The 121,896-nt window shown below is 38.1% G+C and overlaps 2 protein-coding genes across 2 annotated transcripts; both read left to right on the top strand.

Annotated features, from left to right (window-relative positions):
* Nucleotides 1-18,344: 18,344 nt before the first annotated feature.
* Nucleotides 18,345-105,225, top strand: PEX7 (peroxisomal biogenesis factor 7). Its single transcript, XM_068551221.1, has 10 exons — nucleotides 18,345-18,556; nucleotides 20,487-20,544; nucleotides 21,417-21,567; nucleotides 30,280-30,357; nucleotides 30,741-30,849; nucleotides 51,548-51,654; nucleotides 53,305-53,418; nucleotides 54,660-54,715; nucleotides 82,693-82,792; nucleotides 104,850-105,225. The coding sequence occupies exons 1-10, from the start codon at nucleotides 18,427-18,429 to the stop codon at nucleotides 104,916-104,918; spliced, it is 972 nt and encodes a 323-aa protein (XP_068407322.1). The 5' UTR covers nucleotides 18,345-18,426; the 3' UTR covers nucleotides 104,919-105,225.
* Nucleotides 105,226-112,773: 7,548 nt separating this feature from the next.
* SLC35D3 (solute carrier family 35 member D3) lies at nucleotides 112,774-115,062 on the top strand. The gene is made up of 2 exons (XM_068551702.1): nucleotides 112,774-113,212; nucleotides 114,233-115,062. Exons 1-2 carry the CDS (start codon nucleotides 112,774-112,776, stop codon nucleotides 115,060-115,062), a joined length of 1,269 nt encoding a protein of 422 aa, XP_068407803.1.
* Nucleotides 115,063-121,896: the final 6,834 nt, after the last annotated feature.

The raw sequence follows: 121,896 nt of genomic DNA, 5'->3' as shown, positions 1-121,896 counted from the left end.
TTTACGAGCTACAAGTTTCCTTCTTTAAAAAGACAAACATCTCCCTATCAACTTTATGTCATGTTATTTATCATTATTATATTTTAAAAGTATAGTTTGTGTAAATCTAAATGATTCTCTCAGTAATATCTTGACCCAGTACCAGTCTCTCATTTCCATTAGGATGATCGAAGATTATCTTGATATCTTGGAATGCTATATGAATAGCAAAGATGGATACATGTAAATATAGGCTGCCCTTGAGATAATCTGAAATACTCTTTCAATGTATGGGCCAAAATATCATATATATTTCTACTATGTTTATCTTAATTACAGATCTCTAGTATAGAGTTCCAATTTATGAGACCTTTGAATAAATACAAATATTTATTGTCTTAATGATTTGTGAACTAAAACTTACAAAAGCCAACCAAGAATTTGTTTAAATAAAATTTTATTTAGATAATAACATTTAATTAAATTGATCATTGTGATGATTAATTTTATGTTTCAACTTGACTAAGCTATAGTGCCCAGTTGTTTGAGCAAACCCTAGTCCAGACGTTGCTATGACAGTATTGTGTAGAATGGTTAAAACTTACAACAGCTGACTTTAAGTGGATTACCATCCATAACGTGGGTGGGCCTCATCCAATCAGTTGAAGACCTTTAGAGCAAAGATTGAGGTTTCCTGGAAAAAGAATTCTGCCCCAAGACTGAAACATAGAAATCCTGCCCTAATTTCTAACCTGCCCTATGTATATAAAAAATATATGTCAAATGCTAAACATTTAAACTTTACCTACAATTTCAAAACAGAAAATTTTCTCTAGATTCAGGAAGTTTTCAATTTTCCTAACTTGTGTTAGAACTAATTCACAAAATGTACAAGTGTTTATATACTTCAAGCACAATACATTTCATTTGAAGCCTCATGTTTTTCCTTACATAAATTTAACTATTTAATTTTAGTACACGATTCTGAATTTGCGCATGCCATCAAACATCCCATATCCCAATTCCCAATTTGGTATTTTTTAGTAACTGTGCTTGTCACTACTGAGAAAACCAATAAAACTATATTTCTTTAAAAATTAAGGTAAAAATTTAAATCTTCCAGACTCAATGTAGAATATTTTATATCTTTAGGTATTTAAAATATGTTTAATATAAAATACCCAAATTTGGAATGTTAAAAAAAATCCTGAAATTCATAAATCATTTTTCTACCAAAAGGGATGGGAGGGTTGGTTTAATCCCTTTCTTTGTGAAACCAGAGATTTTATTTAAAACTAGATAAAATTTAAAACTGTCATTTTTTTTTCTCCTTTATTTCTTTGAAGTTCTTTGTCTATTTCCTATCTTTGAAGTCCCCTTGAAGTTCCTATTCTTCTCCTGTGGCCTATGACATTTCTTTTCTACTTTTTTGAGCTTACCTCTGATTTCAGAAAAAAATATATTATTTTTAAAAGTTTATTTCACACCACTTTTAGCTTCATACAAATACATTCACAGCCTTACCCCGTTTCTGGATAAAAGCAATTTCAAGTACAATAGTCAACCTCCAGTTCATTTTATTTCATGTATTTTACCAATTAAAGCTTCCTAATTTCAATTAAATCATATTTGGAATACACAAGTCTTAGATAATCATTCTTGAGCCCTGAGATCTCTGAATGCCATTTCCAGTTCAATAGACTTCTACTATGTTTTTATGATTCACAGCACTCCAAGCTCTTTTTGGCTAGAATAGAAAATTTTATCTGTATAACAGATCACCCCACACTGTAAAACAGTCTTAACATTTAGAAATATTTAAAATTCATCAACAGGGGACTTCCCTGGTGGCGCAGTGGTTAAGAATCTGCCTTCCAAGGCAGGGTATGCGGGTTCAATCCCTGGTCAGGGAAGAGATCCCACATGCATGCCTCAACTAAGAGTTTGCATGCCACAACTAAGGAGCGCACTGGCCGCAACTAAGACCCGGTGCAACCAAAATTTTTTTAAAAAAATAAAAAAATAAAGTTCATCAACAGCTCACTTACTGCATCTGTTTCACTGGGATTCTTTATTTCAAACATGGACGGTTCTTTACTCTTTGTAGTCTAGGCTTATTCTGATTTTTAGTTTCTGAAATACTAAGCATTAGACTATGAGGAAGTTAATTTCAGTACATCTGACCTCTTCTGGGGAGATGTCTTTAGTCCATTTAAGATAGTTGGGGCAAACTCCAGTGGAGCACAGCACTTTAATAAGGCCCATACCCTGGTAATTCTATTTCCATTATTTCTAGGATATTCACTAGGATATTGCCTTTCTCAAATTGGAAGGCTGTTAGAAAAAAAGCGCCAGGGAATAACTAGTGTGGCTAGGGTCATGTGTAGCTCCAGAATGAGACTATATCTAGATCAGAGGACTAGGAAAGGCTTGGCCTTGGTTTTAAACCCAGGCCTGTGGAGTGAGGGGTAGAGAGAGCAGACATCAGCTATTACAAGAGAGGGAGCAAGGAGTGTGTTGAGCAGACAGGATTAACAGCCATGGCAGAGACTTTAGAGTCTCTACCTGTAGACTGAAAGGAATTACCCAGTCTAACCTGTTTTTGCGTGAATTCCATCACATTATTCCCATCAGCATTTCCTGGGACCTGAGCTCTTTAACACTGATACTTTGTTCAGTACTCAAGTGTCATAGTCACACAAGGGAGACTTTTTACCAATAGTCCTGCCACCCAGCATGAAAGGGATTAGGTAAGAAATAGTTGGTCGCGATAATTGGAAAATGAAAGCATTCCATGTTTATTCCCAAATGAGCCGAGATATCTTTATCACACCACTTATGGTCCTTTATAACCAAATGCAGAAATTATAGTTTTGTCAAACGTGTGTGTGAACGTGATGCTGATTGCCTCACTTCCAAGTATAGGGGTCGCTCTGTTGAACGGAGTCCATATTGAGTCAAAGCATGCAGTTTCAGTAGAGAAGAGCCCTGAAAGTAATGTACTTTGTACCATGTTGCTCACTTCTAGTCCTTCTGGTTATTACAAAGTTGTAGGGGAAAAAAGAGAAACTCTGAAATGTGGTTTTCCTCTATGACAAATGTTCTCTTCTGTGCCCTCTGCAAATCCATCATTGCTGTGCTGCTAGTGTGGAGGGAAGGGTTTCAGATTTTTTTTTTTTTTTTTTTCCTTTTTAGGAAGAAGTTGGTGTTTTCTTTTTACATGAACATTTAGTCAAACTTGCAGAGGAAACATTTTTATTAACTGTCCCCAAAAGTTTGTTGGACACTCTAAATCCCTATTAATTTTACTTGGGCTATCATTCATCAATCATCTCTCTGCTCATTTATTATTCTTCCTATGTACCTTTAAATTTAGATTGGTTTAATGGGAATATGATATGAATTTCCCTAAAAATAAGGCACTTACTATCATCAATGAACATTACTAGCTCTTCATTTACTAGTGGCCCTGACTCATTCTAAGAATAAGTCATACTCAAGAAAGGGGAAATGAACTAATGAAAAAAAAAAAAAAAACCTCACTGTATTAAGCAATGCATTTCCAATGGCATTTTACTTTTTGTATTCAATAGTTATTTATCAAATTCAATTACAAGTTCATATAGCTTTGCTCAACAATACTAGTCAATACTAGTACTGACAATAAATGAATGATAACTAGTCTTAGAAAAAGACAATCCCCCAAACCATATGGTTATAGGATATTTTTTTAATTAAAAATTTAATTTACATGCATATTTTTCTTATGGTGATATATGATAAGGAAATCAATAAAATAATTCCAAGCATAAATATATATTACATTAGAATAAGATTCAGAGGAGAATAATAGAACGGAATTATGAGTTCAAGGAGAAAAAGAAATGATAAAATTTCTAACAATTAAAGATGAATCTTCAAGCATTTTAAAAAATTGATAATAGTGATAGGCAGGCTCTATAAAATGGCCCCCAGTGATCCCTGCCTGCTGGTTTGTTTTTTTTTTTTTTCGGCTGTACCGCTCTCATGGGTTGTTAGTTCCCCGACCAGGGATTGAACCTGAGCCCTCGGCAGTGAGAGCACAGAGTCCTAACCACTGGACCACCAGGGAATTCCCTGCCTGCTGGTATTTATGCCCTTGTGTAATCCCATCCCTTTGAGAATGAATTGACCTAATGACTTACTTCTAACAAAGAGAATATACAGCAAAAGTGATGGGATGCAGCTTCCAACATTAGAAAAAGACTGTGGTGACCAAAAGACTGTGATTTCCATCTTGCTCACCCTCTTTTGTTCCCTCTCTCCATCTCTCACCTGTTCTGAGGGAAGCCAGTTGTCATGTTGTGAACTGCCTTATGGAGAGCCCCATGTGGCAAGGAACTGAGGGAGGATTCCAGCCACTGGCCAACAAGGAACCAGGTCCTTAGTCCAACAGCCCACAGGGAACTGAATCCTGCCGACAATTATGTGAGTGAACTTGTAAGCAGATCCTCCTTAGTCAAGTCTTTAGATGAGACTGGAGCCCTGGCTGACCCCTTGATTGCAGTCCTGTGAGAGATCTTGTGTGATGTGACCCAGAGAATCTGTGAGAAAATAAATGGTTTCTTTAAACTGCTTAGTTTAGGGACAATTTGTTACATAGCACTAGGTAACTAATATAATAATAGTGAATCAAATGGCTATTGTTTTTAGAATCTGTTGGACACATTTAGGAATGAGAAAATATTTTGAATTTTAAAATGACATTTTTCAATAAGCTTGAAATTATATCATTTGCAGCTATTTAAACTTATGAGAAAACATTTTAGAAGGCAACTTAAAACCTGTGTGGGGTTCATAATTTTTCTAAATTCTTTTAGGGAGTACAGAAGTGAAAAATTAGCCAAGACCTAACAGCATTGGGAAACCCCATTCCTTGGTGATAGTGTAAAAGGTTAAGGGAAAGAATTAAATCTTAAATGGAATTAAAGAGTTCAGTTATCTGCCTTGAGAAAGTAACGTTAGTACTTGAGCCAAGCTAGACGGTGCACAACTAAAATAATAGCCTCTACCAAATGAGGACTTAACGGTTACACATTTTACCTCATTTAATCATTACAACAGCACTTGGAGGGAGATTTTATCTTTATGGAGATTTGAGGAGGCCAGTTTATTACACCCAAATTATTATGTTGAGTTGAGCCTACGGAAGGGGCACTCATTTATCCAGCCATTTCTCCATGTGAGCCAATATCAATTTATGGGATAAATCCACCCATTTATCCCATTTATCCTATGACTAATCAAGGGACTGTCGTTACACGTGCAGCTCACCTAAAATGTTATCCTGCCCCAGAGCTGAAAGTGGACAGAAAGATGTCAGACTCTCCTCATTATACAAGTTAAAAAACATAAGGCCTGGGTTCAGTCCTAAGTCCCTGATTCTGAAGGCCTGTGCTCTTAACAGCTCTGTCTTTCCAGAAGATATGAAAAATGATTAAATGCATTTTCTACTGTGTTCAGATTATGTCAATCATACAGATTTTTGCCTCTCTTTCTACATAGAAGTTCAATAAATACTAACACTCTAGTTAAGATTCTAAAACGTTTTTATTGTAGTAAAATATACATACTATAAAACTCACCATTCTAACCATTTTAAGTGTACAGTTCAGTGGCATTAAGTACATTCATATCGTTGTGCAACCATCACTGCCATCCATATCCCAAACTTTTTCATCTTCCCAAATTGAAACTGCATTCCCATTAAACAATAACTCCCTATTGCCCCCTTCTCTTACCCCTGGCAACCACCATTCTACTTTCTGTCCCTATGAATTTGACTGCTCAATGTACCTCATATAAATGAAATCATATAATATTTGTTCTTTTGGGGCTGGCTTATTTCACTTAGCATAATGTTCTCAAGGTTCATCTATGTTGTAACATGTGTCAGAAGTCCCTTCCTTTTTTTTTTTTTTCTTTCTTTTAATTTTTTTTGGCTGCGTTGGGTCTTAGTTGCAGCACGTGAGATCTTCACTGAGGCATGCAGGATCTTTCGTTGGGGCGAGTGGGCTCTTCCTTGTGGTGCGCGGGCTTCTCTCTAGTTGTGGCGGGTGGGTTTTCTCTTCTCTAGTTGTGGTGCACAGCCTTCAGGGCGCGTGGGCTCTGTAGTTGTGGTGCGCGGATTCCAGAGCGCGTGGGCTCTGTAGTTCTGCTGCACGCAGGCTCTAGTTGAGGCACGTGAACTCAGTAGTTGTGGCTCGCAGGCTTAGTTGCCCCATGGCATGTGGGATCTTAGTTCCTGACCAGGGATCGAACCCATGTCCCCTGCATTGGAAGGCGGATTCTTTACCACTGGCCATCAGGGAAGTCCCAAGAAGTCCCTTCCTTTTTAAGGCTGAATTGTATGTATGTATATACCGCCTTTTGTTTATTCATTCTTCTGTGAACACTTGAGTTGCTTCCACCTTTTGGCTATTGTGAATAATGCTGCTATGAACATGGGTGTATGAATACTTGTTTGTCAATTCTTTTGGGTATATATCCAGAATTGGAACTGCTGGATTATATGGTAATTCTATGTTTAATTTTTTGAGGAACTGCTATACTGTTTTGCACATTGACTGTATCATATTGCATTCCTACAAGATTTTAAGTGATATACAAGTGGTTAGTGATGAACAATGAGTAATATAGACAATTAGCCCACAATTATGGACTCTCGGAGCTCGAAGAGACTTTACAGTACATTAGTCCAAATATCCTTCATATTCGAAGATAATGCTTCAAGTGTTTGGATGATGATTATGTTACCCTCTAGCAAACATTGATTAAAGGCTTCCTTATGTGCCCTGCACAATGCTGCACAGAACTAAAAGGGAAAAAGAAATTACCCATGCTTTTCTGGAATTCTTTCCTATAACTACCATATGCAGCCTTAAACATAGCAACCTGTTCATTTACCTTGGATAATTGGATTCACCTGGGTGGAAAGACCATGCATTTCAATTATTTTACTTCCTGTCTATCTCCATGGGAAAGATAAACTAGTTTCAATAAAGATGTGAGTTGGTAAATATTTGCAATTAGAGTCTTTATGAGGTCACTATAGCAGTTATAAAAGCAAAACAATTTAAATATAATTGTAGATCCTTACATAAACCTGACATCTAGCCATGTCTACCTACATTATTTTAGTTTTCCACAGCATTGGTCAAGTTTAGAAGCTACACAATTCTGAGGTTTAATGAATGTTTAGATGAAAACAGTTTCTATCTCAGTTGTGAAAAACCAAATACCCTGAAATGATAATGAGGATAAGTAGTAGACAAGCATATTATAATCATAAAGGGAGCTCTGTATAAGTGCTGCTAATGCTCTAAGTGTTCTAAGTGCTGGAAATGGTCTCTCTGCTGGACCTTGAATGACCTGGTATCTTACCTCCTCTCCAAGACTTCTGTTAAAAGTCACAATAAGTGAATACTATTCAGTTTTGAAGAAGAAAGAAAGCCTGTGATTTGGGACACTATGCTAAGTGAAATAAACCAGACTCAGAAAGACAAATACTACATAATCCTGCTTATATGTGGAATCTAAAATAGTTGAATACATAGAAGCACAGAGTATAATGGTGGTCGCCAGGGGCTGGGGTGGGGGAAATGAGAAAATGTTGGTCAAAGGACACAAAGTTTCAGTTATGCAAGATGAATAGTTCTGGAGATCTAATGTACAGCATGGTGACTACAGTTAACAATACCGTATCATATACTTGAAATTTGCTAAGAGGGTAGATCTTAAGTATTCTCACCACACACACACACACACACACACACACACATACACACACACGACTATGTGAGGTGATGGATATGTTAACTAGTTTGATTGTGGAGATCATTTCACAATGATAGCGAAACATGTATAAATATATACAATTTCTATTTACCAATTACACCTCAATAAAGCTGAAAGAAGAGTACCAATAAGGTGTGCATGGCAGACAGCAAGTCTATGCCTTAGTCTTCTTGGCTGTGCAGAATCTTAGAAATCAACCTGTTTAATACCTATAAACCTTTTCAAAGTATTTTCCTCCATGAGCTCCAGAAATGTCATGGTTTCATAAACTGTTAATCAGAAGTTAATATCAACATCAGAGAATGAATGTAGCCACCCTGCATTCATATAACCTCTGCCTAAAAACAAAGAAAATTAGAATTTTGTCTGGCCTTTGCTGCAGAATTATAAACGTGCAATTCCTGTTTGGCTTTTGAAATATTTAGATTAGTTTAATCTTGTTGTAGTCTTTAAGACCTCCTAGCTAGAAATTATTGATCCAGTTGAAACTTTTCCATTTTACAGAGGAAGAAATAAAAATCTAGGGAAAGTATGGAATTGAGAATTAAAGGGCAAATTGAGATTAAAACGCAGTATTCTTTGTCCCATAGCTTACTTGCATTTAAAAGAGGAATCCTTAATTAATTTAAAAAGTCACAGGGAATAAATTCCTTTTTTAAAAAATAAATAAATACATAAATTTATTTATTTTTGGCTGTGTTGGGTCTTCGTTGCTGCATGCAGGCTTTCTCTAGTTGCGGCGAGCGCGGGCTACGCTTTTTTGCAGTGCGCGGGCTTCTCATCGTGGCCGCTTCTCTTGTTGCAGAGTACGGGCTCTAGGTGCGCGGGCTTCAGTAGTTGTGGCGCACGGGCTTAGTTGCTCTGCGGCATGTGGGATCTTCCCGGACCAGGGGTCGAACCCGTGTCCCCTGCATTGGTAGGCAGATTCTCAACCACTGTGCCACCAGGGAAGCCCGGGAATAAATTTCTAGTACTGGAGTTTCAGGCAGTCTTTGACTCTACTTCCATCCATACGCCTAGCAAAGCTGGACTCCACTTGGAGAGTACAGGTGTGGGGAGAGGTGTGAAGAGAGGGAAAGGGAGAGATAGGAGAAGATAAGAAATATTTCATGTCTCTCTTACTCCTTAATTTTCCAATTCAACTCAAGTTGTCAAACATTTATGGAAGGCTTACTGTACATTGAGCATTCTTTAAGATTCTGGAGATTCAAACAAATTAGACCTGGACTTGACTTCAAGTGCCTGAAATCCAGTATAGGAGTGGGTTTATTTATGTATATGTTTTTTATTCTAGAAAACCTAGCCTGTCGGATGAACTACAGTATTCTACAATGCTGTAGTCATGTATTACTAGGGAAGGAGTGGCTAATATCTCAGAGTCCCTCAGAATTTTTTACATGGTCAGGATTATCATAAACAATTTACCCCAGTTGGAACCAGCCTTTGTCCTTTCCAGAGAGACCACACTATTTTTAGCTTAGACTGGAAATCTTCCTGTACCACTCTTGGCCAAGGTTCCAGCTGTTTTATGTTTGCTCACTTCAATATTTTCTTAACTTCTCTTTAGCATTGCGAAAAACTCCAGAAATTTCCTAATTTACTCTTTGCACTATTACAAAAAATACAGTGAGGGTTTAGGCTTGTATTACGCTGCAGTCACTCAATAATAATATTTCCTGAATGCCTATCTCAGGTCCCTGGGATACACCATTGAACATAACAGGCAAAGATTCCTGCCCTCGTGGAACATATACCCTAGTTACTACATATAATAAAAATCTGAAATAATTGAGGCTCAAAATATAATTTTTTCTCTCATATAAAATAAGTCCAGATTTAGTCAGTCCAAGGCTCCATTGGTGGCTCCACTGTCACTAAGGAGCTTGACTCCTTCACTATTCGTTCTTTCTCAGCCTTGTCTCATAGCTTTCATCCTCAGGATCACCTCATACTCAGAAAATGGCTAATGTAGTCCAGTCATCATGTCTATATTCCAGGCAGCAGGAAGGAGGGGAGTGCAGGCAAAAGACCATGACTTCATGCTAATCAGCTCTTTTAAAATAGCTTTCCTAGAAGCCTCGACCAATTATGTCCACTTAGAGAAGGGATATCTGCTAGGGAACCTGGAAACTGTAGCTTTAAACATGGCAAGTATACGCAGCCAACAATTTAGAGGTTTTGTTACCAGGAAAGAAGGAGAGAATGGATGTTGGATAAGCAATAGTCTTTGTCACATATATCTTAATCTTCAATATAATGCGTATGCATGTGTGTGTATGTATCTATAAATAGAGAGATGATAGGTAGGTAGGTAGATAGATGGATAGACAGATGTACAAGGAGAAATTTTAGAGCATCATAAAGGGGACTCATCATATATATGTAGTACTTTGGGGGCTGTTTTTACCCTTGTAAAAAATCATATATATAAAACCTAACTTTAAATATTAGACTTCTACCCATCTTTAAATTTTTACAGTGATTATCCCACCTAGACAGTTATTAAGGAGTGTGGGGTATGGGCTCTCACTCATTTCACTGAGTGAAATCCACTATCCTTAGTTCCAAAATAATCTGCTGATTCCTTACTGTATTTATAATCTGAGTCAAAAAGATCTCCCTGATTTCCTAAATAAGAGAAAAAAAAAAAAAAAAAGGACTCCTCTGAGAGGTCCTGTATTTGATTCAGGTAAAAGAGTGTGTGTCCTTAAACCTTTGACCTCTTAATGATGTAAGCGGGGAGGTGAGAGTGCAGTCAGCTTCTCCCTTCCTCTCCTCTTTACCATGCCCTGTAGCCCCAGGAATGGAAGAGACCTGTGGCTCTAAAGTAGTGGGTGTAATGGTAAGAGCTCTGTGCACCTGGAATACGCTCAGTTCTGGCTCAGTTGTGGAAGAGCCGACTTCCTTTCTTTTGGCCTGAGTTTCCTAATTTGTAAAATGACAGTGATTAAGTTCAATTACTGTCACAGCATTTTATTTAACTGCTAGAGTAACAGTAAATAACTTCTTGAAAGAATTCTGAATTTGTACTATCTCTGGTTTGTTTTTGCTTTTGTCTTTGTCTTAGAAGCACTTTTGATTGAAAGATTGGCATATATATCAACAAAAGCAACAGCATATTTTCCAGATGTCTTGACAGGGGGGAAATTCCTTCGGTAGTATATTAGTCTACACAGGCTGCCGTAACAAAACACCACAGATTGGGTGGCTTAAACAATAGCCATTCATTTCCTCACAGTTCTGGAGACTAGAAGTCCATGATCAAGGTGCTGGCAAATTTAGTTTCTGGTGAGAGGTCTCTTTCTAGCTTGTAAATGGCCACCCTCTTGCTGTACCCTCACACAGCTATCCCGCTGTGTACGTGCAGAGAGAAAAGAACTCTCATGTCTTTTCCTCTTCTTATAAGGACTCCAATCCTTTTGGATTAGGGCCCCACCCTTATGACTTCATTTAACCTTAATCACCTCCATAAAGGCTCTATCTCCAAATTCAGTCACATTGGGGGTTGGGGCTTGAACATATAAACTGGGGGTGGGGGGAGGGGGAACACAGTTCAGACCACCACAAACAGTAACACAGAGAGCTGTGCTCTACCATCATTTCTTGATAACTGTGGCAACGCAGTAGATGAAATACATAAGCTATATGTTAGTTTAATGTCTCAAATTGCTTCTTCATTTTGGGCCTAAATTATTCAAATTGGATAGCTTCACTGACTATAAGACTGGATAATTGCTCCATGCGCTCTCATTTCCCTCATTTAACTACCTGAAAAATAAAAAAAAAAACAAGCTTCCTTTCAAAGAGTACATGGTCTTAGATCCCATTTAATTTAACACTTAACTCTTCAGAATTTATTTCTTCAGAGCAGAAGTCTACTACGAACACAAAGACAGAAATAGTTAATAACAACAATAACAACATACCTTTGTCTTTCTATTTCAGGCATTTAACTAACTTTTTCAAATGACTAAAAAGCCAAGAGAGAAAGAAATCTAAACTTCACTGAGCGCTTACTACGTGCCTGGCATAATACTAGGCCCTTTGCATAAACTGATCACTAAATCCTTACAGCAGCCCTAGAGGCTATTATTATATCCATTTACAGTGAAGAAAATTGAAGTGGCTTGCCCACAGTTGAACTGAGAGGGTGGAACCCAGATTTCAACCCAGATCTGCTTAGTTCCAAAGCCTGTTCTCAGCAATATTATTTGGGGTAAAACTGAATTACATAATTTCAAGTAAATTAAGAAACTTCTATATTGTTAAAAAGCATGGGATTAAAATTGTGTGTGGTTATGGAATGGTCTCCAAGATATATTGTGGGAATTTTTAACTGATAGTTGCATATGGTTTAAAATTAAAAGATTTAAAAAAAATATCCAGTGACTAGCAAGTCTTGATTCCATCTTGTCTCCTAGTGTCTCCATTATTGCTTCCCAGTGGCAACCACTATTACCAGTTTCCTTGTGTTTCTTTTGAGATATTCTATGAATTGAATAACAGGACATCTACACACATACACACACTTTGAAAACACAAATGGTGGCATATTAAAGCCCTGTTCTGCACTTTATTTTTTTTAGTAAACACTATATTGCTGTCTGACCAGGGGCACTGAAAAGTTAGAGTGAGAAGGACACTGCTTCTCATTATATACTCTTGAATAATTTTTTTAACCATGGGCATGTATTATTTTTCTCAGTCGTAAAACGTACATACAAGAAAATGTCTGCAGATTTTTCATATTTGGATAAAGATCTTAAAAACAAATAATAAGATTTTAAAGAAAACCAACTCAAGGTCATTTTATGTCTCTTTTAATTTTGTGGCACAATTTCTTCTTCTTGAGGAGCATGATTTTCAGCAATATTTACTTTCTGAATTAAGCTTTGGGTTGTGATGCTACCTAAAATCAACTCACCTCTAACAGGAAATGTTATTCTGTTGTCTATGAAATATAGAATCCAAGTTTTGGAATAAAGTATGGCTACAGCCTGGTGCTCTTACTTTGAATTAAAAAAACTTTCATTTACAATCACTTTTCTTTAAGACAAGTCTTGGAGTCATGATATTAAGAGATAAAAAGAGTCAGGGGCTTCCCTGGTGGCGCAGTGGTTAGGAATCCGCCTGCCAATGCAGGGGACACAGGTTCGTGCCCCGGTCCGGGAAGATCCCACATGCCACGGAGCGGCTATGCCCGTGAGCCACAACTACTGAGCCTGCGCATCTGGAGCCTGTGCTCCGCAACGAGAGAGGCCGCGACAGTGAGAGGCCCGCGCACCGCGATGAAGAGTGGCCCCCGCTCGCCGCAACTGGAGAAAGCCCTTGCACAGAAACGAAGACCCAACACAGCCAAAAATAAATAAATAAATAAATAAATAAATAAATAAATAAATAAATAAATAAAGAGTCAGAATCTATCACACTTATTTTACACCTGAGAAAGACAGTACCAAAATGTAAAGCAATGTGTCCCAAAACATAAAACAAAGATTCCTGACATTCAGTCCACTGCTGTTTCCATTTAGAAAAAAAAACCTTAATAATGATTATCCTTATAAATATTTTATTCATTAAACTTGTCATAAAAAGGATATGACCTGCACAACCCCCCCGAAAAAAAGAGAAAATAAGAAAAGCAATTACAATTCTTAAAAATGATATTAGATGCATGTTCTTTTCATATTCAGAAGCTAAGTTCTAGAGATGAGTTAGAATTTCTGGAAGTATTCAGCCTTGAGGGAGAATATGAAAGAGGACAGAGAGCTTGTGGAATAAGAAAGCAAAGACTTTTCCTGCGTAGGGAGTAGCATTAAAGAACACCCAGAAAAGTTAGTGGGTGTAGGGAACAAAAGAATCTTTCAGAAGAAATCTGTAGGCAATCCGTGTTAGTGAGGTGGGGGAGGGGAGATTTTATTTTCTTTTTTAGCTTTTTTGAAAGTTTTCTCTCTGAAGAGTGGTGGAGAATAAAATTAAATTATAAAACTTTTCAATTTACTTAAGAACATTAAAGTTTTTTTTTTTAAAGTTTGTTTTTAATGCACCAGACTTTCTGTAAAATTAAGACTATTTTTTAGAGCAGTTTTAGGTTCACAGCAAAACTGAGGGGAAGGTACAGAGATTTCCTGTACATTCCCTGACCCCGCACATGTATTGCCTCTCCTACTATGAACATCTCCCACCAGAGTGGTACATTTGTTAAAACTGATGAACCTACACTGACACATCATAATCACCCAAAGTCCATAGTTTACATCAGGGTTCAGTTTTGGTGTTGTACATTCTGTGGGTTTGGACAAATGTATAATGACACGTATCCATCATTATGGAATCATACAGAATATTTTCACTGCCCTAAAAATCCTCTGTACTCTGCCTATTCATCTTTTCCAACCCCCTCAATCTCCACCCCCTGGAATCCACTGATCTTTTTACTGTCTCCATAATTTTGCTTTCTCCAGAATGCCATAGTTGGAATCATACAGTAAGATTGGCTTCTTTCACTAAGTATTATGTATGTATAGTCCCTCCATATCTTTTCATGACTTGAGAGCTCATTTATTTTTAGTGCTGAATAATATTCCATTGTCTGGATACACCACAGCTTATTTATCCATTCACCTATTGAAAGACATCTTGGTTGCTTCCCAGTTTTGGCAATTATAAATAAAGCTGCTATAAACATCCATGTGCAGGTTTTTCTGTGGACATAAGTTTTCAGCTCCTGTGGGTAAATACCAAGGAGCACAACTGCTGGGTTGTAGAGTAAGAGTATGTTTAGTTTTGTAAGAAACCACCAAATTGTCTTCCAAAGTATCTGTACCATTTTGCACTCTACCAGCAATGGATGAGAGTTCCTGCCACTCCACATCCTCACCAACACTTGGTGTTGTCAGTGTTCTGGATTTTGGTCATTCTTATAGGTGTGTAGTGGTATCCCAGTACTCTTAACAATTCTCTAAGTCATATAGCTTCCAGATCCCTCACTGCTCTGCTTGCCCTGCTAAGAAGCTCTATTTTATGAATAAACTGGGGCTCGAAGAGATAAATTATTTGCTCAGAATCATACCGTCAACCACATCTGAGCTAAAATTTGTATTCATCATTATTTGCAGTGAATTGACTCACAATGCAGCCACTTTTTTTTTTTTTTTACTGTGAATAATGCTGTACTGTAAAACATCACACAGTCTGGGGACTATGAGAAGAATGCCAGACAACTTCTAAGATTTCTCTTTCACATGAAAGCATGCCTGCCTTTTTGAACAGGTTTGAAGGAAATCAGTGCTGTTTCTACTTCTTAGTTAATGAAAATGATAGCTTTTGAAGAATATGCTATTTTCCAGAGCTAAGAAATCCAAGGCAGGTAATGAACATACTAGGTTTTTAATGTCTGATACTCACTTTTAAGATGACCATGTATATTCCTTTCGTACTTGGTAAGTTGTTTCTCTATCTGAACTTATCTTTCTTAAGAATATATAAACACATACACAGTCCTGAGAAATAGCTTGGTACTATTGTGCATTATTTGTCTGAGAGAATGAAATGTATATAGTGACCTAGGTTTGTGTTCATTGTAAATGGTAAGATTTATGAATTGTCGAGTCAACCTTACAAAGAATCCTGGAAATGAGCGATCCTGATCTGACTGTGATTCCTCCCTGAGGTCAGCTCTAGGTCACCATATTCTGAGTCTTTATGCCACTTAGTCATGATGGGAATTATAGTTGACCTGGATTTCCCCATTGACATTTCCACTTGATTAGCTGTGCTTCATTCTAGACTTAAGTAGGAGGAAACTTCTGTTTTTCTTCTCAGACATACGCTCTCAAATCTATAGAAGTCAGAAGTCCTGGCAGAATCACACAACAGACATTTCTGGTATGTGATTCACCCATAGGAGACTATGTGGGCATCAGTATAGGAATTTTTCACAGGCCCCCCAGGTGTTACTTAACAAATTAGAGCCATTTCTTACTAATTCAAACTAATTGGACAAAGAAAAGTCTGAAATAGTAAAATCTTTAATCATATACTTAAGAAAACCTTTTAATTGTAATAATTTCAAACTTACAGAAAAATTATAAGACTAATACTTGAAGTGCCCATATATGTTTTACCCAGATTACCAAATTTTTAACATTTTAAACCACACTTGTTTTATCTTTCTCTCTACTGTGCCTGTCTATATTATTTATTTTTTCTGCACCATTTGAAGAGTTATCCTTTTATAATTCCCTTTACCTCGTATTACTTCCTAAGCATTTCCTAAGAATAAGGGCATTCTCTTATGTAGCTACAGTACAGTCATCAAATTTGGGACACAAATGGATACAATAGTTTTTATCTAACTACCATTCATAGTTTTCAATTATCCCAATAAGGTGTGCATGACAGCCAGCAACTACATTCCTCAATCCTCTTGGCTGCACAGAACCTTAGAGATCAACCTGTTCAATATCTATAAACCTTTTCAAAGTTTTTTCCTCCATGAGCTCCAGAAACATTACGATTTCATAAGCAATCAATCAGAAGTTAATATCAACATTAGAGAATGAGTGTAACCACACTGCATTCATATAACCTCAGCCTAAAAACAAAGAAAATTAGAATTTCAGGCTGGCCTTTGATGCAGAATTATAAATGTGCAATTCCTGTTTGGCTTTTGAAATATTTAGATTAGTTTATCTAATCCTGTTATAGTTTTCAAGACCTCCTTGCTAGAAATGATTGATTCAGTTGAAACCTTTCCTTTTTACATAGGGAGAAACAAGAATCTAGGGAAAGTATATTACTGAAAAGTAAAGGGCAAATTGAGATTGAACCTCAGTATTCCTTGTCCTATAGCCTACTTGCCTTTAAAAGAGGAATCTTCAAATAATCAGTTAAAAAACTCACGGGGAATACATTTCTAGTACTGGAATTTCAGGCAGTCCTTAACAGGAAAAACCAGGTCACTGGTGGATCAGGGGGTAGGGGTGGGTTTGATTGAAAACGGGCACAAGGGAACTTTCAGGTTAGTTAGGCTCTGAAAATATCCTACTAGGTTAGGCTCTGGTTAACTAGTTTTCTCTGAGACCAGGCCTTGTTAAGAAGAACAGAATGCGCTGGCTTATTTCAAAATGGTTCCTTTTCTCTTCCCCCTGCAGGAAGCACAAAGTGTTTTTTTCCTGATATTTACTGTGAGAAACTGGCTGGCCTCCTAGGGGTAAATCTCACAATACTGTAGAGCGTGACTCTTTTCACTCCCATTACCATAATCTTTGTTTAAATTCTTATCTTTTGCTTGAACTATTGCTAAAGTCTTAACTGGCCTCCCCATTTCCAATCTCTGTTCTCCAGTTTTGTGTTGCCAGAAGATCTTTTAAAATGAAAACTTGGTCATCTAATTTCTCACATTAGAAAACTTTGATGGTTCCCCATTGTTTACATTACAGTAGAAGTCAAATTCCCTTGATATTGCACACAGGACTCTTCATGAACCAATACAATATTCTAGTCTCTCCGTCCAATACTCTTCACCATACCCCTTTCATCTGGGCAGGCTGATACCTGGCAGCCACAATCTCCTATGGGTCATGCTGTTTTAGGTCTCCTGTTATTCCTGCTCCTATAATGACCTCCATCTCCTTGTCTATTTAAAGAAAACCTTATCATTTACACAAACATTACTTGCTTTCTGAAGGGTTTTCTCCCATCCCCCATCTTCCAGCACTGACAATTCCTTTTAAAAATAGCCCCTATATATTTCTCATAGCACCTACAGTTTTTTGATTACACTTAACTGATGACACAAACTATATCTTATTGCATTTGAATCCCCAGTGCCTAGCACTGTACTTGGTGTATAAAGTGGCCATATGACTAGGTTTGTACCTGTTGACCTGGCTCAATTATTAACTGCACTGTCTTTTACTCTCAAAAGGGTCTTGTTTGGCAGATAAGCAATATATGGGCACCCTCTACATGGTATATGCCTGGTAAATATTTGAATGGATGAAGGAGCCTTCGTTTTCAGCTCTGGCATCTGAGCACTTACTACCATACAATAAATATAGGAAGAATTAAAAACATTTTTAAAGTGAGTTTCTTACGATGTCTTTTTCCTTAGCTTGACTACCGCTGATTTAACTTTGCTTCAATTTACCTCGGGCTACACGGCGCTCAATTGCCTTTTGGACTCGCAGCATGGTTTCAGACTTTGCTGTAACTTGTCTCATTTTGTAATCATCAGCCACATTTCCTGATGCCAGTCTTTCAAAAGGTCAATAAATTAATAAAAACAAGATAGCCCGCAGTGGAGGCTGATAGGCAAAAACAAAAGGTGTCAGAATCACCACTTAACTCTAGAAATACTGCCCTCACGTCTACTTCGTCACAGCGGGCGCCAAGCATCTGTTTTGCCCAAGACAAAAATGGCCTCCGTCAGAGTCAATTCCCTTTCCTTTGCGGACCAATCGAAACCTAGCATTCAGGGCACCTGGTGTCCTCACTTCCGTCTCAGCTGCTAGGATCTCTAATTCTCTTAGCGAGTCCGGACCGTCCGCCTCCAACTCGGAAGGGCTTCGGCGGCTGGGGCGGCGAGGCACGCAGGCGGCGGGCGGGATGAGCGCGGCGCGTGGCGGAGCGGTGCGGTCGCTGCGGGTGCCCGGCCGCCACGGCTATGCCGCCGAGTTTTCCCCGTACTTGCCGGGCCGCCTGGCCTGCGCCACCGCGCAGCACTACGGCATCGCGGGTGAGGCCGGGCCGCGCTGAGCCGCCGGGGCGGGGGCGGGTTCCAGCCGAGCTCCAGCTCCCTCTGGTGGTCCAAAAGCACTTCCGACAGTAGACGGCGCCAGAAAAGAACACCGGGGGAAGCAGAGGAACGCCTGGCTCTCTGACCGCCTTTGTCCAGTGTGGGGAGTTGGTTTAGAGTCGAGTCCATCACCTTTTCCAGTTACAGTGCGGAAGTAGCGTGTGGAAGATGCCTAGAGCCCCTAGTCCTTATGCCTTAGAGCGCACCGACACCGTCGCCCCTAGTGACACACACCCCTCCGGGTACACGTGGCCCTGCGGAGAGCGGGCTGAACCTGTGTGGGGCCCCTTCTACCGGTCCGACGGGACCAACAGCCCTTGGAAGACGGTCTGCAGGGTCACCCCAGTACCCGCTAATTGGACCACATTCCCCACAGGCTGCATTCCGGCTGTGCGTCTTAAGGATGCTCCTGAGCAGACGCCAGGAGTTTCCCCGCAAGTGCCGACACGAAATTGATCACGTGCTTTTCTCGCTTTTTCTTGTCTCCGGAGGAATACAAACATTTGCAGGCAGTTAAGAGGTTCAGGTTAATGGTCTCTGGTCCTGGACTAGGTTGAAAGGCGGGGTTCTATTCTTGACTTACGGGCTTTCTTTTAATTCATCTCGTAGCTGCTGTATACGCACTGAAGGTCTATGGAAAAATTCACTGCATAATGTCAGCTCTGGACAGTATTTTTTGTTGGGTGCTACAGTGATTTAGTGATTTCTAAAACTGAGAGGGAGAGAAATATTTGCCTTAATATTTTCACCATTAGCTTTTAGTGGTTGCAAATTCAGGTTTACAATACTTGCCTACCGTTTAGGTTGAAGACTCGTGAGTTTGTAATGATATTTTAAATTAGATCCTTAAAAAAACGCCTTAAGAGGAATTGATACGTTTTTTTAAGTCAGTCATGTTTAACAGTTTTTTTTCCTTCAACTCGATAACAAATATAACTTTTAAAATATGCTGATCCTTTAGTAAAATAATTCCTCTTTGGTAGATAATGATATGTTGTGTTCAGCATTTTACCACCGAGTACGTGGTAAGTTCCACTAGGCATTTTGTTTTAAAATTCCATGCTGAATTTATTTTATTTTATTTTTTAAAGTATGGAACCAGTACTCTTTATTTATTTTATTTTAAAAATAAATTTATTTATTTATTTATTTTTGGCTGCGTTGGGTCTTCGTTGCTGTGCGCGGGTTTTCTTTAGTTGCACCGAGAGGGGGCTACTCTTTGTTGCGGTGCGCAGGCTTCTCATTGCGGTGGCTTCTCTTGTGGAGTATGGGCTCTAGGTGCGTGGGCTCGGTAGTTGTGGCTTGCCGGCTCTAGAGCGCAGGCTCAGTAGTTGTGGTGCATGGGCTTAGTTGTTCCGTGGCATGTGGGATCTTCCTGGACCAGGGATCGAACCAATGTCCCCTGCACTGGCAGGGAGATTCTTAACCAGTGTGCCACCAGGGAAGTCCCAGAATGTACTGTAGATTTATTGTGAAGGCAGTGTGATGTAGAAGGTACACAATCCCTGGGGTCTGTTAGCCTGAGGTTTCTCACCTGTAAATAGGGATGATAACACCTGTTTGGGAGGTTTGTGTGCCTGTCATCCTGCCTGGCCATAGAGTATGCACTTAAATATCTGTCCCCTGTTAGAGCTGTGTCTGGATTCCAAGCATAGGTGAGATGGTAAGCTTAATATTTAATTAAGCACAATGTAGAGAGAGAGAGCACAATATAGAGAGAGAGACAGAGTCCTGATCATTTTGTATACATGGCCTCAAGTAACTTGAAATTTGTGACTGTAAAATTAGGTATTCAGTACTTGATGCCTCTTTGCCTTGACATGGTCCCCCAGCAGGTTCAACAGCATGACCTCAGCATTTTTCTCCTTAGGCTGTGGAACCCTGCTAATACTGGATCAAAATGAATCTGGGCTTAGGCTTTTTAGAAGGTAAGATGACTCGAACTATTGAACTTATATGTGTTCTCTGTTGCTTTTAAGACCTTAATAGAATTAGTTTTGAATCTTTGTGATCAATAAGATGTTTTAATTTGCAGTATAAAAGAACCTTCAGGATTTGCATAGGATAGAGCTTATTTTTGCCATGAACTTGTGATTATGTCACTTTTCTTCTAAAGCTCTTGTCTCTTAGTATTCACTTATGAATTGTAAAACTTAAACATAAAAAAATGTGAGCTAGTTGGTATACTGTTTGACATTCCTGTCTTTGCTTTCTTCTTAATGTACTTTAGCTTTACTCATTCAGGAACTAATTATCCATTTTGTGGATTATCGCTTCTTTCCCTTTCTTCTTTCCATGCCTGTCTTGTCTGTGTGACTGTTAGACTCATTAACGTCTCCATCAGAGTTAGTCAAGGGTAGAGAAAGGAAAGGAAATTCCCTCAGAAAATAACTACCTGCTGATAGCTCAGGTGAAAGATTTTGGGAAACATTGAAATTATTGATCTAAATCAGTGTTTTCAAGTGCTTGTTCTTCCCTCCTATGAAACACAGAAAGCAGTGAGCACCCAGGTGTGGCAGCATGTCCTCATGTAAATGGTGCCATATTTCTAGTTGGGAGCCCTGATTTCAACCTAGCTGTGCAGTTTTCTGGCTGTATGACTGGGCTGTTCTTTTAAGCTCTCTGAAGTTGTTTCTGAATCTGGCAAGTGCCTGCTCTACGAATCTCCCATAATTGTGAAGACCATGTGAGATAATGTGTGTTAAAATAGGTGATAAACTGTAAAAAAAAACAATGATTGTTATTTTATGTTCAGCTGCCTATGTAACTAGATTTTTTTGTTTTAATTTTCCTGGTGTAGCTTTGACTGGAACGATGGTTTGTTTGACGTGACCTGGAGTGAGAACAATGAGCACATCCTGGTCACCTGTAGTGGTGATGGCTCGTTACAGCTCTGGGACACCGCCAGAGCCGCAGGGCCACTGCAGGTCTACAAGGAGCACACTCAGGAGGTAGGAAGGGAATCTTTCTGGGCTGATTGTTTTTCTTTGGTTGAAATCCATTTGGGGGTGGAAACATGGGGAAATGTCTTCAGGGGACAAGAAGTTTAAGCTTTAGTGTTTCTTGTACATGTTAGATGTCACTTGTTATTTGATTATTCAAACATAAAGTACCTTTTAGCCTAAGGAGCTGGGAAAGAAGAAAAGGTCAGGCTTCTCATTAGTCAGTAAAAACGCCTCCGGTAGGAAGTATACTGTGGTACTGTTTCCTCCAGAGGCGCATCGCTTTCTTTATGCTGTAAGGAAGGATATGCCTCCATACGCTGCCTTAAGGTAGAGGTAGGTGGACTTTTCACAGAGACGTCATAAGATTGCCTTTAGGACTTCACTATGATTCCTAAGGATCTTCAGAATATATTGAAGCAAGAGCTTGAAATACTGACTATAAGGCAGAGCTTACCGAAGAAGTTTAAAAACGAAATCTCTTACATGTGCTAGATATTGTGTGTGTGTATGGGTAGCGTAGAGAATAGTTTGGCCTTCAGTCATATTAAAATACATATATATTTTTCATGAACATGATGGTGAAGACATTCTCTTTTGGTGTTTTACCTTAAATGTTTTAAGAATTTTCTCAAGGTAGCAATAGATGCTTCAAATGAAAACTTGCAAATTTACTTTCAAATTTGTGCCTGGCTCGTGGAAAGACCTCAGTAAATGCTTATTAGGTGCAAGAATGTTAGTCTTTTGTAATAATAGACTGGTTATGTGAGGATTCTAGACATCATTCTTATAGTTCTAGCTATTAAAAATGAATATCTCTAAGATCTGACTGAAAATAATAGAAAATTTTAGTTCCTCCATTTTATTGTAAAGGAGGCTCTTTGAATAAATGTAGTTATAAATGATCGTGTTTTCATAGAACCACTGAATACTAAGACAACTTTGGTAAAGGAGGAGCTTTAGTTTCAGCATGTTCAATGCAAAAATCCCCACAAAGCAGCATGTCCAAAATTCAGACATTTTTGTGGTACCTTCATGATTTTTGCCATTTTCTTATACCACTTATATTATGATTAACTTAATGTTTTTCTTTCTTTTTTAAAAATATTTTTCCTCTCAAAAGTTTTCTTTCTTTTTCTTAAATCTTTGGGCCTTGTATTGGTTATCTATATAAATTCTAGGGCTGTAGCTAACAAATCATAAAATAATATATCCAGTTTTGTTAAATGGTAGATACTGATTTAATGTTTTTCTTTAAATGAACTTTACATAGTTATTTCACTTATTCTAAAACAGCACATATTCATGAAACCATGGAATTGATAGCTTAGTATGTACATTTATTTCATGTATGGTAAAATAAATATATGACGAATAAAATAAAATGTATGTACCAGTTAAAATCATCTCTTGTACAACCAATGGTGTTTGTACTGCTACTACTCTGGAAAATACTGTTCGAGAATGTTCCGTGTGATGGTCACGCAGTCTTTACTTCAGCTCAGTGAAAGTGAATTTCACTATCTCATGTGATAACTTATTTGACTTTTTGATTGCTCTATTGGTTAGATAATTACTCTCTTAGGCCTAAATCTACCTTCAATATCAACGAACTGTTGCTTCAGATTCCTTTCTCTGACATGGTGAGACTAAGTCCAGTGCCTCTTTTCCAGGAGAATCCTTGAAAATAGCTGTCATGCCCCCTGTAAGTCTTCCCTCTTCCAGACTGTACATTTGTAATTCCTTTGACCTGTCCTCAGGTTACATGGTCTCTATATCTTTCACCCTCCTGGTAAACTCCTTTGGGTAATCTCTTGTTTTACAGTGTTGCTTTTAATGTTGTAAACCTAATTTTTTCCAGAAATGTGTTTATTAGTGCTGAGCTTTATATGACTTCGCCACCATGATCTTGAGCCTCTAGTTCTAATAATATTACCTAACGTGGCTGTGCATTTTCCTCAGCCACGTTGTAGTGCTGGGTTACTTTCAGTCCACTCGTAAAGATCTTTGTACTACTGTTAAACCAGTGGTGTACATCATTCTATAATTATGTAACTGGTTTTTTGAACTGAAGACTTATTTTATTGTTTGTTTTTTCAGACTGTTGTTCTAGGTTGTCCTTCCTCATTTTCTTTTCAAATGCAATTTTTGATAAGCATTTTATATCAGTTAGATGCCTTGGCTGTTACCCTAAGAGAAAACCAAACTAAAAGTGCTTTCAATGATCTGAGTTTTTTATTTCACATAACCAAGGATATGGAGCTGGAAATGGGTCCAGGTTTGTTTAACTTAGGCTTGGCAGTGTCGTCAGATGCCCAGGTTTCTGCTGCCTTTCCACTCTGCTCTCCGCAGTGGGTTTCTTTCTTCTAACGCTCCGTATAGTTCCAGTTATCGTCTCATCACGTGCCCGGTCGTAACTCTCACTTGTGAGGGAAACAAGTCACCACTCGTACTTTCATCTAAGTAAGATTCACCCCTGGGATGAGGAAAGGACAGAGCTTTCCCTGAAGGGCAAAACTGGGGTTCTGTGAGCAAGGAGAAAGGGAGATTGGTGGTTGGGGAGTCCCCATCACTATGTGCCACAATATTACTTCCTGTCTTTCTCACGATTGTTAGTAGAAGTCGAACCACACCAAGCCGGATGACGAGTAGAGAACTGTAGGACCCTCAGAAAGGTTGTCCTCCATGAGATTGTTAAGAGAAAGAATTTCTGGTGATCAATCTAAAGCTCAGTATTATAATACCAAATATTTGGCATTTTTCATTAAAGAGAAATACAGCATTTATTTAAAGTTTGTCTCTTATACCAAATATGCAGAAACACTTAAAAGGATTGATTTAAGGTCAAATAGAGTTTTGAGGAGCTAATAAATATTTGTTGAATATTCAACAAATAGTGTTGAATAAAGTCCAACAGTCAGTTTTCAGATAGTCAGATAAGTAGTTACTGAAGCAAAAAGGAAAATTCCAAGACCTAGATATATTTTAGGCCTTAAGGAATAAAGGTCCTGGTGAAATGAAAGAAAGAAAAACATGGAAGGTTTCCCTTTGCATGGCTTCTAAACTTAGCATCAAAGCAGGAATCGGATTCTTCTCTGTATTATTTAACTGCAGAGGCCATTATGTCTTTTGAGCCCCATAAAATGCCTTCAGCTTAGCCTGCTGCTAATAATAAGAATGGAAGAATAAGAAAATTTTAAAAAGTTCAGCAAGAAGGAGAAGAAAGAGAGTAATTGAGAATTTTGTTTCTGACTTCATGGCTTATAGCACTGTGCTGTTGAGAGTGAGTTAAAAGTGACTTTAAGATGACAGACTCAGTTTAATATTTATTTCAGCATCTAATTCTCAGTGTTCTTATTACAGTTTTTAAAAATAGTTAAAATTTGTCTTCATTGTCAAATAGTGAGGCTTATCAGTTTGCTGAAAAATTTTAAAAGATATTTGATCCATTTAAAGTTTTTGATCATGAATTTATAAATCAAGGTAAAGAATCAAGGCATTTATCCTGCTTTTCCTGTATGAATTTCACTGTGGGGTAATCAAATCGTTGGTGCGGAAATTTTCTTGTAATAGAATTCTACCTAGTAAATGTAGAAGGAATAATAGAATTAGAAAATCACCATTTAGTAGCCCCTAATGAAATAATGACCCTAGGCAAGGGTTATCTGTGGATGCTAAAACCATTAATTTAAGAGTGATCCATCTTATGAACAATCTTAGGATCACTAAAAGTGGATCAACCAGAAATTACACACCTCCTAATAACAATAGGAAGCTAAAAAAAAGATTGAACTGAATCAAATCAAGCGTCTAGATCTAACTTCCAATTTAAAGAAAATAGGAAGGGTAGAGGAAAAAGTTGAACACCACCATGAGGAAACAATTAGCCAAATCCAGAATGTATTTAGAACATTCCATAGGACCAACAACTTTGTTTCTTCAACAAGTAAATGTCATTGGTGGGGTAGGGGGACCTGAACCAAGGTGGGAAAGGGAACCTTCCTAGATTAGAAATAACTTGAGACATAACAGCTAAGTATAAAATATGGATTTTGTTTGGATCCTATTCAGATAAACCAACTATAAAAGGATGTTTCTGAGACAATCAGGGAAATATGAATATGGACTGAGTATTAGATGATGTTAAGGAACTGTTGTTAATCTAAGATGTGAAAATGGCCTTGTGCTCATGTAAAAGGTGAAAACATTCTTTCTCCTGAAGTATTTGTGAGTGAAATGGTCTGATGTTAAAATACTCCAGTAAGTAATGGAACAGATGAAACAGGATGGGTAAAATATTGATTATTATGGAAGGTATGTGATGGATACCTGGGGATTTATTATGCTATTCTCTCTACTCTTATGTACATTTTAAAATATCTATAATGAAAAAAAATTTAAGTTTCACATTAAAAGAAATATGTAGCCCTTTCTAATCGCTCAGTAATTAAAAGTCAGTGTCCCTTTCCTTTGTATTGATACAGATAAGTATGAACATTCTGGACACAGTTTTTATTTGATGATTTTTAATTAAACAGACCAACTTAAAAAGGGCAACACTGTACAGTAGATTAAAAATGAGCTCTTTGGGAATTGGATTCAGTAATAAAATTTGTCCTCCTCAAACTGTGGTTCTGATGAAGTTCAGATTTCATAAAGCAGCACAAAATATTCTTCAGTGTTTTTCTTTTTTCTTTGTGTAGTTTCCCAATTAATTTTCTTCACCACTACCAAGAGTAATTTCATTAAGAGAGGCCTTTAGAGGACCCTGCTTTTAAAGCATAGCTGCATATCTCTCTTCTTTTTATATTTCCTGTGTCCACTGTTTGAGTGGGAGTGGAGGGGGGAATTGGGAATAGGGAAAAGATGTAAGAGTAGACTAATGTGAGATGTGCTTTCTAGTCTCCCGCCCTTGTTATTATTTTCTAGTCTTCTTACTCTACATTATTTTTCTTAGTAGTTTTTAAAAAATCACAACCTGAAATTGTGTATTTATGCTTACAGCCTATCTTGCCTTGCTAAAGTATAAGACCCATGAAGGCTGGGGCTTTATCTGTCTTGTCTAACCCTATACTCTCCCTCCCACATGCCTTGTTCATAGTAAGTGCTTAATAAATATGTATTGAATAGTTATTTGACTTGAGGTTGGGATAATGGAATCTAGTCATCCCTTTTCAGCTGTCTCCCAAACATCTCTCTGGTTGTAAACTTTTTTCAGGGCTTGAGGTTAATGCCCAAACCCTGTTCTTCCTAGACGTTTCCACTTGACTGTCAGGCTGTCACCTCAAACTCACTGTGTCTAAAATTACACATTATCTCCCTTCCTCCAGTCTTCCGGTTTTGTTAATGCCACCATCACTGACAGTTCTGAGGCACAGAACCTTGGTGTTGTCTTGCAGTTGTTCACTAGTCCTAATCCCTAGGGTGCTTTATGTCCCCGTTTATGTCTTTGGGGGAGTTTCTGGTCACTATTTTCACGTCTGCTTTCTGCTATTGACATTTTAGCCAGCCCTCAGGGCCCTGCTAGGATACCTCTCTTCTGGGCATCCAGCGGAATTTTCCATCCCACCAGCTTTTGTATTTATGGTCTACAGTTTTGGTTTTTGTGTTTTAAACTCAATATCCTGGCTTATACTGTTAGTTTCTTTCCCATGTCCTAGTATATTAAACACAGTAAAACAAACAAGCAAAAAGTATATATTGATTGAGTCACCTTTATTTCCTTCCTTTTTTTTTTTTTTTAAATAGAAATATGGGAGTTGTTGCACAGAAGTGGTATGTATGTATGTATGTATGTATTTATTTATGGCTGTGTTGGGTCTTCGTTTCTGTGCGAGGGCTTTCTCTAGTTGTGGCAAGCGGGGGTCACTCTTCATTGCGGTGCGCGGGCCTCTCACTGTCGCGACCTCTCTTGTTGCGGAGCACAGGCTCCAGACGCGCAGGCTCAGTAGTCATGGCTCACGGGCCCAGTTGCCCCGCGGCATGTGGAATCTTCCCAGACCAGGGCTCGAACCCGTGTCCCCTAACATTAGCAGGCAGATTATCAACCACTGCGCCACCAGGGAAGCCCTATTTCCTTCTTTTTTATCCCATTTTTAACCTCACCGTGTATATCCTATGCTTGATTTTGTCCTAGACCCTGATGGTTGCCACTTTGTTATGAGTCACATAGAAGAGCTGGCAGCAGCCCTGGTATCAGCATAGTTTTCTTACGTCGTGTCTTTTGTTCTCATTGGGGCTGGGTTCTCTCTGAGCCCGCGGAGGCTCTTGCAGTTTTAGAAGGTGAGAAGTTGTCAGGTTTCAAGTCCTCTGTCATGTTGGAAATGGGTAGAGGTAGAGGAGTCTGAGCTAATGATGTTATCTTTAATTGTATTTGTTCAGTTATCCTCTAAAATGAAAACAGTAGCTCTTTATAACTACTTAGCAACAGCACAGGTTGTGGAGATAAATTTGGTTGGTTAAATCATTTTAACTCAGTCTCTTGAGTGCCTATTATATTGCAATGAGCATAAACAAGATGGTTTTGTTTATGATGGTTCTTCCAAAATATAGCAGGTATGGCAGTTATTTAACACTAAATTTAGTAAAACATGGTAAATGCTGAACTAGGAGTAGGTGTAAGATGCTGTCGGAGTGCACAGAAGGAAGCATCTGACTCCTCGATGCCTGAGGGGTTCATCAGGGGAGGCTTACTTCACAGAAGATTTAAAGGGGCTGAGTCTTGACAGATGAGCGGGGGTTCACCAAGTGGATAGATAGGTAGGGGCTTTAATATGGGTACGGATAATTCATGAAAACAAAATGGAATCAGTCTGGGCCCAAATGGAGCTCCAGTGAAGGGTGATACCAACAAGGGCAGGGTTTTATTTCCTTAATATCACAGTGCCAGGTCACTGAAAAGTTCCATTTTAAAGTGCCTTCATGCAACATATTGTAGAGACAGCCTAGCATCATGATTAAAGGTGGACTCTGCGATTAGGCTGCCCAGGTTCAGACTTCAGCTCTGCAGCTTACTAGCTGTGGGAATTTGGACAAGTTACTTAACCTCTTTGGGCCTTGGCACGGTATCTACTTCACAGAAGTGAAGATGAAATGAGATAAAATATGTAAAGTGCTTATGACAACATCTGGCAAACAGTAGGTGCTCAATAAAGATTTCCTATTGTGGTTATTTTTGACTGTTCACATCAGCTTGGAGTAGGGGTTGGCCAGTTACTACTCGTGGGCCAGAGCCAAATCCAGCCCACTGTCTGATTTGTAAAGTTTTATTGGAACACAGCCATGCCCATTTATTAAGTATCATCTATGGCTACTTTGTGCTCTACAAGGCTTAGTTTAGTAGTTGTGACAGAGACCAAATGGCCCATAATATATTTATTATGAATATAATAAATATATTAACATATTTATTATATAAATATTTAAGGCCTAAAATATTTATATGGCCCTTTACAGAAGAAACTTGCTAAGCCCTGGCCTAGAGGGTAAAATCAACCTCTTTTGGTCTCAAGCTCTTCCCTGATTGCTTCCGAGCCTATCTTTTTCCATCCGTAACTGACAGATGGCTGCAGCAGCACTTTGGATTTTGCTGACCCTTCTGTATACTTTATGAGCTACTCTCTGTTGCTGGATCATGATTTCTTTAGTGTTCCAGCTGCTTTTCTCTCTTGTGCAAGAATATGGGCCGCAGCAGGGCCAGAACTGGGTGTTGAAACACTCACCTTAGTACATAATTTAAGTACATAATTTAAGGGGGCCCCCAATGCTCAGTAGTCAAGATAAATAATCTCTTAATGCAGTATTTAAAAAATCAAAACTAATGTAAGAAAAATCTAGGATGAACAAAATATCAAAGTTTTAAGTAAGGACATAATCGGTATTACTAATTATTTTTTTGTTTTAAACTCAGGTTCCAACATGGCTAGGCATAGCACTAGGCAGTAGAGAACAGGGAATCCATACTTAAGCCACAACAAACCCCAAACAGTCGTGCTTCCTGCATAAATATGGTAGAGTTTTTAGATTCAAAATAACCTGCTGGCTGATCACATTTAATGGCATACTCAGGTCCATGGCAGGACTACTTTTGTAAAGTTTAATTATACACATATTTGGTTGAACTTAGCTTCCAATAGTGATCTGTATATAATCTGTTGTATCAAATAACAGAATTAAAAGTATTTCCATAAGTTTTCATATAATTCATTTGAGATGGTTTACTGAGAGCAGCATTGGATAACTAAAGCTGTTTACCAAGAGATCTGAAAGTATCACGTCATTCCGCTAAGCTTTTTCAAAGAAAGGCCAGAAAGGGATATTAATTGAATTTTAATGCTTTCTGATAAACATTGACCTGGCAAGCTTTTTTAGATGACTAACTTTCTAATCTGCTCTGACATTTCTTCAGGGTGCTGCAAACAGTGATTTGTTGGTAGGTTTAAAAATATGTATAATTTGTTTTAGTGAAGAAGGTTTTGGAAATATTCTGTAGGATCCTGCTAAAGTAGAATGGAGTCTTATCTGTTAAGGGTAAGGCTGGAGGAACGGACAAGATGACCTTTCCCTTTCTCAGACACCATATTGAGATTTGTAGGACTTTATTTGATGTTTCAATGAAGTGAATTAGTTGTTCTAACTGGCTATCACCGTTACAAACAGATTAATGTAATATTGAACTCGATGCTCTTTTGCATTCTAAATGACACTTTAAAATGTTTTTAGGTGTACAGTGTTGACTGGAGTCAAACCAGATGTGAACAGCTTGTGGTGTCTGGCTCATGGGATCAAACTATCAAGCTGGTACGTCAGCATTACTGTATTTAAAACCGAATATTCCCTTCCTCAAAGCTTCCACTGAAGTTTTTCTTTTCTGGAACATACTTCTATTGCTTTTCAGTTAGGCAGTTAATTTTCTTTGCAAAAAATATACTAAAGCATTTATTAGAATTTAAAATTTTCTAATCTTCTAGCTATAAACTAATAATTAGCTCAGTGTTGATTATTTTGGCCCCTTAAATACCATCTTGCTTTATATAAAAATAGACTTTAAAGAAATCCTTGAGATATATATGTATATTGTGTGTGTGTATAAATACATATATATGGTATATCATATATATTGTATATATAAAGCATAATGAATTTGCCTCTGTTAAGTATTTGATCTATTCATTTATTTGTAGTGGGATCCAACTGTTGGAAAGTCTCTGTGCACCTTTAGAGGCCATGAAAGTGTCATTTATAGCACGATCTGGTCGCCCCACATCCCTGGTTGCTTTGCTTCAGCCTCAGGTAAAGAATTCATTTACCAAAAGCGTTATTTGTAGGGAATGGTGGCCTCACTTTCTCCAGTAGGTGGCACTGCGTACCTTAGATTTGGAGAAGAAAAGGGACTACATTCCTATTTGAACTCTTGAGACTATTTCATTCTTTCTGTCTCTAGTTAAGAATTATCCCGGCCTGCTTCTAAACCTTTGACTTAACATGTGCCTTTTTGGTGAGGTGAGAGGTAAGGGACAAAGTGAGGGCTTTGGCATCAGACTTGATTGAATTTGGAAACTCTCTTCAGTGGCCGATTGTGGGGCGTCAGGGTGATGTGATGGGTTTTCGCATCAGTAATATGGGGCTAAGAATGTCTAACTTACGGGGTTGTTGTCAGCATGAAATAAGGAAACATGTAAAATGTCTAGCACACAGTCAACCTCCTTTGCTTGATATTTACCTTCTTTTTAGGGATAGTCTGTTTAATTCATTGCCACTAAGCCATAGCAAGAATATGTTTGGTATGATCTTTTTTCCTAACTGTTTACTTTTGATTCATGTCAGCAATTCTAAGATAAAGCAGATACTTACATTTATATGTCTCTATGTTTTTTGTAGAGAAAAGTCATTTTATAGAAATTTAAAATTACACTTTGTACTGTTTGCATAAGGATTTACAAATTTGGTTTGTTGGCCGATTCCTAAATCATGTATAATCTGAACAATCTACTTTATATATAATTTGGAGAGAAACATTGCACAATTTCTCTGCAGTGCCATTTAAAACAGCTTGGTCCACCTGCCAAATGGTCATTTAAATAGCTGTCGTCATCTTCACTCGCCCCTGGCTGCTCTGGAGTGGGTCTCCCCTGGCCATTTACCTTCTTTCTCACACCCTGTAACCCTGCCCTCACAGCTCTTGTACTTTCCTCCTCTTACCTTTTCTTTCTGCCAGTCTATCCTGTCACCCTTCTGTTGTCCTGACTTTACATGGACAAGTTCAGTGGAAGGGTCCTTCCATAAGGGGATGGGGAGAAGAAGCTGAGATAACAAGAATAACACTCCCTTCTTCCCATGGTTAGAAGGTAGAATCATTCCCAGTGGGGAAACAGTATGTTGGAAGACTTTAGAGGTTTTTAGAGGTTATTTAGAGGTTATATTCATGTGGTTAAGGATATGGAATATTAATTCTCAGTGATATTATATCTGCCACAGTATGACTTTTCATACTGTGAATTTTATAAGCACAACTATTAATGAATAAATATGGTTAATTAATGATTAATGGTCTGTCTTAGGCAGATCATAACCAGTTATAAATCTTTCAAAGTTGGGAACCAGTCTAGCTCCTTTTATTAGCTACTGAGCTGCTTTGCTTAGATGGCTTTATTTTTGGTTTGTTTATCAGAACAAAGGTTGAATAACAGTTATAAGAATGTGTTAATTAATCATAAATATTTGTGGTGATTGACAAGATAATATCAGCACTCTTTATATCTTGCTTCTTTTATAACTTTCAAAAAATAAATTTATGAAGAGAAAACAGAAATGGTATCCCGATAATTCCTGTTTGAGCATATACGTAGTAAAGAAATTCAAACAACACAGAAACATGCCAAGTAAAAAGTAAGTGCTCATTCCCCTCCTCCTATAGAACCACTGTTAACATTTGCTTGTATTCCTCCATAAAAATTCTTATGCTCATTCCAGAATATATGTTCAAAAAATTAAAAATATTAATGGGGAATATTCTTCAGGAAAAAGTCAGATATCTTTAAAGGCTGAATTTGCTTAGTGATATTAGGTTTTACATGCTTATAGGTATAAAACTTTTGTCGTTGTTGAAATTGTACAGGAAAATAATTTTGTAATTTTGAGTCAGAAAATCTCCTGTCCCAAATTCATTTTCCCCACTGAAAACATTGTTATTATAAAACAATTTTTGATTGTGGAGATTTCTTAGTAGCTGTAGTCCAGTATTACAGCTGAATTGACTGAATCATACCACCATTCAGAAAGAGTTCTTAGACTATAGGTTTAAATACACTTGTTGGAAGAGAACATCTCCCAATTATATATTATGAATTATACATATGCATTTATATTACATATTTAAGTTTATAAAATTAAAACAAATCTAAAGTAGAAAAAGAGGTACAACAGGTTTCTTTTATTTGATATACCACCAATAAACATTTGGCTAAAGAAAGATTTCTGATACTATTTCCTTCCTAAAAGCTCTGATACCTTAATATATATTGCTTCACTTTTCTTTTAGATAATTTGTATAATGTATTGAGTGCCATTAAAGCTGTAAAAAGCATAGAAATAAAACAAAGGTGAGCAATTTAATTGGCATAAGCAAGGGCAGAGTTGCTTTTCTAAGGCTGCCTTCTTGAGTCACTTTCATCTGCCTCAGGAGACACATACTGGGAAGGAGAAACTGGTGTCTGCTCAGGGTATTCCAATGTGAGGAATGATTCAATTAGACCATTTGGGAAAATGTATACATAAATATAATCTATATGACACTTGTTATTTTACAATGTGTTTATTTCAGGGCAGCAACACCTTATAGATTAGACAAAACAATAACAACTTTCCCGGTCTAGATGATGTCAGTTTATTCTGATAATGAGAATGCTGATAGTGTCAAGGCAACAGTTATTTTAAGGTTTGGACCTTGAAATGGTAAATGGATGTGTCTCCTCCATCTTTTAGAGGTTTGCCAATTTGATGAATGAAAAGTTACAACTAATTGTTGTTTTGATTTGTGTATTTGATTACTAGGGCTAGTGAACACATTCAGTATGTCAACTGGCTGCCGTAGTTGTTCTTTTGTGAGTCACCTGTTCATGTCTTTGGCCTGTTTTTCTACTGAGAGCTGTTTGTTGTTTTTCTGTATTGATGTATGAGCTCTTTTTATACTTAGGAATTAGTTCTCTGTATCTTACGTCTGTTACAAATATTTTCCCAATTTTTTTTCTGTCCTTTAACCTATTTATTATATTTTAATTTTTACTGTATAAGCATTGAAACTTTTTGGTAGTCAAAACTATCAATTTTTTGCTTGATAGGTTTCTGACTTTCATTTAGGATGAATAAGGAATTGGCTCAGTGAAAAGTGGGAGGCCTTAGATGGCATAGCAAGAGAGAACATTCCAAGCAGAGTAGTATATTCAAAATTAAGAACTTGATGCGTTTAAGAAACTGAAAGAGGGCCAGAGAGACTGTTGCCTAAGAGGAAAAGGGTAGTAAAAATGAGGTCAGGATCACAGGCAGGGGCCCAGATCATGCCTTGTGGGCTGGATTCAAGACTCTGGATTTTATCCTATGGACAGTGGGAAGACATGAAGAGGTTTAAGCCTGGGAGTGATATGATTAGGTTTGCATTTTTAAAAACTCATTTTGGCTGTCGTGTAGAGAATAGTTTGGAGGTGAGCAAGAGTGGATGCAGAGAAACAATTAAGAGAGAGATGAAGGCATGGATAAGGATAGTGGCAGAAGGGATGGAATAAAGTAGGCTGATTTGAGTGGTATTTCGAGATGATTTTATAAGATGTGGAAGACGTGGGAGAGGGATGAATAAAGAATAAGTCCTAGATTCTTGGCAAGGACAAATTCATGGATGGTACTGTCATAACTGAGATAAGAAATACATTTGAAAACGAAGATCTTGAGTTAGTTTTAGAGCATGTTGAGCCTGTGGGACACACATGTGGGGTTTTCAAGAGCAGGTGGAGTTTGGAGCTGAGAAATCAGACCTTATGAATAAAAACTGTGTTGTTGGCTCATAAATGGGATCTAAAGCCATTGCAGTAAATCAGAGCACCCAGGAAAGACTAAATAGAAGAAAGCTTAGAATAGAGCACAAGTTGGCAAACTATTGCCCTCAAATCAAATGACCCACTGGCAGTTTATGTAAATAAAGTTTTATTGGAACACAGTCACGCCCATTCATTTATATATTGTCTGTCTACGTCTGTTTTCATGCTGTAGTGGCAGAGTTGAGTAGTTATGACAGAGACTGAATGACCCTCAAAGCCAAAAATACTTACAGTTGGGCTCGTTACAGAAAATGTTTGCTGACCCCAGGTATAAGTCTTGAGGGGAGATAAAGGGATGGAAGGTCTTTTGCACAGTGTGGTTATTTAGGGGAGGAGAGAAGGCACAATAGCAGGGGAGGGGAAGAGTGCTTCCTGTATTGTCTCCTCATTTCATTATCTAGCATCTGAAGATAGGCAATCGGTAGGATAATTGCTCCTTTCTTGCTAATAAGCTAAATCAGTGCCCTGAGATGTTGAATTATGTTGAGTGGGTTCCACAGGAAATATAATATCACAGAAATCCTTTCTATTTGTTTATTATGTTTTTTAATTCTAAAACTTAAAAATGACCAAATGTCCCTGAATTCTGAAGTATGACTAGGTTGGAGAACCTCAGAAGTGGAAACCTCCAGGTAAATTGTGAACAGACACATACGTCCCATTTAGATTAAGCAATTTTTTTAGATCCTAAGATAATAGTGAATTATAATAACTTCTGTGTGTAGAGGTTCAGGTAACTCAGAAAATGTTTTGTTTGCTGATTAAAATTAATAGTATTTTCTAGAATGAAGAAAGGTACATTGATAAAATTATTACTACTATTCTTAAATTTTCTAAGTTGTGTAAGTTGTAGTTTCTCAGTCCATAATTTGAACCAAATCTTTTCTGAAATATCAAGTCTTTGGGGATGGGACTGGTAATATATTTTTCCTTGTCACATTTCCTTTTCCAAGCCTAAATTTCTTCTTTGATTTTTTTCAGTCTTTCTGTGGCACAACTAGCCATAAGGCTGGGTGTGTATTAAGTAAATGATAGCAATATTAATACACTTGTTTGACTTAACTAACCCTTTAGCCTGCATATATAACTTGAGTTAGTCATTTTTATGCTTTTAATGGAAATGCTAATGAGTTTCATGTTGATAGTGAATCAGATCTGCAAGATGACTGCAGTTAAGCATAATGGTTATAATTTGACCATTTTATAATTTTACTGTTGGTGAAAACCCCTAATACAGAGACTGTTAGTACAAGGTCAGTTAAAATTCTTATAAGGATGTGAATTAGTTTGACATTAACATCATTTTCTTAGTGTAGGGATGCCCTTTGGTCTTATATTCTACATTTTCAAAGGATTCGCCTCAAACTCTGGAAGGAATTAGTGGTATAGAATAGATCCATCTTCAGAATGACCTGAAACATACTTCCCTTCTAGTGAAGCAGTGAAGACATGTCATCTAGGAGCTCTAATTGGTAGCATTTGTAATAAACTAGAATTAATAATGAGTATAAATTGGAAAAGTATTAATAAATAAAACCATAAATTACTGATAGATTTTTTAAAATTCCTTTACCTTACTATTGCATGTAATTCTATTAATTTGTATTATTATTTAAGGCCCCCAAATTATCTTTCTTTGTTTTTAATTGTTCTTTTACTGACCATGACCAAAGGTAAAATCTGATAGCGACAAAGTCAGGCACGGGGGACCTACAAGATGGTGGAGGAGTAAGACGTGGAGATCACCTTCCTCCCCACAAATACATCAAAAATACATCTACATGTGGAACAGCTCCTACAGAATACCTACTGAATGCTGGCAGAAGACCTCAGACTTCCCAAAAGATGCCTGAGGGCAACCTACATGTAGAGGTGGGGCCAAAACCAAAGTTGTACCCCAGGAGCTGTGTGAACAAAGAAGAGAAAGGGAAATTTCTCCGGGCAACCACAGGAGCAGTGGGTTAAATCCCCACAATCAACTTGATGTACCCTGCATCTGTGGAATGCCTGAATAGACAACAAATCATCCCAAAATTGAGGCAGTGGACTTTGGGAGCAACTGTAGACTTGGGGTTTGCTGTCTGCGACTGATTTGTTTCTGATTTTTATGTTTATCTTAGTATAGTTTTTAGCACTTGTTATCATTGGTGGATTTGTTTATTGGTTTGGTTGCTCTCTTTTTTCTCATTATTTTTATTTTTTATTTTAATAATTATTTCTTTTTATTTATTATTTTATTTATTTTTATTTGTTTCTATCTTTTTTCTCCCTTTTCTTCTGTTTAAAAAATATTTATTTATTTTTGGCTGCATTGGGTCTTCATTATTGAGTCTTCGTTGCTGCACGCAGGCCTTCTCTAGTTGTGGTGAGCAGGGGCTACTGTTCGTTGCAGTGCATGAGCTTCTCATTGTGGTGGCTTCTCTTTTGCAGAGCTTGGCCTCTAGGTGCATGGGCTTCAGTAGTTGTGGCACACGGGCTCAGTAGTTGCGGCACACGGGCTTAGATGCTCCACGGCATGTGGGATCTTCCCAGACCAGGGCTCAAACCCGTGTCCCATGCACTGGCAGGTGGATTCTCAACCACTTCACCACCAGGGAAGTCTCCTCCCTTTTCTTCTGAGCCATGTGGCTGACAGGGTCTTGGTGCTCCGGTCTGGTGTCAGGCCTGAGCCTCTGAGGTGGGAGAAGCAAGTTCAGGACATTGGACCACCAGAGACCTCCCGGGCCCACGTAATATCAATAGGTGAGAGCTCCCCCAGAGATCTCCGTCTCAACGCTAAGACCCAGCTCCACCCAACGGCCAGCAGACTCCAGCGCTGGGCGCCCCATGCCAAACAACTAGAAAGACAGGAACACAACCCCACCCATTAGCAGAGAGTCTGCCTAAAATCATACTAAGTTCACAGACATCCCAAAACACACCACTGGATGCGGCCCTGCCCACCAGAAAGACAAGATCCAGCCCCACCCACCAGAACACAGGCACCAGTCCCCTCCACCAGGAAGCCTACACAAGCCACTGAACCTACCTCACCCACTGGGGGCAGACACCAAAAACAATAGGAACTGTGAACCTGCAACCTGCGAAAAGGAGACCACAGACACAGTAAGTTAAACAAAATGAGAAGACAGAAATATGCAGCAGATGAAGGAGCAAGGTAAAAACCCACCAGATCAAACAAATGAAGAGGAAATAGGCAGTCTACCTGAAAAAGAATTCAGAGTAATGATAGTAAAGATGATCCAAAATCTTGGAAATAGAATGGAGAAGATACAGGAAACTTTTAACAAGGACCTAGAAGAACAAAAGAGCAAACAAACAATGATGAACAACAAAATAAACAAAATTAAATATTGTCTAGAAGTAATCAATAGCAGAATAACTGAGGCAGAAGAACGGATAAGTGACCTGGAAGATAAAATATTGGAAATAACTACTGTAGAACAGAATAAAGAAAAAAGAATGAAAAGAATTGAGGACAGTCTCAGAGACTTCTGGGACAACATTAAGTGCATCAACATTCGAATTATAGGGGTCCCAGAAGAATAAGAGAAAAAAAAAGGAACTGAGAAAATATTTGAAGAGATTATAGTTGAAAACTTCCCTAATATGAGAAAGGAAATATTCAGTCAAGTCCAGGAAGCACAGAGAGTCCCATACAGGAAAAATCCAAGGAGAAACATGCCAAGACATATATTAACCAAACTATCAAAAAATAAATACAAAGAAAAAATATTAAAAGCAGCAAAGGAAAAGCAACAAATAACATACAAGGGAATCCCCATAAGCTTAACAGCTGATCTTTCAGCAGAAACTCTGCAAGCCAGAAGGGAGTGGCAGGACATATTTAAAGTGATGAAAGGGAAAAACCTACAGTCAAGATTACTCTACCCAGCAAGGATCTCATTCAGATTCAACGGAGAAATTAAAACCTTTAAAGATAAGCAAAAGCTAAGAGAATTCAGCACCACCAAACCAGCTTTACAACAAATGCTAAAGAAACTTCTCTAGGCAGGAAACACATGAGAAGGAAAGATCTACAAAAACAAACCCAAAATAATTAAGAAAATGGTCATAGGGAGATACATATTGATAATTACCTTAAATGTAAATGGATTAAATGCTCCAACTAAAAGACATAGGCTGGCTGAATGGATACAAAAACAAGACCCATATATATGCTGTCTACAAGAGACCCACTTCAGACCAAGGGACACATACAGACTGAAAGTGAGGGGATGGAAAAAGATATTCCATGCAAATGGAAATCAAAAGAAAGCTGGAGTAGCAATACTCATATCAGATACAATAGACTTTAAAATAAAGACTGTTACAAGAGACAAAGAAAGACACTACATAATGATCAAGGGATGAATCCAAGAAGAAGATATAACAATTGTAAATATTTATGCACCCTACATAGGAGCACCTCAACACATAAGGCAAATGCTAACAACCATAAAAGGGGAAACTGACAGTAACACAATAAAAGTAGGGGAGTTTAACACCCCGCTTTCACCAATGGACAGATCATCCAAAATGAAAATAAATAAGGAAACACAAGCATTAAATGACACATTAAACAAGATGGACTTAATTGATATTTATTTATCGAAAAACAACAGAATACACTTTCTTCTCAAGCGCTCATGGAACATTCTCCAGGATAGATCATATCTTGGGTTACAAATCAAGCCTTGGTAAATTTAAGAAAATTGAAATCGTATCAAGTATATTTTCCGACCACAATGCTATAAGTGTAGATACCAATTACAGAAAAGAAACTGTAAAAAATACAAACACATGGAGGCTAAACAATATGCTACTAAATAACCAAGAGATCACTGAAGAAATCAGAGGAAATCAAAAAATACCTAGAAACAAATGACAATGAAAACACAATGACCCAAACCTATGGGATGCAGCAAAAGCAGTTCTAAGAGGGAAGTTTATAGCAATACATTCCTACCTCAAGAAACAAGAAAAATCTCAAATAACCTAACGTTACATCTAAAGCAATTAGAGAAAGGAGAACAAAAAAAAAACCCAAAGTTAGCAGAAGGAAAGAAATCATAAAGATCAGAGCAGAAATAAATGAAAAAGGATGAAGGGAACAGTTTCAAAGATCAATAAAACTAAAAGCTGGTTCTTTGAGAAGATAAACAAATTGATAAACCATTAGCCAGACTCATCAAGAAAAAAAGGGAGAAGACTCAGATCAACAGAATTAGAAATGTAAAAGGAGAAGTAACAACTGACACTGCAGAAATACAAAGGATCTTGAGAGATTACTACAAGCAACTATATGCTAATAAAGTGGACAACCTGGAAGAAATGGACAAATTCTTAGAAAAGCACAACCTTCTGAGGCTGAACCAGGAAGAACTAGAAAATATAAACAGACCAATCACAAACACTGAAATTGAAACTGTGATTAAAAATCTTCCAACAAACAAAAGCCCAGGAACAGATGGCTTCAGAGGCGAATTCTATCAAACATTTAGAGAAGCGCTGACACCTATCCTTCTCAAACTCTTCCAAAATATAGCAGAGGGAGGAACACTCCCAAACTCATTCTACGAGGCCACCATCATGCTGATGCCAAATCCAGACAAAGATGTCACAAAAAAGAAAACCACAGGCCAGTATCACTGATGAACATAGATGCAAAAATCCTCAACAAAATACTAGCAAACAGAATCCAACAGCACATTAAAAGGATCATACACCATGATCAAGTGGGGTTTATCCCAGGAATGCAAGGATTCTTCAATATACACAAATCAATCAATGTGATAAACCATATTAACAAATTGAAGGATAAAAACCATGTGATCATCTCAATAGATGCAGAAGAAACTTTCGACAAAATTCAACACCAATTTATGATAAAATCTCTCTGGAAAGTAGGCATAGAGGGAACCTACCTCAACATAATAGAGCCCATATATGACAAACCACAGCCAACATCGTTCTCAATGGTGAAAAACTGAAACCATTTCCTCTAAGATCAGGAACAAGACAAGGTTGCCCACTGTCACTGCTATTATTCAACACAGTTTTGGAAGTTTTAGCCACAGCAATCTGAGAAGAAAAAGAAATAAAAAGAATCTGAATCGGAAAAGAAGTAAAACTGTCACTGTTTGCAGATGACATGATACTATACATAGAGAATCCTAAAGATGCTACCAGAAAACTATTAGAGCTAATCAATGAATTTGGTAAGGTAGCAGGATACAAAATTAATGCACAGAAATCTCTTGCATTCCTATACACTGATGATGCAAAATCTGAAAGAGAAATTAAGGAAACACTCCCATTTACCATTGCAACAGAAAGAATAAAACACCTAGGAATAAACCTTCCTAAGGAGACAAGAGATCTGTATGCAGAAAACTATAAGACACTGATGAAATAAATTAAAGGTGACACAAGCAGACGGAGAGATATACCATGTTCTTGGATTGGAAGAATCAACATTGTGAAAATGACTCTACTACCCAAAGCAATCTACAGATTCAATGCAATCCCTATCAAACTACCAGTGGCATTTTTCACAGAATTAGAACAAAAAATTTCACAATTTGTATGGAAACACAAAAGACCCCAAATAGCCAAAGTGGTCTTGAGAACGAAAAACAGAGCTGGAGGAATCAGGCTCCCTGACTTCAGACTATACTACAAAGCTAAAGTAATCAACACAGTATGGTACTGGCACAAAAACAGAAATAGAGATCAATGCAACAGGATAGAAATCCCAGAGATAAACCCATGCACATATGGTCACCATATCTTTGATAAAGGAGGCAAAAATATACAATAGAGAAAAGACAGCCTCTTCAATAAGTGGTGCTGGGAAAACTGAACAGCTGCATGTCAAAGAATGAAATTAATACACTCCCTAACACCATTTACAAAAATAAACTCAGATTGGAGTAAAGACCTAAATGTAAAGCCAGACACTATAAAACTCTTAGAGGGAAACATAGTCAGAACACTCTATGACATAAATCACAGCAAGATCCTTTTTGACCTACCTCCTAGAGAAATGGAAATAAAAACAAAAGTCAACAAATGGGACTTAATGAAACTTAAAAGCTTTTGCACAGCAAAGGAAACCATAAATAAGACGAAAAGACAACCCTCAGAATGGGAGAAAATATTTGCAAACAAAGCAACTGACAAAGGATTAATCTGCAAAACATACAAGCAGCTCATGCAGCTCAATATCACAAAAACAAACAACCCAATCCAAAAATGGGCAGAAGACCTAAATAGACATTTCTCCAAAGAAGATACACAGATTGCCAGCAAACACATGAAAGGATGCTCAGCATCACTAATCATTAGAGAAATGCAAATCAAAACTACAATGAGGTATCACCTCACACCAGTCAGAATGGCCATCATCAAAAAATCTACAAACAATAAATGCTGGAAAGGGTGTGGAGAAAAGGGAACCCTCTTGTACTGTTGGTGGGAATGTAAATTGATCCAGCCACTATGGAGAACAGTATGGAGGTTCCTTAAAAAATTGAAGGCAGAACTACCATATGACCCAGCAGTCCCACTACTGGGCATATACCCTGAGAAAACCATAATTCAAAACGAGTCATGTGCCACAGTGTTCATTGCAGCACTATTTACAATAGCCAGGACATGGAAGCAACTGAAGTGTCTATCGACAGATGAATGGATAAAGAAGATGTGGCACATATATACAATGGAATATTACTCAGCCATAAAAAGAAACGAAATTGAGTTATTTGTAGTGAGGTGGATGGACCTAGAGTCTGTGATACAGAGTGAAGTAAGTCAGAAAGAGAAAAATACTGTATGCTAACACATATATATGGAATCTAAAAAAAAAAAAAAAAAAAGGTTCTGATGAACCTAGGGGCAGGACAGGAATAAAGACACAGATGTAGAGAATGGACTTGAGGACACAGGGAGGGGGGATGGGTAAGCTGGGAGGAAGTGAGAGAGTAGCATTGACATATATACACTACCAAATGTAAAATAGCTAGTGGGAAGCAGCTGCATCGCACAGGGAGATCAGCTCGGTGCTCTGTTACCAGCTAGATGGGTGGGATAGGTAGGGTGGGAGGGAGAGGATATGGCGATATATGTATACATATAGCTGATTCACTTTGTTATACAGCAGAAACTAACACAACATTGTAAAGCAATTATATTCGAATAAAGATGTTAAAAATAAAAGTCAGGCAGAATTGTACATATTAGCCCTTTATTCAGGCTGAGTCACACACACTTCTTTGCATTACATTGGCCTTTTGTGTAGCATAGTATACATAATATTGACTCTGGATGTTATATATAGAATATTCAGTGTGTAAGACTGAATAGCAGAAAAAGACTGTGTAGAGAGTTAGCAGTATAATTACAAAACTTAAGTATCTGTACTTTGTAAATAGATAGTATATAAAAAGAGTCTTTTATCAACAAAATGTCCATTTGCTTTAACAGAAAAAAAAGACAGTTTAATGACATTACCTTCATGTGTTGTATTAGAAATGAATGTAAGTAGTGGTTATACCAGCCAGCACGTCTTTGGTTGAAAGTGAAAGAAATTCTGACCCAAACTGCTTTAAGGTAGAAGATAATTTATTTGCTCACATAGTTGAAATGTCCAGAATTACACCTGACTATGTACACACAGCTGAATGTAGGGCTCAAAGACTGTTCTTGCTCTCTCTTTTGTTCTGTGTTCTGTTAAGTTGGTTTCAGTATCAGGTACCACATGATAGCAAGATGGCAGTAGCTCTAGCCCCTGCATCCTTTCTTGTTTCTGTCCAGTGGGAGAAAGTGGGAGATTCCTTTTCAGACATCTAAAAATGTTTCATTTTCTCTCATGGACTCTGATGGCCTGTGTGGATGTTCCTAAACTAATCACTGTGCCTGGGAGAGGAGGCTGTAATGTGTTGATTGGCTTGGGCCTGGCTCAGCTCCTGCAGTTGAGAATGGGAAACGGGAGAGAGGGTGGTACCCAGCTACATACACTGAGAATGGCAAGACTGAATCCTGGTTAGGTGAAGAAGATGGATAGGGGGTCAATATGAACTAAATTGTCTGCACATCCAAGGCTTGGAATAAATCAGAAGGGATTTGACAAAAACCTAGCACTGGACCTGTGAGCTGTAACCTATGTTCCTTAAAAAAAATTGAATACAGTAAAGCCATTTTCTGCCAGATTTTATGATTTTGGAAACTCAGTGGAAGGTTTATTTATCAAGCATTTGACATTTTCCTGAAATATTTCTCCATGATGATTTTTCCAATATTAGCCTACTTAATAAAGTTGAAAAGATTTAAAGTTTTTCTTCCACTCTACAAAAGGAGGGTTTGTGGCATAGTAAAAGTTGGGGTAAGCTCTAAAGCTCTCATTGTGCCTTTGCCATTTCAAGAGAGTTAAGAAAATTTGCTTACCAAGCTGTGTACAATGCACTTCTTTGCATATTTTCTTTGCTTGACTTGTTTTCGTATATTTCCTATAGGGCATGTATATTCTTTGACATAGCTGAGCACCTTACACAGCAAACACTAAAATTTTTTGATTATTATTATATAATATACGGGAATAATCATCTTACCAGAATTTTTAAAACATATTTAAGATTAATTTTGATTGTTGACAGGGACATTGTCAGTGAGTCAGTCATATATTTAGTGAATGTCCGCCTTTGTCTGGGCACTGAAGATACAGTGAGTGTATAGTCCAGTGGGAAAGAGAGATGCTAAGAAAAAACCTAGCAACAATAACGATAAGGAGCATGAAGTTCTTTGAGGAAGAGGGCACAGCACAGTGGTTAGGGACATGGATCCTGCAGCCAGGCTCCCTGTGATCAAATTCTGGTTTCACCACTGTTACGTGACTTTGGTCATGCTACTTAACTTGCGTCTCTTCATTCCTCATTTAAAAAATAAGGGTGATAATAATACCCATGTCATGGAGTTTTGATGAGGATTAAGTGAATTAGTATGAGCAAAAGGCTTAGGACAGTGCCTGGCACAGAGTAAGGGCTCTCTGAGTGGTGCCTCCTATGATTAACCTGTGTGCTCAGAATTCTGTGGAAACATAACAAAGGATTCTTGAGCTTGTCAAAGTTGGCTGGTCGGAGAAGCTTCTCTGAGGAAATAGTGTTTAAACTGCTACCTTATGAACAAGTAAGAGTTAGGAGATGAGAAGTGGGAAGCAGAGGGAGGGGATGTGGAGAGAGCAGGGCATATTTGAGGAAGATCTGAATGGCCTTTGCGTGCGTATGTGCTGTAAGGATTAAGAGTCAGTGCTTATCTAGAAACTAAAACTCTGAGAACAGAGTTTTAGAGTAACTTCCTTCAGGTAGAATCTGGAATGCATGCTTGTGTAATAACGTACTAGTCCAGTGATCCTGAAATCTGGCCCACCATCAGAGTCATTGGGAAGCTTGAAAAAACAACAGAATTCTAGCCTTCATCTTAGTCCTACTGAAACAGATACCTCTGAGAAGTGTATGTGTGTATGTATATATGTATGTATGTATTTATTTATTTATTTTTGGCTGTGTTGGGTCTTCCTTGCTGTGCACGGGCTTTCTTTAGTTGCAGCGAGCAGGGGCTACTCTTCGTTGTGGTGCGCGGGCTTCTCATTGCGGTGGCTTCTCTTGTTGCAGAGCACGGGCTCTAGGTGCGTGGGCTTCAGTAGTTGTGGCTTGCAGACTCACTAGTCGTGGCGCACGGGCTTAGTTGTTCCATAGCATGTGGGATCTTCCCGGACCAGGGCTCGAACCCGTGTCCCCTGCATTGGCAGGCGGATTCTTAACCACTGCACCACCAGGGAAGCCTCAGAAGTTTTTTTTTTAATCACCCCAGCTGAGTCTAGTGATCAGCCTAATTTGGAAAGCACTGTACTAGTCTATGGTGTCACTCTGTTTAAGATGCCTAAATAAATAGCTTATTTCTGTTGATGTAATGGAAATTGCATGTTTGTTTTAATAGAAATATACTCATCTCTTTAAAAAAAAAAAAACTGACAGAATGGTTTCAGTGCTGAATTCAGAGAGGAAGTGGTTTCCTTGGATTGAGAACTCTTTAGTTTTTTTCCTCAGTTTTGTCGGTTATAGTTTGAGTTATATTATGGTCTTTATCAATTAATTCTCTTACTTTGTCTTCTTGCTTACAGACAAGAACTTGCTATAAAACATACTATAATCTTTGCATAAAAATAGTTTCAACTGCAGAATTCATGGTTGAGAAACCCAGTATTGTAAAATATTTGTCTTCACAAATATTACAAATGGTAGAAGCTTGTATGATAGGCAGTCAAGACAGTTTTATGTCGAATCCTGTGGCACACGTATAGCTAATTATGTCTTTCAACTGCTTGTAACAGTTTATATTTTAAGATAGTATATGCGAATATAGCATTTGAGTTTTTCCAAGAATCTGGTCACCTTCAAAGTTGTATGGTATTTGCAAATCTAGACCTAAATATATCATTAGCTAAGTTAAGACAGACCAAAAGGGAGGAGTATATAGAGATTTAGATCTTCCTTAGCAGAGTTCTCTCAGGACATTGGTTTTGTTTAGTTCATGAAAGTTGTATTAGTACAGAATTCATATTTCTAAATTACATGAGATGAAAGGGAAGAATATTTGAGCTCTTTACATAAAGAGGATTAATATGAAGTAAACTTTTTTTTGAACCATGAAAACTAAATTACTGCTATTACAGACTCCATATAATTGCATAAATCATAGCCATGCCTGAATATGTGGAGTCCAGTAGTTTAAAAAAAATCATTCTACTCTAAGAAAAAAGTCATATTACATCTGATAGGCATCTGGCATTTCAAATAAATTATTTGGGCCCAATATGCATCCTTTTTCTACTCATTTCACTTCACAGTTTCAGATTCACTGTTTACACTTATTCTCCTTACCCAATTTCTTAACGCTGCAACTTGAATTAGACATAGTAGTAGCCAGTACATCCTATACCATATTATGCACTTAAATTCACTGGTTCTGCAGCCAGTGGCAAGTCTGCAACGGATAAGAGAAGCTGGTAATTCAGGTGGTTCTATGGCACTATCAACGGCCCTGATAAACGTCTGGCTGACAATGAAAGGCCAGTTGTCTGGAAAATGCAATTTAAAAAATATATAAATATAGATGTCGTGGGGGCTAAAAGAGTTGAATGAGTCCTGGTACCAGTGGGCCAGGAGGTCCCTCTCCTACCTGGAAAACAAAGTGATGAGGAGGAAGTGATGAATGTGTGCAGCAGAAGTGGAATTCTCAGCTCATTCAGAGCAGTTCTCACTTTTTTGTGCCCTTTAAATTAACTGCAAGAGGGGACAACCTAAGCCATGGTGTTTTTAAAAAGCATTGCTTGAATATGATGGTGAAGAACCAAAATATTGTCCCAGAGTAATTTGAAATACACATATATAATGTATATTATATACATAACAATACATTATATAATACATATACAGAACAGTGCATAATCTTAAGCATGTGATGAATTTTCACAATGAACACCTCTGTGTACCAGCACCCAGATCAAGAAACAGAGCATCGCAGAGGCCCCCCTCACATCCTTCAGTCATTACCCGACCCCCACTCGAGGGTGACTACTGAACTGCCTTGTAATAGATTAATGTTACCTGTTTTTATGTTTTCATGTCTAGTTTCTTTTGCTCAACATTATGTTTTGTGAGATTCATCCATATTGTTGCTGGAATTACTAGTTGTTTCTTAAACTCCTAGTCCACGTTTATTGTAATATTTTGGTACTTTAAAGCATTCACATACACCCATAAAATGTAATTATGAGGAACGTAATTATTAGGATGAACACAAGCTCATTGAACTTTAAACAAAGCTTAGTCATGGTTTATAGCAGACTTTATGATTTCAGACCTGGTATTACATATAAATTTTTGAAAGCTAGTATACATCATTTAGGCATTTCCTATGTGTTAGTGGAAGCCTTGTGCCAAATCGAATCTTTTTCTCTGGGGCTAGGCTTTATAGAGTTTGAAGCTTCAGGTGAATCCCATTCACTGCTTCCATGATGATGAGGGCTCGCCTTTGCCTACAGGTGATAGAACTTGAGCAATCTTAGGTCTTTGTAGAATTTATTGAAAAGCAACCCCAGAAGGGGAAGAGTTGCTTAAATGACCCCCGGACACATTCTCTGTCTCTAACCTGGACTTTTCTCTGCTTGTTGACTTGACTCTGCAGGCCAGCTTTCTCCATACAGTGAAACACATGGCCACCAGCAGCTTCTCAATTTTATAAGCTGTAAATTCTACTGTGAGAGAGGGACTGACATTATTTTTTCAGTTATACTTCAGAAAAATCCCAAGTAGATACTTTTGACCTGTCAGCTGTGGCAGGGGCAGAAAATGAGATAGTATGACTGGCCTTGCTTAGACCTGTCCTTGGCCAGTCGATTGTGTTGAGCCATAGGTCTTTCTGGAATCACATGGTGAAAAGAGGGTGCTGTTCCTGGAAGGGTGTTGCTGGGCAGACCAAACTCTGGACATCCACACCACCCTGCTGTAAACTCTGAAGGTTAGGGAAAGTCATGAAAGATCATCTTATCAAAGCTACTTAGACTTCTGAAAGAAATTCTACTGACTGGTGGCTAGACCACAGACAGTGATGATTATTAGGACCCCTGAAATGTTGGGAGCTCTAGTCTATACCGATTCTGAACCATTTCTGTTTGGTACTTTCAAACTCATCATTCGGTCTCATCCCCACTATCCTTAGCTAGATTCAAAAACGTTAGTCACTCTCTTCTATCAGAGTGGTTTTCAACCTTTTGTAAAATAGGAGGATGATGCTTTTTAAATAAAAAAAAATTTTAATCTCACACACAAACAATAGTACATATTTATGAATACATAAAAATGTTGTAGAAGTATCACCAAAACACAAACTACAGGGAGGCACACCGAATTCAGCATTGTGGTAGCCTCGGGCAAGGAGGATGGGGAATGGGGTTGGAAATACAGTAGAGGTTTCAACACTGTCTGTTGTGTTTTGTTACTTTTACTTCTAAAATAATTGTGGGGCAGATATGACAGAATGTTATCTGTGTGTGTCTATTAAAATTTCCCCCAATTTATAAAATAATTAATGTATAAATTAAAAGAATAATTCCTCAAGGTTTCGCCAACATTGATCACGTGGCACTTCTCCTCCGACAACGTTAGGGGGCACCATTGTGTAGTTATAGTTGACACAGGCTAGGAAGCCAGAGAGCCTGGGTTCCGATTCTAGGCCCTGATTCCATTGTTTCCTCTCCGCTGACTTACTTCAGCTCCATGTGCTTCAGTTTCCTCATTTGTAAATTACTACAAAAATTACTTTTTATTTTATCAAAATTTTTACCTCACTTGTTGTGATGTTTTTAAAGTTAATATATTCATCTCTTGGTATCTGTTGGGGATTGGCTCCAGGACCCTCCCAGGATATCAAAATCCCTAGATGCTCAAGTCCCTTATATAAATTGTCGTCATATTTGCATATAATCTATGCATATCCTCCTGTATACTTTAAATCATCCCCAAATTATTTAAAATACCTAATACAATGTAAATACTGTGTAAATAGTTGCCAGCACAGCAAATTCAAGTTTTGCTTTTTGGAACTTTCTGGAATTTTTTTTTCCTGAATATTTTTGGCCCATGGTTGGTTGAATTCACAGATTTGGAACCCACGAATATGGAGGACTGACTGTACATGTAAAATGCTGACCAGCATTTGGAATATAGTAAGCATTCAATAAATATTAGTTATTATTTATTCATGTTATTAATAGGGACAGGAATGACTTCTAATCATGGTTATGTTTTGTTATTTTATTTTTAAAACTTTATTTCATTTCAACTTTATAAGGCGGATTTGTTTTTGTTTTTTTTTTTTGAAGTATAGTTGAGGTACAATGTTATATAAGTTGCAAGTGTACAATATAGTGATTCACGATTTTTAAAGGTTATACACCGTTTATAATTATTATAAAATATTGGCTATATTCCCTGTGTTGTACAATACATCCTTGTAGCTTATTTTATGCCTAATAGCTTGTACCTCTTAATCCCCTACCCCTGTATTGCCCCTCTGCCCTTCTCTCACCCCACTGGTAACCACTAATTTGTCCTTCACGTCTGTGGGTCTGTATAAGACAGATATTTTATCATAGGTGAGGAAAGTAAGAATCCAGGATGTTAAGTAACTTGACTAAACGTCAACAGCTACCAAATGATTGAGCTGGATTTGAACCAAGCTCTGGAGCTCCAAAGCCCCCATTCTTAACCTCTACATTTCACTACCACCAACAATTTAATTCTTATCTTTCTTAAACAACTTGCAAAGAAATCAGAAAAAAATGGTCTAAAACTCTTGAACTTAGGTAAATGACGTATGATTTAGAATTGGGATGATAGGAAATTGTATGTAGGTAACTAAAGGAAATTTTTTAAATTTAGCATTTTTTTAAAAAAATAAATTTATTTATTTATTTATTTATTTTTGGCTACGTTGGGTCTTTGTTGCTGCGTGCAGGCTCTCTCTAGTTGCGGAGAGCAGGAGCCACTCCTCGCCGCGGTGTGCGGGCTTTTCACTGCGGTGGCCTCTCTTGTTGCGGAGCACGGGCTCTAGGCGTGCGGGATTCAGCAGTTGTGGCTCATGGGCTCTCTTAGAGCACAGGCTCAGTAGTTGTGGTGCACGAGCTCAGTTGCTTCGCGGCATGTGGGATCCTCCCAGACCAGGGCTCGAACCCGTGTCCCCTGCATTGGCAGGCGGATTCCCAACCACTGCACCACCAGGGAAGTCCTAAAATTTAGCATTTTTATATACCACATATTAGCATATCTACTATATGCTAGAGACCATGCTAACGATTTACAGAAACTTTATTACACTAAATTCTTATACCATCATGCATGTAGTCATTCTGTTTCTTTTTTAGAAATGAGGAATCAGTCTCAGAGATATTACATAACTTGTGCAGGGTCACACAACTACTAAATGGAATCAAGACTATGCCTGCCATCACATTGTTTTTCTTTTTTTCATTAAGCTGAACTAGCTTTCTCACATGATCAGTTATTGTTTGTAATTTAATTTTGATGTAGATATACATATATTCAGGGTTTTTCATCTGGTCATTTTGTTATTTCCTCATAGTTTACAAAATTGAAGGCAAACAGCATGTAAAACATTTGATCAGGGTTGACTTCGTGCAGCTATGTGATATAAATCATTTTTGTAGTAATTCAGAGTATTACCTGTAGTAATCAGCATAATTCAGAGTATAATAATTCAGAGTATAATCATTTTTGTAGTAATTCAGAGTATAATGACAAATTTTCTCAACTTGTTTTTTCCAAGGTGAAAAATATACCTTCGGATGGCCCTTTAAAATGTAATAAATGTAAAAGCTAAGATTTGAAAATTATCCATTTCAACTTGGTAGATTTTGCACACATTTAACAGTAAAACTATTACCATTTTGTTTCTTATAGAATATGCTGGTATAGGGTGCTGACTTTATTTACAAGAAACAAAGATTTTCAGGGCCTTTTCCTATCCTGAAGAAAAATGCATTGAGTGTGTGTTTAATCACTGCTATGTTTGTCTTAGTGTGAGATTTAGATTTTCCTGCTTTGAGTAGATCTAAAAACATTATCATGGTGCCTTATTTTTTTGTAGTTCATCACTTTTAGTAGGTCTTATGCATTATTATAGTACAAAAACAATGTATATATGATATATAGGTGGCAGTATCCTGATAGTGAAAGTGGTGTGTTTTCCCCTGATTTGTTGTCATGGGTACCGAGTATCCAAGTGGTGTGATGGAAAGTGATCAAGTCTTCCTCTTTCACCAGGCGATCAGACTTTGAGAATTTGGGATGTGAAGACAACAGGAGTCAGAACTGTGGTTCCAGCACATCAGGCAGAAATTCTGAGTTGTGACTGGTGTAAATACAATGAGGTACCCTGTCTGGTTCTATCCTGAGCTGCTGAGCCCTTCCTAATGTTGAAATGTTTTAGATTTTATTTTATCTTTGTTTATGTGGACTTTGATAGTGTTTATGGACCATTAAGTTAAATTCAGTCCCTTTCGTTTCTAATTGATGATTGTGAGTGACCTGCATTAGCATTAATTGGATTTAAGTGCACATAAAACAGGCTGAATAAGAAACAGAAGTTCTCAAAAGTTCAATAGTGCAGCCTTACTTGTTTATTTGGGAAACTGCTTTACAAGTTACCTAAGTTTTTACTTTATTGCTGTTAACCCTGCCAATTTGTATCATCTTTTGCTTTCATTTCTTGTTCATTTTGCTAGTGAGGCTGCTGAACTATTTGTAACTTGATTTTTAATTTGACAGTCCATCAGTTTTTAGAATTTTCTGTTTCATCTTCCCTTATAAGCCTAACCAAGCTTCATGTTTCTGTAAGGATAGCAGTGTCCATTTGTAACTTTTTGCAGAGCTTCAGCTAACTATATGAGCATATGAATTAGAAATAGAAATGGATTAAATATGTGTTGATATGCTGTTTAAATATATTTATGTACCTGAAGCAGTCTGTTGACTATGACAAATAAGTATAACATATGCCTTGTTTTTCCCACTTTTAAAGTAATCAGTGAAGGTTAAGAGAACATTGTATCGGCTGAGTTCTTTAAATAGAAAGAAATAAAATAGATTTTAAAAATATAGAACATATTCAAAATAATACTTGATTTTAATAAAATTTTCAGTGCTGATGACTACAGTTCAAATCTCTCTCATGAATTTTCCAAATAGGAAAATGAAATTGTGGACTGTGTGTTATACTTTTGGGAATTCTAAAAAAGTTGCTGATATATACTTGAGAGTAGTTTAAAAATTAAAAAAGAAATCATTGCAGCTTTTTTTCAGAGGAGCTTATATTGAAGTGGAAAATGTTCAGACAATAGATTACTGCCCTGGTTGATGTGGAATGGGGCTGAGTGCGGGCGCAGCTCTTGGCCTCTTCAGCCATGAACTCTGGGTTCACCTAGGGTGCTAGATAGCAGAATTTATAAAACCTGACTAGATAGGAGACTTACCACTTTCTGCATAAATTCTCAGATAGTGTTACATATTATATTAAGACATGGCCCATGAGAGTTGAGAACAGTGATTGATTTAGAATTAGAAAAACATAAAAATTTAATTTATACATTGCACTTTCAAATATTTGTAAATTAGCAGGCATCTTGCCTTTTAATGCTTGGTAGAAACCTCAGAGGATGCTGAAAAGAAAGGTGGGCTCATTTGTCAGGTATAATTTTTAAAATCTTATGTTCTTATTAATATTCCTAAAAGTAGATTGGAAAATCTACAATGCTGTTTGAGACTCTGCCTTTTTCTGTTGTGTCTAGTGTTCCATCATATGCCTAAAGCATATTGAGTTCCTTTTCTCTCAAGTCCTACTAATTTTTGCTTTTTGATGTATATTCTGACTCCTTTCTATAATGTTATATAACTTTTCAAGAATGACTCCTGGGATCAGATTAAGTAAATACCAGAAAATAGACACTGTTTCTAGTAGGAAAGCTTGGGTACTGCTTAATTGCAAAGATGTCACACTTTACTTTTCTCTGAATTGTTTTCAGAATTTGCTAGTGACAGGGGCAGTTGATTGTAGTTTGAGAGGCTGGGACTTGAGGAATGTACGACAACCAGTATTTGAACTTCTTGGTCACACCTATGCTATTAGGAGAGTGAAAGTAAGTTTTTATCTTTTCTTTTTATACATAGAACAAAAATATAATTAATGAAGTATATATAAAAGGTGTTTAGGGGATGGGGTTATTGATTCTTTTTTATGCATGTTTTTGTTATCCAATGAATGATAATGAATATTGAAAGATAAAATTGGGTAAAATACTGGAATAATTATTGAATGAATTGTAATAATGTAGTCGAGCAGTACTTAGGATTAAATAAAATGTTTTTCTCATTCTGTCATCCCCATTCTACTATTCCTTTTAATATTTTTTAACTATAGTAATTTACTTTTAGTATTATATTCTTTACAATTTTTCATTCAGTGGGAAGATTTCTTTATTTTGTTGAAACTTGCACAGAGAGAGAGTTAATTCTCTATTTTCCCTAACATGATTGTATATATGAATGTTCTCAGAAGTTTAGGGTATAGACAGTTTTCCACTTTGTAAACAGCAGAGGATGAGGTAGCTTTTTTCTGCTAATCCCCTCAAATTTGTCAGGTATAAGGTGACTTAAGTTAGTTTCCCAGCTTTTATTTAGGTAAATTTTGCTAAGTCACTGTGGAAAACATCTTATTAAGGGACATTTCCCAATTTCATTCTTTGTTTTTTACATTAAGGATAAAAAGGTACCTTTTTGATCTTTTCATTAAGATAATTATGTTATTCCTATTTAAAAAATTCTAAATTGTAGTTAATATTTTAAATTTTACTGGTTACAACTCAACACATGAGACACAGTGCCCTGATGTTTTTTCATGGCTCACAGGTTTTAGTAGTTAAAAAATATTTTCTATATATATTTCACAGTGCTTCTGAGAATGAAATAGGGTAATGTAGTGAAAGTATTTTGCAAACTATGAAGAGCATTCAAATGTAATTATATTATGTATATATAACTATTAAAGTACTGGTAAGAAAAACATGGAAGAAATAAAATTGCAATGGGCAGCCTGGTGAAACATGTTTATTACTAAATATTACTTGTCTTTAAATTTGCAGTTTTTGACCTTGATATCATTTTCATTAGATGTGATATACAAATAACATAAAAATTATTTAAAAACTTTTAACATTTAAATGTTTATTTGATACTTGTGCTAATAGCAATCATAATATGTATTCACAAAATTGGTTAAGTTAGATGAACTTTATTATAATGTTCATGGAAATGACCTTATGAAGTAGCATGTTATAATTACAGTTAACCTCAAAAAGGGTTTTTTGTGTTTTTTTTGTAGTTTTCACCATTTCATGCTTCTGTGTTGGCCTCTTGCTCCTATGATTTTACTGTAAGGTACAGTGGCTTTTGATATGTTTCATTGTGAAATACCAAGTACCATTTGCATCTTTGCAGCTTTTCTGAAGGGTAATATGTTATCTTACTATTACAAAAATAATCTGAGCTGGGCACATAAGAATATTTGCCACTGAGATTAATATTATATTTTTCTGTTTTTATGATCTGGCCACATATATGAGTAAATTCTTTAGTATTTAAAGGTTAGCTTGATTGCTCTGTTTAAAAGCCTTTTTTCCTGACAGTTGTTCCTCGTAATATCTTCCTATGCTATAAATTGAATAGCCAGTATCTTTTCAATTTAAATTTTAAAAATTATGAAATTTTATTTCTTCAGTCTGATTATGTGAATCTTAAGGCTAAGATTGTTATATATGAAAAAATCAGCATGAGTGTATGTATGTTTGTGAATATATATGTATGACCGTTTATGTATGTGTATGCACGTGTGTATCTATGTATTAATATGTGTATGTGTATCTCTAATCATACCCCCAGTTCTGATCCCATACCACACAGGGTTCATTCTACTTTTTCTCCTTTTCCAGATTTAAAACTCCTGATTCTTATTATTCACAATATATTTACCTATTTGCTACCCTGGAATTCTCGGAAAGTAGTTTAGAAATCACTGTATATCAGTTCATAGAGATCTTTTTCATTCTGCATAATACTCCATTGTGTAGACGTATTATAGTTTATTCAACTAGTCTCCTACATATGGGCATTTAGCTTGTTACAAATATTTTATAAATAAACAGTGCCACAATGAATAATAACCTTGTAAGTACATACACTCACATCACTAGAGAATTAGCTTCAGAATATATTCCCAGATGTGGGATTGCTGGATTAAAAGGTAAACATATACATATATATATAGTTTTGTTAGATATTACCAAATTCCTGTCCGTAAGGAATATACCAGTTTCCATTCCAAGCAGCAGTGTTTGAGACTCCCTGTTTCTCTACCATCTAAAGATGGTTGATTCTTTTTTTTTTAATTAATTAATTAATTTTATTTTTGGCTGTGTTGGGTCCTCGTTGCTGAGCGCGGGCTTTCTTTTAGCTGTGGCAAGCGGGGGCTACTCTTCGTTGTGGTGCATGGGCTTCTCATTGTGGTGGCTTCTCTTGTTGCAGAGCACGGGCTCTTGCCACACAGACTTCAGTAGTTGTGGCACGTGGGCTCTAGAGCTCAGACTCAGTAGTTGTGGTGCACGGGCTTAGTTGCTCTGCGGCATGTGGGATCTTCCCAGAGCAGGGCTCGAACCCGTGACCCCTGCATTGGCAGGCAGATTCTTAACCATTGTGCCACCAGGGAAGCCCCAAGATCATGGATTCTTTAGGGGTTTCCAAGTTTGTGATCATATCATCTATAAATATAGTTTTACATCTTCAATTCCAATTCTGATGCCCCTAATTGATTTATCTAATTGCATTGGCAGATACCTATATTACAGTGTTAAATAGTGTTATAGAGGATGTCTTAATTCTTGTATTAGTAAAAATGCCTCTAGTGTTTCCTTGTTAAAAGTAAGATACTGACTTTAAGACAAAGTGTATATACTTATTTATCATGCTAAGAAAGTATGCATCAACTCCAGTTTTCTTGAGTGTTTTTTTTTTTTTTAGAGTCAGGAATTGATCTTAAGTTTTGTTGAAGGCTTTTTCAGCATCTATGGAGATGATCATGATTTTTTTTTTTGAGCTATTAATATAATGTATTATATTAATGGATTGAACCAACCTTGCATTCTTAGACTAAATCCCTCTTGTTCTTTGTGTATCATTATCTTACTGTGGTGTTGGATTTTGTCTGCTAATATTTTATTTAGAGCTTTTACATCAATATTTGAAGGTGATATTGACCTATATTTGTATGTGTACCTGTAATCATACCCCTCATTCTGATCCCATGCCACACAGGGTTCACATAGGGGTTTTTTTCTGTTTCTTTTTTTAAATTTTTGGTTTGTGTATCAGTGTTTTAATTGCTTCATAAAAAAGAATTAAGAGGTTTTTCTACATTTTCTAAGCTCTGGAACAATTTGTGCAACACAGAGGGTATTTGGTTTTTGAAGTGTTGGTAGATTTTCCCTGTGAAACCATCCAGGCATGGTTCTTTTTGTGGAGTACTTCTTGATAACTTTCTTTACTTCTTCTATGGAAATTTGTCTGTTTAAACTGTCTATCTCTAATGGGAGTTTAGGAAATTATCCTTTGCTTATAGGTTTCACATTTATTTATACGGATGTCTGTAGAGTCATGATTTTTTAATTTCTTCTGATTCAATGGTTATTTCACTCTTGTCATTTCTGATTTTGTATATATGTGATTCCTACTTTAAGTTATCTAATGGCATGTTTATTTCATTATTTTTTCTTCAGCATACAAGATTTTGATTTATTAATGAGAACTACTGTTTTTCTATTCAGTACCTCATTAATTACTGCTTTTATCTTTATTTCCTTCTTGATACTTTCTTTTGGCTTACTTTCTTCTTTTTCCAAGTTTTGATCTGGGAATTTACTTATTTTTATTGTTTCATTTTGTTAATAAAGTGTTTACGGCTATGAATTTTCTTCTAGTTTTCATTTCAATTGTAACTCATAAATTCTGATATATAATTATTTTCATTATCATTAAAAAAATGTGTAACTTCTATTTGTATTTCATCTTTCTCCCAAAAGTTGTTTAGTAGGAAGTTATTTAATTTCCACATGAAAGTGCCTTTTAATTTTTTAAAATTTGTTAATAATTTCTAGTTTTATTGTGATCAGAGAACACTGTTTTTAGTCATTCTGTTTTATGGAATATGTTGATTTTTTTGTGGAGGAGAACCTAATAAATGATCAATTTTTGTGAATGTTACATATGCAATTGAGAAGAAGGTATATTCTCTATTATCACACTGTAAAGTTAAATATATAACCATAAGCTCTACTAATTGATTATGTTATTTAGATCTTCTGTATCCTTTCCTATTTTTGGTCCACTTAATCCATTTTGTACTGAGAATGGAATGTTAAAATCTCCTATTATCAGTGGGCTTCTATCTATGTCTCCCTGAATCTCTTCTAGTTTTGACTTTGTAAAGCCATATGCTGTATTATTTGGTGCATAGATATTTACAACATACGTTTAGTGAACTGAGACTTTTAGCATCAAAGAGACTCTTTCTTTGACACAGTAAATTGCTTTTTAGTTTTAATTATGCTTTATCTCTTCTTAGTACCATTGCCCCTGCTTTCATATTGTTCCCATCTTCCAGGTATACCTTTTTCCATACTTTTATTTTTAGTTTTTTTGAACCATGTTGTTTCCAGTATGTCTTTCGTATAGAGCATATATTTGGGTTTTGCTTGGCAAGCTAAATCAAAAATCTTTTTATTATAATATGCAAGTTTAACCTAGTCATATTTCTTGATAAAAATATGTTTGATAGCAAGTCTGTCATATTATTTTATGTTATGATTATTATGTGTATTATGTTCTGTTCATTGTTTCTGTGTGTGGTGTATTTTTTGTTGTGCTTTGGGGTTTTTTTTGCTCTTTTATTAAAAAATTTATATTTAGGTAAGTTTTTTTCTTTGTTTCAGTGGCTTCCTTTGGTCTTATAAATTTTGTAATGCTTTTATTCCCTTTATTTTGTTTTATTTAAACTTAAAAAAAAAACACCGCAAACAGTTCACCCACTTCTCCTTCTCCCCATCTGCTGCCTCTGGCAACCACCAATCTTCTGTTCTATCTGTGAACTTGTTTTTGTTTTGTTTTGTTTTTGTTTTTGTTCATCCATGTTGTTGCAAATGGCACAATTTCATTCTTTCGTTATGACTGAATAATATTCCATTGTATACATATGCCACAATTTCTTTATCCATTCGTCTGTTGATGGACACTTTCTTTCCATATTTTGACTATTGTAAATAGTGCTGCAAGGAACATGGGGATACATATATCTTTCTGTGTTAATGTTTTTGTTTTCTTCAGATAAATACCCAGGAGTGGAATTGTTGGATCATATGGTATTCTATTTTAAGATTTTTGAGGAACATCTGTACTGTTTTCCATAGTGGCCTCACCAGTTTGCATTCCCACCAACAGTGCACAAGGGTTCCCTTTTTCTCCACATCCTTTCCAACACTTACTATTTCTTGTCATTTTGATAACAGCTATTGTAGTTTTGATTTGCATTTCCCTAGATTAATGATGTTGAGCAACTTTTCATGTGCCTGTTGGCCGTCTCTATGTCTTCTTTGGAAAAATGTCTGTTCTGATCTTCTGCCCATTATTAAAATTGGATAGTTTGGTTTTTTGCTGTTGAGTTGTGTGAATTCTTTATATATTTTGGATATTAGCCCTTCATCAGATATATGATTTTAAAATATTTCTTCCCATTCCGTAGGTCACCTTTTCATTTTGTTGATGGTTTCCTTTACTGTGCAGAAGCTTTTCAGTTTGGTGTAGTCCTACCTGTTTCTTTTTACAATACCAGTACCATACTGTTTTAATTACCATAGCTTTGTAATATAGTTTGAAATCAGGAAGCATGATGCCTCCAGCTTTGTTCTTCTTTCTCAAGATTACTTTGGCTATTCAGGGTCTTTTGTGGTTCCATACAAATTTTAGGATTGTTTGTTTTATTCTGTGAAAAATGCCATTGGAGTGGCCATCAAACTCAATAGTAAAAAAGCTAAAAGTTTTTCCTGTAAAGTCAGGAACAAGACAAAGGTGCCCACTCTTGCCACTTTTATTCAACATAATATTGGAAGTCCTAGTCAGAGCTATTAAAGAAGAAAAAGAAATAAAAGGCACCCAGATTGGAAAGGAAGAAGTAAAATTGTCATTATTTGCAGATGACATGATATTGTATCTAGAAAACCCTAAAGACTCCATAAAGAATGTTAGAACTAATAAATTCAGTAAAGTTGCAGGATACAAAATCAGTACACAAAAATCTGTTGCACTTCCATATACTAATAATGAACTATCAGAAAGAGAAATTAAGAAAATAACCCCATTTACAATTGCATCAAAAAGAATAAAATACTTAGGAGTAAATTTAATATAGGAGGTGAAATACCTGTTTATTGAAAACCATAAGAAATTAATGAAAGGAATTAAAGAAGACACGAAGAAATGGAGAGATAGCCTGTGCTCATGGATTGGAAGGATTACTATTGTTAAATTGTCCATACAACCCAAAGCAATATACAGATTTAATGCTATCCTTATCATTAGTCCCTTGTTTTTCAAAAAATTTAACCATTTATTATCTGGTTTGTTAGTTAGTTTGTTTTTTTTTTAAACATCTTTATTGGAGTATAATTGCTTTACAATGGTGTGTTAGTTTCTGCTTTATAACAAAGTGAATCAGTTATACATATACATATGTTCCCATATCTCTTCCCTCTTGCATCTCCCTCCCTCCCACCCTCCCTATCCCACCCCTCTAGGTGGTCACAAAGCACCGAGCTGATCTCCCTGTGCTATGCGGTTGCTTCCCACTAGCTATCTATTTTACACTTGGTAGTGTCTATATGTCTATGCCACTCTCTCACCCTGTCACATCTTACCCCTCCCCCTCCCCATATCCTCAAGTCCATTCTCTAGTAGGTCTGTGTCTTTATTCCCGTCTTGCCACTAGGTTCTTCATGACCTTTATTTTCCCTTAGGTTCCATATATATGTGTTAGCATACTGTATTTGTTTTTCTCTTTCTGACTTACTTCACTCTGTATGACAGACTCTAACTCCACCCACCTCACTACAAATACCTCCATTTCATTTCTTTTTATGGCTGAGTGATATTCCATTGTATATATGTGCCACATCTTCTTTATCCATTCATCCGATGATGGACACTTAGGTTGCTTCCATGTCCTGGCTATTGTCAATAGAGCTGCAATGAACATTTTGGTACATGACTCTTTTTGAATTATGGTTTTCTCAGGGTATATGCCCAGTAGTGGGATTGCTGGGTCGTATGGTAGTTCTATTTTTAGTTTTTTAAGGAACCTCCATACTGTTCTCCATAGTGGCTGTATCAATTTACATTCCCACCAACAGTGCAAGAGGGTTCCCTTTTCTCCACACCCTCTCCAGCATTTATTGTTTCTAGATTTTTTGATGATGGCCATTCTGACCGGTGTGAGATGATATCTCATTGTAGTTTTGATTTGCATTTCTCTAATGATTAATGATGTTGAGCATTCTTTCATGTGTCTTTTGGCAATCTGTATATCTTCTTTGGAGAAATGTCTATTTAGGTCTTCTGCCCATTTTTGGATTGGGTTGTTTGTTTTTTTGTTATTGAGCTGCATGAGCTGCTTGTAAATCTTGGAGACTAATGCTTTGTCAGTTGCTTCATTTGCAAATATTTTCTCCCATTCTGAGGGTTGTCTTTTGGTCTTGTTTATGGTTTCCTTTGCTGTGCAAAAGTTTTTAAGTTTCATTAGGTCCCATTTGTTTATTTGTGTTTTTATTTCCATTTCTCTAGGAGCTGGGTCAAAAAGAATCTTGCTGTGATTTATGTCATAGAGTGTTCTGCCTATGTTTTCCTCGAAGAGTTTGATAGTGTCTGGCCTTACACTTAGGTCTTTAATCCATTTTGAGTTTATTTTTGTGTATGGTGTCAGGGAGTGTTCTAATTTCATACTTTTACATGTATCTGTCCAGTTTTCCCAGCACCACTTATTGAAGAGGCTGTCTTTTCTCCACTGTATATGCTTGCCTCCTTTATCAAAGATAAGGTGACCATATGTGCGTGGGTTTATCTCTGGGCTTTCTATCCTGTTCCATTGATCTATATTTCTGTTTTTGTGCCAGTGCCAAACTGTCTTGATTACTGTAGCTTTGTAATATAGTCTGAAGTCAGGGAGCCTGATTCCTCCAGCTCCATTTTTCGTTCTCAAGATTGCTTTGGCTATTCGGGGTCTTTTGTGTTCCCATACAAATTGTGAAATTTTTTGTTCTAGTTCTGTGAAAAATGCCATTGGTAGTTTGATACGGATTGCATTGAATCTGTAGATTGCTTTGGGTAGTAGAGTCATTTTCACAATGTTGATTCTTCCAATCCAAGAACATGGTATATCTCTCCATCTATTTGTATCATCTTTAATTTCTTTCATCAGTGTCTTATAATTTTCTGCATACAGGTCTTTTGTCTCCTTAGGTAGGTTTATTCCTAGATATTTTATTCTTTCTGTTGCAATGGTAAACGGGAGTGTTTTCTTAATTTCACTTTCAGATTTTTCATCATTAGTGTATAGAAATGCAAGAGATTTCTGTGCATTAATTTTGTATCCTGCTACTTTACCCAATTCATTGATTAGCTCTAGTAGTTTTCTGGTAACATCTTTAGGATTCTCTATGTATAGTATCATGTCATCTGCAAACAGTGACAGCTTTACTTCTTCTTTTCCAATTTGGATTCCTTTTATTTCTTTTTCTTCTCTGATTGCTGTGGCTAACACTTCCAAAACTATGTTGAATAATAGTGGTGAGAGTGGGCAACCTTGTCTTGTTCCTGATCTTAGTGGAAATGGTTTCAGTTTTTCACCATTGAGGACAATGTTGGCTGTGGGTTTGTCACATATGGCCTTTATTATGTTGAGGAAAGTTCCCTCTATGCCTACTTTCTGCAGGGCTTTTATCATAAATGGGTGTTGAATTTTGTCGAAAGCTTTCTCTGCATCTATTGAGATGATCATATGGTTTTTCTCCTTCAATTTGTTAATATGGTGTATCACGTTGATTGATTTGCGTATATTGAAGAATCCTTGCATTCCTGGAATAAACCCCACTTGATCATGGTGTATGATCCTTTTAATGTGCTGTTGGATTCTGTTTGCTGGTATTTTGTTGAGGATTTTTGCAGGTTTGTGAGTTTTTAATGGTATTTATTTTAACTCCTACTTACTGCATGTACAATAACCGATGAGCTTATTTTACCTTCCTTTTTTTTACCCTCCCTTTTGCATCAAATTTTGAGTTGTTTTATTTATATTTTGTTAGAACTTACCACATATAACATGTCATACATATCATATTATATATTATTCTTCCACTCTTGTTTCCAATTTTGTTTTCATCTTAGATACATAACTATATATATTAAATGCTCATCATCAGTCTTTTTGCTAAAATTTCCTCATCATGTTTTAGTTTGATGAAGTTTATATTCTAGTAAATTCCTCAAGAAGGGCTCATGGGTACAGACTTCTCAGGAGCTCTCGCATATTTAAAACTATTTCTCTGTAGTCTCGATGCTTGAAGGATAGCTTAGCTGAATATGAACTCCTTGATTTACATTTCTTTCCTATAGGGACTCCAATTAAACATAAATTGAATCTCTCTTACTTGTCTTCTATATCAGATACTTTCTCTCTGATACGTTTTTAGTCTCATTTTCATTCCTTGGTTATTTTTCTCCTGTCTTTGATGTCCTTATATTTTTGTGTAAATTTATTCTTTGAGCACCATGTAATTTTGTCTTCATTTCTGATATGAATTTGCCGTTTTTCTTCTATTTCTTTCTTGTGTCCAGTTAGCTCTATTTCACTTTTTCCTGTTTTTGTCCACTTCTTTTCTTTGTTTTTGAATTCTTGATTGTAAGGGGAAAGCTCTATACTTCCGACACCAGATGTATGTGGAGTTTTCCCACACCAAGAAATTCTCTAATTCTCAGCAGACACCAATGGTGTGTCCTACAAAGTTAACTCAATTCTAATTCTATCTACCTGGAGATAACATCAGATCCCACAGATTAAGAGCTCAGTTCCACTAGACTGCCCTTACTTCAGATGCAAATTGCAAGCCTAGATTGTTACCTGTACTTCTGACTGACTAGCTGTAAATTGGGGTTCCCAAGAGCCCCTCCTCAGGTTTGATAATTTGCTAGAATAGCTCACAAAGCTCAGGGAAACATTCACTATGTGTACTAGTTTATTATAAAAGATATTGTAAAGGATAAAAATGAACAGCCAGATGAAGAGGTACAGAGGGTGAGGTCTGGAAGAGTCCTGAGTGCAGGAGCTTCTGTCTCCATGGAATTGGAGTGCCCCACCCTGCCAGCACATGGGTAAGTTCACCAACCTTGAAGCTCATCAAATCTTGTTCAAGAGTTTTTATAGAGCTTAATTTCCAGCCCTCTCTCTTCTCTGGGAGTTCAGTGGATGGAGCTGAAAATTCCAGCCCTCTAATCACATGAGACTATGTAAGGACTCCATCCTAAGTCACCTCATTAGCATAAACTCAGGTGTGTTCCAAAGGGACTCCTTATGAATAACAGAAGACATTCCTATCATTCAGGAACTTCCAGGGGTTTTAGGAGCTCTGTGCCAGGAACTGCGGACCAAGATCAAATATATTTCTTATTATACTACACTGATCTAGGTCAATTATTTTTCCTTCCTGTCCCCAGATGCTTGTTTAGCGATATTCAGTTTAGAATGTTATATTACAGTTTTTCTTACACTTTGCTATTTATTTTTTTGAGGTGGTCTTTTGTCAGGTGAAATGTTTGAGTTTATGGTATCCATTTTATTTTTATGTTTTTTAAAAAATAGATTAAGACTTTATGTGTTTCTGCATATCCATGTACATGATTGATGGTTTGGGATTAGTACCTTTCCTTCCTTTTAATCCTCTTTTCCCTTTAAACTATTAACTTCCTAAAATAGCTCCTTGTGTCCTATGTACTTTAAAATCTGTACTCTATTCTATGCTAGGCTTTTTTCAGTATTTTCACCCATAGGATGGGCTTTTTCTTTCTGGTGGTGGCTCTAAATCAGTTTTAGACCTTATCCTAGCTCTTCCCTGTTCTATTCAGTTTTTCCTAAATTGCCCTTGCTGTCCAATAAAGCTTAGATCTGGAACATGGGAGAATGCACATTGGGATTCTGGGGGATTTTTTGTTTTGTTTTGTTTTTTTACATGTAATTACAAGTTTGGATGTGTTGAAGCCTGAGTTTTATTTGTTCTTTTTGTTGTTCTGTATTGGTTTTTGTGAGGATACACTAAGAGGTTTGGATGTACATGGCCTCATTGCTTCAAACTACCCAGAATTCCTCTCCCCTTTACTTCTGAGTCAGTATTTGATATGGCAGAAGCTATGTAACTTTGTTAGTGTACAATGTAATTCTAACAATAAATTAAAACAATGCCTTGGGAGAAATTACATGCTCTAACTTGGTTTTTTTGTCTGATCCAATACAAGCAGGCAGACAAACTGGGAAATATAATCACACTGTCTTCCAGCTCTCAATTAAAAGGGTACCATAACCAGTTTTTTTCTTTAATAGTCTGTATAAAATAGTATGGAGTGATTATAGAATTTTTAGCCTGGGAGCCAAAAAACGGCAACCTGGCAGACAGGAGGAAAACTTATCAGTTGTTCACCACCCACCCCAATCTTTTCCAAAGTGCATCTCTGGAGCTAGATCATTGGCTGGAGGTTAGGGCTGTAAATATGGCTTTGAAGACCATTAACTTACTGATGGTTTGGTCCATAGGAATGCATCAGTCAAAGGGTGATAAGTTTAGAGAAAGAAAAGCAAAAAAACAAAAACAAAACAAAACAAAAAACTATCTTCAGGAGGGAATTAATGTTGGAAGGAAGAAGGGAACAGCCCACCCAAAACAGGAGGAGACCCCAGAACATGCAGTATGTCAGAGAAACTGCTGGCGAGGATGTCAACCAGATGTGGATCTGGTGTGGATCAGCAATGTGAGATCCTCCAGGTAGGCTGAGCAAGATGAAGAGTGAACTTGGAATCTTCTCTCTTACATAGTGTCACCTGTGGGCTCAAAAGGGATTTCCGAATATAGAATCTAGTTCTCGGATTTCAAAGTCTTTTCTGGTGTTTAAAGCTGATTGCCAAAGTCTTGACAACTGAGGTGGGAGCATTAATCTTTTGACGTCTTAAATCCATTTCACTGTTCTGTTTCTAACTAAAGGGGAAAACCTAGTGACTACTTATTCTTTCTTTTCAGAATTGTCATTATGATCTTAATTCTACTGACCACTCCCTGTTTTATCTATATACTTAAGTATCCTAAAACACCCAGTTGGGAGACGCCTTACCTTTGTTGATGTAGGTTTAACTCGGGAATATGTTAAAACTGGGCTTTTGAATGCAAACTGCAGTACTCTAAAATCTTGTAGGTACCTAACTATGCTCAGAAATCATTACAATTTTTGGCTCAGCGTCTTAATATTCCCTTCACTTTTTATTGAAGTATAGTTGATTTATAATATTATATTAGTTTCAGTTGTACAACATAGTGATTCAGTATTTTTATAGATTTTTTTCTCTCCACTTTTAAGAATTAGGCTTTGATTCTTTCCTGAATTCTGAGCAAGACTGGAGATTGGGGGATAGATGTTTAGTGCTTCTGGGGAGAGAGAGATGGCTTAGGTCATGGTTCTATGACATACTACAAGATCAAAAGCATCAGAGCTAGATTTGTAAGCATTTGGAAAAATTGAGATTATAATTAGGTAATATGAGATCTTAAACATAGTTGAAAAAGACTTCAAATAGGCAATTTTTCTATATAACTTAGAGTTCAGGTTTCTTTACTATGTAAAATGGAATTAGTAATATCTGTCCTCATAAGCTTGCAAGGTGATCATAAGAACTGCGTAAGAGAACATACTTGAAAATACTGTGCTAATTCTTTATCTCGGTTTCCAACCTTTACTTCTCTTCTCAAGCCACCATCCCCCCAGCCCTATTCCCTGCACTTTCAGCAAACAACCTTATCTCTCTTTAAAAAAAAATTAATTGTAGGATGCAAGCGCAGATTATCTATTTTCACTGCAAGCCTGTAAACTTATTTAAATCTATACCTATCCGTTCCTCCTCTGCTATTCAGAAGCCTTGCACATGAGTGCTCTTAACCCCATACACTTCTGTGTCCTTCAGCACTTTGTTCCATTAAATTACCTATTCTCTCTGTTATATCCTCAGTCTCCAACTCTCTACTGACTTTCTCCTCAGCCTGTAACTTCTTCCTTTATCCTGTATTTTCCTTTAACTTTTCTTTCCTTCTTAGCCAAGCTTTTAGTGTCGCCTTAAGCTCCATTCACCAAGGCCATAAAAGCTCTGCAGTCCCAGGGTGCTCTGCTTGGAGGTCTTACCCCATATCATTTGAATCTATAAAATGGATCCATATCACTGATTAAACAGGGCTAATTATCTTGAAAAGATTTTTATACTTTGGCTTTTGAAGTCATTTGGCAATGAGTGGCTCACTTACGATTGATTATGATTTCTTGGCAATTATTATGCTTACTTAGGAATTTTTGTGAAGTAAAAAACTCTAACTTAAAAATTGTTTTCAAATGGAATGAAATGTTTAATACAAAACTTATCAGTTAATAATGTTAATTTATATACATTTAATTAAAAATTGATTTTAATTTTCAGCTCTTAGACATTTTTGTAGACCCTTGAAAGCATATAGTCCTAGGCACTTATGGCTTTATGTCCATTTACTCCTAAGCCCACAGCTGGCTTTAGCCACACTTCTTTACTGAAATTGTTCTGGCAAAAGCCATCATTGACCTCAGTAATACCACATCCAGTCCACTTGTCAGCACCTGTCATACTGGACCTCGCTGCTGTATTTCAAATTGTTGATCACACCTTCCTTCTTGAAACTCCTTACCCCAGGGATTCCATGTTCTTCTTTTTTTTTTTTCTCATCCTCCCTGACCCTTCCTTTTTGTACTTCATCATGGAATCTCTTTCTCTCCCCCTTAAACTTGGCAGACTCTGGCTTAGTACTTTTTTACATGTCCATTCTAAGTGATAATGCCCACCCCCCTTTTCCAGCTCTGACCTCTGTTGAGGGCTTCAGGCCTGCTTATTCAGCTCTATGCTGGATGCAGGCACCTAGTGTCCAAACAAGCATCTCACACTGAGCTCTTTATTTCTTCCCTTCCTTCCCTCTGCAAGGCTTGCTTATTTATCTACATTATTTGTCTCAGTTAATGAGAACAGTATCTCTAGTCAAGTCTGAAACCTGGAGTTCTCCTTTTTTCCTACAAAATTGGTAAACATTTTCCCAGTCTGAAGTGGAGTAAGAAAACTTAAACCAAATTGCTTCACTGGCAGTATATAGAAGCGACATCATTTTACTTCCAGAAATAGGATTTTAATTTTAACATACATTCTAGCTACTATTACTGTTCCACCTTCATACTAAATGTAACTGGGGCTACTAATCGTATATTCCAATGTAGGATTATCAAAGACTTTCTTTTGCAAAGGAAAATGAATAGAAAAAAGAAAACAAAATGATTTGAAAAACTTTAATTTTTGAATGTATGTGTATTTGTATGCATATTTGTAACTCATCACATGTTGAAAATACGACTTTTAATTGTACTAATGCCTTGTGTGAGTTTAATCTCTCATTACTTTTGTGTGGTGACCACTCATTAGAAAGGTCAGAAAAGGTGCATTTTGGGTAGATTTTTACACCATGTGATACGAGTTAAATTTATCCTCTGAAGAATTTTAAATCTCAGTGGATTGATGATATTTTTAGTGGCAGAAAAATTATTTTAAAACAAAAAAGATTTGAGACATAAGACCAACAGTAACCTGTTTAGTTTTTAGCACTGATAATTATACAGATATCACTCTAGAGTCTGTATGGCTAGTTTTTGTAACGTAAACTCTTCAAATATAAGTTTTCACTTACTTGCTAATTTATATTTTGTTTAGTTTTTTAAGCTTTTAAAATAGTTTATATGGTGGGCATTATATCAAAACCGACACTATGATGGATATTTTAGTTTTATAAATTGCAAGTTCCATATTTTTTTACATGGATATATTATCATATCTAATAGGGAAAATCTTTAAGTCCTTTACCTGTATAGTAGTTCATTATGCTTCATCAAGTAAGTAATAAAGATCTAGAAAGTAATGTATAAAACAGATTTGAAATTATTTTGTATGATTTAGGTTAAATAAAAACTCCAACCTTTTGGAAAAAATATCAGAACTCTCTTCAGCTGATGGGCAATATATTCTGTAAAAATAGACATTGGTTCTCTCTAAACTTCACTGAAGATAGTACTAAATTTAAAATATTTCGGAGTGGATTATTTCCATTCTTTTATGAATGTTATCACCATAGGTTTTAGCATATTATCTTTCTTCTGATGTACTTTCCATTACGTTACTGCTTCTTCTGTCAAGCCGTGTTTGCTGTACCAGCCACACCTAGGTATGGTTTGAGTTCCAAATGCTAGTGTTTGGTTTTATACCAAGTAGATCATTTCATAAACACAGGCAGAAATCAACAAGCCAAATAAAAATAAAAGCTGCTATAATTATGTTTCTTCATTAGGAAGAATATTTTGTCTTTTCCATGTTGTAGCAAATATTTCTCAGATAAAGATATAGCTTTCATAAATTGCTAAAGCTAAAACAATTAGTTTAGCATCAAACAGAGTAACACTTTTCTGTTTCATGATACTTTTATAAATATTCTAACTTTTAAAACATTTTAAAATAGGTGGTCTTTGGTAATAATAAACCAAATAGCAGGGTTTTTTTTAGACTTACAGATTTTTTTCTTGGCAAGAAAAATATGAAGTGAATTTTAATTCCAATGTTTTCAAACTGTACTCATCTACAGCTTGTATGATGTGAAACTCTTTGCCCATACCAGCAATTTTAATGTTTCCAACTCAACTGTTAAGCTCCTTTTTGGATATAAAATGGTACAACTGTACTCTGCTTTAAAATTCAGGCATATTTTACAGAATGGCTGTTATCTGTCAGCCATTGTGGTAGACAGTTTGGAATATCTTGCTGAGGAAATGATAAAAGCAAAGGCTTAAAGAGAAATAGAAGCACACAAAGGAACCCCGAGCATGTCAGTTGTGTTGGCGTAGTGGGAGATATGTAGTCACAAAAATAGATGTGGGGTAGTGAAAGATACATGTTGAAGGGACTAACTGTGGGTTGGCACATTCCCGGGTAACACAGGAGTTATGGCCACAGACTATGAAGCCAGACTGCCTTTAACTCTCTGTATAAGCTTGAACAAGTTATTTTAAAACTGTGTGGCTCAATGTCCTCATCTGTAAAATGGAGATAACGATAGTACCTACTGCATTAAGATTGCTGTGAGGATTAGGTGAGTTAATATACACAAATTCTGGCACATAGTAAATGCTATATAAGTGTTTGCTACTATAGTCATTATTATTATCACCAGAATGGATGGTGACAGAAGAGCATCTCTGTGTGGTTGAGGCCCATTTCAGCTCTAGTCTTCAAGGGTAAGATAATTTTTATTTTACGACAACGAAACAGGCAGCCTCAACCTGGCCTTTTGTTGGCCCCTGCCTCCTTGGAGTTCAGTTTCTTAGTGACAGTGTGAAACTTGTTGTCAACATGTTCTCCAGTACATAACTTTTACATTCATAGTTCTAGCTCTGAGTTCTAAAAATATAAATACAAGGTAAGAGTATTTTATCAATGCTTCTCTTGTGTGTAGATCTGATAATGACACCATTTGAGTTTATTAACAATTTATTATTCAACATAAAACACAGTGAGGGCTGACCAGTGGTGTGCTGATAGATATTTAACAACCAGCTCTTTAGGTGGGTGGGGGGAGCCTGATGTGTAGTGTTTGAGATAGGAGTTCAGTGGTGTCAATACCCCCACCAGGGCAGTATCAAGCTACCTGTGTGTTATGTTGTCAGTAAACATGGGGTCGGGAAGAGATGTGCGCATCCAGCTCTCACAAGCCAGAATGAGCTGGCTCCAGCACTCTGTTGGGGCTGGCCCTAGACCTAGATGCTTGCTATCTTAATAATTATTGATTTTTTTAAAAACTTCTGTAATTATATGTGCATATATCTACATTTTCATTGAAAAATGTCTGGAAAGGAAAGGTATACACCAGGTAAACTTTACGTAAGCATTCTCTACCTCCTCTCCTTTCAGGGGCTTTCTGCCCCCTTGGCAGAATGTTTTTTCCCTTCAGTGCATCTTAGATTTCTAGAACTTTCACATTGTCTTCATGGGCTTCTAGAAGAACATTCTTACCCATTTATTTATATGGAGGTAAAAGGGCTTAAGGCTTAACGTGTATGTTTTCCTAGTTACACTTTAAGTTACACCTTCAGTAGTTCTTAGTGGGGACATATTTGATTTTGTGGCAATGGTGGAAGACAATACTGGCATTTGGTGGGCAGGGACCAGGCATAAGGTCCTGCAGTGGCAATGACAGTCGCTACAGTTAGGAATTGGCTCCCCTTCCTCCAGTGTCAGAAGCGCCCCGATTGGATTGGATTTCAGGCAGTCGGAACACTGAGTGGGATAGGGCCAAGAGGAGATGAGTCTTTATTATGCCAAAAATCCTTCCACATCAATATCTGTTCTTACATTTAACTTCTTAGTTTTGGTTACCTGGGTCTAACTTATATTTTCACACAACACTACTGTGGGGCGTGTGCTCATTTTATACAGAAGACAGTTGACTCAGAGAGAGAGAAAGACTGGCTGATGTCACATAGAGCCAACTTGAGCCTAGATCTTCTATTTCCAGTCTTTTTATGTTACTTGATACCTGAAAACATCTTGTAAGCCTAGGGCTCTTATATTTGATCTAAATTGCTGAAAACAAGCAGAATCACTAAAAGACTCAAGTCATGTTGTCTGTAGTTTATTTTTAGATAGCTCAGCAGATATTATTTTATATGCGTATGTGTAGAGAGAGAAAGATAAAGCAAATGTGGCAAAATTTTAACAACTGGTAAATCTAGATGAAGGGTATATGGATGTTCAGTATATTATTCTTTGAATTTTTCTGTGGGTTGGTAATTAAAATAAGAACATTTGAGAGAAAAATAATCTGTATTTGCTCATGTAAAATAAGATGCTGAAAATGTTTCTTACTATCAATACCTTTAAATTAATTATTAAATGTGATATTTAATTATAATGTTTAATTGTAAAATAAGATAAATAGCTTTATTATGTTGCATAAGTGTGAAAATGGCCTTTAGGTGGATTGTAGTAAATTTAGAAGCCTAACAAAGCAGCAGACACAGAAATACCTTTTATCTTTGTCACATTTACTCTCGTGGGATTTGCCTTTATACAGTAAGTGTCTTTACTTTGGTGTGCATGATGGGCTTTTTTTGATCCTTATGATTATTAGCACAGAGATTTCCACGAGCAGATACTTCTTTTTCTTCCCCTTCCCCATAAAAAAAGGTCAGCCAAAGTAAACAGATAGTATAGCTGAATATGTACTCTGTCTCACACACCTTTCATTTCAACTTTACCTAGTCCCCCTTACTCACAAAAAAAAGGTCAGTTAAAGTAAATAGATAAGAAATGTGGCTGAATGTGAGCGCCTGTGCAGGCTTCAAATGATCATTTTACTTCATCTTTTAAGATAGTTGCTTTTAATTCCTCTACATTTGTTCTTCAAACCACAAGAAGTTGTGTGGCTAATGATATGATACTAACTGTTAATATTTGTGGGAACTACCACTGTATTCTTAAAATGATCCAAGAGTTGTTTAATGTTCCATGCCTTTCAGAGATCTTAGATACAAATGTCTTTGTAACTCTATCACATTTTTTGCTTTGTAGCAAAGGGTCAGTAAACCTCATCACTGATATTAAGAAAGCATCTTAATGTAGTCGTCTTTGGTTTCTTTTTTAACAATGAGAACATTTGCATTCACACCTTTGTTTAATTCTTGCAAGGATATTTTAGTACCAAATATGTTAATAAAGCATGTTGCCTGATTACAGGGTAGGACTTATCTGTTTCCTTGTTTTGTCCCTGACATCCGGGGCATGGATATACTAAATAATTGTTTATAAATATAAGTGAATTTAAATTATATGAAAATTTATGATATCCTTTGGTCACTCTGATCTTAAAAGCCTGCAAAAGATTGTATTTAAATGAGGTTTTCACTTTAATTATGTTTGAAGTAGTAATTAATAAAACCAAATTTAAAACGGAAAGTCCTACTGAGATAAAATGATATTTTTCAAGGAGAAAACTTGCTGTTCTCTTGTATTTAAGTCAGTAATGACTAGATGGCAAAATTTTACTGTTGAACAAAACTTGGAATCTTTTATTGGTATCCTAATTGTTAACTAAAGTTACAGAAAGATATTTTTATTTTTTTCTACAATCAATTGTAATATGCACTTTGCTGTTAAATCTCTTTAAGCTTTATATTCCTAATGGTTAAGATATTTGTAGGTATGAACCAGTAACTCCCAAGTTCGTTGATATGTCCCCAAAGATTTTTTCCATTTGACTTGTTTAAATTAGAAAATTCTTAAGGTAATTATTCTCATACTGGAAATATCTTTTGATGAAGTGAAGCATAACTTTGCTAGTTAAATGCCAGGTGAAAAATGAAAATAATTTCCTATAAAATGAAACGACATACATTAATTAGAAAAAATGTGTAAGACTTTGGATTTTAAATACCTTGATTTATAACTGCAGAACATTTTTCAGAATTATTTAGTACTAACATTTTTCTTTAAGAATCACATCAAATCCACGTCTAATTCAAAACCTAATGCAAGCACATGAAGAAATAGATCTAAAAGGAGTGAGGACGCTGGTCAGAATGGCCATCATCAAAAAATCTACAAACAATAAATGCTGGAGAGGGTGTGGAGAAAAGGGAACCCTCTTGCACTGTTAGTGGGGATGTAAATTGATACAGCTGCTATGGAGAACAGTATGGAGGTTCCTTAAAAAACTAAAAATAGAACCACCATATGACCCAGCAATCCCACTACTGGGCATATACCCTGAGAAAACCATAATTCAAAAAGAGTCATGTACCACAATGTTCATTGCAACACTATTTACAATAGCCAGGACATGGAAGCAACCTAAGTGTCCATCAACAGATGAATGGATAAAGAAGATGTGGCACATATATACAATGGAATATTACTCAGCCATAAAAAGAAATGAATTTGAGTTATTTGTAGTGAGGTGGATGGACCTAGAGTCTGTCATACAGAGTGAAGTAAGTCAGAAAGAGAAAAACAAATACCGTATGCTAACACACATATATGGAATCTAAAAAAAAAAAATGGTTCTGAAGAACCTAGGGGCAGGACAGGAATAAAGATGCAGGTGTAGAGAATGGACTTGAGGACACGGGGAGGGGGAAGGGTAAGCTGGGACGAAGTGAGAGAGTGGCATGGACATATATACACTACCAACTGTAAAATAGATAGCTAGTGGGAAGCAGCCGCATAGCACAGGGAAATCAGCTCGGTGCTGTGTGACCACCTAGAGGGGTGGGATAGGGAGGGTGGGAGGGATACGCAAGAGGGAGGGTATATGGGGATATATGTATACATATAGCCGATTCACTTTGTTATACAGCAGAAACTAACACAACATTGTAAAGCAATTATACTCCAATAAAGATGTTTAAAAAAAAAAAAGGCCACTCTGGGAAACTGTAAAAATAAATAAATAAAAGGAGTGAGGAATGTTAAGCCTTAGCTTAATGCAGTAGAAGTCACCGCTTTGAACTCTGAATTGTGCTGATTAGTTCCAACAGAAAATTTATGGATTTTGTCAGTTAATTTGCATTATAATTTAAAAAGTCTGTTGTGCAGTGTCAAAAGGCAACTGAGTGGATTTTGCTGTATATATTTATACAGCATCTAATGTAAATGTTGCTTTGCCTCATCTTCCATAGTAGGAAGTCAGAAGATAAAATCTGAAAATGAAAATAATCAATGAATTCTGTGTGTGTATTATTTAGAAAATATGGACTAAAATATCAGAAGAAACAGCTAAAAGAATTTAAAGTGATTGCCTCTGAGGTGAAGGGCTGAGGAGGTACAGCAGGAAGCAGCTGCTCTTTGTCATGAACCTTGTAGAAGTAATGGACTCTAATCTGTGCAGTTACGGTTTTTTAAAAAAAGTCATAGAGCAGGGAACCTCAGTGTTTTCCTCTCTTAGTGACTTGCATGCATAGTCTCTTTATTTAGATAAATGGGGTACTACCTGTCAGCTGTTAGTAGTTTACTCTGTCCCCTGAGAACTCAGGGATAAATAATTCTCCCTTGAGGGCTGTCCTGAAACCCCAGGGTACAATGTAGGAATACTAAATGTTCTAAAACTGAATTCTTAGAGATTTGACCTAATAGAATGAACTATATGGAGAATAAAAACCAATTATTAATCTGTTTTCATCTTAAAGCTCAGCAGCGTCCCTTTTCTTTCTTATTAGATCGTGTGTGTGTGCGCGCGCATGTGTGTGTAAAACAGTAACCATCTTGAACTAGCTTCAATAGAAAAGGGGAATATTTCTCAAAATATGGGATCCCTCAGAGTCCAAGGGTAGGCGTGTAGCAGAACCTAAGGAAAGTACTGAAACTGCTTTACTCCAAATGCCTGCTTCATCATTCCTCCTCTTTCTGCAGACTGATTTTTTTTTTTTTTTTCTGTTTTTCCCTTAAGCTTTCATGTCCAATCACCAGAAAAGAAACAGAATTACTTGGTCTGGTCTGTCTCTGTTTTTCTCTGTCCCACCCTTATTCGTGTCTGTGTTCTTCCCCTCACCCCCTTCACTGTATCCATCCTCCTCTGAGGAGAGAGTTGTTCAACAAAGGAGATCCTTGTAATCTGTGCAGACATTTCACAGCCTGATAACCCGAGTGGGTTTATTCACAAATGCTTAGCTGCTGAGGTGAAGACATTAAGTATTTCATGGTGATAGAGCTAATCAATGACCAGAGCACAGGCAGGCGGCTGCTGTGAGTTGAATGTCCTTCAGCACTGAGGTGTGGAGTGAGGTTCTACTGCAGCCTCACCTGATCATGTTAATCACGTCATCGTCTGTACTTCTGTGAAATGCTCTTCTGCTCCAGGTAGTCACATGTTGGCACCAGTTACAGTTGAGATGTACCTAGACTATTCTTCTCCCTGAGATACTGATACTACTTCACGAGTAGATAGCGTTCTTACCATTTCTTTTTTAGTTAGTTTCTTTTGTAGTCAGATATTTGTTTGGAACTTTACTGCAAAATTATTTCATGGTTCTTCAGTTTGGACCAGTAAGCCGTAAACAAACCCAGTGTGAGTTTTTCTTTTTTCCTTTATCTCCTCTTGTTGAGGTGTGGCATTCTTCGGAAAGTCATCTGCATCCCTGTGGGTCGCAGCCATAGATACTTCCAGAACAAGCCTTCCATCAGCTAATGGTTTTCTTTAATTTGCCAAAGTACTCTAGGCCTTGTGGTGTATGGTTCCTGGGCTTAATGTTTATTGTGATGAAGTAGAGTCAGCCCATCTAAAATACTGATCTAATTAAAGTCTTAATTGAAATATTTTTATTAATTCATTTAGATACAGAAGCTTAAGTCTAGAATTTTATCATACTTAACCCTGAAAGTTTGTAAATATGGTATGGTTTCCGGATAGCTGTAATTCAGTGTTCTAAAAGTCATCTGTGAAAATTGTTAAGTAATTCTTCAAAATTAATCATATATTCTTCATTTAGCAGGCAATTAGTATTTTTCTGTTTTAAACTTTATTTTGTTATTACCAGTTCCAAAAACAAACAAAAAACACAAATAACTCTCCAGTCTAATCATTCAAATAAAATGAGCATTAGCACTCAATAAGCATTTTTGAATTAATTAATGAAAGTTTACCTCTTTAAAAAATTGTTTTGATAGTCTACAATTTCTGTTTTTTTAATCCCCTCCAAAAGTGATACAGATGATAAAATAATAAGGCCATGATTTCATGTGTTCTACCCAGGGGGTTGTGACTTCAAAAGGATGGGAATCTCTGAGGTTACGAAAAGAGCTGATCACTTGAGTGATACCTAAGTTAGGAAGAGACAGCAAGGTAGATGAGAGGATGCAGTAAGTGCACATACAAAAATAGAGAGAAAGGAAGATTCCTATGCTTCTTGCCATGGGAATGCAGATTTATTCTAATTCATGATTTCCTTGGGGTATTGGTTTTGAATGTAAATTGGCAGGCTAATGGAGTCTTGGTGTGGGCTTTGGTTTATGAAATTTTCTATGGAGGTTGAGGAGTTTGGGGGAAGCCTGACTTGGTCCAGTTCATTTGAATTTTCAGGATGTTAATCAAAACCACCTGAAGAGTCCCAGATCCTTCCCAGCTATATTCCAGATTCCCTGGCATGGCCCAGGCCTAGAGAAAAAGGGAATGGGAGCATCTTTCGGTAGAATGTACTGGACTTGAAGCCAGTAGTGTCTCGTGCCTTCGGGCTGCCGTTAATTAGTTATGTCACCATGAATTGCTTAATTTCTTTGACCATATTCTCCTCATCTCTGAAGTGAGAATAATTATACCCTGTATATCTACTTTGAAAAGTTTTTGTGCTGATCAAAAGCAGTACAAGAGAATGAGAAAGCACTCTGTAAACTGTCAGTCTTTGTTGCTGAGGATGGATTGGGTAAAGTGGAGGAGTCAGTTTTGGATCGTCTTGGTTCTTTATTATTGGTAAGCTGGAACTAACAGCTGTTAATACACTAACAGGTTATTAATAAATTCTTCCCAGTAATTTGTTAACCACCAGTGATCAGTGATTCTCAAAGTGTGGGCTTAAGACCAGCAATATCAGCTTCACCTGGGAACTTGTTTCTGAAGCAAATTCTCAAGCCACACTCCAGAACTTCTGAATCTGGTTTTAACAAGCCCTCCGGGTGACTCTAATGCAAACTTACGTTTGAGAGCCACTGGTCTAGATCAGTGATTCTCAATTAATGGGTAATGCCCCCCCACGGAGGTCAGACGTTCTCAACCTGGGCTGCACGTTACAATCACTTGGAGAATGTTTGCACCTCCCGAAGCCGGTGGTGCACCCCAGGCCAATTAAATCAGGATTTCTAGGAATAGTGGTCACAGGTCAGTATTTTTTTAAAGTTTCTCGTTTGATTCCAGTACAGTCAAGGTTGAGAACCACTGCCCTATTGGCCTCACCTTCTGCCTGAAATCACTACTGTTTCTAATGGGAATTTATCAGATCTGTATCTTGAAATAAGTTAAGTTTGAGAAGTACTGCTTTGGATGGTGATTCCCAAACCTAGCTGGCTGAGCATCAACATTCCCTGCGAAAAGCTTTCTGGATTCCTTTCAGACCCAGTCAATTGGAATTTTCAGGAAAAAATTCCTCAGCAAAGCTGGGGAATGTGTATTTTCTGAATGTCTGGTATAAGGAGTTTTTGGTCCATCGTTTGGGAACCACATCAAAAGGTGATTTAAAAGTTACCTTATTTGTGAGGTTGGCCTTAGTTATCTATCTTGTCCTTAATATCCTCACTTAATTTTTTTATTCATCCATTCATGAAATATTCTTTGGATGTCCATGTGTCAGACAGATACTTTTATACATGTAAGAGATACAAATAGGATACTGTCCCTGAATTCAAGGAGCTTAGTGCCTATTAGAGGAAAATAGATCTGTAAGTAAGTAAATGCATGGAAGCATTGTAAGTATTATGATAGAAGCCAGAAACATGGGAATCATTCTTGATTTCTTCTGTCCTATGGATTCTTCTGCCTAAATTTATCTCCAATCCATGAACCTTTCTTAATCTTCACTGTTACCACCTTAAATCCAAGCTGCTTTCTCTGCTTTCCACCTGGCTAACTCCTCAACCTTCAGATTTCAGCTCAGTGTCACTTCCTTGGGAGTTCATTCTTACATCCTTCTGCATTGTCTTTTGGGGCATTTGTCAATTGCAATTACATTTGTGTTTTTGTGATTAAAAAAAAATGTCAGTCTACCCCACTGGCCTGTGAGCAGTGGAAGGGCTGATGCCAGGTCTCTCTTGCTTCTGGTGCTTATACCTCACACATTCTAGGGCTTATAAATTGTTGAATGAATAAGTAATTAAATAATGAGAAAAGAAGCTGTTGTTACATTTTTGCTCATCACTCTAGAGAGTGCTGGACCCAAATAGTGCAAACAGAGGGAATTACAATGGTGCAATTTGCTTAAAATTTCAAAAACACTAGATGACTATGAGTTACTAATGAAGGACCTAAAATGCCTTCTGATCTCTAAAAAATTAAATTATGAGCAGTGTGAAAACAAAAACCTCACAATTACTATCTGATTACTAATTAATAACCAATTTAAATTAATGTACATGTAAGGCATTGAAAAGTTGCCAAAACATTTCCCCATCTTTTTCTTGTAGTTAGGAAAGACTCACAAAGAGTTAATAACTAACTCAAGTTGAAAACAGGAAAGAAAAAGGAAGAACTTTGAAAAATATTTTAAACCCTCTGCTGAATTCACCTGTAGGCTTAATTTCAAAAGCATTAGTATAGAGATTTCAAATTACATTTTAATCAAGTAAAAAGTAATTTCAGCTTAATTTTTGAAATAATTTTGGTGTTTTATTTGACACAGTGCTACATGCTTGCTTTGTTCAAGAATTGTGCAGTCAGAAGGCAAAAAGGAACTCAACCAAGACATTGTACTATGATGAATTTTTCTCTCTTTCCATCTCCAATTTAAATGAAAAATGTCCCTACAGTTCTGTAATATTTTTAATCATTGGAGGCCTGTCCAGTATATTTACTTCCCATGAGAGAGCTTAAATAGTCAGTGATTTCATCAGCAAAGAGACAAAAAGGCACCAAGTAGTATATGTGCTGGACCAAAACAAACATTTCACTTAAAAATAATGTGCCTTATTTGACCACTTAATGATATATGTAGCCTGACTTCTTCCATATTAAAAGGAGCCCATTTTACTTGTGTGGTAGGTGCATGAAGGCTCTCGGATATATATAACTTTTGGGGCCCTAGAGTCCAGAGGAAGATTGCAAGGAGAGACCTTGCCCACTCCCTTAATTGCAATCGTGAGAAAACCTGGAGAAAAGCTCGCCTCCTCCTTACAGTTCACCCCTTCCTGTTGGAACTTGAATGGAGATAGATAAAAAAATTCTGGCAGTGTACATGTCAAACTGTTAACAGTGGTTGCCCTTGGAGGGTGGGAATGAGGAAAGAAAGACATACATTTCTTATTTATTGAAAAGGCCATTTATGATTAAAAAACAAATTATAGTTTATAGCCATAGTGCTCAGCTTTTGGTTTTCTCAACTTATTTAGCTTATGCAATTTACTGTATTCAACTTGATATTTTTTGATAAGACATTTTAATTTACTGAAAATTATTAATATTAATATTGCTTTTTCTGGTTTTCCTGGGTCCTCCCTTTGAGGTTAAGAAAATTGAAGCTCGGCTTCTCCCTATTTCACACACCCTCTAAGGCAACAGCTGGATTCATGTTCCGTGTCCTCCTCTGGGTTTCAGTGTTCACATAGTTTTTACCTGTGTGTTCCTCACTGATGCTTCTGTGAAGTTTTTGTGGTGTTTGTTTTTCTGTATTATGTAGGATTTTGGTTTTTTTCAATAAGAGTGTTGGTCTAGGCACCTAGTCAGCTATTCTGCTGGGAATGAACCTCCCATCATTTTTGCAGCATAATATACACTTTGTATATTACATAGTTTCTATCAGAGCTATGAAATGGTATCATAACCAATAGCACTTTTATGGCATTCACTAGACTAGCCCTCCCTTCACCAAATACTAACCTTAGAATTTTAGCATGCATTTTGTTTGATGAGTTTTTTTTTGCAAAATGCAGATAAATACTTGATAGTTTTTCCTATGTTAAAATTAGGATGGTATGAATCTGTGGTGTGGAACTGGGTGGGGCTGTGACTGCCCATTAAGCTATGTATTAGTGCAAATTCAAATTGACTTTTTGAGTAGAATTTCAGCTCTCCTGCATGTGTGACTTTCCCTGTCACACTTATTCAAGCTAAAGTTGGATGGTTTCACACTTGTGTCCTCATTAGGTAACCTAATGTTCATAAGGCCCACCTCTCCTGTCCCCAGTGCAGCCTTATCCTTTAACTGGCTTAAAATAACAATAAAAACTGTTTTCTAGGAACTTGTCAGGAGGGTATAAATGAATCCTTGTTGCTTTTTATTATCCCTAAAAAATTCTAAAAGAAACCAGTCTTTATGGTTTGTCTAAAGAGTAACCCATTCTACTGAAATAAAATCTAAGTCCCAAATGAAGTCAGAGAGCTGATACCTGGATTAAATTGACCTTCCCATAGAAGGACTCTGCTAAACTACCCTTTGGGGTGATGCCATTGACTCATGAGTAACAGCCCATGAAACAACATCTCTGTGTTTCCTTAAGAGATGTTGAGGATGCTCTTCATTACCTAAGCATAGGGTTTCTTTTCTGTGAACTCCCAAGGATGAATTTCCTTCTGAGATTTCCAAGAGCAATTTAGATATAGACACTATGAATTCAGGGCCTGATCGTGTCTCCCTTTCTTCTTTGGCTGATGGAAAGCTTAGCGTCTCAAGGTCCTCCCTGTCAAATATATACAACTTCATGAATATATTTTTGTTTACCAGTCTCATTGCAGGTTTGAATTTACTTTACTATCCTTACTTTTCCTTTAACTTACATATTTTTGCCATATTAAATGCATATTTTAAAAACCATTTTGAATATTTTTTGGAACAAAGTGGGTATATACAAAATCATTTGATTATTGTTTCAAATAATGCAAATCAGTGAATAACCATGTTTCAGGAATGAAATTACACAATTACATATTTACTTTTGGTTATTCAAAATCTGGAACATTAGATTTCAGTACAATTTCTGTCTCTAGACCCAAAGGAACAAATATGCAAAGACAGTGGAGACCACTATTATGATTTCTGAGAGAGACTGCAGCCTGTTCCCTCATTTGTTTGGACAGGAAAATTTTCAAAAGTAAAATCACTCTCTTTAAATATTGTGTAGATTTCAGTAATCTGATAAATGAGCTATTTATTCATTGTCTCTCTGGTACCCAACAGTGGATTATCCATAGCAACAATCCTTTTCAAACTTAATGAGACCGACTCTGTATTTATTAGGGAAATAATACCACCAGGTTAAACAAACTGACTGTTGGTTCTGTGTATTTACTCTCTTTCAAAGAGATCTGCTAAACCTTCAGTGTGTTCCATGTTGTAGATCATTAGGGAAGCTGAATTGGATATGACTCTATGATTCTGAATATGCCATTTTTGTGGTGTGTTTAGAGTCAAATAATAAAGATGATGAGCAAATAAAGCTTTAGACATAAAGTACTATTTTTGTGCATTGAAAATAGGGCCAAATTCTTCTCTGTACAGTAGAAATCAGAGATATATTATGATAAATATTACCACTCCCAGTCTATAGAGGATAAATAGAATACTTAATATTGGCCCAGGAAAACATATTTCAGTTTTTCTTTACGCTAGAAATTACATTGACGTGGACTCTATAAGAAAGGCTGTGCCTCAGAAAAAAGGTAGTTTCAGAATTGCAGAGATTTTCATAAGAGAACAGATTCTTTTTAAAGACTTTGAATTGCTGTTGAAATGTAAATTAAACCTGCAATCTTTTCATGTCAGTTGTTGAGCAATGAAGTAGTATTTAAAAACACAAAATGTTAGCGTTCATGTAATCCAATATCCTTATTTTGTAGCCATGAATGCTTTTAGAAATTGCTAAAAAACTCTAGTGTCTCTCATCTCAAATGTCCTTGTACTATATAAAAAAAACAAACAACCAAAACTTGTTAGGCTTCCATCCTACAAAGTATGCTAATGGGAATATAATAAACTTTTGCAAGGGTAGATTGATTAATAATTCCATTTGGTTTTTGTCTTTTTATATACAGTAGAAAAGAGCACATTTTTTTCTTTATTAGATTTTTAAATGTAGATTAGTAGTGGGGCTCTGCATTTATGAATTGGTTGAACCTGTTTTGATGAAATCTGCTATGTTAAATATCTATTTTTTCTTAGATAAAATTTTTTGTAGTTTTAATATTTAAATTATTTCTTTTTCTTTATGTTCACAGATTCTGGAACTTTTCAAAGCCTGACCCTCTTCTTGAAACAGTGGAACATCATACAGAATTTACTTGCGGTTTAGATTTAAGTCTTCAGAGTCCTGCTCAGGTAATGGATCAATCTCCTCATGTTTTTTCTACCCATACAGTGTACAAATACCTCTACATGTGGCATGTGTTGCTTTTATGAGCAAGAGTCTTGCCTTTAGGGCAGGGCAAAGTACGTTTACTTAATAAACCTGATCTTTTTTTGCCGTATAAACTTGAGCATTTGAAATACTAGGGAAGAAGAGGTATCCAGAAACTTGGCATACCTCTCTCCTTTTGAGAGATTGACTTGTCTGAGAGGAAAAGGAGACTTCCCCAAAATTATTGTGTTTAACATTGTAGACCTCTTCCAATGGGTAACAAGAGAAGAATGAAATGAGGAAGGATTGTCCCCAGAGGTTGGTGGGAGTCAAGAGCGTGTGGTCCTGGATTCAGCTGTCCCGCTAAGCATTTGAGATGACGGGCAGGTCATTTCTCTGTCAGGACTATCACCCTCATCTCCACACCCCACGATGGAAGAGAGGCTTTACACGAAGAACAAAGTAGAGGAGAGTGGCAACTGTTTTAATTACTAAAGTTCATATTTCCCCCCTTTTTTTCTCTTGAGGACTTCAGAGTCAATATTTTAGATTTTAAATATTCTTCAGGTTTTTTAAAAAAGCAGTTTCAGTTTTGTAAATTGTAAACTCAGGTCAGAAACACTGGACTATGTTGAGTGATAAGATACTTTATAATACAGATTATGTGAAAACACCAACATATCAATGGAACAAAGTAATATGTGAAAATTCTACAGTATGACTAAGAAGTTATGCATTTATGATAAATTTTAGAAGTTAGACAAAAAACAAATTACATTTCTCAATACTGTATTCTTAAGTTTAAGTGAATACATGGGTTTCTTATTATTTTAGGAGTTCAAGACAATTCTGAGTTTAAAATATTTTCATTAGACATTAGAATATTCTCATTAACATTAGAATAATTGTTTGAAAATGACTTAACAGCATCTAGGAAGAGAACAAATTGAAATAGTGAGGGGTGAAATGGCATTATCTTTAATGTGTATACAATGTGCTTTAAATGTACTAGTTCTTTTTCTGAGAAAAACATTTATTATAGATGATTTTTTAATAAAATAATTATACCCATTTACTATCCCAGTTTAAAAAAGTTGTAATGTACCTATTGAAATATGGCAATACCCAAAAAATGACCCTAAATAGATATCTTCCTTCTCGTATATTTCTATTAACCCATCTCTGTGATCCCCAGACTGTGGCCTGAGGCAACACATGTGCCTCCGTGACACATGGCAGTTCCTCACCCAGGTCTTGGAGAGAGCCAAATGTCGAATTAGTGTTTTCACTTTCTTCAGATAAGTACCTCGAAGTGTAATTCCTGGATCATATAGTAGTTCTATTTTTAATTTTCTGAGGAATCGCCAGTATTTTTTTCCATGGTGGCTACACCAATTTGCATTCCCACCACCAGTGTATAAAGGTTTCCTTTTCTCCACATCCTCACCAACGCTTATTATTATTATTAATATTTGGCTGCGTTGGGTCTTCGTTGCTGTGCGCGGGCTTTCTCTAGTTTTGGTGAGCGGGGGCTACACTTTGTTGCGGTGCATGGGCTTCTCTTTGCAGTGGCTTCTCTTGTTGCGGAGCATGGGCTCTAGGCACACAGGCTTCAGTATTGTGGCACGCAGGCCCTAGAACATGTGGGCTTCAGTAGTTGTGCCACATGGGCTCAGTAGTTGTGACTCGTGGGCTCTAGAGCGCAAGCTCAGTAGTTGTGGTGCACGGGCTTAGTTGCTCCGTGGCATGTGGAATCTTCCCAGACCAGGGATCGAACCCGAGTACCCTGCATCGGCAGGTGGATTCTTAACCACTGCGCCACCAGGGAAGTCCTAGAGTTAATTTTTGTGTATGGTGTAAGATAGTGGTCCAGTTTCATTCTTTTGCACGTGGCTGTCCAGTGATTTGTGTTTTTAAATGTCATTCTGGCTGTTGTGGGAGAATAGACCATAGGTATGATTGGAAGCGGGGAAGTCATATTGGAGTATCTTGGAGTAATCAGGCAAAAGACAACGGTGACTTAAAATCTAAGAGATGTAGAGATGGAAAGATTCAGAATAAATTGCTGGATGTTTCATATGGATCAACTTAATAGTTTGGAGATAGTGGTTGTAGGATTTGCTGCTGGATTGGAAGTAGGCTATGAGAAAAACAGAAGAATCAATTTGGATTTGGATCTGAAAAACAAGGTGAGATAGGGGAAGAGGAAGGAACTTCAAATAGGAACAATCAAGAGTTGTGTTTCAAATGTCTCCTGTTAGACATTCAAATGGAGATAGGCAGTTTGATAGAGGCTGTCCACCTCAGGGGAGAGTTTAGGGCTAGAGACACAAATATGGGAATTTTTAGCATATAAAGGGCTTTAAAAGTTTGGGGGCAGAGTGAAATTATCTGGAGAGAATATGTGGAAGAAGAGGCTCAGAAAAAGCTGGAAGCCTGAAAGAAGAGAATTCCAGCAAAGGGGATTGAGAAGGAATGATTAGTGAGGTAGAAGAAAAACTATAAGAGTATGGTATCTTTGAAGTTCAAAGAAAATAGTAGTTCAAGGAGGAGAAAATCATACATGCTGCTGGTGGGAATATAAAATGTTGCCATCACTTTGGAAAAGTTTGACAGTTTCTTAAAAAGTTAAATGTAAATTTACCGTACACCTCAGCAATTACACTCTTAGATATATACTCAAAAGAAATGAAAATATATGTCCACATAAAGACTTGTATGTGAATGTTCATAGCCAGAAAGTAGAAGTAATCCAAACGTCCATCAACTGGTGAATGAATAAACGAAATGTGGTATACCAATGCTACAACATGGATGAATCTGCAAAGTATTATGCTAAGTGAAAGAAGCCAGATACAAAAGACTACATATTGTATAATTTTGTTTATATAAAATGTCCAGAAAATGCAAATCTATAAAGATAGAAAGGAGATCAGCGGTTACTTGGGGAAGGAGCTGAGAATGGGAATTATCTGCAGATGAACACAAAGGGTCTTTAGGGAGTGATGGAAATGTTCTAAAACTGGATTGTGGTAATAGTTATACAGCTGTGTAATGATACTAAAAATCATTGACTTGTACACTTAAAATGGGTGAATTTTATGGTGTTTAATTTATATTGGGTTGGCCAAAAAGTTCGTTTGGGTTTTTCCATAAGTTGTTTCTGAAAAACCTGAATGAACTTTTTGGCCAACCCAATACCTCGGTGAAGCTGTTTAAAAAAAGAGAGATAGAATGGGAAAAGTTCTGATTTTTCCTAAGATGTAAAAAGATGAAAATCTTTTCACTGTAAAAATAAGAAAAAAGGCAGATAAACTATAAAATCAGAACTTTGTGAACCCATCAGAGAGCTGAGGTGGCAGGGAAAAGAAGTAGCCTGAAATCCAAAGAGAGACAGACCCCTTCCTCTAAGGAGAGATGGGACACTAGGACTATTTTACCTGTGACAAAGCACAGGAAGAAGACACAGCTGCTATATGAAACGGATATAGTGGAAAAAGTGAACAACATGTGTGAACAAATGAGGGATTTCAGCAGAGAGATGAAAATATAAGAAAGAATCAAATGAAAATAGAAAAAATTTAGAAGTACAGTACAAGGGATACAGTCCTTCAATATACTCATCAGTAAATTTAGAGATAGGTCACTAGAAGCTACCCAAGCTGAAACAATAGGAGAAAACAAGAATGAGGGAAGTAAAAGAGAACAGAACATCCAGGAACTATGGGAAAATATCAGATTGGAGTCCAGAAGGAAGGAGAGAATAGGGAAGAAGTATTTAAAGAAAATTTTCCAGGGAATTCCCTGGCGGTCCAGTGGTTAGGACTCAGTGATTTCACTGCTGTGACCCGGGTTCAGTCCCTGGTTGGGGAACTAAGATCCTGCAAGCTGCGTGGCATGGCCAAAAAAAAGAAAAAAGAAAATTTTCCAAAATAGTAAAAGTTGTGAAACCACAGATCCAAGAAGTCCAGAGAAACCCAAGCAGGATTTAAACAAAGAATCAAAACATCAAGGCATACCCATATTCAAACTGCTAAAAAACAAAGATAAGGAGAAAATTTTAAAGGCAGACAGAGGAAAAAAGAAACATATCCAGAAGACTAGAGATAAGAATTACAGCAGACTTCTTGTCATAAATCATATAGGCCAGAAGATGATGAAATGTCTTTTTAAAGTACTGAATGAAAAAACTGTGAACCCATAATTCTATACCCAGTGAAAGTACCATTTGAATATAAAGAGAAAATAAGGAAATTTTCAGACAAAGGAAAGCTGAGAGCACATCTCTGCTGTAAGAAATGTTAAAGGAAGTTCTGTGCAGAGAAATAAGCCCAGACCAAAACGTGAAACTATGGAAAGAGAGAAAAGGAGGGAGGGAAGGAGGAAGGAAGGAAGGGAGGGAGGGAGGGAGGGAGGAAGGGAGGGAGGAGGGAAGGGAGGGAAGGAAGAAGGAAGGAGAGAAAGGGAAGGAAAATGAAAGGAAGGGAAGGAAGGGAGGGAAAGAAGGAGAGAGAAATAAAACCTCTGGAAATGGCAAAAATGAAGTAAATGTACAAGACACTTTTTAAGTTAATTTTATCACTCTGAAAAATAATTAACTGCCTAAAGCAAAAGTAGTATTGTATTCAATACATTTGTGTACAATCTATTGTAAGGTTTTTAATATATGCAAAAGTAAAATGTAGGACAATAATAGAACAAGGGAAGAGAGGGAGGAGTTAGAAGTATACTGTTGTAAAGGCATTACTACATGTGAAGTGCTATAATACTATTTGAAGGTAGATTGTGATAAATTCAAGATGTATATTGTAAACCGTATGGTAACCTCTAAGAAATTTTTTAAAAAGAGCTATCATTAATAAGCCAATGGTGGAGATGATTATTTTAAAAATCAATTACTTCAACATAATAAAAGCCACATAGAAAAATCCTTAGCCAACATCATACTCATTGGTGAAAGACTGAAAGCGTTTTCTTTAAGATCAGGGATAAGACAAGGATGTTCACTTCTACCACTTCTATTCAACATAATATTGGAAGTCCTAGCTAGAGCAATTAGTCAAGGAAAAGAAATAAAAGGCGTCTAAATTGGAAAGAAAGAAGTAAAATTATATCTTTTCTCAGATGACATGATCTTATACGTGGAAACATTTGAATCCAACCATTTCAACAATTATATTAAATGTAATGGTCTAAACACCGAAATTAAAAGACATTAAAAGTGATAGATATGTGAGGGACTTCGAGAAGACTAGGTCAAGATTTAGTGACCTATCAGATTAGGGGTTTGAAGAAGAGGTTTTCTGACTCCAAGTTCTAGGATTTGGTTACTTTCTGTATAACATTTTCAGTGATTAGTTTATCCTGTTCTCCATTTTATTTATACTGTGTCTTGGACTTTAAACTTTCCTTTTAAACTAAGATCATGATCCCAACCAATATGTTTTTTTTTAAAAAGCATATCTAACATTAACACATTTTAACCCAAACATTTGTTTTTATTATTAATGTATAGTTTTACCAAGTAACATTAAACTCCTTTCTAGGGGAAATAAGAATCAAGTTCTTAGTGCATATCCCTATATTTTTCTCACTTATTTTATCTCAGTTGTCTATTGCTATATAACAAACTCCCCCACAATTTAGTGGCTTAAACAACCATTTTCTTTGCTCACAGTTCTGTGAGTCAACAATTTGGGCTGAGCTCAGCCAAGCAGTTCCTCTGTTGGTGTCTCATGTGGCTCCAGTCATCTGGTGGCTTAACCAGGACTGGGTGGTCTAAGATGGCCTCACATAGATGTGTAGGGTGTAGCACTGGTTGTCTTCTGATCCATGTGTCTCTGGATAAGTCCAGGTTTCTTCACCTAACAGTTGTAGCTTTCCAGGAGGGTGAGAGCAAAAGCTGCAAGGTGTCTTCAGGACTAGACTTTGAAGTCACACAACATTCCTTCTGTGGCAAAGCAAGTTACAAGGCCAGCTCAGATTCAGAGAGTGACAGAGAGACTCCACCCCTTGTTGGGAGGAGCTGCAAAGAATTTGTAGCCATTTCAAATCTACCACATTAACCTTTTGTTGGTATAGTTGGTAGTTTAAGTTATTTTTGACATATAATATTTATCCTTTATTCTCACAAATCTGTATTCAGGTTTACTGGTTGCATGTTAATTTAATTTCACTCTTTGTTCATAGTTTATTCTCTTAGAAAGTATCTTTCTCTCACCTCTTAGAAAGTACCTTTCCATCTGCTTTCAAAAACTTGTCATCTCTTGTGGTGATCTTAACAGCTGTGAGACTTTGCTGATGTTACTTTTGGGCTCCCGTGTCTTAATATATTCCCTGTCTTAAAAGAGATTTTTCTTGTATTTATAATTTTATATTTATAATTTTCTTTTTAGCTTCTCCATTCTTAGAGATCTGAAAAATGAGATCCAAAGACATTCTTGTATTATAACCTTCTTTCTTTTTGACAGAGTGTAAGATCTTGTCTTTAAAGGTTTAAAACTTGACAAATAAGTGTCTGGGGTCATTCTTTAAGGATAATTGCTGAGAAATACTCTGTGCCCTCTTGTTAACCAGGCTGAAATCATCTTTCACTTCAGAAAAATTTTCTTTGAATTTTTTCCCTCTGATCTTGATTTGTATAGTCCTGGCATTTTCTCTTTTCTTTCTTATCCTTATTATCTCTATATTGGAAACCTTTTTTTCTGTTTTTAGGCTTATGATTCTAGACCTGTAATATGTCCATTTGTATAATTGGGATTTTCTGTATTAATGTATTTTTAGAATCCCTGACTTTGTGCTCTGCAGTATCAACTCTGCTCTTTTGAATGCTCATGGATATTTAGTTTAGTATGTATAAGCTGGGTACAGGTTTATATATCATTACACATTCCTTTTGGAAGATAGTTATTTCTCTTTTAAATCCCCTTTAAAGTAGGCATTATTAGTTCATTCCAAGACATTTCATCTATGTGTTTAATAAATTTATCTTTTTTCCCCATGATGAAATTGGGAAATTACATTTAGAAGAAAGAAAAAAGATTACCCGTGGTTTTGCCACTCTAGAAAGAATCTCTATTATACCATATTAACTTGTTTCTTTTCAGCCCTTTTTAAGGAATTTTTATTTGAAGTGTAACACCCATATTGGAAAATGCACATATTTTAAGTGTGCAACTCAGTAAGTTATCAAGAAGTAACTATACCTGTGTAACTACCATTTAGGTTAAGTATGGAACACACTACCAGCATCCCAAAAAGCCCACTCATGTTTCCTCCCAAATCTTACACCCCTTTCTCCTTCACAAAGATAAGTACTCTCCTTTTCATTTTGTTTCAGTGGAAGATGCTTAGATTTGGTTCTGATTTAAACTAGTTCTGTAGGTGTGGTTTTTTTTTTTTTTTAAAGTATTTATTTATTTATTTATGGCTGTGTTGGGTCATCGTTTCTGTGCAAGGGCTTTCTCTAGTTGCGGCAAGCGGGGGCCACTCTTCATCGCGGTGCGTGGGCCTCTCACTATTGCGGCCTCACTTGTTGCGGAGCACAGGCTCCAGACGCGCAGGCTCAGTAGTTGTGGCTCACGGGCCCAGCTGCTCCGCGGCATGTGGGATCCTCCCAGACCAGGGCTCAAACCCGTGTCCCCTGCATTGGCAGGCAGACTCTCAACCACTGCGCCACCAGGGGAGCCCTGTAGGTGTGTTTTTAAAAGTATATTTGACTTTATTGATGTTTTAGCAAAAAAAATTAGCAATGTGTGTGTGTGTGTGTGTGTGTATATGTGTGTGTGTGTATATATATATATACATATATATGTATATATACACACATATATATACATATAGAATCATTATGCTGTATACCTGGAACTGATGTAATATGGCAGTTCTATCTCAATTAAAATAAAATAATAAAGAAACAACAAAAATTTTAGGGTATCATTTAAAAATTCAGCTCATGTTTTGATTCAAATCCCTATTCCCACAATCTTAGATACCAGGTTTAAAGGTTGACAGTGGATAAAATATTTTAAAATTCTCGGTATGAGGTTGGAAAATCAGATTTTGAAGATGGCTAGCATTATTAGTAGTTAGGATATATGTGTCCTGTTCACCTTTAATCTGAGGTGATATTTTCTGCATCTGTCGCAGACTAGCTTTAGAGTTGAAAAGAACACGTGCCAGAAGCACCCAGTGTCCTCAGGCATTAGTCTCTGTTGTTTCCTCTTTGATGCCTTCATAATTGTGCAATTTTTAGCTTAAAACTGTATAACAAATGCTTGTTTTCCCCCAGCCATAAAACCTTCCCCAGGCCCAGCTCCGTAGGATCTTGGTGTAACCCTGTGTCTACTAACCCCTGCACTGCATGAACTGCCCTTGCAGTGAGAGCTTCTGAAATTGTTGACGCCTTAGCCTCTGCTGCCTCTGGGCTCCCATTCCTGAATCAGTCATTTACTCTCTTATTCATTTTTCTTTCTCTAGACTATAGAGCATTACTTCTTAAAAAACAGCAGACTTGACACACAACAAGTTACTTTTCAAAAAAACTTCATTTGGGCTCTTGGTCCTACTCAGCTTACTTCTGAAGTCTTTTTGATTTTGTAACCCACTCTTCACAGTGTCGTTCCTCAACCTTCTGCAGTATCATTAACACTCCGGACATTTGTCCTTACCTCCTATCTTATTGTTAAAATAGACAAGAATGAATATCTTCTTCCAGCTCTATCACCTCAAAATATTTATGTTCCATCTCTCTTTTTCCCCTTTCCATTAGGTTCCTAATTTTCTCATTGGCTTCTTCATCCAGGTCAATAATCCACCAGTTTTTGTTTTGTTTTGTTTTTTGTTTTTAGACCATCAGTCAGTTCTTTTCTCTATTTTCAAAATTCACTTAATCCCACTGTCTTACCTCCCTACCAGTAAATTCAGTTTCTCATCTAGTATTAGACATCGAGAATTAGTAGTTTACCTGTTGCTTTTAGTTTCTCAAAGTCAGCACTCTTTTAAGTCCCTGTATCTGTCTTCCTTTCATCATTCAATTGAAGTTAAGCCCCAAAAGGTCACTAGTAAAAGCTCCTGAAAACCAAGTTAGCCTTTTCTCAGACTTTTTTAAGCTATATAATGTTAATTTTTTTAAAAGAAAAATCTTCTCCTCCTATTGCTTTAATGCTAACCACGCTAAGCAGTTTTCCTTACCTGTTTGCTAAATATCTCCATCTCTTAGGCCAGTTTCTTCCTTACCATCCTTCCAAAAGCAGATATTCTCCAATATACAAGTCTTAGTCCTCTTTTATGCATCTTCTTCTTGAAGCTGGCATCTAATTATATGTTAGTGATGCTTGACCCATTTATCCGATTGCCTTTACTGTGTGATCTCAATAGATGTTATTATATACGTATCCTTCAGTGTTCCTAACGTGGTCAATTGATTGCATGATGGGGCCAGACTAGAGACCTGGGAAACCATCCTAGTTTTCTTGTTTCTCTTTGCATCCCTAAATTCAAATGGGCGTCAAGCTTATGAATTTTTCCTCACCAATATCTCTGAAATGTGGACCATGCTATTCTAGCTCCACTGCCTTAGATAAGCATTTATTAGTATCTCTGCCATGGATGACTGCAGTAATCTCCTAACTGGTCTCTAAGCTCTTTCCATCATTCCACTGATTTCTCAGCACTGCTTATGGGGAGAGCTCTCCATAATGCAAGTCTGATTTTGTTAGTCCTTGACCTGAAATATATCAATGGCCCCATTAAAGGCAGCAACAAGATGAAGTTTGCCACCCTTATTACTGTTAATCAACATGGTTCTAAAAATTGTAGCCAATTAGTAATAGGAGAAAACAAAATGGAATATAAATATTTTTAAAAGGTAGAAAATTTTATCATTATTTGTACTTCATACTATTGTCAAATGTTATAATCCAAGAACATCAACTTTAAACCTATTAAAAATAACACGTGTTCAATAAGAAGATCAATTAAAATATACAAAAATGAATACCATGTGGATACCAGTAATCATCAGTTAGAAAATAAAATGGCAAAAATTACTTTTACATGGCAACAACTGTGTGTGTGTATGTATGATACAAAGAAGAATAAAAATTTTAAAATGTGCAGGACTCTAGATAAAGAAAATTATATGCCTTCACTAAGGGACTTTTAAAAAAGACTAGAATAAATGAACAGACGTATCATGTTCTTGCAACAGAACACGTTTTTTTTTTCTTACGGCTGTCATTTTTTTAGGCCTTTCTCATCTTATAAAGATATTACGTTTGCCTCCTAACAGGCCTTTCTCTTTTTGGAACGCGTGGTTAGTCACTCCTGTGATTGCTCTTTAACTAGTCTGACCGTTAACTTTCTGCCATACTGGTTACATACCAGTTTTAATTTACAAATCGACATAGTTAAATTGTCATCCTCATCATGTCCTCTCAGAAACCTTTCAAGAGGCAGCTTATTACCTCCATAGTAGAGTCTGAACTGTTAATCCTACTTTCAAGACTCAATATAATCTATGTTGCTTTTTAATTTTATTTCTCAACCATCCTATGGAATCTCCCTATTTCATACCAATTGTATTTTATTATTTGTGATCTCCATGTGTTTGCCACTTTTCCCCTCACCGTCCTCCACTTCTGCCTGGGCAAAGTATTTCTGCCTTTCCAAGTCCTGGACAAGGTCTTCTATTCCTTCTCTCCTTTCTCATTTTTTTCTTCAGTAGATATTCAAGTCAAATTCTGAAAAAGCAGCCCAGACATTATGTTGCAATGTATTAAATAACGGGCTAAAGAAAATATGTCTTATTTACTCAACCAGCTTCCGGAAGGAAGTGACTACAGAGAAGAACGTGGTTTATTATGTTAATCAGTATGGAGTTTAAGTAAAAGTAAGGAAAGTGTTGACTAATATACTAAAAAAAGGTCTTTTCATTCATTCATTCATTCAACATTTATTTAGTACATGCATATCAGGGAGTTTGCATAAATTCACTATGTAACTCCTGACACATGGCTGGTTTGCGTTTTGATCTCAGATTAAAGGAAACTTAGAGGACATAGGGATGAAATGTACTGCATTGGGTGCTTGCAGGTTAAGAAATAAATTTTCTACTTGAATATCCTTGGGCAGAAGATGTAGAGACTGGAGGCTCCTACCCTGTGGTGTCCACATGCACAGTCACTGCAAGGGGAGAGGGTCACACAAGATAGGCCTTGGCAGCCAGCCTTCAAGAAACCCTAGACGGGAGTCAGACAGGAGCCAGAAAAAAGCCTCTCAAAAGATTAAGAGTTTCATCAGAGGACTTATAATGCAATTTAGTTACCTTTAAGCTAGAACTTTTAGTTTTTCATTTATTCTTTTTTTGTTGTTGAAGTATAGTTGACTTACAATATTGTGTTAGTTTCAGGTGTATAGCATAGTGGTTCAGTAGTTTGGCAGATTATATTCCATTACAGGTTATTTTAAGATAATGGGTATAATTCCCTGTGCTGTACAGTATGTCCTTGTTGTTTATCTGTTTGATATGTAGTAGTAGCTTGTATCTGTTAATCCCATACTCCAAATTTGTCCCTCCTCTCTTCCTTCTTCCCTTTGGTAACCATAAGTTTGTTTTCTATATCTGTGAGTCTGTTTCTATTTTGCATGTATACCCATTTGTAGTATTTTTTAGTTTCCACATGTAAGTGATATCCTATGGTATTTTCTTTCTCTGGTCTTCATTTATTCTTATTTATTCCACTGCCTAGAACACTTTCCTTCTCTCCATTGTATCCCTGCCCCACAAACAAAGGCTCTCTGGCTTAGGCATACTTCTTTAAGCCACAGCTTAGATAATATGTCCTCCTGAAAGCATCCACTTTCCTCACATTTGGTTATAGTGATCCTTTTCCTATTTCTACTAGACCCTGTCATTCTTCTATCATTGTTCACATCACTCTGCACTGTAGGTGTCTATTTACTTATTCATCTCTCTGCTGGACTCCAGATCTGTGGGGACAGAGACGAGGACCATCTTGTTTACTGTAATATCTCCAGCATACTTCTGACACAGAAGAGGTGCTCAGAAAATATTTATTGAATAAATGGATGAATATAAGTATATATGTATATGTGAATTATATTTTAGATAGCTTCGTAGTGCAGAGGAGTATTTTACTAACAGCTCCTGGGACATAAAAGAAAGCTCCGTATGAAACCTCTAATTAATACAGGCAGACCTCGGAGGTATTGCGGGTACGGTTCCAGACCACCACAGTAAAGCGAATATCTCAATAAAGTGAGTCACACAAATTTTTTGGTTTCCTGGCGCATATAAAAGTTATGTTTACCCTCTGTTGTAGTCTGTTAAGTGTGCAATAGCATTAGCTCTAAAAAAAAGTACATACATTAATTTTAAAAATACTGCATTGCTGGGGACTTCCCTGGTGGCGCAGTGGTTAAGAGTCTGCCTGCCAATGCAGGAGACACGGGTTCGAGCCCTGGTCCGGGAGGATCCCACATGCCGCGGGGGTAACTGGGCCCGTGTGCCACAACTACTGAGCCTGTGCTTCAGAGCCCACGAGCCACAACTACTGAGCCCACGTGCCACAAATACTGAAGCCCATGTGCCTAGAGCCCATGCTCCACAACAAGAGAAGTCACCGCAATGAGAAGCCCATGCACCGCAACGAAGAGTAGCCCCCGCTCGCCACAACTAGTGCACAGCAATGAAGACCCAACACAGCCAAAATTAAAAATTAAAAATTAAAATTAAAAAAAAAGAAAGTTCTGTTAAAAAAATAAATACTGCATTGCTAAAAAATGCTAACCATCGTCTGTGCCTTCAGTGAGTTGTAATCTTTTTGCTGGTGGAGGGTCTTATCTCAATGGTGATGGCTGCTGAAGGCTGGGGTGGCCGTGACAATTTCGTAAATAAGACAGCAGTGAAATTTGCCGTATTGATTGACTCTTCCTTTCACAAACAACTTCTTATACTATGTAATGCTGTTGGATAGCATTTTTACCTGCAGTAGAACTTCTTTCAAAATTGGAGTCAATCCTTTTAAACCCTGCTGCTGCTTTGTCAACTAAGTTTATATAATATTCTAAATCCTTTGTTGTCATTTCAGCAGTCTTCACAGCATCTTCAACCAGGAATAGATTCCATCTCAAGAAATCACTTTCTTTGCTCATCCATAAGAAGCAACTCCTCATCCGTTAAAGTTTTATCATGAAATTGCAGCAGTTCATTCAATTGAATCACAATTCAGTCAGGCTCCACTTCTAATTCTAGTTCTCTTGCTGTTTGCACCACATCTGCAGTTACTTCCTCCACTGAAGTCTTCAACCCCTCAAAGTCATCCATGAGGGCTGGAATCAGCTTCTTCCACACTCCTGTTCTTGTTGATAGTTTGACCTTTCCCCATGAGTCATGGATGTTCTTAATGGCATCTGGAATGGTGAATCCTTTCCAGAATGTTTTCAGTTGACTTTGCCCAGATGTATCAGAAGAGTCAATATCTATGGTAGCCTTATGAAATGTTTTTCTTAAATAGTAAGACTTAAAAGTCGATATTACTCTTTGGTCCATGAGCTGCAGAATGGATGTTGTGTTAGCAGGCATGAAAACAACATTAATCTAATTGTACATCTCCATCAAAGCTCTTGGGTGACCAAAGTGCATTGCCAATGAGCACTAATATTTTGAAAGGAATCTTTTTTCTGAGTAGTAGTTTTCAACAGTGGGCTTAAAATATTCAGCAAACCATCTTGTAAGCCGAGGTGCTGTCATCCAGGCTTTGTTGTTCCATTTCTGGAGAACAGGCAGAGTCAATTTAACGTAATTCTTAAGAGCCCTAGGATTTTCAGTATGGTAAATGAGCATTGGCTTCAACTTAAAGTCACCAGCTACATTAGCCCCAGATGAGAAAGTCAGTCTGTCCTTTGAAGCTTTGAAGCCAGGTATTGACTTCTCCTCTTGAGCTATAAAAGTCCAAGATGGCATCTTCTTCCAAAAGTAGCCTGTTTAGTAGTCTAAACATTGGGAATCTGTTGTTTAGTGTAGCCACCTCATTATCTTAGTTTGATCTTCTGGATTAACTCGCTGTAGCTTCTGTATCAGCACCCTCTGCTTCAACTTTTATGTTATAGAGAGGGCTTCTTTCCTTAAACCTCATGAACCAACCTCTGCTCCTCCAAATTTTTCTTCTGTAGCTTCCTCACCACTTTCATTTCTTCTTAGAATTGAAGAGAGTTAGGGCCTTGCTCTGGATTAGGCTTTGGCTTAAGGGAATGTTGTGACTGGTTTGATCTTCTATCCAGACCACTAAAACTTTCTCCATGTCAGCAATAAAGCTGTTTCACTTCCTTATCATTCGTGTGCTCACTGGAGTAGCACTTTGAATTTCCTTCAAGAACTCTTTTTTTTGCATTCACAACTTGGCTAACTGGTGAAAGAGGCCTGGTTTTTGGCCTGTCTTGGCTTTTGACATGCCTTCCTCACTAAGCTTAATCATTTCTAGCTTTTGGTTTAAAGTTAGAGACATGCAACTTTTCCTTTCACTTGGACACTTAGAGGCCATTGTAGGGTTGTTAACTGACCTGTCTTAGGAGTAGAGAGGCCTGAGGAGAGGGAGCGAGATGGGGCAAACAGCCAGTTGGTGGAGCAGTCAGAGCACAAACGACATTTATTGATGAAGTTTGTTGTCTCGTATGGGCACAGCTGTGGCACCCCAAAACAATTACAATAGGAATGTCAAAGATCACTGATCACAGATGACCATAACAAATATAGTAATAATGAAAACACTTGAAATATTGCAAGAATTACCAAAATGTGACACAGACACAAAGTGAGCAAATGTTAGAAAAATGGTGTCAGTAGACTTGATTGATGCAGGGTTGCCACCTTCAATTTATAAAAAACATAGCATCTTCGTAGTACAATAAAGCGAGTCACGATAAGATGAGGTATACCTGTATTCATGGTGCTCAGAAATTCCATTTATCCCCCAAATCCTATAAAACTTTTTGCCTTTACCCAGATCTCTGACCTCACACCTGATTAGGTGCTCGTTACCATGTTTGAGGCTCTACTCAAGAAAATCTTTGGAGGAGGAAAATCACTGCTCATACATGGATTCATTCATTCATTCATTTATTCAACAAACATTTATTAAGGTTTATTATATACAAAACACAAGGAATACAGATTTGCTCAAGATATGTAATCACTGACTCTAAAAAGATCCTGTTTAGGTTTAGTTGTACAAAAGTGTTTACATCCATATGTGAATGTTGTTAGAAAACAGAAGCTATATTGCCCAGAATACTGTCACTTTCTTCTTAGTTGTCATAAAGCATAGAGCCTAATTTATTGTGCAAGTGTGGTAATGTGCTCAGCTCTGATGCCTGAAAGATTTTGCTCCATTTGTTCCCTTTATAACAGATTTTTTAAAAATCTGCATTTCCTTAATTTGGCCCTGTGGGTTTTAGCCCATTTAGAACTCACCAGGGTACAAATCTCAAATAAAATGAGTAAAATAAAAATATTGTTATTAACCATAGTTTAAATGGGTAATAAAATTTTCTAATGCGTTTAAGTAGAAATTCTGGATACTTGCTTACGTATCAATAGAATAAGATCAGGAAGCTACATAAACTTTTGGTTAAGAACGCTTCAGGTAGGACTAGTGTTTTTCTTTAAAGATAGTTCAGTCATGTTTCTTCTTTCTTAGTCCTCCTCCCAATTCGCAGTCTTCCTACCACGTATCAACCTACCAGATTTGAAGCTTAGATTCTAAATAAAAATGTGAAAATATGGCACAAGGTGTTTTCCATTGTATTAGTGGCAAATTAACCTCTTCTTTCTCCTCAAGAAAGGAAGAGAAATTTTCCTTTAGAAGGTTATTTGAATAATGCTAAATTTCTTTTTAGTCAACAACAAAAAATTCCTGCACATAAAGTACTCCCAAAGAACTCCAGGTTAGTGCACAGGACAAAAGTCCTGTTAATTGATATACAGTCAGCCTTCTGTACCCATGGGTTCCCCATCCACACATTTAACCAACTGCGGATTGAATATTAGGGGAAAAAAATTCCAGAAAGTTCCAAAGAACAAAACTTGATTTGCCACACACTGTCAACTATTTCTGTAGCGTTTACATTGTATTTACAACTATATACATGGCATTTACATTGTATTAGACATTATAAGTAAGCTAGAGATGATTTAAAAGTATATGGAAGAATGTATATAGGTTACATGCAAATACTACAGCATTTTATATAAGGGGCTATAGCATCCATGGATTTTGGTGTGTGTTGGGGTCCTGGAACCAGTCCCCTACAGATACTAAGGGGGGACTGTATATCAGGGGTTCTATATTAGAGGTTCTCATTTCTGGCTGCATATTAGAATCTTCCCTACGTATTTATAATACTCAGCTGGAGAATGCTCTGGATTAACTTTTGGAGGGCCAGGGGTTGAGACTCTGAAGGAAATGATTGATTTTCTCTCCCCTCCCCTCCCCTCCCCTCAAAATGTATATACCCACAAAATGTTGCATTGTGGACTTTCTGAAGCCCATCTGTGGACCTTGGTTTAAAGACCCCAGGCTGTAGATCAGCCCTAGGTGATACCAATGAAGCTGTTCCCAGGACCACACCTTGAGGACCAGTGCTATGAGGATGGCAGTCATCTGTCTTACCAAGCCCTCCAGGTGATTCTAATGCACGCCAAAGCTTGGGAACTACTGCCCAATAGAAATGCCTCTAGGAAACTACAGTTTAATAGTATGCTTTTGTCTTAATTGAGGGTTGGGATGTTTATTTTAAAAACAGCCATGTGAAGAATGACTTGTATCTCTTGTAAATCCACTCTTTTGGTATTTAATGCTTTTTGTAGTGGAGGTATATTATTATATATTTCTCTTATAGTCAAGTTCTAGAAAAAACTTTATCTCCCCTGATGAACTGGTAAATTTATTATGCTATTTGCTTATCTTACATTATTGTTTGCATTTGTCAGCTTTGCTGTCAGAAGGTGGAGAATAGAGCTCAGTTTCATACCCCATTTTAGCAGTTATTCTTAGCCTCTTTATCCTAGTATAATTATCGGTCCCTTATCCCCATTTCATGTGTGTTCTTTTAATGAAATGGTTTTTCTGTGGCCATGTTAAAGGTTAATTTTCAAAATGGCAGTCATGGCTCTCATACAAATATAGCATGAACATGTGTCAAAGACCTTATGTAATTTGTGAAGGATTTTACAACTAGCTCAAAGGAGCCTAAGAAAAAACACATATAGGCAATTGCTGAATGTGAAAATGAATTTACTAATAGGTGCAGAACTCGTCAGTATCTATAAGGCAGTAACATTTAATGATTAGAATCATCTCTTGGGAGACAGGATGAGGCATCGGTTGCATCTCCACAGGACAACCTTCATTTGCAATTTTAATGGCTGAGAATCATTTGATTACTATCAGTTTTCTATAACTTTAGAGTTGTAAAATAATCCAGTCAAAGACATTGGAAGGCATAGACCCCTATAGAATCAGGTAACCCTGTGGGGCTCTAGGACAATGCCAGCATTCTGCTGAAAGAACACCTAGCAATCTTTTTGCTGATTGCAATCTTTCACAGTTTTTCTTGACAACAAGGTAAGGAGCAAAGAAATGAGTCCTCATACAGGAGACTGAAATGGAGAAAGAGGATCTTCGGTAGATGAGAAAGGAGATATGCTGTTATCGTCTTCTCATTCTCTATGCTGAGTCTGGCCTTGAAGGAGTCTTCATGGCAGGAGTGCATTCCCGGGGATGGGAGGGAAAGATGGCTCGTTGTAGAGAAGCAGGATGGGACCTGGGAAAGATCCCTTGTTGTGTTTGGCAAGCTAAAACAATGAGTGGATCTCATCCAGTAAAGCAGATTTTTTATCATCATGTCATCTGCTTGTTTATTTTTTGGTCTTTTTGTTAACCCTTATTTTTAGCAAAGTCTTTTTTTTTTTTTAAATGTCTTTTAGGCTGGCCTCAGATAGGTAGTATGGGAAATTAAGAAAAAGCCCCATGTTTACCCTAAGTTATAGAATGCCTTTAAGGCCATTGGAGCGGTGATGGTAATTAACGAGCGCCCCCTAACCCCAGACCCACAGCGACCACACGGTCACCTTTCTTTACCAGGAAGTCTCTACAGTGCCTTCCTTAGAGAATCTGGAGCTGCATTGTTAGTTTACTAAAGTGCTTCTTACCTTATTATTATTTTTTTAATTGTTAGCTTTTTAAAACTTATAACACTAGATGGGGTTTAATTAATTAGTTAATGGAGAAATAGTGTTTGCATTAATTTGAGTCAGTCTATTCATAATTCTGTATCATTGCAGTTTTAGGTCTTTCTCATATTACCAATTAATGTAGTATAGAATTATGAACATTTGCTGATTCAGTGGCCTTGACATCTGTTAGTTATAAGTTCTGAGTAATTAAGAAGCTGGATTGAAGGGTGCTAAATAGGGATTCAGAAAGGTAATTTATGGATACCTTATATTAGAAGCTTAAGTCTCATTTCTCTGATTCTCTTCTCCATAATAGTTGACACTTAACATGCAGAAAGGCCCAGCACTTGCAAAAAAATATACATAGATGAGACGGATAAATTTATATAATGATCTTTGTATTCCGTGGTATAAAAATTTACAATTGCAGGATTAGGCAGATGATGAGTGTCAGTTGGCCTTTTGTGAGGCACTGTTTTCAGTGGACAGACTCAACAGATTTAGGTTCTGGTTCCAACTCTGCTGCTCTAGTGTGGTTATGAGAAAAAGTTAATCTCTGCAGTCTTAATCTATAAAATACATTCTTTGAGCTAATCTTCCTTGAGTCATTGTTATGACATGGACCATGACATGGTCCATGCCCTCAAAGAGCTAAAGACATATGCGTCAATAAATAAGCACAGCTGATTATTATAGGTACAATGAATGACTTCACAGAGGAGGTAATGCTTAAACGGATTCTTCCCAAAAGAGGTGTCATCTCCAGGCAAAACAAGGTGAGGGGCAGAGGGAAAGGGAAGGAGAAAGAGGTTATTCAGGGGAGGGGATCAGTGAGAGGATAAGAGCACAGAGGCATGAACAAGATGCCAGGATTTGAGTGTGTGAGCCTGGTGCAGTGAGAGTAAAAGAAGTGGGTAGCAGCCAAATCTTGAAGAGTCTGGTTTTTAATGCTTAAATAAAAAAAGTTTGACTAAAAGGTCTCTAATGCTTTCTCTAGCTTGGATTCTGATCTGAGGTATTGTTAATGGATGATAAGGAGTTAGTATGTTCTGATTAATCTGAGCAGTTCCTGTGTTCTATAGTGACAGCCAGGTAATTAGATGGACCAGGACTGTGAGTTCCCTTATATAACTTTCATCCTTTGCAACCATTAAAGGACGGGAAATACAGTGCAAATAACTTGGGTCAAATCCCTCTCCTGCTACTTCATCTTTCATGTTACTATCTACATTTTTTCATTTCTTCTTCTTATTTTATTGTGGAAAATCTCAAACATATAAAAAGCAAACAGTAGGATAAGGCACTTCCATTATCCAGCTTCAACAATTATCAACATTCTTGTTTTGTTTATTCCTCTACTCATGTCCCACTCCTCATTCATTATTATTATTATTGCTATTATCGTTGTTGTCATTATTATTCTTACTATTTCTAGGTATCATTTACATACAGTGAAATGTACAAATCTTAGATATAGGTTTTTGACAGATACACTTGTGTAATCTACATCCCATCTCAATACAAAACATTTGCAAAACATTTCCAAAATTCCCTTGTACCCCTTTCCAGACTTTCCCTGGCCCCATCCCTCCCTCCAGCTGAAAAGACAAAACAAACCAAAGGCCTAATTTTTTTTTTCATCTTAGATTAGTTTTACCTGTTTTAGAACTTACATGATGGAATCTCCTGGATGTACTCTTTCGTTTCTGGCTTCTTTCACTCCACTTATTATCTGTGAGATTCATCCACGTTGTCGTGCCCATCAGTAGTTCCCTCCATTGTGTTGCTTAGCAACATTCTGTTGCATGCATTTACTACAATTTGTTACCCATTCTTTTGTCTGTCTTTTGGTTGTTTCCAATTATGCAGTATTGTGAATGAAGTTGCTGTGTACATCCTTGCATACATTGCTTTGTGAAGATGTTTTCATTTCTGTTGGAAACCCCTCTAGGAATGGAATCACTAGATATATGTTTAACTTTATAAGGAATGGGCGGGCAGTTTTCCAAAGAGTGGTTATACCAGCAAGGTATGAGAGTTGGAGCTGCTCTGCATCCCTGCTAACATATGATATTGTCTATCTAAAATTAAAATTTTAGCCATTCTCATGAGTAAGTAGTGGTATCTCATGGTGGTTTTTATTTGCATTTCCTTGATGCCTAATGATGGTGAATATTTTTATGTGCTTATTGGTCATTCATATATCTTTTTTTATCTGTTAATAAAAAATTTTTTAATTTGTGTTGTCTTTTTATTATTGAGTTATAGTTGTTCTTTATATATTCTGGTTGCCAGATATATGTTTTGTGAACATTTTCTCCCACTCTGTGTTTTGCTTATTCGGTTTCTTAGCAGTGTCTTTTGATGAGCAAAAGTTTTATTTTTGATTGAGTCTAAGTTATCTAATTTTTATGGTTATTGCTTCCTGTTTAAGAAATCTTTACTTACCTTCAGATTGAGACTATATTCTCCTGTGTTTTCTTCTAAAAGCTTAATACCATTGGCTTTTATATTTCAGTCTGTGGGCCATGCATCTCAAATGAACTTTTGTTTATGGTGTGAAGTTGGGGTTGAGTTCATTTTTTTCCATGTGGACATCCAGTTCTAGCATCATTTGTTGAAAAGGCTTTTCTTTCCCTGTTGGATTGTTTTGGTACATTTGTTGAAAAGCAGCTGTCCAAGTGTGGGGTCTCTTCCTGAGTATGTTCTGTTCCTTTGACCTACTTGTATATCCTTATTCCAGTATTGCATTGTCTTGATTACTGTAGTTTTATGATAAGTCTTGAGTCAGACAGTGTAAGTAGTATAACTTTGTTGTTCTTTGTCAAGATTTTTGTGGTTATTTTAGGTCCTCTGCCTTTCTACTTAAACTTTAAAAGTCACTTTCTCCATTTCTATTAAAAAGCCTGCTGGGATTATGAATTATTTATAAATTATTTGGGGGGAGAATTAACTTCTTAAATACTGAACCCATGAACATGGTATATTTTCCATTTATTTGGGCCTTCTTTCATTTCTCTCAGCCGTGTTTTAGTGTGGACATTTTGCATATCTTTTGTTAAATGTGTTACTAAGTATTTTGTTATTTGATGCTATTGTAAATGAATTTTTTGATTGTAATTTAAAAATTTTTTCATGCTAGTATACAGAAACATGAGTGATTTTATATAGTAATCTTATACCCTGAGACATTGCTACACTCACCAAATTTTTAACACACAGTTCCTGAGCACCATGAACTATCTTCCCTTCATGTTTTTATGTGACTTTTTGGACTTGAATGTCCGTATCTCCCATGTCTGCCCCTAAAGAGGGCCAGTGTGAATGCCACGGCATTTGTGAAATCTTCTGACACTGCCCCAGTTGGATTCAAAGAGTTCCTCTCCTGAGACTCTCTATTAGAGCACTTTCCACTTCTGGTTTTGAATGAGCCATTCTTTGAAGGCAAGAGCTATACTTTTCCTCCTTTTTTATCCCCACAATAGCTAGTATGGTGCCTTGGTTCACAGTTTAAGAATGTATCTTTTCAGCATTTATCTCAGGACCTATAGGGAATTATGTAGCTCTGGCAGGAAATCCTTACAGGCAACTTCAATCAATTGGAACCAATCCCCGAAGTGTATCTTAAAAAGGGAAAATAGACCTTTTTTCAAAAACGTGTCCCTGTGTACTTCCTATTTAAAGAGATGTTCCCTGGTGGATGATCTACTTACACTCTAAAAGACTTAGGCTTTTCTGCCAGTTTTGAACATTTGTAGATTATGTTTCCTTTTTGTTTTCAGGTGGCTGACTGTGCTTGGGATGAAACAATAAAGATATATGATCCTATTTGTCTTACCATGGCTGCTTGAGATAAACTACTCCATTCAGAAACAAAGGATATGACTGAAGAACTGCTTAGCAGGAAATAAATGATTGATAACATAGAGTTTATGTTTTTATATACTATTCAGATTTCAAAATTTAAAAATTTATTCTGGAATCAGTTTTGAGGAAGCTGATAAAGACTTTGGCTCACTATTTAAGCCTGGTACATAAGCCATATTTCTTAAAATCCTAAGGAATATTGAAGTTATGGTATATCTTGTAGTGTTTATTAAAATATAACCTTTCTAGTATAAAATGGATTAAATATGAGAGATCTATAGATTATATTGATAGTGATATATTTCATTTTTAATTTGATATTTTTGATGAAAATATAATCACTGCTGTTGATAAAAATCACAATAAACTGCATCCCTTGATCATTTATGATTTTATGACACCCCCAACAAGGTTACTTTTTCTAATATGGTATATATATATAACACTATATAATATAGATATATCTGTGGTTCAGTAACAGGGCTCTAATAATCACTGATTTATTCCGCAGTTATTTATTGAGCATCTACTGTGTGCTTGATACACGGAATGAATGAGATTCTTTCAAGGACTGGTGTCTGTTATGCTTTAAGAACATGGATTCAGAGAGTTAAGAGGTTACATATATTTTACATTTATTCAAATATTTTTAGATATTTACCCATGACCCTATGTCTCTCTTCCTATTTCTCTACAATCAAATTTTTTAAAAACTGGTCACTGGGCAAAAAGTCTTAGGTCCCACCAAGGTTTCAAGCAATTACCCTTGAAACTAGTAATGAAAGCCCTAAGTAATGCTATAAACCCTCCTTACTACCTCCCTAAGTCTTGAAAAACCTTTAGGTGTGATGACCTATAAAAAATTAGGTTAAAAGGGAAAAATTAGTAGAATAGACAACCTTGCATAACACTTATGTTTCTATATAATATTAAAATGTGTTATAAATGGCAAAAAATGTCATTAAATTTTTAACAAGTTTTTGAGATTTCTTTAAAGAGCAAAATATACTTGTAGTAATCAGAACAAAAATAAATGTAAATATATGTATATTGTCTAATTTACATATTTCCCTGTTTACTTGTTACAGAAAAAAGATTAAGACAGCTTACAAAATACAAAAACAAGACCACAAGAACAAAACGAGACATAAAGTGGAGCCAGGAGTGCGCTTGAAAATATATGCCTTAAAGTCCTAGAAAGTTGCTACTGGCAGCATAAATGGGAAGTCTGGTCAAGTACACAATGCTGCCCAAGGCCTGAGGGCAAGGACTTCGTCCTAGTCCCTGGCTTGGCCCTAGCACCATGCCTGGCACATAGAAAGTGCTCAATGAATATTTGTCAAGTGAATGAATGGTCTCACAGAAAGTATAACTCTTTTCAGTTCTTAGACCAGTCAGTGCTAATTGTTTTTGAGAGGCCCCCACAGAGAGGACACTGCTTCACATGAAGGTCGTGTAAGGAACAAGGTGCTCAAACACATCCTGCGATGTGTCACGATGATTAGGTTGGTTCATAGAGCTGCTTTGTGTTGCATGCAGTTCAGTAAAAGTGGGTTCACAGTGAATGTTCTCTGTATCGGCAGAATTTATAATAGACCTTTTAAAATACCTAACCCAGATCATATTTACAGTGAAATGAAATTACTCATTTTTCTTTTAGAATGCAAGAGATTTTATTAAAATAATCTACCATGTATCATTTGAAACAAATACTTGTGATTTTAAAAACTAATATCTCTCTTGATTTATTTCCCCTCTACTTCAGGGATGTTAGAGATGTCTAGAACCCTACCTTCATAATACTTAACTCAGGTGCTTGGAGTCTCTCAACCTGAAGGAGGGTGGGTGAACATTTCTTCAGTGAGTTCCCTGAGCGAGGATTGGCAAACTAGAGGAAAAGGAGCTGGATTGTGTCCTGAAAGGGAATGCACACGATTTTTGAATTCTTGGTAATTCACAAACCGAGCAGCCTCTGGACTTTAGAGGACAACCACTCCTCATTCTTCTAGTTGGGAAAATTAGAATTTGTCTCCTGGCAACTGAGTTCTTGGGTTTCATCCTGCCTGCCCCCCCCCCCCAAGCTCCTCCTGCACCTGCAGTGACGACACAGACTGAGGAGTGGATGCAGGAGAGGGGAACCCAGGTCACTGAGCGTCTTCTGTGACCTGGGCATTACGTGAGATGCTTTCTGTATCTAATCCCCTTTCATCTTTATAACATCCCTGCAAGGAAGCCCTCCCATTTTCCAGACAAGGAAACGAAGGCTCTTGGGAGTCATGGTAGCCAGGAAATATGGAGCTGGAATTTGAAATCTGCTGTGACTGGATCTGGTCCTGCCGTGTGGCCACCTTTTCCTAGGAATAACAGAAATTGGCCCACTGAGAAATAGTAAAGCTGTGGGACATTCTGGTGACTAGATCCTGATCGTTCCTGAGAAGACTGGCAAAATTGTGTTTCCAAGTCTAAAGCGCTAAGAAGCTGACCCTGGGTCTGGGGTGACCCTGAGGTATGTCACCCCCAGGGAGACCCAGGCTGAGAGCCAGCTGTCCCTTCTGCCTTTGGCAGTGAGTGTTCTCTGTATATCTTAGCTATAATTTGGCTCTTCCAGCAATGAACTCATTAATTTCTTACTTAACTGGCCTCTTCTTGAAAGAGATAATCTGCTTACATGTTTTTGACTTCCATACTGACTACTCCCAAATCTCCTGCCTTCCCCACTTGGGTCTCCCTCAGCCTTTGCACTCATTTTCTTTCTACCAAATTCATCTTGCTCACCAAATGGGCTCCTCCTGCACATGCTTTTTTCATTTGTTGTCAATACTGTCCACCCAGGCGCTCAAGCTAAAGACCTAAATGCCATCCTTGTTCCTTTCCTTATTCCCACCTCTCCAGTCCAAGGCACATCAAATAGGTCACGAAGTCCTATCCCTTTCACACCCTAAATACTTCTCCATTCTGTCTCTTCCCCTCAATCCAAACACCACTGCCCTTGTTCAGGCCATCATTAGCTTTTCTCTGGACGATCACAGCAGCTTCCTCAATGCTTTGTCTGTTTCAAGTTCTGTACCCTTGGAGCCATCCTCCTCAACACAGCTGCCGGAGGCTGATCCGAAATGCAATCTGACTACATCAATTTCAGTGTAAAACTTTTCTCTGCTTATAGGATTGTCTACGGGGAAAAGTTCAAGCTCACTAACCAGGCAGCCAAAGTCCTCTGGGGCTAGCCCTTGCCGCTCTCTGCAGCATTGCTTCTCTCCACATTGTCACGAACTTTGTGCTCCAGCAACACCAGTGTGCTCACAAAACTCCCTGTGTAAATAATGCAGGTTTTCATTTCTATCTTAGCTTAAGGTAGTCCATGTGCCTGGATTACCCTGCTCTTGGCTTGGCAAATTCTTACCCATCATTTATTTGAAAGTCATGTGAAATGACTATAGAAAAAGTTTGACAACACACAAAAATTAAAATAGCAGAACACACTCTTAGCAAAGCTAAAAGAAGACGTATTGGAAGAATATATTTGCAACATACGTAACAAATGATTTAATATCCAGAATTTATAAAGAGCTCTTAAAAATCACTAAGAAGACAACCAAACATAAAAGCAACAAAGGATATCAATAGGAAAACAAATGTTTAATATACTTCAAAAGGATACTTAGTTGAACTTTGTCTCTTTGATGACAAAGAATTTTTTTGCTTATTAGTTTGGCAGACATTTAAAATATTGATAATATCCAATATTGGTTAAAGCGAAAGTACTGTTATGCACCTTTTTGGAAGGCAGTTTGGCAATGAAGGTTTTAAATTAGCTGTTGACCCAGCAGTTTCAGGTCTAGGATTCCCTGCCTGTACCCAGCCTCCCCCACCAAATCCTTACAGAAGTGTCTAAGAACAAATTTCCAAGTGTAATCATTACATCAGTATTTGGTAAAACCTAGACGCCTGTCTGGAGAAGAAAGATTATATGATAGAACAGTCATTTAAAAGAATAAGGTAGAACTATGTGTGCTGACATGGAAAAACAGACTGTTATTGATATGTGTATTATCTATTTCTGTGTAACAAATCACCCCAAAACTTAGCAGCTTAAAGCAACAAACATTTATTTATCTGACAGTTTCTAGAGGTTTGGAATCCAGGAGTAGTTTAGCTGCATTGTTTTGGCTTAGGTTTTCTCATGACATTGCAGTTAAGCCGCCACCTAGGTCTGCAGACATCTGAAGCTCAACAGGGGCTGAAGGGTCAGCTTCCAAAGTCACTTACATGATTGTTAGCTGGCCTCAGGTGCTCACTGTGTAGAACCCTCCACTGGCTGGCTGAGTGTCCCTACGACATGGCATCTGGCTTTCCTCCAGACTGAATGATACAAGAGAAAGAGAAAATTCAAGATGGAAGCCTCGGTCTTCTGCACACTAATCTCAGGAGTGACGCCATCACGTCTGCTGCGTTCTACTGGTCACTCAGACCGACTGTTGTACAACATGGGAGGGGTTAACAGGAGTGTAAATATGAGGAAGCCAGCCATCTCTGGGGACTCGCTTGGAGGCTGGTTACCACAATATGCTTTTATAGACAAATGTGTATGATATCCTAATTTTATTTTTTTTTAAAGGGAGAATTATGTATGTATACATATATGCACAAGAAAAACTGAAAGGTTCACGCCAAACTCTTAACAGTATCCAGCTCCGTGTAGTGGGTCTGGGGGTGGGGAATATTGAAGACAGCATGTTCACTTATTACTTACAAAGTTTGTTTTCCTTTTATGTACTATAATGAGCATGTATTACTTTTACAATTAAAATAATGAAATAAGACCATATTTCCTTCTCCAGGAAGCCTTCTCTGATACCCTTCCCAAGCTGATGTTATTGCCCTCCTCAGCACTCTCCTGTTTCTGCCACAAGCCCCCACTGTTGCATGAGTGTCATTGTGTTGCCGCACCTCCCCCTGTGAATCCCTAAGGACTAAGATGAGTGCTCATCTTTGAATCCTCTGTGGCTAACAGACTGCCTGGTACAAAATAGTAGCTCTATATATGATTGTTGAATGAATGAACTAAAGGATTTATTTAATGCCATCAAAATTTATTGTGTAGCTCCAAAGGTAATAGAGGTTGAGTCTTGACCCTTGATACCAGTAGGTCCAATAGCTTTTTGACCTTCAGATCTACATTCGTGTTCAATTAACCTTGCTAAACATAGTATTCTTATTTTTCCCATTTTCCCTTAGAAGATTTCCCATTTTTCTTTTAGGAGATTATCTAGTAACTGGTGTGGGAGATGGTATTAAATTTTTTTTTAAATGAAAGCCCTAATGGAAAAAATTATATGCAGTAAAATGGATAAAATGTACTGTTTCATGCCAATGTAGGTTTCAAACATTAAGCTAAATATTCTTGCCTAAATGAGAAGGGTAAGGTAGCTGAATCAGCCCCAAATCTTTTACCTAATGTTAGTATCACAAATGGAAGCAATTATAATTGCTGGCAGAAATGAATCATTCCAAAACTAGGTCTGTGCAGACAATTCTTTATATTCACTTAATATGGCTTAAAACAACCATTCTTTACTTGGAACAGTCCCCAGAAGTAGAAATGTGTTATTTGCTGATGCTGTCTTTAAAAAATTAATTTTCAAAGTTTTTATCTGAGTGTACTATGAATATATGCTTATACCACACATATAAACATAAATTTCAACTGTTGCTTCAAACCTCATTATTTTCTAAAGGAAGAACATCAACGCGTGAAAAACAGAGTCTCTGAAATAGCCAGTAGAGTGTAACCATAGCTTGTAGCTATAAAAACCCAAGAATTCCCCAGGGAACCGGAAGCACAGTTTTCAGTATAATGCTTTCCGGTTGCCACAGCGGGCCATTCCGCAAGCATTTTCTTGAGTGCCCACCTCTGGGGGCCCTACTAGGCCCTGGGCATACCAGCAGGAGGATTGGTCGAGACCAAGCTCTCTCCCACCAAAGTGAGCTCCCAGCACACACAAAGCTGACCCAGATGAAGGACTGCAGCGATGTAAACTGTTACTTTGCTGCTGCGGCAATAATAATCGCGGCTTCAACATCTGGCCTGGAAGCGTTGCGTTTAGCACAGAAGTGGAAATATGGAGGAGAAAACAAAAGAATTAGTAGGGAAGTGTACCGTGTGTATTAGGGCAATGTGTTGCTTAGAAGGTTGGGATCCCAGTCGGGGTGGGTGGGTAATAGAAGTGAAGGAAAAGAGAGGTAGGGCGCAGCGATCTCGCGCTCTCTTCCTCGCTCCCGAACCCTGGCCAAGCCGGTAATTTTTAAGCAGCGCGAAAACTAAACTGTGCTGACTCTTAGTGGTGACCTCTGCTGAGCGAACCCACTGTTGCTACCGAGTTTACGGGTCCGGACATTACTTTCCAGGGAACGAAATTCAGATCGTAGGGACACAGAAGTCTTGCGAACCTGCAGAAAATAAGAATTTCATTCTTTTTACTCTTAGCCAAGTAAGAAGTAAACAGTTCACAAGTCCTGTGGGAGACAGACATGCCCTGGGCCGGGGAGGCAGGAGGTAGGGGTTGTCCTCCCCAAAGCGGCCTGTGACGGTTCCGCAGGTGGCGGTCGGTTCCAGGGCATCCAGAGAAAGCTGCACCCAGTCTCAGCTCCACGTCCGGGTTCCCGCCCCTGGGACCACGCCCTCCCTCCCCTGCCTCCGCCCACACCCCATTCCCCAGAGCGGCCAGTCTCTCCCCGCTCGCCCGTGGGAACCGTTGCCCCGGCGATCCTCCGGAACTAGTAGAGGCTACTTGGACTTAGTTTCTGCTGTTTTGCTTATTTCACATTTTTGCCTCACTTGGAATAGGTGTCCCTGCCCCCGCCCCCAGGCTCGGCTGCCCCGCGAGGCCACTGCGCCCCCGGGAACCTCCCCCCGCCCCTAGCCGCGAGCGTAATTCCAGGTTCCTCCGCGGCAGGCGCACAGACAGAAGAGCGCGTCGCCCGGGACTGGGAGGGACCAGCTTCCCGCTCTAAATAAAGCACGTCCCGGCGGCGGCCTGGGGCCCTGGGCTCCTTCGATGTTGGGGCGTTGGCGCCCGAGCGTCCGGGAGCCCCGCAGCCCGCTGGCACCGACCTTTTCCCCTTCCCTGGCCGGCAGCTGAACAGGGTCCCGCGGCTGCGCCGGGAGGAACCGTGGGTGGAAAAGCCGCTGCAGCTCAGGGGGAAGGGGCCTGAGGGAGCCGTCACTTGTTGCGGCTAATGAACGGTGCCCGACCGTGGAACGCAGTTGTTTCTAAAATCTTTAGCTGTGCCCGCGATCCCCCAGCCCGCGCCCCTCAGCTCGGAGCCGGGAAGCAAGGACAAGCGGGAGCCGCTGGCCATGCGGGAGAAGAGAGGACCGCGCCCCGAGAGCCCGCCCGGGTGGGTGCTAGGTGCCCGAGGGGCGCAGGTCCGGTCCCGCTTGCGGCCGCTGCCGGGGCTTCCAACCGCAGAGCGTCCTCCCTGACGGGGAAACCGCGCGGGACACAACCCAACGCAGCTCGTCACCTACTTACAAATCGCTGTCGCTAGGATTCCCGCCACTCCTCTCAGACCAGCCCCCCACCCCTGCCACTTTTCGGAGTCCTCCGCCCCCGTCACTGCCTCCCCGGAGCTGCGGGGCAGTCGGACGCGGAGCCGCAGAGCCGCGAGGACGCCTGGCTGGAGCTGCCCTTTGCAGCCGAGCCGGCGCCCCCTGCCCTTCGCCGTGGTGTTGGGCGGGCACCCCTGCCGCCCTCGCTCCGCTCCTCCCGGCTCTCTTCCCCGCTCTCCTTCCGCAGGTCTCGGAGCTCCACCACCGCCGGGTGCGGCGGGGCAGGCGCGATGCGGCAGCTGTGCCGGGGCCGCGTGCTGGGCATCTCGGTGGCCATCGCGCACGGGGTCTTCTCGGGCTCCCTCAACATCCTGCTCAAGTTCCTCATCAGCCGCTACCAGTTCACCTTCCTGACCCTGGTGCAGTGTCTGACCAGCTCCACCGCGGCGCTGAGCCTGGAGCTGCTGCGGCGCCTCGGGTTCATCGCTGTGCCCCCCTTTGGCCTGAGCCTGGCTCGCTCCTTCGCGGGCGTCACCGTGCTCTCCACGCTGCAGTCCAGCCTCACGCTCTGGTCCCTGCGCGGCCTCAGCCTGCCTATGTACGTGGTCTTCAAGCGCTGCCTGCCCCTGGTCACCATGCTCATCGGCGTCCTGGTGCTCAAGAACGGCGCGCCCTCGCCGGGGGTGCTCGCGGCCGTGCTCATCACCACTTGCGGCGCGGCGCTGGCAGGTGAGCGGGACCCGCGCGGACCCCCGGTACGCCCCACCCCAGCAGTCAGAGACCGCGGAGATCACTTAGGGCAAAGCCCTCACTTCCAGATGGGGAGACTGAGGCAGAGAGAGGCGGAAAGCTTTGAACGTGGTCGCTCGGCTCGAAAACGGTACTTCTGAGACCCAGCAGAGCCTTCCCCAGGGTTCCGGCCTCCCCCGTTCAGAGCCCCCTCCCCCCCCGTCCTGGCTTCCGACCCCCGCCCGTCTCACTCCGTATCGCCCTTCCGTTCTCGCCCTCCCCCTTCCGTCTTCCCCCTTTATTCGTTCCTTCCTCCGGGAGGGGTGGGAGAGCCGCCTGAGCCTGGGAGCTAGAGTCCCCAGACCAAGACGGAAGGAGGGGGCCGTGAACTTCCCTGGGTCACTCGGGGCCGGAGTAGGGAGGGACGACGGGAGCCAAGCTGGAGCCCGGGGGCTAGCTTGGGATCTCCGGCGCCGCGCGGGGGGCTGCGGGCGCGAGGCAGAGGCAACTGGATTGAGACCCGTGCGGGTCGGGCTTGGAGGACTGAGCGAGATGGGAGCTGGCGAAGCGGGATGCTTTCATTCGAGGGTCGAGGGGAGGGCGTTCTTCGCCCGGTTCCCAGCCCGCCCGCGGTTAGAAGCCACTAGCCGGGGCCCGCTCGCTCCTCTGGTGCCCCACGGAGGCGACAGGCGTACCACGTGCCTGGGTGACATCCGTGCCAGCTCGGGAAGCCACAGCGCCTACCCCGAGGGCATCTGCGCTGTCCTGGGCCTCTGTCTTGGATAGAGGTAGACGGGAGACCCCCGGGGATAAGGAAGGGAAAGCGCGCCTCTCCTGCCTCGAACTGGGCATTGACTGAACTTGGCTCTTCCTTTTGTTAAGCGTGGGTAGAGCTGGAGCGTGAACCCTGTCTACTTTCCAACCGATGCCGTTGCCCCAGTGGGTACCCACCCTTGCCAACCCGGTGTCTTCTCTTTTTCCTTCCTGCCCTGGCTCCTCCGTCCTCTTGATGCGCTCCAGGAGCCGGCGACCTGACCGGCGACCCCATCGGGTACGTAACGGGCGTGCTGGCGGTGCTGGTGCACGCCGCCTACCTGGTGCTCATCCAGAAGGCGAGCGCCGACACGGAGCACGGGCCGCTCACCGCGCAGTACGTCATCGCTGTCTCCGCCACCCCGCTGCTGGTCATCTTCTCCTTCGCCAGCAGCGACTCTATCCACGCCTGGACCTTCCCCGGCTGGAAGGACCCGGCCATGGTGTGCATCTTCGTGGCCTGCATCCTGATCGGCTGTGCCATGAACTTCACTACGCTGCACTGCACCTACATCAACTCAGCGGTGACCACCAGCTTCGTGGGGGTGGTGAAGAGCATCGCCACCATCACGGTGGGTATGGTGGCCTTCAGCGACGTGGAGCGCACCTCTCTATTCATTGCCGGAGTCGTGGTGAACACCCTGGGCTCCATCATTTACTGCGTGGCCAAATTTTTGGAAACCAGAAAGCAAAGCAACTACGAGGACTTGGAGACGCAGCCTGGGGGAGAGGAGGCGCAGCCAAGTGGAGACCAGCTGCCGTTCGGCTTGGAGGAGCTGCCCGCGGAGGGTGGAAATGGCGGGTCAGAAGGTGGGAAGGCAGCAGGTGGCTCCACTCAGCAGGGTGGGCAAGAGGCGAGGGGCAGCCCCAGAGGAGTCCCGCTGGTGTCTGGGAGCTCGCAGATCTCAGACAGCCCTGAAGAAGTGAGCAAGAGGTCATTAAAGGATACTTACCTCGAAGTGTGGAGGTTAGTTAGGGGAGCCAAGTATATGAAAAAGGATTATTTGATAGAAAATGAAGAGTTACCCAGTCCTTGAAAAGGAAATGCATGTATGTATATATGTACATACACTTATTTTCTATGTTAGAGATGACATATTTTAATGAGGAGCCGCCCAATATTTTGCTTTGAGGAGTGGGGAAGGGAAGCAAAGACAGAAGCTGAAACGCCTGACAGCAACAAAATTAGCAAAGGCGTGTGAATTATTTAGCGCGAGTTTAGCCGAGGCATCACAGAGACCAAAGATTGTGAAGGTGACTAACGAATTAAGGCAGGGTTTCCGGCTGCAGACTCCTGGCACATTTCTTGTCATTATGACCATAACCACATATCTGCACGTACCAAGAGTCCTTCAACCACCCCTTACAAAGATGGAGTGTAGAAATGATGGCAGCGCTTAGTAAACTCAAAGATTACATGTAGGGGCACCTTTTTGATGATAGTTAGAACTATAGTTTTTATGGCCAGCTGGGAAGAGTATATTATTGAAATGACATTTTTAAATACACTGAACTGATGTTTACTGTTTATAGTCATCTGAAATATGTTTCCTCTAATATTTCCTCACTTTTAAAAAATATATAAGTGCTCTACTATTCTATTATTCTATTATATATTGGTAGAAAATGTTAAAGCTGTTTTGAAACTATGAATCCTCAGCTTTAATCATGAAGTTTAAAGTTGGCTTTTAGTAATTATAAAAACAATTTGAGAGGTTGTTTTGGTTCATGCTTTATAATATTTATTATTGAATGCCATTACCTTTTTAAAAGAACAGTTTTACTGTGTCCAGTATTCTCTAAAGTAAATGCAACGGCTGACGTATAATTCAGTATTAACTGAAACCCAAACAGAAATGAGACCGTTCTGTTAAGCTAGGCCTTTCAAGTTGCACTGCACATCCAAACCGTGTTACAAAAAGAGCAACTGCTATATTCACTTCATGATATTTTTCTATCTTAAATTTGTCAAAATAAAGTATGAGTCTCTCTGCTAAAAGGGATAATGTTAGAAATTTGTTTTAGACACATCTATGTTCTCTTGCTGTTGTGTGGCTGTGTTTGCCTTCCATGGTGGTGTCTAGTATCTGGGAAGCAGGGCCCATCCCATCAGGAACTTCCTAAATTAGCACGACAGTTTGGTTTCAAACAACAACAGCATCAAAAGCACTCTCATTTTCCAGTCAAGGAAAAGTAAAGTAAAATAAAGTCCTGCCTCATGCTGTAGTATGAAAGCCATCCACAGCCGACTTCAGTTAACATAGAGTTTGAGACATAATATTAGCGGGCAGCGAGGGGGAAGTCTTCCGGTCAGCCCTCTCCCGGAGAGGTACTTGGAGGGTGAAGACACTCATTATTTGCCAGCATATTTCTGAGACTCTCAGATGGTGGCATCCTTTATTTTTCTTTATTTTCCAAAAATCAAAACAGAGCAAACAGCAGAGGCATCAGTTTGTCTCCACAAGCTGGTTAAGTGACATTGTAATGGTTTGTGATTGGTTCTGGCTTACTTGTTTTCACGGCAGTTGATTGTTTTCATAGGTACCTCTACAAGCCATTTAAGATGTAGGAGCTCTCATTTGGCTGCAGTTAGAAATGGTTGGCTAGAGTTATACTGACTTCTTTCAAAATAAGCATTAATTGTAATGCCAGCATGCCAGAAGGCAACATCCTGCTGCAACTCTGTGAAGCTGAGAATTGTTAGGGAAAAGCAGCGAAATTGAATGAAGTATATATATTTTTGTTAAGTCCACTATCAGGCAAATGGATAAAATGATTGTTTTTCACTGAAAAAAAAATTCCTTTTGGTTAAAACCGTTGGTTTCCATTTATTACAAAAAGATTAACTCTTTTCTGTCAATAAACTTGTGGAGACACTGTATCAGTTAGAATTCTCCAGAGAAACAGAACCAAGAAGGTGTGTGTGTGTGTATGTGTGCGTGTGTGTGTGTGTGTATACTGAACCTAGAAGATCTATCTATCTATCTACTTTAAGGAATTGGCAACTGTGGGAGTTGGCAAATCTAAAATCTGTAGGACAGGCCAGCAAGTGGGAAACTCAGGTAGGGCTTTTATGTTGCAGTCTTGAGGCAAAATTGCTTCTTCGGCAAACCTCAGTCTATGCTCTTAAGGCATTCAACTGATTGGATGAGGCCCACCCACATTATGGAGGGTAATCTCCTTTACTCAAAGTTTACTGAGTATAAATACTAGTTATATCTTAAAAGTGTCTCCACAGCAACATTTAGACTACTATTGGACCAAACAACTGGGCACCACAGCCTAGACAGTTTTCATAGAAAAGTAACCATCACAGACACCTATGGTAGGAGGGATGAGGGGGGGTATGATAGGATAGAAAAAACGCCAGGAAGATCAAAAGTGTCCCATGCATTGGTTTGGGCCAAGCTTAGGAGTCTCTCCGTGGAGAAGCAAGTCACAGGGCAGGGCAGAATAGGAGTCAGTGCTGGAGCTCAGCCACAGGAGGGCGTGAGCAGGTGGCAGGCATGGCCTGGTTTGCAAATCCTTCCTCCATGGTCAGTAGCACTTGAGTCCATCTACAGACTCAGGTCCACCCTGACCTTTGGGCTCTGGCAAGGCATTGAGTCAAGCACGAAGGAGGCTTCTGACATTCTCCGGAGTATCACCATGGGAGGGACTCAGCTGGAAGTCACAACTGTCGTGTAAGTGACCCAGTCTTTGTGCCCATTTCTGACAACTTGGATTCTCCCTTTTTCTGAGAATATGCCCCCACATTGTACCCCTTTTGGTGTCTGGTCCCAATTGACAATCTGTTCCCCTATCAATTCTTCAGGATGGAGGCCCTGCCTCACACTCACCTGCCACTTCTCAGCTGGAATCTGTCTGTGGAACACAGCATGATGTCAGGCCTTCTCAATGCTGGCCCTGCTGCTGGACCCCTACCCAGATGCTGTCTAGCCCTCAATTGTTAATTGAGTCATAGATCAATCAGAAGCTCTGGGGTAAAAGATTTCCCAGAACTGTGCGGGTGAGAGGGTGTGTACATGCTACTGTGGGTTGCTGAACAGAGCTGAAGCAGTGACCGAAACTTTTATGAGACTAGCCATCCTGAAAAGTGGTGTCAGAGGGCCTACTAGTCTGTATGATTAATAGCAATAGTTCACCAAGACAAAGCTAGGCGAAACTCACAAGTCCTTACCTGACTGAAGATTTTTTTTTTTTGCCTTTTAGTTTGAGAAGTTTCTATTGACCTATCTTCAAGCTCACTGAGTCTTTTTTGGCCATGTCCAGTCTGTTGATGAGCCCATCAAGGTCATTCTTCATTTCTGTCACAGTGTTTCAGTTTTTTTAAAAAACTTCTAGTATTTCCTTTGAATTCTTTCTTAGAGTTTCCATCTCCCTGCTTACATTGCCCATCTGCTCTAGCATGTTGTCTACTTATTCCATTAGATCCATTAGCATATTAATTATAGTTATTTTAAATTCCCTGTCTGGTAATTCCAGAACCTGTGTCAAATCTGAGTCTGGTCCTGATGCTTGCTTTGTCTATTCAGACATATTTCATCCTTGCTACTTAACATGCCTTATAACTTTGTTGTTGTTATTGAAAGCCAGGTGATGTAGGATAATGGAAACTGAGGTAAATATGCTTCTAGTGTGAGATTTCATGGTAATATGGACTTTGTTTAATGTTTGCTGCAACTGTAGGTGCCAGAGTGTTTAAGTTCCTTTAGCTTTCTTGTTTTTATCTCCCTGTTGTCTTTGGGCTTCTCTAAGAACTCCTCCTTAAATAGAGTTTGACACACCACGGCTCTTACAGCTGTAATCCACTCATTAAATTGGGGCCTTGTCGGTGTGCTGGTAAAGTGTAGGGGAGGGGACGTGTACTACAATCTTATTATTACATCTCAGTCTGTTAGGGGCCTGTGTCCCTGGTTTGTGACCTTCATAGGTGTTTCTTAGCCTTTTCTTTTTTCTCTCCTTAGATGGGACAGGAAGACCAGTGGGGCCTCCAGTGGGAAAAATGCCCTTTCCCCAGGGTGGGAAAGTCTGGTAAGTCCCTGCCGCTGGAGAGTAGGCCTCTGTTGTGAAGAACTCTCTGGGCATATTTCAAAATGGTTACTCTTTCCCTCCCTCTGCCAGAGTGCCAAGGTTTCCAGGAAGTCAAACCCATGAAAATGTAGGGGCTCCCCTAAGACTCCTCCAGGAGTTTCTCACGTGATAGTCCACATTCAGCCTCCAGAAATTTATAAAATTTACCATTTAAGTGTTTCTACCAGTTTATAGCTCCAATGGATTCTGCTTCAGGTAAGGAGGTCTCTGCTGTAACTTTCTGGATTCATCTGTCTCTCCAGATTTGGGGGTGGCAGTTTGCCCTGTGACCTCAGTTCTCTGATGAGTCCTTGAAAAGTCATTGATTTTCAGTTTGTTCATCTTTTTCTGCTTGTAAGGAAGGTAGTAACAACTTCCAAGCTCTTTATATGATGGAGCTGAACCAGAAGTCCTGGTTGAAGATTTTTGAAAAGTCTGCTCAATTTCTATAACGACAACCATTGTGAAGGGAAAGTAGACATTCCTAAGGAAGGTTCCAAAAGAAAATAAAAGCACACAAAGCTACTGGCCCTTCTTGTAACTCCTGCCCGCTGCACCTCATGTGGCGTGTTGGCCACTCCTGCACTCAAGCTGTGGTGATATATGCATGTGAGTGTGGGCAACTTTTGAGTCCAAGTGTGAGCAAGAGTCAATGCACATTGAGATCGGTTGCCACGGTAGTTGTCATTAGTATAAAACAAAGTCTTTTTTATTGTTGCTATTTGCTTAAGTCATTTTAAGTTGAGATTTCTGCCACTTTCAACCCAAAGAGTCCCAAGTGGCACAAATATAAATGAATGGTTCTTAGCCAACAGGGTGGGGTGAAGGAACAAAAGAGGTTTTTGTTTGTTTGTTTTGTTTCTGTTTTTCATTTTTCACCATGCAAGCTGTTACCTGCACCTGACTAGGGATTAGATATGTCACCCTGGTCTCTTACAAATTACCATCTACCATGTATCACCCATGGTCTTAAACAACCCATGGTTTTACCTGTCGTCTTTCCCTTCAGTTTACAATTCAGTTGAATCCCACATTCATGCTTCACAAATTCACTGGACATTGGAGCAATGTTGTGTATTGCACACTATTATAAATAATAATACCTGAGGCTTATTATTGCAGTGCTTGCTATTTGCTAGGTGCAGTTCTAAGTGTTTTACATTGACTAATTCATGTAATTCTCACAATATTCCTACAGGTTGTCATTAATATTATCCCAATAATACAAAGGGTAAACTGAGGCATGAAGAGGCTCGGTAACTTGCCCTGGTCTCATAGCTGGTAACTTGTAGGTGTGGGAGCTGATTTGAACCCAGGTGGTCTGGCTCCAGTGCCCATCTGTCTCACCATTATGCTATTCTGCCTCTTGGTAAGAAGCACTCAACCTGACATCATAAAGCTGGAGAAGGTGGGAGTGGTGGTGGGCAGTTCCAATGCTTGTTAATTTTGCAGCTCAGTGAGGACCCAGACTCTATCCATGATTCCTTTCTGCTGTCCTCAAAAAGGAAAAGGATCCAACCTATATGTTTGTATGTACGAACAGTTTTCTGTTTGTGAGCACTAAGGGACCCAGAGAGCAGTTGAGGTACCATGAAAACAGAATAGAGACAGGGGTCCAATTGCTATTATAACCAAGTCCCCAAGATCTCCAGCCTTTTTGGTCCATCTCTCATTTAATATTCAAGTAAAACAACTTAATCCTTCACCTTAAATAACCCTGAAAAGTGCAGAGCTTCAGACGAGTGTTTCTGAGGATTCCTTGAGCATGCTCAGTGTTGTTGATTACTTCCTGCTCTCAGGCGCTGTGCCAATCACTTAAAAAAAAAAAAGCTTAATTGAAATATAATTTACATCCATAAGATTTGCTCATTTTAAGTGCACAATAGTCATTAGTATGTTTACAGAATTGTACAACTGTTACCACCATCTAATTCTAGAACATTTTCGTCATCCCAAAAAGAAATCCTGTACCATTAGAAGTCACTATCCATTTCTCCTGAATCTTCCCAGCCCCTAGCCTCACAAATCTACTTTCAACCTCCATGGATTTGCCTCTTCTGGTTGGATGCTTCCTGCTGTCCTGAAATTGCTCTTTCAAGCTGCTCTTCCTAACCTGCTCCTGTGCTCCTTTTTTAGGCCAGGTATTGCTAATAGAAAGTTGATGTTGGGATGCAGCTGAGGAGATCTACTAAACGCTTGAAGCTCCCTATCATAAGGGCATTTCAGTGCAGGAAAGGAAAACTTGAAAGTTAATGTCAGAAGTCCTCGCTCTTGGTGTCTCTGAGTATTTCTCTCCCTACTTGGCCCTTGCTTGCTGCTATGCACAGTCCCTTTCCCGTAGTCACACTTACCCTAGACTTAAGCCCCCAAGTTCCTTATTTTCTTAATATTTTTCTGAAGAAGTAACCGGAAGGGCTATAATACTGTTCTCTAAGACAAAAGAGCAATCATTCTCCAATATAATTCTTCACCACATCCTAGAATGTGGAAAAGCCATAGTTATTAAAGCATCACCCCTTTTCTGTCCCACTACACAAAACACACACACACAGATATGTATATATGGGGAGATATATATACATATATATATACATATATATATACACATATGTATGTATATGTATATATACACACACACACACACACACACACACACACACGGATAGGGAAAGTTACTCTGCAAGATTTTACAACTAATGCAAAGTTGATTGCCCATCTGTCATCTCCCAGCCCCTGTCCTATTCTTCCTTGTACACAGAACTCTAAACTTGTTCAGGTACAAGCAGCAATGTGCTCAG

Source organism: Eschrichtius robustus, chromosome 9, assembly GCF_028021215.1.
Source record: "Eschrichtius robustus isolate mEscRob2 chromosome 9, mEscRob2.pri, whole genome shotgun sequence".
Classification (NCBI taxonomy): domain Eukaryota; kingdom Metazoa; phylum Chordata; class Mammalia; order Artiodactyla; family Eschrichtiidae; genus Eschrichtius; species Eschrichtius robustus.
Note: the sequence above shows the minus strand (reverse complement) of the source record. Positions and strands in the feature narration are given on the sequence as shown.

Excerpts from the sequence above, each read along its gene's own strand:
- SLC35D3 (XM_068551702.1), top strand. The coding sequence starts at position 112,774 with ATGCGGCAGCTGTGCCGGGGCCGCGTGCTGGGCATCTCGGTGGCCATC. Across the intron at positions 113,213-114,232 it reads TTGCGGCGCGGCGCTGGCAG|GAGCCGGCGACCTGACCGGC; the intron begins GTGAGCGGGACC and ends GATGCGCTCCAG.
- PEX7 (XM_068551221.1), top strand. The coding sequence starts at position 18,427 with ATGAGCGCGGCGCGTGGCGGAGCGGTGCGGTCGCTGCGGGTGCCCGGC. Across the intron at positions 30,850-51,547 it reads TTGCTTTGCTTCAGCCTCAG|GCGATCAGACTTTGAGAATT; the intron begins GTAAAGAATTCA and ends CTCTTTCACCAG. Across the intron at positions 54,716-82,692 it reads TCCTATGATTTTACTGTAAG|ATTCTGGAACTTTTCAAAGC; the intron begins GTACAGTGGCTT and ends TTATGTTCACAG.